At 44.8% G+C, this 136,358-nt stretch overlaps 1 protein-coding gene across 2 annotated transcripts; it reads left to right on the top strand.

Annotated features, from left to right (window-relative positions):
• Nucleotides 1-63,723: 63,723 nt before the first annotated feature.
• On the top strand, nt 63,724-122,913 carry DAP (death associated protein). Of its 2 annotated transcripts, none has more exons than XM_056520146.1 (4): nt 63,724-63,985; nt 86,210-86,315; nt 94,016-94,058; nt 122,563-122,913. In XM_056520146.1, the coding sequence occupies exons 1-4, from the start codon at nt 63,931-63,933 to the stop codon at nt 122,680-122,682; spliced, it is 324 nt and encodes a 107-aa protein (XP_056376121.1). In that variant the 5' UTR covers nt 63,724-63,930; the 3' UTR covers nt 122,683-122,913. The 2 variants fall into 2 exon arrangements, with proteins under 2 accessions (XP_056376121.1, XP_056376119.1); XM_056520144.1 differs by lacking the exon at nt 63,724-63,985 and adding an exon at nt 76,211-76,307.
• Nucleotides 122,914-136,358: the final 13,445 nt, after the last annotated feature.

The raw sequence follows: 136,358 nt of genomic DNA, 5'->3' as shown, positions 1-136,358 counted from the left end.
TCAAAATTGCTGCTGAACTTCGAAGCCCTCTGGTGTCTTCTAAAAGTAAAAACTCACAAATTTTATGATGAAATCATAAAGTAGACATATTGTATATGTGAACCAAAAAAATTTTTATTTTGAATATCCATTTTCCTTACAAACAGAGAGCTTCAAATTTAGAAAAATGCAAAATTTTCATTTTTTGATCAAATTTGGGGATTTTTCACCAAGAAAGGATGCAAGTTACCACAAAATTTTACCACTATGTTAAAGTAGAATATGTCACGAAAAAACTGTCTCAGAATCAAATTGATAAGTAAAAGCATCCCAGAGTTATTAATGTTTAAAGTGACAGTGGTCAGATGTTCAAAAAATGCTCTGGTCCTTAAGGTGAAAAAGGGCTCAGTCCTTAAGGGGTTAATAACTCTGGGATGCTTTAACCTTTCATTCTGATTCCGAGATAGTTTTTTTGTTACATATTCTACTTTAAGTTAGTGGTAAAATTTTGTCGATACTTGAATCATTTCTTGGTGAAAAATTCCAAAATTTTATGAAAAAAATTGAAAATTTAGAATTTTTACACTGGCATGTTCTTGTAGACCCAGTTATTGTATTTTTACAAGGGTGAAAGGAGAGAAATCTTCCTAAAATGTGTAACCCAATTTCTCTCGAGTAATAAAATACCTCATATGTGTATGTCAAGTGTTCGGCGGGTGCACTAGACAGCTCAGAAAGGAAGGAGCAACAGTGGGATTTTGGAGAGTGATTTTTTCTGAAATGGTTTTTGGGGGGCATGTCACATTTAGGAAGCCAAAACAGCAAAAAAAAAAAACAACATGGCATACTATTTTGGAAACTACACCCCTCAAGGCAGGTAACAAGGGGTCCAGTGAGCCTTAACACCCCATAGGTGTTTGACAACTTTTCGTTAAAATTGGATGTGTAAATTATTTATTTTTATTTTTTCACTAAAATGCTAGTTTTCCCTCAAATGTAAAATTTTTACAAGGGATAATAGGACAAAATGCCCCCCAAAATTTGTAACCCCATCTCTTCTGAGTATGGAAATATCCCATGTGTGGATGTCAAGTGCTTTGCTGGTGCACTACAATGCTCAGAAGAGAAGGAGTGCCATTGAGCTTTTGGAAAAAAAAATTGTTTGGAATGGAAGTCAGGGGCCATGTGCGTTTACAAAGTCCCCCGTGCTGCCAGAACAGTGGACCCCCCACATGTGACCCTATTTTGGAAACTACACCCCTCACAGAATTTAATAAGGGGTGCAGTGAGCATTTACACCCCACTGGCATTTGACAGTTCTTTGGAACAGTGGGCTATGCAAATGAAAAATTTTCACGGACCACTGTTCCAAAAATCTGTCGGACACCTATGGGGCGTAAATGCTCACTGCACCCCTTATTACATTACATGAGGGGTTGTTACGCCGAGCGCTCCGGGTCCCCGCTCCTCCCCGGAGCGCTCACGGCGTCTCTCTCCCTGCAGCGCCCCGGTCAGTCCCGCTGACCGGGAGCGCTGCACTGACATGGCCGTCGGGGATGCGATTCGCACAGCGGGACGCGCCCGCTCGCGAATCGCATCCCAAGTCACTTACCCGTCCCGGTCCTCTGCTGTCATGTGCTGGCGCGCGCGGCTCCGCTCTCTAGGGCGCGCGCGCGCCAGCTCTCTGAGACTTAAAGGGCCAGTGCACCAATGATTGGTGCCTGGCCCAATTAGCTTAATTGGCTTCCACCTGCTCCCTGGCTATATCACATCACTTCCCCTGCACTCCCTTGCCGGATCTTGTTGCCTTGTGCCAGTGAAAGCGTTTAGTGTTGTCCAAAGCCTGTGTTACCTGAACTCCTGCTATCCATCTTGACTACGAACCTTGCCGCCTGCCCCGACCTTCTGCTACGTCTGACCTTGCCTCTGCCTAGTCCTTCTGTCCCACGCCTTCTCAGCAGTCAGCGAGGTTGAGCCATTGCTAGTGGATACGACCTGGTTGCTACTGCCGCAGCAAGACCATCCCGCTTTGCGGCGGGCTCTGGTGAACACCAGTAGCCTCTTAGAACCGGTCCACCAGCACGGTCCACGCCAATCCCTCGCTGACACAGTGGATCCACAACCTGTAAGCCGAATCGTGACAGTAGATCCGGCCATGGATCCCGCTGAGGTGCCGCTGCCAAGTCTCGCTGACCTTACCACGGTGGTCGCTCAGCAATCGCAGCAAATTGCCCAACAAGGACAGCAGCTGTCGCAGTTGACCGCCGCGTTACAGCAACTTCTGCCTCTGCTACAGCAGCAACCATCTCCTCCGCCAGCTCCTGCACCTCCTCCGCAGCGAGTGGCCGCTCCTAGCCTCCGCTTGTCCCTGCCGGACAAATTTGATGGGGACTCTAGACTCTGCCGTGGATTTCTGTCTCAATGTTCCCTGCATATGGAGATGTTGTCGGACTTGTTTCCTACAGAACGGTCTAAGGTGGCGTTCGTAGTGAGCCTTCTTTCAGGAAAGGCCTTGTCTTGGGCCACACCGCTCTGGGACCGCAATGATCCTGCCACAGCCACAGTCCAGTCCTTCTTCGCTGAAGTCCGTAGTGTCTTCGAGGAACCAGCCCGAGCTTCTTCTGCCGAGACTGCCCTGCTGAACCTGGTCCAGGGTAATTCTTCAGTGGGCGAGTACGCCATCCAATTTCGTACTCTTGCTTCCGAATTATCATGGAATAACGAGGCTCTCTGCGCGACCTTTAAAAAAGGCATATCCAGTAGCATCAAGGATGTGCTGGCCGCACGAGAGATTCCTGCCAACCTGCAAGAACTTATCCATTTGGCCACCCGCATTGACATGCGTTTTTCTGAGAGACATCAGGAGCTCCGCCAGGAAAAAGACTTAGATCTCTGGGCACCTCTCCCACAGTATCCTTTGCAATCTACGCCTGGGCCTCCCGCCGAGGAGGCCATGCAAGTGGATCGGTCTCGCCTTACCCAGGAAGAGAGGAATCGCCGTAGGGAAGAAAATCTTTGTCTGTACTGTGCCAGTACCGAGCATTTCTTGGTGGATTGCCCTATTCGTCCTCCACGTCTGGGAAACGCACGCACGCACCCAGCTCACGTGGGTGTGGCGTCTCTTGGTTCAAAGTCTGCTTCTCCACGTCTCACGGTGCCCGTGCGGATTTCTCCTTCAGCCAACTCCTCCCTCTCAGCCGTGGCCTGCTTGGACTCTGGTGCCTCTGGGAATTTCATTTTGGATTCTTTGGTGAATAAATTCTGCATCCCGGTGACCCGTCTCGTCAAGCCGCTCTACATTTCCGCGGTCAACGGAGTTAGATTGGATTGCACCGTGCGTTACCGCACAAAACCCCTCTTAATGTGCATTGGACCCCACCACGAAAGGATTGAATTTTTCGTCCTTCCCAACTGCACCTCTGAGGTCCTCCTCGGTCTGCCATGGCTCCAGCTTCATTCTCCCACCCTTGACTGGACCACCGGGGAGATCAAGAACTGGGACTCTGCTTGCCACAAGAAATGCCTCTCCCCCCCTCCCAGTCCCGTCAGGCAAGCCTCAGTGCCTCCTCCTACACCTGGTTCCCCCAAGGCTTATCTGGACTGTGCCTTGCCTCCTCATGGCCCCCGTCCTGGTGTCACCCTGCCCCGTGCCAAGCTTCACCCTCTGCCCTCCCTCCCCATTCCCACTCCTGCTGTACGGCCTGCCTTTGAGGAAACCCTTCAATCACTCCCGGTGTCCTCATCCCATGGGAAGCAGTTACCGGACAAAGAAAGGGGGAGACCTAAGGGGGGGGGGTACTGTTACGCCGAGCGCTCCGGGTCCCCGCTCCTCCCCGGAGCGCTCACGGCGTCTCTCTCCCTGCAGCACCCCGGTCAGTCCCGCTGACCGGGAGCGCTGCACTGACATGGCCGTCGGGGATGTGATTCGCACAGCGGGACGCGCCCGCTCGCGAATCGCATCCCAAGTCACTTACCCGTCCCGGTCCTCTGCTGTCATGTGCTGGCGCGCGCGGCTCCGCTCTCTAGGGCGCGCGCGCGCCAGCTCTCTGAGACTTAAAGGGCCAGTGCACCAATGATTGGTGCCTGGCCCAATTAGCTTAATTGGCTTCCACCTGCTCCCTGGCTATATCACATCACTTCCCCTGCACTCCCTTGCCGGATCTTGTTGCCTTGTGCCAGTGAAAGCGTTTAGTGTTGTCCAAAGCCTGTGTTACCTGAACTCCTGCTATCCATCTTGACTACGAACCTTGCCGCCTGCCCCGACCTTCTGCTACGTCTGACCTTGCCTCTGCCTAGTCCTTCTGTCCCACGCCTTCTCAGCAGTCAGCGAGGTTGAGCCGTTGCTAGTGGATACGACCTGGTTGCTACTGCCGCAGCAAGACCATCCCGCTTTGCGGCGGGCTCTGGTGAACACCAGTAGCCTCTTAGAACCGGTCCACCAGCACGGTCCATGCCAATCCCTCGCTGACACAGTGGATCCACAACCTGTAAGCCGAATCGTGACAGGGGTGTAGTTTCCAAAATGGGGTCATATCTAGGGGGGGGGGGGGGGGTCCATTGTTCTGGCACTATGGGAGCTTTGTAAACACATGTGGCCTTCAATTCCGGACAAATTTTCTCTTCAAAAGCCCAATGGTGCTCCTTTTTCTTCTGAGCATTGTAGTTCGCCCGCACTGCACTTAACATCAACACATGGGGTATGTTCTTACTCAAAAGAAATGGGGTTACAAATTTTGGGGGGCTTTTTTTCTATTTTCTCTTGTGAAAATGAAAAATTTTGGGTAACACCAGCATTTTAGTGACATTTTTTTTTATTTTTTTTATTTTTCCATCCAACTTTGAAGAATTTTCATTAAACACCTGTGGGGTGTTAAGGCTCACTATACCCCTTGTTACGCTCCGTGAGGGGTGTAGTTTCCAAAATGGGGTCACATGTGGGTATTTATTATTTTGCTTTTGTCAGGACTGCTGTAAAATCAGCCACCCCTGTGCAAATCACCAATTTAGGCTTCAAATGTACATAGTGCATAGTGCACTCTTACTCCTGAGCCTTGTGCGCCCGCAGAGCATTTTTTTTTCCTTTTAACGCTTGTGAAACTAAAAAGTATGGGGCAACACCAGCATGTTAGTGTAATATTTATTTATTTTTTTACACTAACAAGCTGGTGTAGCCCCCAACTTTTCCTTTTGTTAACCTGTTCAGGACACAGGGCGTATGCATACGCCCTGCATCCCGAGTCCTTAAGGACGTAGGGCGTATGGATACGCCCGTGGGAATTCTGGTCCCCGCCGCTAGCCGGTTGGGGACCGGACCGGGATGCCTGCTTAAATTATTCAGCAGGCATCCCGGCACATCACTGAGGAGGGTCCTGTGATCGCCAACGTGGGTGTTGGCGATCACAGGAAATCGCATGTCAATTCAGACATGCGATTTTCTGCTATTCTGGGCTGTAGTTGTGAAACAGCTGGAGGTTTGCCCCCCACCATGAAAATGTACAAGGTACATTCACATGGATGGGTTTACAGTGAGTTTCTTGCTTCAAGTTTGAGCTGCGTTAAATTTTTCGCCGCAGCGCAAACTCCTAGCAGGATACTCACCGTAACCCGCCAGAGCGAATGTACCCTAAAAACACTACACTACACTACACATAATAAAGGGTAAAACACTACATATACACCCCCTTACACTGCCCCCCCCCCAATAAAAATGAAAAACGTATTGTACAGCATTGTTTACAAAACGGAGCCTTCAGCTGTTGCAAAACAACAACTCCCAGCATTTCTGGACAGCCACTGACTGTCCAGGAATGCTGGAAGTTTAGCAACAGCTGGAGGCACCCTGTTTGGGAATCACTGGCGTAGAATACCCCTATGTCCACCCCTATGCAATCCCTAATTTAGTCCTCAAATGCACATGGCGCTCTCTCACTTCAGAGCCCTGTCGTATTTCAAAGAAACAGTTTAGGGCCACATATGGGGTATTTCCATACTCGGGAGAAATTGCGCTACAAATTTTGGGGGGCTTTTTCTCCTTTTACCCCTTACAAAAAGGAAAAGTTGGGGTCTACACCAGCCTGTTAGTGTAAAAAAATTTAAGTTTTACACTAACATGCTGGTGTTGCCCCATACTTTTTATTTTCACAAGAGGTAAAAGGAAAAAAATGCAATTTCTCCTGAGTACGGAAATACCCCATATGTGGGCGTAAAATGCTCTACGGGCGCACAAGGCTCAGGAGTGAGAGCGCACTATGTACATTTGAGGCCTAAATTGGTGATTTTCACAGGGGTGGCTGATTTTACAGCGGTTCTGACATAAATACAAAAAAATAAATACTCACATGTGACCCCATTTTGGAAACTACACCCCTCACGCAATGTAACAAGGGGTATAGTGAGCCTTAACACCCCACAGGTGTTTCACGAATATTCATTAAAGCTGGATGGGAAAATGAGAAAAAAAAATTCACTAAAATGCTGGTGTTACCCCCAATTTTTTTTTTCACAAGGGAAAATAGGGAAAAAGCCCCCCAAAATTTGTAACCCCATTTCTTCTGAGTATATAGATACCCCATATGTGGATGTAAAGTGCTCTGCGGGTGAACTACAATGCTCAGAAGAGAAGGAGCGCCATTGGGCTTTTGAAGAGAAAATTTGTCCGGAATTGAAGGCCACGTGTGTTTACAAGGCCAGTGGGGTGTAAATGCTCACTGCACCCCTTATTAAATTCTGTGAGGGGTGTAGTTTCCAAAATGGGGTCACATGTGGGGGGGTCCACTGTTCTTTTTAAACGCACATGGCCCCCGACTTAAATTCCAAACAAATTCTCCCATAAGCTCAATGGCGCTTCTCCTCATCTGAGCATTGTAGTGTGCCAGCAGAGCACTTGACGTCCACACATGTGGTATTTCCATACTCAGAAGAAATGAGGTTACACATTTTGGGGGTAATTTTCTCCTATTACCCCTTGTAAAAATGTAAAATTTGTTGAAAAAACTGAATTTTTGTGAAAAAACTTTTTTTTAATTTACACATCCAACTTTAACAAAAAGTTGTAAAATACCTGTGAGGTGTTAAGGCTCACTGTACCCCATTTTTACATTCCTTGAGGGGTGTAGTTTCCAAAATAGTATGCCATGTTGTTTTTTCTGCTCTTGTGGCACCATAGGGGCTCCCTAAATGCGACATGCCCCCCAAAAACCATTTCAGCAAAATTTGCTTTTCAAAAGCCAAATGTGACTCCCTCTCTTCTGAGCACTGTAGTTCACCTGCAGAGCATTTTACGTCCTAACATGGGGTATTTCCATATTCAGAAGAGATGGGATTACAAATTTTGGGGGGCATTTTCTCCCATTACCCTTTATAAAAATGGTAAATTTGGGAAAAAATGCAGTTTAGTGAAAAACATTTTTTTTTCATTTACACATCCGACTTTAACGAAAAGTCGCCAAACAACTGTGTGGTGTTAAGGCTCACTCTACCCCTTGTTACATGCCTTGAGGGGTGTAGTTTCCAAAATGGTATGCCATGTGGGGGGGTTTCTGCGGTTCTGGCACCATAGGGGCTTCCTAAATGTGACATGCCCCCCAAAAACCATTTCAGAAAAACTCACTCTCCAAAATGCTATTGTCGCTCCTTCCCTTCTGAGCTCTCTACTGCGCCCGCCGAACACTTGACATACACATATGAGGTATTTCCTTACTCGAGAGAAATTGGGTTACAAATTTTGAGGGGATTTTTCTCCTTTTACCCCTTGTAAAAATTCAAAAACTGGGTCTACAAGAACATGCGAGTGTAAAAAATGAAGATTTAGAATTTTTTCCTTCTTTTTGCTGCTATTCCTGTGAAACACCTAAAGGGTTAACACACTTACTGAATGTCATTTTGAATACTTTGAGGGGTGCAGTTTTTATAATGGGGTCATTTGTGGGGTATTTCTAATAAGAAAGCCCTTCAAATCCACTTCAAACTTGAACTGGTCTATGAAAAATTCCGATTTTGAAATTTTTGTGAAAAATTGGAAAATTGCTGCTGAACTTTGAAGCCCTCTGATGTCTTCCAAAAGTAAAAACATATCAACTTTATGATGCAAACATAAAGTAGACATATTGTATTTGTGAATAAAAATATAATTTATTTGGAATGTCTATTTTCCTTACAAGCAGAGAGCTTCAAAGTTTGAAAAATTCTAAATTTTCAACTTTTTTCTTAAAATTTTGGAATTTTTCACCAAGAAATGATGCAAGTATCGACAAAATTTTGCCACTAACATAAAGTAGAAGATGTCACAAAAATCTTGGAATAAGAATGAAAGGTAAAAGCATCCCAGAGTTATTAATGCTTAAAGTGAAAGTGGTCCTACAGTGAAAATTGGCCTGGTCCTTAACCCCTTAAGGACATAGGGCGTATCCATACGCCCCCGTTTCCAAGTCCTTAAGGACCGAGGGCGTATGGATACGCCCTGAGCATTTCCGGCCCCCACCGCTAGCCGGAAGGGAGCCGGAGCCGGATGCCTGCTGAAATCGTTCAGCAGGCATCCCGGCATATCGCCCAGGGGGGTCATTATGTCCAATTCAGTCCAGCGATCTGCGGCGGATTCCGGGTCAATCGGGTATCCAGTGACCCGATGACCCGGAATTACTGGCTGATCGGGGCCGTCAGAGACACTGGTGCCACCTCACGATTGCCCTGATTCGTCGGCCGGATTACCGGCCGACCAATCAGGGCGCCTGCTGCGGGTGTCACTCCCGCAACCCGCTCCGCCCCTCTTCCGGAGGACGTGAGCGGGTGCGGGCAGAAGACCCCGGGTGCTGGGGACCCCGATCCCCGGCGTCCCTGTTGGGATCGGGGCCCCAGGAGCGACGGCGGCGGCGAGGGACAGTCCTGCAGTGTGGATCGTTGGAGGTGAGTGACAGCCTCCTGCTGTTGCTTAGCAACAGCTCCCAGCATGCAACAAGGGCATGCTGGGAGCTGTAGTTATACAACAGCAGGAGGCAGACCACCACAACTCCCAGCATGCCCTTATTTGCAACAGCTGGAGGCACATTCTTTCTATGGAAAAGTGTACCTTCAGCTGTTGTGTAACTACAACTCCCAGCTTGCACAATCAGCTAAAGTGCATGCTGGGAGTTGTAGTGGTGCATCTGGTGGTTGCATAACTACAACTCCCAGCATGCCCGTTGGCTGTCGGTGACTGCTGAGAGTTGTAGTTTTGCAACATCTGAAGGCACACTGAGTTAAGTAGTAAACCAGTGTGTCTCCAGCTGTTGCATAACTACAATCCCCAGCATCCCCAGCCAATGTAGTATGCCTCCGGCTGTTGCATAACTACAAGACCCAGCATGCCCTTCCGCTGTCCGTACATGCTGGGGGTTGTAGCTTTTGCAACAGCTGAAGGCACACTGGTTGCAAAACACTGAGTTTGTTACCAAACTCGGTGTTTCACAACCTGTGTGTCTCCAGCTGTTGCAAAACTACAACTCCCAGCATGCACTGATAGACCGTACATGCTGGGAGTTGTAGTTTTGCAACAGCTGGATGTTTCCCCCCCCAATGTGAACGTACAGGGTACACTCACATAGGCGGAGGATTACAGTAAGTATCCGGCTGCAAGTTTGAGCTGCGGCAAATTTTCTGTCGCAGCTCAAACTGCCAACGAGAAACTACTGTGAACCCCCGCCCGTGCGACTGTACCCTAAAAACACTACACTACACTAACACACAATAAAATAAAAAGTAAAAAACACTACATATACACATACCCCTACACAGCCCCCCTCCCCTCCCCAATAAAAATGAAAAACGTCTGGTACGTCACTGTTTCCAAAACGGAGCCTCCAGCGGTTGGAAAACTACAACTCCCAGCATGCACTGATAGACCGTACATGCTGGGAGTTGTAGTTTTGCAACAGCTGGATGTCCCCCCCCCCCCCCCAATGTGAACGTACAAGGTACACTCACATGGGCGGAGGATTACAGTAAGTATCCGGCTGCAAGTTTGAGCTGCTGCAAATTTTCTGCTGCAGCTCAAGCTGCCAGCGAGAAACTACTGTGAACCCCCGCCCGTGCGACTGTACCCTAAAAACACTACACTACACTAACACAAAATAAAAAGTAAAAAACACTACATATACACATACCCCTAAACAGCCCCCCTCCCCTCCCCAATAAAAATGAAAAACGTCTGGTACGCCACTGTTTCCAGAACGGAGCCTCCAGCTGTTGCAAAACAACTACTCCCAGTATTGCCAGATAGCCACTGACTGTCCAGGCATGCTGGGAGTTTTACAACAGCTGGAGGCCCCCTGTTTGGGAATCACTGGCGTAGAATACCCCTATGTCCACCCCTATGCAATCCCTAATTTAGGCCTCAAATGCGCATGGCACTCTCACTTTGGAGCCCTGTCGTATTTCAAGGCAACAGTTTAGGGCCACATATGGGGTATCGCCGTACTCGGGAGAAATTGGGCTTCAAATTTTGTGGGGTATTTTCTGCTATTACCCTTTTTAAAAATGTAAACTTTTTGGGAAACCAAGCATTTTAGGTAAAAAAAAAAAATTTCACATATGCAAAAGTCGTGAAACACCTGTAGGGTATTAAGGTTCACATTACCCCTTGTTACGTTCCCCGAGGGGTCTAGTTTCCAAAATGGTATGCCATGTGTTTTTTTTTTGCTGTTCTGGCACCATAGGGGCTTCCTAAATGCGGCATGCCCCCAGAGCAAAATTTGCTTTCAAAAAGCCAAATGTGACTTCTTCTCTTCTGAGACCTGTAGTGCGCCAGCAGAGCAATTTTCACCCCCATATGAGGTGTTTTCTGAATCTGGAGAAATTCAGTTTCAAATTTTGGGGGGTATTTTCTGCTATTACACTTTTTAAAAATGTAAACTTTTTGGGAAACCAAGCATTTTAGGTAAAAAAAAAATATTTTTTTTACATATGCAAAAGTCGTGAAACACCTGTGGGGTATTAAGGTTCACTTTACCCCTTGTTACGTTCCCTGAGGGGTCTAGTTTCCAAAATGGTATGCCATGTGTGTTTTTTTGCTGTCCTGGCACCATAGGGGCTTCCTAAAGGTGACATGCCCCCCAAAAACCATTTGTCGCTCCTTCCCTTCTGAGCCCTCTACTGCGCCCGCTGAACAATTAACATAGACATATGAGGTATGTGCTTACTCGAGAGAAATTGGGTTTCAAGTACAAGTAAAAATTTTCTCCTTTTTACCCCTTGCAAAAATTCAAAAATTGGGTCTACAAGAACATGCGAGTGTAAAAAATGAAGATTTTGAATTTTCTCCTTCACTTTGCTGCTATTCCTGTGAAACACATAAAGGGTTAATACACTTACTGAATGTCATTTTGAATACTTTGGGGGGTGTAGTTTTTATAATTGTTACGCCGAGCGCTCCGGGTCCCTGCTGTCATGTGCTGGCACGCGCGGCTCCGCTCTCTAGGGCGCGCGCGCGCCAGCTCTCTGAGACTTAAAGGGCCAGTGCACCAATGATTGGTGCCTGGCCCAATTAGCTTAATTGGCTTCCACCTGCTCCCTGGCTATATCTGCTCACTGCCCCTGCACTCCCTTGCCGGATCTTGTTGCCTTGTGCCAGTGAAAGCGTTTAGTGTTGTCCAAGCCTGTGTTACCTGAACTCCTGCTATCCATCTTGACTACGAACCTTGCCGCCTGCCCCGACCTTCTGCTACGTCTGACCTTGCCTCTGCCTAGTCCTTCTGTCCCACGCCTTCTCAGCAGTCAGCGAGGTTGAGCCGTTGCTAGTGGATACGACCTGGTTGCTACTGCCGCAGCAAGACCATCCCGCTTTGCGGCGGGCTCTGGTTAACACCAGTAGCCTCTTAGAACCGGTCCACCAGCACGGTCCACGCCAATCCCTCGCTGACACAGTGGATCCACAACCTGTGAGCCGAATCGTGACAATAATGGGGTCTTTTATGGGGTATTTCTAATATGAAGGCCCTTCAAATCCACTTCAAACCTGAACTGGTCCATGAAAAATAGCGAGTTTGAAAATTTTGTGAAAAATTTCAAAATTGCTGCTGAAATTTGAAGCCCTCTGGTGTCTTCCAAAAGTAAAAACTCATAAATTTTATGATGCAAACATAAAGTAGACATATTGTATATGTGAACCCAAAAAAAAAATATTTTGAATATCCATTTTCCTTACAAGCAGAGAGCTTCAAAGTTAGAATAATGCAAAATTTTCATTTTTTTCATCAAATTTGGTGATTTTTCACCAAGAAAGGATGCAAGTTACCATAAAATGTTACCACTAAGTTAAAGTAGAATATGTCATGAAAAAACAATCTTGGAATCAGAATGATAACTAAAAGCATTCCAGAGTTATAAATGTTTAAAGTGACAGTGGTCAGAATTGCAAAAAACGCTCCGGTCCTTAAGGTGAAAAAGGGCTCGGTCCTTAAGGGGTTAAGGGGTTAATGGGTGTTTTTATTTTTATTTTTTTTAAATTTTAATTTAACTTTTTTTAATACTTTATTAGTCCCCTTCTTAAGAAAATGTTATTTCCTTTTTATAGAAATCATGGTTTATAAAATCATGGTTTTTGCCAAGCTGAAGCACAAGCATGGACAAAGTGAGTGAGGGTGGGAAAGCACTCCTGTGCTTTCTCCTGTCTTATAGGACTCCTCTGTGCTCTCTCCTGTCTGAGGGTGCGTTCACACGGAGTAATTCAAGAGGAATTTACTCGTGTAATTCCTCTTGAATTCTCAGCTCAAAATTAATGCACATCCCCTCTGCCCATTGACTTTAACCCCTTCATGACCCAGCCCATTTTCACCTTCAGGACCTGGGCATTTTTTGAGCATCTGACCACTGTTACTTTGAACATTAATAACTCTGGGATGCACTCTGATTCAGAAAAAAATTTTTTCGTGACATATTCTACTTTATGTTATTGGTAAAATTTCCCTGAAATTTGCATCCTTTCTTGGTAAAAAATCTAAAACTTTCATGAAAATTTTGAAACTCTCTGCTTGTAAGGAAAATGGATATTCCAAATAAATTACATATTGATTCACATATATGTCTACTTTATGTTTGCATCAAAAAATGTACGTGTTTTTTCTTTTGGAAGACACCAGAGGGCTTCAAAGTTCCGCAGCAATTTTAAAATTTTTCTCAAGATTTTCAAAATCATACTTTTTCAGGGACCAGTTCAGGTTGGAAGTGGATTTTAAGGGTCTTCATATTTGAAATAACCCATAAATGACCCCCCAAAGTATTCAAAATGACATTCAGTAAGTGTTTTAACCCTTTAGGTGTTTCACAGGAATAGCAGCAAAGTGAAGGAGAAAATTCAAAATCTTCATTTTTTACACTCGCATGTTCTTGCAGACCCAATTTTTGAATTTTTACAAGGGGTAAAAGGAGAGAAATCCCCCTAAAATTTGTAACCCAATTTCTCTCAAGTAAGTAAACACCTCATATGTCTATTTAAGTGTTCGGCGGGCACAGTAGAGGGCTCAGAAGGGAAGGAGCGACAATGGGATTTTGGAGAGTGAGTTTTTCTGAAAGGATTTTTGGGGGACATGTCCCATTTAGGAAGCCCCTATGGTGCCAGAACAGTGGACCCCCCCCCCCCCACATGTGACCCTATTTTGTAAACTACACCACTCATGGAATTTAATAAGGGGTGCAGTGAGCATTTACACCCCACTGGTGTTTGACAGATATTTGAAACAGTGGACTGTGCAAATGGAAAATTGTATTTTTTATTTTCACAGACCACTGTTCCAAAAATCTGTCATACACCAGTGGGGTGTAAATGCTCACTGCACCCCTCATTAACCCCTTAAGGACCAGGCCATTTTACACCTTAAGGACCAGAGTGTTTTTTGCAAATCTTACCACTGTCACTTTAAACATTAATAACTCTGCTTTTTATGCTTTTACTGATCATTCTGATTCCGAGATTGTTTTTTCGTGACATATTCTACTTTAACATAGTGGTAACTGTTACGCCGAGCGCTCCGGGTCCCCGCTCCTCCCCGGAGCACTCACAGCGTTCTCCTGTTCGCAGCGCCCCGGTCAGACCCACTGACCGGGTGCGCTGCGATAATGTCCCTAGCCGGGATGCGATTCGCGATGCGGGACGCGCCCGCTCGCGGTGCGCATCCCAACCCGCTTACCAGACTCGCTCCCCGTCTGTGCTGTCCCGGCGCGCGCGGCCCCGCTCCCTAGGGCGCGCACGCGCCGGTTCTTTGCGATTTTAAGGGCCGGTGTGCCACTGATTGGCGCATGGTTTTTTATTTGTGTGTTCACCTGTGCACTTACCTATATTACCTCACTTCCCCTGCACTTCCTTGCCGGATCTTGTTGCCATTGTGCCAGTGAAAGCGTTCCTTGTGTATCCCTAGCCAGTGTTCCAGACCTCTTGCCGTTGCCCCTGACTACGATCCTTGCTGCCTGCCCTGACCTTCTGCTATGTCCGACCTTGCTCTTGTCTAATCCCTTGTACCGCGCCTATCTCAGCAGTCAGAGAGGTTGAGCCGCTGCCGGTGGATACGACCTGGTTGCTACCGCCGCTGCAAGACCAAAACTGCCTTTTCTTCTGCTCCCGTACTCTCCAGATCTGATCCATCTAAACCCTTCTCACTGGAGGTAGACGCCTCCTCGGTGGGAGCTGGAGCTGTACTCCTACAGAAAAATTATTCCGGACTTGCTGTTACTTGCGGTTTCTTTTCTAGGACATTCTCTCCGGCGGAGAAAAACTACTCCATTGGTGATCGAGAACTACTGGCCATAAAACTGGCCCTCGAGGAATGGAGGCACCTGCTGGAGGGGTCCAAATACCCAGTTATTATATACACTTATCACAAGAATCTCTCTTATCTTCAGTCTGCCCAACGGCTGAACCCTCGCCAGGCTAGGTGGTCGTTGTTCTTTGCCCGTTTTAACTTTGAGATTCATTTTCGCCCCGCTGACAAGAACATTAGGGCTGACGCCCTCTCTCGTTCCTTGGATGCCTCTGAAATGGAAGCCTCCCTGCAACACATTATTCCTCCTGACTGTCTGATCTCTGCTTCCCCAGCTTCCATGACACAAACTTCTCCTGGAAAGACCTTCGTCCCTCCACGCCAGCTCCTCAGGATTCTCAGGTGGGGACACTCCTCACACCTCGCCGGCCATGCTGGCGTCAAAAAATCCATCCAGCTCATCTCTCGTTTTTATTGGTGGCCTACCCTGGAAGCAGATGTTGCTGATTTTGTTCGGGCTTGTACAGTCTGTGCCCGGGACAAGACTCCTCGCCAGAAGCCTGCCGGTCTCCTTCATCCTCTGCCTGTTCCTGAGCTACCATGGTCTCAGATTGCTATGGACTTTATTACAGACTTACCTTTATCCCATGGCAACACAGTTATTTGGGTGGTCGTTGATCGTTTCTCCAAGATGACACATTTTATTCCTCTTCCAGGTCTTCCTTCTGCACCACAGTTGGCGAAACAATTTTTTGTGCACATTTTTCGCCTTCACGGGCTTCCTACGCATATTGTCTCGGATAGAGGAGTTCAATTTGTGTCGAAATTCTGGAGGGCCCTCTGTAATCAGCTTAAAATCAAATTAAACTTCTCGTCTTCCTATCATCCCCAATCCAATGGGCAAGTCGAGAGAGTTAATCAGGTTCTTGGTGACTATTTGCGACATTTTGTTTCCTCCCGCCAGGATGATTGGGCCGATCTCCTACCATGGGCCGAATTCTCGTACAATTTCAAAGTCTCTGAGTCCTCCGCTAAATCCCCATTCTTTGTGGTGTACGGCTGTCACCCTCTTCCCCCCCTCCCCACTCCCACGCCTTCTGGTTTGCCCACTGTTGATGAGGTGACTCGGGACTTCTCCACCATCTGGAAAGAGACTCAAAAATCTCTCATACAGGCCTCATCCCGGATGAAGAAACATGCCGACAAAAAAAGAAGAACTCCTCCTGTCTTTTCTCCTGGAGACAAAGTGTGGCTCTCTGCCAAGTATATCCGCTTCCGTGTCCCCAGTTATAAACGGGGACCACGTTATCTTGGACCTTTTAAAATCAAATGCCAAATCAACCCTGTCTCCTACAAACTCTTTCTTCCTCCTTCTCTCCGTATTCCCAATGCTTTTCATGTCTCTCTCCTTAAACCACTTATCCTTAACCGCTTCTCTCCTAAGGTTGTTGCTCCTACTCCTGTCTCCGGGTCCTCAGACATCTTCTCGGTTAAAGAAATTCTTGCATCCAAGACGGTCAGAGGTAAAAAAAAAATTCTTGTAGATTGGGAGAATTATGGCCCGGAGGAGAGGTCATGGGAACCCGAAGATAACATCCTTGACAAGGACCTTATCTACAAATTTTAAGGTTCTAAAAAGAGGGGGAGACCCAAGGGGGGGGGGGTACTGTTGTGCCGAGCGCTCCGGGTCCCCGCTCCTCCCCGGAGCGCTCACAGCGTTCTCCTGTTCGCAGCGCCCCGGTCAGACCCGCTGACCGGGTGCGCTGCGATAATGTCCCTAGCCGGGATGCGATTCGCGATGCGGGACGCGCCCGCTCGCGGTGCGCATCCCGACCCGCTTACCAGACTCGCTCCCCGTCTGTGCTGTCCCGGCGCACGCGGCCCCGCTCCCTAGGGCGCTCGTGCGCCGGTTCTTTGCGATTTAAAGGGCCGGTGCACCACTGATTGGCGCATGGTTTTTTATTAGTGTGTTCACCTGTGCACTTCCCTATATTACCTCACTTCCCCTGCACTTCCTTGCCGGATCTTGTTGCCATTGTGCCAATAAAAGCGTTCCTTGTGTATCCCTAGCCAGTGTTCCAGACCTCTTGCCGTTGCCCCTGACTACGATCCTTGCTGCCTGCCCTGACCTTCTGCTACGTCCGACCTTGCTCTTGTCTAATCCCTTGTACCGCGCCTATCACAGCAGTCAGAGAGGTTGAGTCGTTGCCGGTGGATACGACCTGGTTGCTACCGCCGCTGCAAGACCATCCCGCTTTGCGGCGGGCTCTGGTGAAAACCAGTAGCAACTTAGAACCGGTCCACCGACACGGTCCACGCCAATCCCTCTCTGACACAGAGGATCCACCTCCAGCCTGCCGAATCCTGACAGTAACATTTTATGGTAACTTGCATCCTTTCTTGGTGAAAAATCCCAAAATTTGATGAAAAAATTGAAAATTTTGCATTTTTCTAACTTTGAAGCTCTCTGCTTGTAAGGAAAATGGATATCCAAAATAAAAAAAATTTTGATTCACATATACAATATGTCTACTTTATGATTGCATCATAAAATTGACGTGTTTTTACTTTTGGAAGACACCAGAGGGCTTCAAAGTTCAGCAGCAATTTTCCAATTTTTCACAAAATTTTCAAACTCACTATTTTTCAGTTTTGAAGTGGATTTGAAGGATCTTCATATTAGAAATACCCCACAAAAGACCCCTTTATAAAAACTGCACCCCCCAAAGTATTCAAAATGACATTCAGTCATTTTAACCCTTTAGGTGTTTCACAGGAATAGAAGCAAAGTGAAGGAGAAAATTCACAATCTTCATTTTTTACACTCGCATGTTCTTGTAGACCCAATTTTTGAATTTTTACAAGGGGTAAAAGGAGAAAATGTATACTTATATTTGTAGCCCGATTTCTCTCGAGTAAGCACATACCTCATATGTCTATGTAAAGTGTTCGGCGGGCGCAGTAGAGGGCTCATAAGCGAAGGAGCGACAAGGGGATTTTGGAGAGTACGTTTTTCTGAAATGGTTTTTGGGGGGCATGTTGCATTTAGGAAGCCCCTATGGTGCCAGAACAGCTAAAACACCCACAAATGCCATACCATTTTGGAAACTAGACCCCTTGAGGAATGTAACAAGGAATTCAGTGCGCCTTAATACCCCACAGGGGTTTCACGACTTTTGCAAATGTAAAAAAAAAAAAAAAAAATTATCTAAAATGCTTGTTTTCCCAAAAATGTTACATTTTTAAAAAGGGTAATAGCAGAAAATACCCCCCAAAATTTGAAGCCCAATTTCTCCCGATTCAGAAAACACCCCATATGGGGGTGAAAAGTGCTCTGCTGGCGCACTACAGGTCTCAGAAGAGAAGGAGTCACATTTGGCTTTTTTTAAGCAAATTTTGCTCTGGGGGCATGCCACATTTAGGAAGCCCCTATGGTGCCAGGACAGCAAAAAAAAACACATGGCATACCATTTTGGAAACAAGACCCCTTGGGGAACATAACAAGGGGTAAAGTAAACCTTAATACCCCACAGGGGTTTCACGACTTTGGCATATGTAAAAAAAATAATAATAATTTTTACCTAAAATGCTTGGTTTCCCAAAAATGTTACATTTTTACAAAGGGTTAAAGCAGAAAATACCCCCCAAAATTTGAAGCCCAATTTCTCCCGATTCAGAAAACACCCCATATGGGGGTGAAAAGTGCTCTGCTGGCGCACTACAGGTCTCAGAAGAGAAGGAGTCACATTTGGCTTTTTTGAAGCAAATTTTGCTCTGGGGCATGCTGCATTTAGGAAGCCCCTATGGTGCCAGGACAGCAAAAAAAAAAAAAAAACACATGGCATACAATTTTGGAAACTAGACCCCTTGGGGAACGTAACAAGGGGTAAAGTGAACCTTAATACCCCACCGGGGTTTCACGACTTTGGCATATGTAAAAAAAAAAAAAAAATTTACCTAAAATGCTTGGCTTCCCAAAAATGTTACATTTTTACAAAGGGTTAAAGCAGAAAATACCCCCCAAAATTTGAAGCCCAATTTCTCCCGATTCAGAAAACACCCCATATGGGGGTGAAAAGTGCTCTGCTGGCGCACTACAGGTTTCAGAAGAGAAGGAGTCACATTTGGCTTTTTTGAAGCAAATTTTGCTCTGGGGGCATGCCGCATTTAGGAAGCCCCTATGGTGCCAGGACAGCAAAAAAACAAAACACATGGAATACCATTTTGGAAACTAGACCCCTTGGGGAACGTAAGAAGGGGTAAAGTGAACCTTACTACCCCACAGGGGTTTCACGACTTTGGCATATGTAAAAAAAATTATAATAATTTTACCTAAAATGCTTGGTTTCCCAAAAATTTTAAATTTTTACAAAGGGTTAAAGTAGAAAATACCCCCCAAAATTTGAAGCCAAATTTCTCCCGATTCAGAAAACACCCCATATGGGGGTGAAAAGTGCTCTGCTGGCGCACTACAGGTCTCAGAAGAGGAGGAGTCACATTTGGCTTTTTTTAAGCAAATTTTGCTCTGGGGGCATGCTGCATTTAGGAAGCCCCTATGGTGCCAGGACAGCAAAAAAAAAAAACACATGGCATACCATTTTGAAAACTAGACCCCTTGGGGAACGTAACAAGGGGTAAAGTAAACCTTAATACCCCACAGGGGTTTCACGACTTTGGCATATGTAAAAAAAAAAAAAAAAAAAAATTTACCTAAAATGCTTGGTTTCCCAAAAATGTTACATTTTTACAAAGGGTTAAAGTAGAAAATACCCCCCCAAAATTTGAAGCCCAATTTCTCCCGATTCAGAAAACACCCCATATGGGGGTGAAAAGTGCTCTGCTGGTGCACTACAGGTCTCAGAAGAGAAGGAGTCACATTTGGCTTTTTTGAAGCAAATTTTGCTCTGGGGGCATGCCGCATTTAGGAAGCCCCTATGGTGCCAGGACAGCAAAAAAAAAACACATGGCATACCATTTTGGAAACTAGACTCCTTGGGGAACGTAACAAGGGGTAAAGTGAACCTTAATACCCCACAGGGGTTTCACGACTTTGGCATATGTAAAAAAAAAAAAATAATTTACCTAAAATGCTTGGTTTCCCAAAAATGTTACATTTTTACAAAGGGTTAAAGCAGAAAATACCCCCCAAAATTTGAAGCCCAATTTCTCCCGATTCAGAAAACACCCCATATGGGGGTGAAAAGTGCTCTGCTGGCGCACTACAGGTCTCAGAAGAGAAGGAGTCACATTTGGCTTTTTTGAAGCAAATTTTGCTCTGGGGGCATGCCGCATTTAGGAAGCCCCTATGGTGCCAGGACAGCAAAAAAAAAACCACATGGAATACCATTTTGGAAACTAGACCCCTTGGGGAACGTAACAAGGGGTAAAGTGAACCTTACTACCCCACAGGGGTTTCACGACTTTGGCATATTTAAAAAAAAATAATAATTTTACCTAAAATGCTTGGTTTCCCAAAAATGTTACATTTTTACAAAGGGTTAAAGCAGAAAATCCCCCCCAAAATTTGAAGCCAAATTTCTCCCGATTCAGAAAACACCCCATATGGGGGTGAAAAGTGCTCTGCTGGCGCACTACAGGTCTCAGAAGAGAAGGAGTTACAAATTTTGCTCTGGGGGCATGCCGCATTTAGGAAGCCCCTATGGTGCCTGGACAGCAAAAAAAAAAAACACATGGCATTATATTTTGGAAACTAGACCCCTTGTGGAAAGTAACAAGGGGTAAAGTGAACCTTAATACCCCACAAAGGTTTCACGACTTTTGCATATGTAAAAAAATAATAATAATAATGATTTACCTAAAATGCTTGGTTTCCCAAAAATTAACATTTTTACAAAGGGTTAAAGCAGAAAATACCCCCCAAAATTTGAAGCCCAATTTCTCCCGATTCAGAAAACACCCCATATGGGGGTGAAAAGTGCTCTGCTGGCGCACTACAGGTCTCAGAAGAGAAGGAGTTACTAATTTTGCTCTGGGGGCATGCCGCATTTAGGAAGCCCCTATGGTGCCAGGACAGTAAAAAAAAAAAAAAAGTAAACACATGGCATTACATTTTGGAAACTAGACCCCTCTGGGAACGTAACTGTGTTACAGTGAGTACTTACACCTCACAGGTTTTTTGAACAGTGGGCCGTAAAAGTGAAAAATTTGATTTTTTTGCACTATATTGATAGTGTTACCCCAAATGTTACCCCTGAAGTTGGCTAAAGCATGAGGAGACCATATAGTGGCTGAATGGCACAGCCTGGAGTTGGCGGTAGCATGAGTAGAACATATAGTTACTGAATGGCACAGTCTGGAGTAGGCGGCAGCATGAGTAGAACATATACTGGCTGAATGGCACAGCCTGGAGTTGGTGGCATATGAGGAGACCATATAGTGGCTCAGTGGCACAGCCTGGAGTTGGCGGCATATGAGGAGACCATATAGTGGCTGAATGGCACAGCCTGGAGTTGGCAGAAGCATGAGGAGACCATATAGTGGCTGAATGGCACATCCTGGAGGTGGCTGAAGCATGAGGAGACAATATAGTGGCTGAATGGCACAGCCTTTAGTTGGCAGAAGAATGATGAGACCATATAGTGGCTGAATGGCACAGCCTGGAGGTGGCTGAAGCATGAGGAGACCATATAGTGGCTGAATAAGACAGCCTGGAGGTGGCAGTAGCAGCATCAGGAGTCCTGAAAGTGACCCAGTGACAGAGTGGTACGGTGGTTGGCAATACCAGTACCACGTGACGAAGGTGGGTGAAAAAAGCTCTGATGAGGAGGAATGTTTATAACTGGAGAGCAGCGCCTTAAATCTGTTTGGCACTATCCATATTTGTGAAGTGTTGGTGTGGCACCCTGCTTAATCTACTCTGATGCATCAGAGTGGGTGGAAATCCTGGCTGATCCATGCCTGATTCATTTTCACAAAGGCCAGTCTCTCCACATTTTTCATGGACAGACGAGTTCTCCTTGGGGTGACTATGGCCCCCACCGCACTAAACAGCCACTCTTCTGGCACACTACTGGCCGGACAGTACAGCTTTTCCAGGGCAAACTCTACTAGCTGCTGCCACAAATCAAGTTTGGCTGCCCAGAAGTCCAGTGGATCTTCAAGGTGTGTTGGCATGGGCATGTCAAGGTATGCCACCCCCTGCTGGTTCAGGTCCTGCTCCAGGTCTACCTGCTGCTCATGAGTTGCTTCACTATGCGGGTGAAGAAAGGTACTCATCAGCGATTGTAGGCTGCTGCTGATGGAGCTGGTACTGCTCCTGCCACCCCTCCCCAGCAGCCATGGCAGTGGAAGGTGAGGGCAGAGGGCTCAGGGGGAGTCAGACCTGCGAGAGGATGGACGATGACGTTGATAGGAATCGGCAACTGACTACGTAGGATGTCTCTGTAGTAGGTCAGTTTGTCATCCCTCTCAGTGGGTGTAAAAAATGCCCCTATTTTGTGGCAGTAGCGAGGGTCCAATGAGGTGGAGAGCCAGAAGTCATCCCACTGCCGAATGGTGACAATTCAGAGGTCACTATGGAAGCAAGTGAGCATGCATTGTGCCATTTGTGCAAATGACTCATAGGGACTCCCTGACTCCACTGCATATTGCCACTGTGTGACTGGGTCCTCTGTCTTGCCTTCCTCATAACTATCTAGCTTCTCTGGCTGCTCCTGCTCCTCCTCTCCTTTCAGATGACTAGAATAACTGCCCATTTCGCGAAACATAAAATGTGCTCCACTGTGTCCGTCCCGCCTCACTGCGCCGTGAGATGTAGGCGCCACATCTCCATTGCCCTAACCAGCCATCGTTTCACACACGTGTTGTTGGAAATGAAGCAGTGAAATGACGTCGTTCATCCCATAATCCTGGCGACTGACTAATAATGTGGCTTCCTCAAAGGGCCTGAGCAAACGGCACGTGTCACATATGAGCTGCCACTGGTTGACATTGAAGTTACACAGGGGACTCACCCTATCCGCTTGGATAATCAAGAAATCGGTTTTGGCTTTTCTCTGTTCGTATAGTTGGTTCAACATATGGATAGTGGCATTCCAACGTTTAGCAAAGTCGCAAATAAGACAATGTTGGGGGATACGGTTCTGATGCTCCAGCTCAAGGAGGGTGTGCTTTGTGGTGTACGAGTGGCTAAAGTGTATGCAAAGTTTCCTTAAGATTGTTAGGATGTCTTGCAAATGGGGGATCACTTGAGGAACGGCTTGACAACCAGATTGAACATGTGTGCCATACAGGGCACATGGCTCAGCCTTTCTTGTCTCAGTGCAGACAAGATGTTCTTCCCGTTGTCAGTCACCATGGTTCCCATTTCCAGTTTTTGTGGAGTAAGCCATGCTCCGATTTCTTAATGAATTACTTATAGCAGTTCCTCCCCTGTGTGACACTGTTAGCCAAGGCAAACCATGTGAATAACAGCGTGACATCGCCGTGCCCTGCACACATGGTATGATGAAGGGGCACTGAAACTTGTCTGTGCAGTGGAGGCTGAGAACACAGTGGAGGATGAGGAGGCAGAGTCACACACTCTCACAGGACCAACGGCCTGAGAGCGTGGAGGAGGAAGCGGCGTGACTTGTCCAAGTTGGTGTTGTGACTGTGCAGGAACCATATTCACCCAGTGGGCCGTAAAGGACATGTATTGTCCCTGACCTTAGTTACAGCTCCAGACGTCAGTGCTGCCATGCACTTTGGTACACACCGACAGGCTCAAGGGCTTACCAACCTTCTCTTCTACAAAATTGTGCAGGGCTGGTACTGCCTTCTTCGCAAAGAAATGGCAGCTTGACACTCTCCACCTTGGCTTAGCACAAACCATCAGTTCTTTGAAAGGTGCAGAGTCCACCACTAGAAGAGGGAGGGACTGCAGCAACAACAACTTGGACAGGAGCACATTCAGCTTCTGGCCGTTGGAGGAGTGGGCGCATACTGTTGTCTCTTGGACATGGCTTCGCCGATGAATTGTTGGCGGAATGACTGACTAAAAGTAGGAGGAGCAGGAGCATCTGGAGCGACAGAAGGAGAGTATGACACACAGCTTCCTTCGGCTGAGGTGGTGACCCTTGTCTGGCTGGTAGTGGCGTGCCACTGGGTGATGCAGCAGGCTGGACCACTACATCAGAGCCACGGTTCTCGAAGGCCGCTTTATGGTGGCGCAGCATATGTTGACACAGGGCCATGGTGCTAACATTAGGACCCTGGCCACGCTTCACCTTCTGCCGACATACCTTGCATGTGGCTATGTTAACCTCCTCTGGATCCTTGATGAAAAACTGCCACACCACCGAATAGCTGATTTTGCCACCAACAGTCTGCACTTATTGACTGCTAATGCCGCCATCTCCAGGAACCCCCGTTCCACTATCTCCCGGGAAGGTAGGCTGTCGCGAAGCAGGCGGTCTTTCCCCCGGGCAGGTTTGGCTCCAGAATTTCCACTTCTGCCACCGTGTTGACTGCCAACCATGCTACCGCCTTGCTGGCTCAGCTGCTGCCTCACGGGCAACCTTCAACACTCTTCTCCTGATGATGATGAAGCCCCTTCTGCACCCGGCTCCCATTTGCGATAGGCTTCATCATCAACAACAAGTGTCTCCACGTAACTGATGTCTTCCTCAGGTTCCTCAACAGTGTCTGCTTCAGGACCCTGAACGCTGGCAACACTGCCTCCCATGTTACTCTCCTCAAAACTACTTGCCCACCTTCCGGAGGAAGCGGCGGATGTCTCCTCCACTTCTTGGCTGGGCAGTAGCTGCTGACTGTCCTCTATTAGATCATCCTCACTGAATAGGGGAGCTGAACCCACAGCATAAGATACTTCTTTAGGGGAGGGAACAGCGTAGGCCTTCTCCCAGGCCATGTCAACTTAGGGTTGTGTCTGAGGAACTCACTGACTGTTGACTGGGGGTATCAGATGTCACTTGTGATGAAGTGGATGACCGTGTTAACCAATTGATGACGGCAGTTGGGTTGCCCATCGAGACACGAACACTAGCTGATACCAGTAGCTCAGGCCTCTCGCTGCGACTCCTGCTTCCACTCGCCCCTAGTCTATTGCGACGTCTGCCTGATTAATTTAGGCCTCTGCCACTCTTCTGGCACTTCTCTGCCTGACATACTTAGTGCTTATATGAGGGGAGTACAATACGCTTCACTACGCTTAAAACAGTATTTGTCTAGAACAGCAGCAGTTGTGTACTTTTGGCTGTCCTTTCACAGTATAGACGACCTTGACAGATTAACAGGAACAACATAGTACACTACTTAGATGTAGGTATGGGATATGCACTTATGAGGGCAGAAAAATGCACTACAGTACGCTTAAAAAACATATTGGAGGAAAACACCAGCCGGTGAATACTTTTGCCTGGCCTTTCACAATATTTAGGACCTTGACAGATTAACAGGTATATAATAGTACACTACTTAGATGTAGGTATGTGGTATTCACTTATGAGGGTAGAAAAATGCGCTACAGTACTCTTAAAAAACTTATTTTTGCATAATACAAGCAGTACACAACAGTGCTGTAGCACACAGTTGCTGTGTACTAAACACAAAATTCCACTCTCTCAAAGACTATTAGGAATGGACTGCTAGGTATTATACCTTCTACAGACTAGTATAACCAGCAGGCCATTTGTTGTGGAATAAAGAAAAATTATTCCTCCATCCTCTGCTAAGATTTATAAAGCTGAGGCAGCTTGTTCAAATGTATGAGGCAACACACAGCTCTATGCCCCTCTCTGTAATACAATGCTGTAGAAAGTGACTGGGAGGTTAATGACTGCAGTAAAAATAATTTTCAGTGAAAAAAGCACTGCTCTCTGTCCACCAGAACACTGATGTGACTAGGAGGTGAAACGCTGCTGGAAAAAGCTTTTCTGTGTGACACACACACAAAGGCTGTCCGTCCTATGTCTCTGCAGTATAATGAATGAAGTGACTAGCCGGAATATGGCTGCCGATTATATAGGGCTGTGACATCACAGGGGTGACTGGCTGCTGATAGGCTGCATCCTGCATGTGATTCAGAGTCATCCCGCCTACCCGCCTTCCCTCCTTGTCGCTTAGCCTTCCCACCTTCCCAGAGTTCCTTGCCCCATGTCCTCACATGTGGATCCGCTATTTTAGATTTCCTGGAGCCTGGACTGCACTAAATGGAGTTTAATGAAGTGATTTGCACGATAGATCTGCGGCAATATTCGCATTTGTTGCAAATCATATTTTCCATGAAATTCATAACAAATTTGGATTTGTCAGCTTCGATTCACTCATCTCTAATGGCTACCTTTACCAAGTAGACCTCTGTTACACTATGCACTCCGGCCTCACACGCTGGCCGTGAGCACATGGTCCCCTTACCTTCTGTTGCCGACGGGCCGGGACTCGCATCACAGGACCAGCCCGCATGTGAGCCCCAGTCAGTCACTCTCCGGGTGTTTCTCCTGCCTCCACCTCTCTGCTCCGGCACGCTTGTCCCCATCCCTTAGGGCGTGCGCGCACCGGAGCTTTAAGGTTTAAAGGGCCAGTACTCTCATTAGTGTAACCACCTGTGGCTTGTTTATAAATTCCTCCACCCTCCTCAGTTCTCTGCCGGATCTTTGTTGCCTTGTGCCCTAGAGAAAGCGTTCCTTTGTATTGTCCTGCAGTGTACCAGATCTCCTGCTCTTGTGACTTGACCTTGCTCCTCTGCCGCCTGCCTACTGAACTCCTGCTACGTCCTGACTACGCTACTGTGCCGCCTGCCCTGACCTACTGCTATCCAGACAACGAGATGCCTCATCCCTTCTGTGCCACGCAACTCCTCAGCCAGCTGTGTGGTCGAGCCATGCCAGGGGTAGCGTCCTGGGTGTCGCCTGCAGCTGCAAGCCCATCCTGCTTTGCGGCGGGCTCTGGTGAAGACCAGCGGCACCTTAGACTCCGCTCCCTGGTACGTTCAGAGTCATCTGCCACACAGGTCCAGCGTATCCACATACACTGGAGTCCTGTCTTCAGAAACGTGAATGTTACAGAAAGATCCGGCCATGGATGCCGCTGAGGTACCCCTGCCTGAAGTTGCGGATCTTTCCTCCATTGTGATACATCAGTCACAGCAGTTGGCCCAAAAGGCGCAGCAATTTTCTCAACTTGCAGCCATGATGCAACAGCTTTTGGCCTTGCAACAGCAGCAGATACCACAATCTGGCCCACTCCCACCTCCAGCTCCTGCAGTGTCTCCTGGCTCCCAGCTGCACCTGCCTTTGCCTTCCAAGTTTGATGGGGATTCCAAGTCGTGCAGAGGTTTTGTTACACAGTGCTCCATGCATCTGGAGCTCTTGTCTGAACTGTTTCCGACGGAACGTAGTAAGGTGGCCTTTGTCATTAGTCTACTTTCCGGAAAAGCCCTGGCTTGGGCTACACCCCTTTGGGACCGTGGTGATTCAGTATCCTCCAATTTGTCGTCATTCTTGGCAGAATTTCGCAGTGTCTTTGAGAAACCCACATGTGCCTCTTCAGCTGAGACAGCGTTGCTGAAACTCTGTCAAGGGAATTCTACCGTTGGTGACTACGCGGTTCAATTCCGCATTCTAGCCTTTGAACTTGCCTGAAATGATGAGGCCTTGTGTGCCACATTCAAAAAAGGACTGTCAAGCAGGATTAAAGATGCCCTTGCCGCACGAGATCCTCCATCTTCTTTGACTGAACTTATCCACTTGGCCACACGCATTGATGTGCGTTTTGCAGAAAGACAGGAGGAATTGCGCTTTGAGAGGGAATCTGCCCGCCTGACACCTGTGTTCCAACATCCACCTTTTATGTCTCTTGCGCCTCTTGCCGAAGAGGTTAGACAAGGAGATCGTTCTCGTCTTATGCAACAGGAGAGGTCATGACGACGCAATGAGAATTTGTGTTTGTTCTAGGCTAGCTCGGAGCACTTTCTCAAGGACTGTACAGTTCACCAGCACCTAGAATACGTGGGAGAGGCGTCCCTGGGTGTGAATACTACCTCTCCACGCTTAACTATTCCTGTACAAGTCTTCACTTCAGCCAAGTCTTCCTTCAGCGCTACAGTGACTTTATTAATACGGCTTTTGTCCACAAGTATCATCTTCCCTTTACTCGGCTTGCCAAGCCCTTGTTCATCTCCTCTGTTAATGGACAAAATCTGGACTGTAAGATTCACTTCCATACTGAATCTCTCGTTATGCAGGTGGTATCGCATAAAGAAAAGATTAAATTCTATGTTCTGCCACACTGTACTTCTGAGATTCTTTTTGGTCTTCTTTGGCTGCAACGCCATTCCCACTGGATTGGAGAACTGGAGAAATAATTCGCTGGGGACAATCATGTCAAAATTTTTGCCTCCAACCTGTTCTGCGTAAAGTTGTTTCTCGTCTTTCCCCTTTACCTGGCCTGCCGCCACCTTACCAAGATTTCTCGGACATCTTCTGCAAGAAACAGGCTGAATCTCTGCCTCCACATCGTCCTTATGACTGCCCTATTGATCTTCTGCCTGGTACCACTCCTCCTCGTGGGAGGTTATACCTTCTTTCAGTTCCTGAGACCAAAGCCATGGTCGAGTATATCCAGGAGAATCTCCAAAAGGGTTTTCTCCATAAGTCCTCCCCATAAGGATGGCTCACTACGTCCATTCAATGACTACAGGGGACTTAACAAAATCACGGTCAAGAACCGTTACCCTCTACCTCTTACCTCAGAACTTTTTGACCGCCTACGTGGTGCCAAGGTCTTCTCCAAGTTGGACTTACACGGTGCGTATAACCTCATTCGTATCCGCAAGGGAGATGAATGGAAAACTGCCTTCAATACTCGTGACGGACATTTTGGGTATCTTGTAATGCCTTTTGGTCTCTGCAATGCTCCAGCCGTTTTTCAGGAGTTCGTCAACTATATCTTCCGTGATCTTCTCTACACCTGTGTTGTCGTATACCTAGATGACATCCTGATCTTCTCTTCCAACTTAGAGGAGCATCGTACTCATGTTCGTCTGGTTCTTCAGCAACTTCAGAAGAATCATCTCTACGCCAAACTGGAGAAATGCCTGTTCGAGAAATCTAGTCTTCCGTTTCTTGGCTACATTGTCTCATCAGGGCCTGCAGAAGGATCCAGATAAGTTGTCTGCAGTATTGGCTTGGTCGCGTCCCTCGGGCCTACATGCGATTCAACGCTTTCTGGTATTCGCTAACTATTATCGTCAGTTTATCCCCCATTTTTCATCCTTGGTTGCTCCTATTGTGGCTCTCACTAAAAAGGCATCTAATCCTGAATCTTGGCCTCGAGAGGCTGAAGAGGCCTTCTCCCGTTTAAAGTCTGCGTTTGCCTCTGCCCCCGTGCTTACAAGACCTGATCCAGAGAGGCCCTTTGCTTTGGAGGTTGATGCCTCATCTATTGGAGCTGGTGCCGTTCTCATTCAGCAAAACGCCAAGCGCAAGAGTGTAACTTGTGGGTTCTTCTCCAAGAACTTCTCTTCTGCTGAGAGGAATTACTCCATTGGAGATCGTGAACTCCTCGCTATCAAGCTAGCTGTGGAGGAATGGCAAAATTTATTGGAAGGTTCTTCTCATCCGGTCAGCATACACTCTCATCATAAGAATCTTCTATACCTTCAGTCTGCTCAGCGTTTGAACCCCCGCCAGGCAAGATGGTCACTGCTCTTTTCTAGGTTCAAATTCTTAATTCACTTCGGACCAGCAGACAAGAACATCGGGGCCGATGCTCTCTCCAGGTCCTCTGACGTCATTGGTTTGGACTCCACGTCTAGGCATATTATTCCTCCTGACCATTTGATTATGGTTATTTCTCCTGACCGCTCCTTCCGAGATTCAGCAAGTTCCTCCGGGAAAATCCTTTGTGCCTGCCAGATTGAGACGCAAGGTCCTGAAATGGGGTCATTCTTCCGTGACAGCAGGACATCCTGGAATACACAAGACTCTACTTCTTATTTCCCGGCACTACTGGTGGCTCCATCTTGAACGTGATGTTTCTGATTTTGTTCGGTCCTGTGTAACATGTACCCATGACAAAACTCCTCGACAAAGACCTGCAGGACTCTCACAGACTTTAACCATTCCAGAGACTCCCTGGTCCCATATTGCCATAGATTTCATCACCGATTTGCCACCTTCTCATAAAAACACTGTCATCTGGGTCATTTTAGATCGCTTTTCCCAGATGGCTCATTTCATTCCTCTACCAGGTCTTCCTTCTGCCCCGCAGCTGGCGAAGTACTTCTTGTTGCATGTCTTTCGTTTACATGGTCTTCCTCAGCATATCATTTCGGATCGAGTTTGCACTTTGTCTTTAAGTTCTGACAAGCCCTTTGTAACCGTATGGACATCAATCTGGACTTCTCCTCAGCCTACCACCCTCAGTCCAACGGTCAGGTGGAGAGGGTTAATCAAATCCTTGAGACTTATCTTCGGCATTTTGTTTCAGCTCGCCAAGATAATTGGGTCGACCTTCTCCTCTGGGCTGAGTCCACGAGGTGGTCCCCCTTTTTTGTTGTCTACGGACTGCATCGCCGTTCTCCTCTTCCTCTCCCAGTCTCCTCCGGTGTGCCTGCTGTTGATGAGCTGGTCTGTGACTTCTCCACCATCTGGCAACAGACCCGACAGTCGTTGTCCCAGGCTTCTTCACGCATGAAGGTGCAAGCGGATAAAGGTAGAAGACCTCCTCCGTCCTTCTCTCCTGGTGACATGGTGTGGCTTTCATCTAAGTACATCCGCTTCAACATCCCGTTACATGCTTAGTCCCCGCTACCTTGGTCTCTTCTAGATTCTACAAAAGCTCAATCCTGTCTCCTACAAACTCCGTCTACCTGCTATGTTACGTATTCCCAAATCCTTCCACGTCTCTCTCCTCAAGCTTCTTGTCATAAACCGGTACTCTCACAAGAATCTTGTCCCCACACCTGTCTCCGGCTCATCTGATGTCTACAAAGTTAAAAAGATTCTTGATGCTAAAACTGTGAGAGGTAAACAATTTTGTTTGGTCGACTGGGAGGGTTACTTTCCTGAGGAGAGATCTTGGGAGCCTGAGGAGAATATCCTGGACCATGACCTTCTCAGGAGTTTTCTCTCTCGTAAAAGGAGGTGGAGACTAAAGGGGGGGAGGGTATTGTTACGTCATGCGCTCCGGCCACGCACGCTGGCCATGAGTGCATGGTCCCCATACCTTCTGCTGCCTACAGGCTGGGACTTGCATGCAGGAGAAGCACCCGGAGAGTGACGGGACGTGCCCACATGCTAACCCAGGTCCGTCACTCTCCGGGTGCTTCTCCTGCATCTGCCTCTCTGCCCCGGCGCGCGTGTCCCCGTCCCCTAGGGCGCGAGCGCCAGAGTTTTAAGATTTAAAGGGCCAGTACACTCATTAGTGTAATCCACCTGCCTGTGGCTAATTTATAAATTCCTCCTCCCTCCTCAGTTCCCTGCCGGATCTTTGTTGCCTTGTGCCTTTGAGAAAGTGTTCCTCTGTATTGCCTTGCCGTGTATCAGATCTCTTGCTCTTGTGACTTGACCTTGCCCCTCTGCTGCCTGCCTACTGAACTCCTGCTTCGCTTTGACTACGCTACTGTGCCGCCTGCCCTGACCTTCTGCTATCCAGACTACGAGTTGACTTATCCCTCCTGTGCCTCGCATCTCCTCAGCCGCTTGTGTGGTCGAGCTGTACCAGGGGTAGCGACCTGGGTGCCGCCTGCAGCAACAAGTCCATCCAGCTTTGTGGCAGGCTCTGGTGAAAAGCAGCAGCACCTTAGACTCTGCTCCCTGGTACGGTCCGAGTCAACTGCCACACAGGTCAAGCGGATCCACATCCAACGGGGTTCCTGTCTTCAGAAACTTGCGGGAGACCGCTGGGCTCTTCTGCATTCATTAGAGGGACAGAGCGCTCCCTCTCTGCCTCTATTATTGCCCGGGCGCCCGTAGGTGTCAGACAGAGTGCTCTCTCTGTAAAAAAAAATGTCGGTCAGCGCTTGCATATGAAACATAAGGGGCACATGTGCTGGGACTTGTGTGTCAGGCGTGGCGGCCGCGGGGCATAGCGAACCCCTTGCCATGCCTATCCGACTGTCAGTGGCTGCATATAAAAGTATTTTTGAGCTAATAAAAGCCATAATAAGACGTATGAAAGCTAGGCTGCGGACATATGTTACACAATATACACACACTGTGGTTAGGTTATATGCCCCAAACCTCATGACAGTTGCGCTTTAAGCTTACCGGTCAATAATTACCTGGGGAAGACCTACAGTCCTTTTTGAAGATTAGTACCACATTCGCCTTGCGCCAATCCCTCAGCACAATACCAGACACCAGAGAATCTCTAAATATCATGAACAATGGTGTATCTAAGAACTCTTGGGTGTAATCCATCCGGTCCTGGAGATTTGCTTACATTTATTTGACTTAATTTACCTTGTACCATCTCTACATTAAGCCAGTACAGTACAGTTCAGTACATTATATGATGCGTTACCCGCACTGGCCAGGGCCTACATCAGCTCCTCCCTCTTCCTTGGTATGTACAGAACTAAAGAACCCATTCAGTAGCTCCGCCTTCTCTTCATCGCCAGTGACAACCACCTCATTATCATTATTAAGGGGTCCTACATACTCTGTCCTTGTTTTTGTTTTTTTGCATTAATATATCTAAAAAAATATTGAGGATTTTTTTTTTTTTTTTGCTTTCTTTGGCCACCTGTCTCTGATTTAGAATTTTTGCAGTTTTTATTAAATATTTACTGATTTTATTAAGCTCTTTGTACTGTTTAAATGCTATAGCTTACCCCTCCGAAATGTATTTTTTAAAGGCTATTTTATTGTTGTTTATTGCTCTTTTGACATCATTTGTCAGCCATGTAGGATTTAGTTTTAATCGTTTATATTTGTTCCCCTTAGGAATAAATTTAGCTGTATAGTTATTCAGAGTTGATTTGAAAATGTCCCATTTACCGTCTGTATCAGTATTTGAGAACACCTCCTCCAGTCTATGTCCTGTAGTTCAGCTCTCAGCCCAGGGAAGGTTGCCTTTTTAAAGTTATAAGTTTTTGCCCTCCAAGCCTGTCTTTGTATTCTACACTTTAAATCAAAAGTAACTATATTGTGGTCGCTATTACCAAGGTTTTCATGCAAAGTTACATTCCCAACCAGCTTTGTATTGTTGGAAATTACCAGATCCAACAAGGTTTCTTGTGCGACCAGCTGTTGCATAACTACAACTCCCAGAATGCATGGACAGCCAAGCAGCATGTTGGGAGTTTGTAGTTGGGTGTATCCAGATGTTTAATAACCACAACTCTCAGCATGCCCTTTGGCTGTGCATGCTGGCAGTTGTATTTATGCAACATCAGGAGGCATACAGGAACCTAGCGCCATAAATGGACGACACTGTGCATGAAGTTAATCACTGCAGTATCGTACATTTACGGCGCATGTCCTGTTAACATTTTATTTTTTTCAAATTTTTTTGTCAGTTCTTCAATTTTTTTTATGTACATATAATACAGTGCAGTACACATCTGTGCTGCAGAGTCTGATCGGCTTATGCATGTGGTGAGGGTGAGATGAGGGTGAATGGAATGCCCAAGATGGCATTAACCCCTTGTGTTCATGATGCCAGGGTGTTGTTTATCCTCTACACCACCTGAAGGAACATCGCTAGATCCTGGGCTAATCACAGGGGCAAATAATGACTTTGGCGCGAAGTTACGGAACAACGGCAGCTTTATTGAGTCAGACAGGTGTAACAGTCTATACAGCTTGGCAAGGCCCAAGGAGGTGACCAGTGACTTCAAAGACCTTAGGGCTTGCTGGGACTTATAGTGGACTTGGACAATGTCGATGCAGGCCACGCTGACTTGACACAGGATAACTTGGACTGACTTGACTATGACAGACTATGACTGACTTCACCCCTTCTGTAGCTTACCAGGCTTTGGCTTGACCTGTGGGGCAATGGACTTGAGAATCCGTGGCTGCTTGACTGAATTTAGGCCTCCTCTGGTCTCCAGACACACACCTAGGACTTGACCTCACTGTTCTTCAGCAAAGACTAAGAGAGCAGAGCTCCAAGAGAGCGAACTAGCTCCAACCAGGGCTTATATGGGGGAGACTAGAAGGGGTTCCATAAGTCACCCTTAGGTCCCATGGTCACTTATACCTCACTGGGTTACAATCACATGACAACAGGTCTTAAAGTTATAACACATTATATGTACATTATTGTCAAGGACCGACCGGCGGGACAGGGAGAGTGAGCCCTAAACGGACCCTAAAACATCTCTCGCAGCCTACTTGCTCATCCATCCTAAACAATAGCGTAAAAACAAATAATAAACATAGTTGGTCACAGGCCAGAAACAGAAAACTACTAGACATCCAGATATACCAGACAGAATACAAATACTATCAATACAGAATATAACTCACAAACAGAACAGAATATAGTGAATTAACAAACAGTTCACAAAACAGCATATAAGATAAAATGCAGACATGATAAAAATGATCAAGACTAGGCATGATATGAGTATAGAGCAAAATTCAGGAGATAAAGGGGATAGTGGAAGAACTGAGAGCCAAAATACTAAAACTGAACGGGTAAAATAGAACACTGTTCACATATAGGGAGAAATAAAAAGTTCAGACCAAACTGGATATAAATATAAGACACTGTTCACACTGGAAAACAGTACATACAAAATGTACTTCATAAAAAAGGATACAGGAACACCAAACTCTACAACTTAGAGGAACACTGGTCAGGATACTAGACAGGATATTTCTTAAGATACAAGACTAGAACCGGATGAGTCTGAATAGACTCCAGAAAACCAAACAAGATATAAATATACAGGGCACAGGTAACAAGCAAGACTCAGACACAGTGTGAACACAGACAAAACTAAACAGACATAATCCTAAAACCAACAAATGTAACACAGACTAAAAGCTACAATGAGCAAGACTATTTAAACATGTCTAAAACTCAGATAATATCACAATATAAATACAAGGTGCAAGCTCAAGCAGACATGGAAGTGTATTGCACAAACAGACATGGTGGCATTAACTAAATAACATCATAGTATTGCATTGAATAACCAGCACCAGAATGCAGGATTACTCTGGCCAAATAACTACACCCGAGTTCTCATTCGCTCAGAGCATTAACTATTCCCTATCCAGGTGGAATAGCAAACTGCCTTGAACAAACTAGTGTGTGAATACACACCTAAAAAGAAAAATACAAAAACAAATAAGTGGACATTACATTATACTGTATAACATCAGCATAGAGATAATTATACAGGGGACAGGTGTAAGGGGGCCCAGGGGTCACGCTATGGCGGTTGCCTGACAGGGCAGCTAGGGTACAGGGGTGCAACTCCTGCACTGGGCCACCACAAACTCTCCCTCTTAACAACAGCCATCCTCAGCGCCCAGTCCTGGAGGGCAGACGACATTAAAGTGGCCACTGGGGCCTTGCTGATAACAAACAGTTCCTGGGGCATTGATGCCGAATGCTCTTCACAGGACTGGTGACTAAATAAGAATCAGTTTGGGATGAGTCCATGTGGCATTAGTTGTCTTTACATGCTCTTTTGTTAGGGTATTGAGAACTGGGACAATAATATACACATATGAGAATCTTTTGAACTCGTAACTGAATACTGAACACACTTGATTTGGATCGGGCTGTCGGATGCTTTCTACCCAAATGCCTTAGCTGCTGGGGCCCTTTGGCAATAGCTACTTCTCCCCAAAACACTATACACATTTTAAGACAATGTAACAATATTACAAGATTACCTACACATGGTAACTCTGCCTCTATACGTGTTTCACCTATGCTTCAGGGTAACCCTCTGGCCAGTAGAGTACCCTGTACACGATGGACAGGAAAAATGGTTAGACATTTACACGTTTCTGACTATGTAAGGACTGGATAATATACATTTGAGCTACAGTCCTGACTAGACATGAAAATTGACTAGTTTATATATATATATATATATATATATATATATATATATAATACTATGTACACGACATTAGCATGATCTATGCTAAATTGACTAAATATACAAAGGTACTAATGTCAAGGATGGCTGCTGGTTAGGCCTTAAACTGTGAGTAACTGCTGCTGTATACTGCTGAGTGTCGACACAAGAAATAAACACCAGACAAGATGTTGGTATGAAACTCCTTCTCAGCGTACTGGCTAGGGACCTGTCCCAAGGAGTTCTGTTTAATAACAGAAGTACATTGGTTTTTACATTTGAAAAAAAGGGGAGGATAGTTATCATGTCAAAATCATCATGTTATATTTTGATTGGTTATTTGAATATTGCGTCTGTATATAATAGCATATTAAGCATTCATTTTTTTCTTAAGATATTTTGTCTCCAAACTTCCAACTCCTTCTTTATATTGCTTCTCCTGGCCTCATCCCAAGGTCTTCATCTTAGTCACAAGCAAATAGCAAGCTGGTATGTAGGTTAAGGGGGGGTAACAAATATCTTTTTGCAGCATTAGCAATGGCATATAGGTATTAATATATCGAGCAGCAATCAGAATCATTTTAGTCAATTTCGACAATATTACTCTCGGTACCTAGCTGGTAAATGTCCCTGAGTTGACCTTTGGGATCTGTGCAGCACCACCTCTGGGGAATCTAGAATCCTTGGAGCTTCTGGAGCTTCAGCCGGCTCTTATTTAGCGAAGTCAGGAGCAGGAATTGGTTCAGAGCTTGCTGGACTCAGGTTACTGCCATTTGTTCTGGAGACATTGGAGATATTTGAGACATGGTCGGCACTCTGGAGACAGGTATATAGGCCAGAGCCAATGGTGATAGGACTGGGACTGGCGTGTTGACTAACGTTGGTTGAACTAGTTCCCGGGTTGGAGATACACAGAAGAAAGCTGGCTGAATTGGAAGAAAACATGGGGAAATCCATGGATGGATGGATCCCCTCGCCAGGAACATACTCCCTTGCAGGTCGGACATCTGGAGGAGACGATGCTGGGAGCACTGATAGGTCTTCTTTGAGACAGAGCTTGACACAATTTTGGTGGACGACTTGTGGCTCATACCCAGGCTTCTGTGCTTTGTATACATCGGACTCAGGATAGGGTATGGCTGTCACCCTATAGGGTTCTGTCTCCCAGATGAAGTCTAACTTGTTAGTTCTCGGGAACTTCCGTAGCCAGACTTAATTGCTCACCTTGAGTGGTTTGGCAGAGGCATAGCGGTTATAGTCTTCTTGTTGTCTTTTTTGAGCCTTGCCCATTTCCTTCATGAGAATCTCCTTGGCCTCTTAAATCCTCCTCTGATGGTCGGAGACCCACCCCAGGGACACTTGTGGAGAATTGTTGATCGGGGCCTGCAATCCAAATGTTTTGGTCTTTCGGCAGTTGCCCATATCGACCCATCATCAAGGAGAAGGGGGTATATGCAGTGGAGCAGTGTACTGTATTGTTGCAGATTTCCAACAACTCGTTCAATAACCGGGGCCATTCTTCTTGCTTTGATACAGAAGCTGCTTGCAGCATGGGGATGAAGACTTGGTTGAAATGTTCACAAAGCCCGTTCCCCTGGGGGTGATAGGCGGTGGTCCGGAGTTTCTTGCAGTCATGGAATTGACACAGTTCTTGGAAGAGTTGGGCCTCCAAGGTCGTTCCACGGTAACTTAAGACGGACTCCGGACACCCAAGGGTTTGCACCCATTTGGAGTAGAACATCTGAGCTGCTGTCTTGGCGGTGAGCTTTTTGACAGGTACAACGACAACCCACATGGAATAATGATCCACCATGGTGAGAGCATAGGTATACCCAGACCCGGTAGAAGACAATTTCACATGGTCTAGCGTGACCATCTGGTTGGGTCTGTCACTCTGGATGGAATGGAGGGGTGCTCTTGCATCCTTGCGCACATTCTTGGTGAGGTTACAGAAAGCACATTCACTGCACCATTTTTAATGTCGCTCTGCATTCCGATCCAATAGAACCTTCGCCTGACAGTTGCTTGCTTGTAGACTCCAAAGTGTCCCGACTGGTCATGGTATGCATTGACGACCATCGCCGATTCTCTTAGGGGAACCAGAATCTGATGAAGTCGATCACCAGAGACCGGATCCAAAGAATTTCGGTACAACAGTCCTTTGTGCACAAACAGTCACTTCCTTTGTCACCACAGACATTGCAATTAGTTATCACACTGGGCCCGGCGTAGACGGGTTGGTGCCTTTTTTTTGGCCAGAATGTAGTCCAACAGATCCCCCATGACTTGACTTTCGTCCTGAAGAGTCTTCCAGGTGTATAGGTCTTCTTTTACCTTTTCGGACCTGGGTTTACCGTCCATGAGGGCGGTCACAACATTCTGGTTCACTAACCGTTGATAAAATGGGGGCATCTCCACGTCTTCCCACACGTCTTCGACGAGTGTCTCTTCGCCAGGGGTCATCAGAGACAGTACATCGGCATTGACATTCGACTTTTCGCTTCTGTACTTGATGGTGAAACTGTAATTGGCTAATTTTGAAGCCCAACGCTGTTCGATAGCACCCAACTTGGCAGTGTTCAGGTGGGCAGCGGGTTATTATCTGTGTAAACAGTAAAAATCATGGCAGCCAAATAGTCTTTGAACTTTTTGATCAAGGCCCATACCAGGGCAACAAGTTCCAACTTGAATGAGCTATAATAAGCATCTTTATTCTCCTCGCAGGTTATGACTGGCATAGGCAATTAATCGCTCTTGTCCCTCCCGGACTTGGGACAGGACAGCTCCCAGACCTTCAAAACTGGCATCAGTATATAGCCGGAAGGGCTGACTGTAGTCTGTATATGCCAAGATGAATGGTTCTGTCAGCAGATGTTTAAGAGCTCAGAACGCTGTCTCTTGCTCTTCAGCCCATTCAATAGGTAGTCTTTCATTGTAATTCTCCTTTGCCATACCCCGTAGGACAACATGACGCAAGTAATGGACCTGAGGTTTAACCCCTTAAGGACTGAGCTCTTTTTCACCTTGAGGACCAGAGCATTTTTTGAACATCTCACCACTGTCACTTTAAACATTAATAACTCTGGGATGCTTTTACTTATCATTCTGATTTCGAGATTGTTTTTTTGTGACATATTCTACTTCAACATAGTGGTAAAATTTTGTGGTAACTTGCATCCTTTCTTGGTGAAAAATCCCCAAATTTGATTAAAAAAAATGAAAATTTTGCATTTGTCTAACTTTGAAGCCCTCTGCTTGTAAGAAAAATTGATATTCAAAATACATTTTTTTTGGTTCACATATACAATATGTCTACTTTATGTTGGCATCATAAAATTTATGAGTTTTTACTTTTGGAAGACACCAGAGGGTTTCAAAGTTCAGCATCAATTTTGACATTTTTTACAAAATTTTCAAACTCACTATTTTTCAGTGACCAGTTCAGTTTTGAAGTGGATTTGAAGGGCCTTCATATTAGAAACACCCCACAAATGACCCCATTATAAAAACTGCACCCCACAAAGTATTCAAAATTACATTCAGTAAGTGTTTTAACCCTTTAGGTGTTTCACAGGAATAGCAGCAAAGTGAAGGAGAGGATTCAAAGTCTTCATTTTTTACACTCGCATGTTCTTGTAGACCCAATTTTTGAATTTTTGCAAGGGGTAAAAAGGAGAAAATTTTTACTTGTATTTGAAACCCAATTTCTCTCGAGTAAGGACATACCTCATATGTCCATGTAAAGTGTTCGGCGGGCGCAGTAGAGGGCTCAGAAGGGAAGGAGCAACAAATGTTTTTTGGGGGGCATGTCCCCTTTAGGAAGCCCCTATGGTGCCAGAACAGCAAAAAAAAACAACGCATGGCAAACCATTTTGGAAACTAGACCCCTTGGGAAACGTAACAAGGGGTAAAGTGAACCTTAATACCCCATGATTCACAACTTTTGCATATGTAAAGTAAAAAAAATGTTTTTACCTAAAATGTTTGGTTTCCCAAAAATGTTACATTTTTTAAAAGTGTAATAGCAGAAAATACCCCCCAAAATTTGAAGCCCAATTTCTCCCGATTCAGAAAACCCCCCATATGGGGGTGAAAAGTGCTCTGCTGGCGCACTACAGGTCTCAGAAGAGAAGGAGTCACATTTGGCTTTTTGAAAGCAAATTTTGCTCTGGGAGCATGCTGCATTTAGGAAACCCCTATGGTGCCAGAACAGCAAAAAAAAAAACCCACATGGCATACCATTTTGGAAACTAGACCCCTCGGGAAACGTAACTGTCACGATACGGCTGGCAGGAGGTGGATCCTCTGTGCCAGAGAGGGATTGGCGTGGACCGTGCTAGTGGACCGGTTCTAAGTTACTACTGGTATTCACCAGAGCCCGCCGCAAAGCGGGATGGTCTTGCAGCGGCGGTAGTAACCAGGTCGTATCCACTAGCAACGGCTCAACCTCTCTGACTGCTGAAGATAGGCGCGGTACAAGGGAGTAGACAAGAGCAAGGTCGGACGTAGCAGAAGGTCGGGGCAGGCAGCAAGGATCGTAGTCAGGGGCAACGGCAGGAGGTCTGGAACACAGGCTAGGAACACACAAGGAAACGCTTTCACTGGCACAATGGCAACAAGATCTGGCGAGGGAGTGCAGGGGAAGTGAGGTATAAATAGGGAGTACACAGGTGAACACACTGATTGAACCAACTGTGCCAATCAGCGGCGCAGTGGCCCTTTAAATCGCAGAGACCCGGCGCGCGCACGACCTAGGGAGCGGGGCCGCGCGCGCCGGGACAGGACCGACGGAGAGCGAGTCAGGTACGGGAGCCGGGGTGCGCATCGCGAGCGGGCGTCACCCGCATCGCGAATCGCATCCCGGCTGGGAGAGGAATCCCAGCGCACCCGGTCAGCAGATCTGACCGGGGCGCTGCAGTTGCGAGGATGTTGCGAGCGCTCCGGGGAGGAGCGGGGACCCGGAGCGCTGGGCGTAACAGTAACAAGGGGTAAAGTGAACCTTAATACCCCATGATTCACGACTTTTGCATATGTAAAGTAAAAAAAAATTTTTGACCTAAAATGTTTGGTTTCCCAAAAATGTTACATTTTTAAAAAGGGTAATAGCAGAAAATACCCCCCAAAATTTGAAGCCCAATTTCTCCCGATTCAGAAAACACCCCATATGGGGGTGAAAAGTGCTCTGCTGGCGCACTACAGGTCTCAGAAGAGAAGGAGTCACATTTGGCTTTTTGAAAGCAAATTTTGCTCTGGGGGCATGCTGCATTTAGGAAACCCCTATGGTGCCAGAACAGCAAAAAAAAAAAAAAAACACATGGCATACCATTTTGGAAACTAGACCCCTCGGGGAACGTAACAAGGGGTAATGTGAACCTTAATACCCCACAGGTGATTCCCGACTTTTGCATATGTAAAAAAAAAAATTTTTTTTTTTTTACCTAAAATGCTTGGTTTACCAAAAATTTTACATTTCTAAAAAGGGTAATAGCAGAAAATCCCCCCCAAAATTTGTAACACAATTTCTCCCGAGTACGGTGATACCCCATATGTGACCCTAAACTGTTGCCTTGAAATACGTCAGGGCTCCAAAGTGAGAGTGCCATGCGCATTTGAGGCCTAAATTAGGGATTTGCATAGGGGTGGACATAGGGGTATTCTACGCCAGTGATTCCCAAACAGGGGGCCTCCAGCTGTTGAAAAAACTCCCAGCATGCCTGGTCAGTCAGTGGCTATCTGGCAATACTGGGAGTAGTTGTTTTGCAACAGCTGGAGGCTCCGTTTTGGAAACAGTGGCGTACCAGACATTTTTCATTTTTATTGGGGAGGGGAGGGGGGCTGTGTAGTGGTATGTGTATATGTAGTGTTTTCTAATTTTTATTTTATTTTGTGTTAGTGTAGTGTTTTTAGGGTACAGTCGCACGGGCAGGGGTTCACAGTAGTTTCTCGCTGGCAGTTTGAGCTGCGGCAGAAAATTTGCCGCAGCTCAAACTTGCAGCCGGATACTTACTGTAAACCTCCACCCATTGGGGGGGGGGGGGGAAATACCTCCAGCTGTTGAAAAACTACAACTCCCAGCATGTACGGTCTATCAGTGCATGCTGGGAGTTGTAGTTTTGCAACAGCTGGAGGCACACTGGTTGTGAAACACAGAGTTTGGTAACCAGTGTGCCTTCAGCTGTTGCAAAAGCTACAACCCCCAGCATGTACGGACAGCGGAAGGGCATGCTGGGAATTGTAGTTATGCAACAGCTGGAGGCATACTACTTTGGCTGGGGATTGTATTTATGCAACAGCTGGAGACACACTGGTTTGTTACTTAACTCTGAGTTTCACAACCAATGTGCCTCCCGCTGTTGCAAAGCTACAACTCTCAGTCACCGACAGCCAACGGGCATGTTGGGAGTTGTAGTTATGAAACCAGCAGATACACCACTACAACTCCCAGCATGCACTTTAGCTGTTTGTGCAAGCAGGGAGTTGTAGTTATACAACAGCTGAAGATACACTTTTCCATAGAAAAAATGTGCCTCCAGCTGTTGCAAAACAATAAGTCCCAGCATGCCCATAAGGGAATGCTGGGAGTTGTGGTGGTCTGCCTCCTGCTGTTGCATAACTACAGTTCCCAGCATGCCCTTTTTGCATGCTGGGAGCTGTTGCTAAGCAACAGCAGGAGGCTGTCACTCACCTCCTACTGTTGCTCCGGGACACAGGTCAGTCCCTCGCCGCTGCCGCTCCTGGGGCCCCGATCCCAACATTGACGCCGTGGATCGGGGTCCCCAGCTCCTGGGGTCTTCTTCCCGCACCCGCTCACGTCCTCCGGAAGAGGGGCGGAGCGGGTTGCGGGAGTGACACCCGCAGCAGGTGCCCTGATTGGTCGGCCGGTAAACCGGCCGACGAATCAGGGCGATCGTGAGGTGGCACCAGTGTCAAAGACGGCCCCGATCAGCCAGTAATTCCGGGTCACTGGAGACCCGATTGACCCGGAATCCGCCGCAGATAGCTGGGCTGATATGCCAGGATGCCTGCTGAACGATTTCAGCAGGCATCCGGCACCGGCTCCCCTCCGGCTAGCGGCAGGGGCCGGAAATGCGCAGGGCGTATCCATACGCCCTGTGTCCTTAAGGACTTGGAAACGGGGGCGTATGGATACGCCCTGTGTCCTTAAGGGGTTAAACAAGTGACACTTTGATGGTTTGATCTTCAGCCCATGCTTGATCAAGACTTGAAAGAGGTCTGACAGATGACTGAGGTGTTCCTGGTAAGACTTGGAATACACGATGGCATTGTCCAGGTATAACAAGACACTTTGGAAATTCTAATGACCCAGGTACCTTTCCATCAGATTCTGGAACATAGCAGGGGCATTGCATAGCCCAAACGGCATACTTTTAAACTCGAACAACTCCATGGGTGTCAAGAAAGCGGTCTGTTCCCAGGCCTCCACGGCCATGGGCACTTGCCAGTATCCGCTGGTTAAATCCAGGGGTGAGAAGTAACCAGCAGACCCGAGGGCTGTAAATGAGTCCTCGATCCTTGGCAAAGTATAAGTATCTTTATGTGTGACATTTTTCAGTTTCCCGTCATCGACACAAAAGCGGATGGTTCCGTCTTTCTTCTTGACCAGGACAAGTGGTGCCGCCCAGGGACTCTGACTTTCTTGTATTACATCTGCCTCTTTCATGTCAGTCAGCATCTTCATGACAGTCTGGTACATGCCTGGCGCGAATGGGCGGTGCCTTTCCTTGATAGGCGGGCTGTCGCCTGTGAGGATACAGTGCTGAATCATCGAAGTCTTCCCGAAGTCTGTGGGGTGTTTGCTGAAAGGTTCTTGATACCTTTTGGCAACATTGATGACTCCATTGACCTGGTCTTTAGGGGCAGTGTCGTCTCCAACCTACAGCTGTGCCCACCAGGGCTTTGGGGCTTTAGCACTAGATGCTTCCGAGACTTGAGCTGCACGCTGTCAGGCCACCATATGTTCTGTCACAATGTTTTTAGGCTCTAGGAGGTACAGCTGAGCTACTGTAGCAAAATCAGACAAGTTCATTTACCGCACGGGATTCACCCATTGGTGACAGTGACAAGATTTCTTGCAGCTCTGATATGGTTTCAGCAGGGCCTGATAGTCCCTATTCTTGACTCCGCGACGAGCATGACACCAGATGATGGTCTCCAGGTTGAGTTTTAGGGTCACCGACCTGATGTCTTGAACTCGTACTTTGCAGATTTCACCTTGCTTGTTGGCAAACTTCTGCTCCGCCTGTAGAACTTTCAAGTGGTGCTGCACAGCCCACTGGTCTGAAGAGGACATATGGGGAAGAAAGGCATACAAAGCATCTAATATCTCAGTGAAACAATTTTTCATAATGTTCATCCCCAATATAAACTCAGCAGACCCCTTATCTGTCACATTAGTTACAATCACTCCCTGTCCAGTAAGTACTTGCTTTCCTAACTGAATAGTTATTAATAAATCTAAAAACAACAAAAAGCAGAGCTCCTCATAGGACAGTATGTCGTAGACAATGTGAAAGTAGGTGAGTACAAGAATCACAGCTGTTTTAGTGGTCCTCTCACCTGGTACGGTTGTGTAATTGACACAACCACACAAGCGCATGAAGATAGTGGTGCAGCCTCCCGGTATCGGATCCAGCGATGAGCAGGCCGATTCAGAACAGAATATATGAATATAGAGGAAAAATACCAGGTTCCACAGCGCAGTCCACAAATTCAATCAGAAGATGATGATGGATGTATAAGATATTTATTAGGCCAGGGTGCAACGCGTTTCGGGTCTTAGGATCCCCTTCGTCAGGCAGAAAGGCATCATAACATATCAGACAAACTGGTGCCCTTAAATAAAACCATTTTTTTGGCGCCAAATGAAGCTCCGCCCATTGGGCGTGGCCTCCGTGAGCGGAAGTAACATAATAAAATAAATGTATTGAAATAACAGAATAATGAAGTACATATACATTAAAAACATTCCTCATATATAGATTAGAAATACCTGGAGCGCATCTGAAAAAACTAAACGCCCTAGGAGAACGTGCATCTCTGAACTTGCAGCGCCTGCGCCAACTCCCGATAATACTGATGATGACGGCCGGGGAGAAGACAGCGCATGCGCCCGCTCTCACCGTGTAGAGAGAGACGGCGCCCGAGGGCACGCGCACTGGAAACGGACTGAGTCCGAGAAGTAGGCACAATGCGCGTGCGCCTCGGGACCCGCCGTAGCTGGACACATGTGTCGGTGCAGCGCAAACCCGCAGCTTACCCATCCGGCACAGTACAACATAAGCATGGGGGAAGGACTGGGCTAATGAAACAAATCTTAAGAAATTGGGGTACATATAAAAAGATTAAGGATAAGGTAAAATAAACTGCATGAGTAATAAGTAAATGTGAAGATGGAATAACAGGGATGGGATGCAAAAATCAAATTGGAATAAATACCATGATCATAATATAGAAACTATGAGTATATAAAGGTAAAGATGGAATGCAATACCTACAACTAAAATGATAAAAATTACCCCTATGTTGTGGATGATAGACATAATAAAAGTTATATTTGAATAAATAAATAAATAAATAAGTAGAAAAATAGAGACAGATGATTAACACTGATAAAAACTATAAGCGGCTAGTACAAATACTCCTTTAACCCCTTAAGGACCAATACAAATAAACCTGTACGCCCCTGAAAGACCAGGCCTGTTTTTTCAAATCGGGGATGTCTGTCTTTTTTAGAGAATAACTCTGGTAACGTTTTGCCAATCACGATAATTCTGACATTGTTTTTTTGTCACAAGTTGTCCTTCATGTACATAGTAAAAGTAAGCCGATATCATTTGTAGTTTTTTTTTATAATGCAAAAAGTCATGAAATTTTTACAAAAAATTACGATTTTTTGCTATTTTAACACTAATAGGGTGCATATATTTATACATACTGACCAAATAGTTTATGAAACTTATACTTTCAGATGTCTACTTTATTTTGACATCATTTTTTTTGTTTTTAATTAACATTTTAAATTAGTTAGAAGCCTAACAATTTAACTTGAAATTTTGAAAATTTTGAAAATTTGAAAAGTACATCTTTTTTTGTGTGCTATGCAAGGTTTGCAGAAATTAAAAGGTAGTAGAACATAGGAACACCCCCCCAAATGACCCCATTTTAAAAACTAGACCCCTCAAGGTATTCACTAGGGGGTACAGTGAGTATTTTAACACCATAGTTTTTTTGGCAGGAATTATTACAAAGTCAGTGTTAAAAATTCGAAATTTGCAATTTTTCACAAATGCATCATTTGGGGGGCATATTTTTTGTACATCACTATTGATATTGAAAGAAATGCACCTTATATTTTATTTAGCTGCTTGTCCCATGTTCGGAAATACCCCCGCTTTGGCCATATATGGTTCCTTGGCCGCGTGGTAGGACTCAGAAGGAGAGGAGCGCCATTTGGCTTTCAGGGCAGAACAGTACCCCCACCCCCACAAGTGACCCCATTTATATACCGCACTCCTACAAGTTATTGGCTGCACCAGGGACCTCTCTGATTGGTCCTTGGTCGGCTGGCAGTATAACGAGTCTGTCTGTGACAGTTAAGGCTCCTGATGGATATATCCGCCATGTTGTGGGAATAAGCACCCGCTCATGGCGAATGTATCCATCACTGCTGCGGCTGGGTAGCTCAGTGTGTCCTCTCATGACTGCTGGCGGGAAATCCGCCGCTATGAGTGGACACACAAAGCTACCCAGCCGCAGCAGCGAGCTCATTACCGTGACTGCTGCATAATGTGTAGGATCACATGGTGGACATCCGCAGCAGATTACATGCTGCGGATGTCCGCCAATGCGATCCTACACATTATGCATTTTTTTTAATTAGATTCATTTAATAAATGTATTTTTAATATATATATATATATATATAATATATATATATATTATTATTTTTTTACACTTTTACAACATTTTTATTTATTTTTACACTTTTATTTTATTTATTTATTTATTTTTACACTTTTTAATGCTTTGGAATACTTAGTATTCCAAAGCATTGCAGTTATATGCTGCCTGCCAGTTTTCACTAGCAGGCAGCATATTAGGACGTGCCTCTGGCACGTCCTTTCAGGCAATACCCAGGGCAGACCTGGGGGTCTTTGTAGGACCCCCGGCTGCCCAGGTATGCAGCAGCACCCCGCGATCGCGCTGTGGGGTGCTGCCGGGAGTTAAACTGCCGGGAGTGAACTTCACTCCCGGCAGTGCGGCAGGCCCCGGCCAGCCGCGGACACACACAGCACCCCGTGATCGCGATGCGGGGTGCTGCAGGAGTGACAGAGGGAGCTCCCTCCCTCTGTCATAACACTTACAGCCCGCGGTCACTTCCGACCGCGGCTGTAAGGGTTAAAACTGCAGGGACCGAAGTTTACTTCGGTCCTGGCAGTGTAGCAGGGTCCCGGCTGTGTGATACAGCCGAGTCCCTGCCGCGATCTCGTGGGTGCACTGGGCAGCACCCACGAGAAGAATGGACGAGTATAGACGTCCAGGTGCGGGAACGGCCGCCAACCTGGACGTCTATATTCGTCCGTGGTCGTTATCGGGTTAACAGCCACCATAGATAACACATTGATTAGCGCAAAATTCTGTGTACTGGGATAAATAAAAAGTGGCTTTAAGACTCTGGTATTAAACCCCTAAGACTAAATATACATCAACATTAGCCCCAAGGTGTGGGTTATTGGTGGAACTCAAACTGCACCCCAAGGAAATGGCAGTGAGTAAGGTAATTGGGCGTGGTAAAAATGTGGCGAGTTCACCGGATGATATCGATGGCTTTGTTCAGACCTAATGGATACAAACTGTTAAACTGTAAACAAACAACAAAAAACGTGGTCTCAAATGGCTGGAGGTGCTCAACCCCAAATGCAGTTGTGCATTTATACTGGGGGAGCAGATCCTGCCCTTGTAGTCCGTTGCTAAGGGCGATCCCCAGCATAAAAATGCATACAATGGAGGATGCCTGCAGCGGACTACAAGTGCCACAATAGAATCCTACACCAGATAAACGGTGTGGATGTGTAACAATTAGAATACAATACAGGAATATGGGTGCACTACTGTGGTAGATGTATACAATGACATTGGCTATCCCTCAACACTGATGTTAAAATTGAGACATTCGCCAGTGTATCCTTATATGAAGGACACACCAGAGCCCACACACCAACGCCATGGTTTCTCAAGATGGTGCGAGACCTAACGCTAATCCTACCTGTGCTTGATAAGCAAAACAGGGGCCAGTGGGCAATTATGGCAGCATTCGGTCGACTCACAACTTCCTCCCAGATACCCTCCAGCGTGACTGAGCACACATGCAATGGGAGGAGGGAGGCAAGCTGCAAGCCCCACCTGAGTTGGCTAATATGGGTGCCTGGCCTCACAGGTGCTACCTTAATGCTGCCTTGAAGGTATTCAAGGCGCATTAATTTTGGAGTTTACACACCTCCAAGTATAAAATTTAAACAAACAACAAAAAACGTGGTCTCAAATGGCTGGAGGTGCTCAACCCCAAATGCAGTTGTGCATTTATACTGGTGAAGCAGATCCTGCCCTTGTAGTCCGTTGCTAAGGGCGATCCCCAGCATAAAAATGCATACAATGGAGGATGCCTGCAGCGGACTACAAGTGCCACAATAAAATCCTACACCAGATAAACGGTGTGGATGTGTAACAATTAGAATACAATACAGGAATATGGGTGCACTACTGTGGTAGATGTATACAATGACATTGGCTATCCCTCAACACTGATGTTAAAATTGAGACATTCGCCAGTGTATCCTTATATGAAGGACACACCAGAGCCCGCACACCAACGCCAAGGTTTCTCAAGATGGTGCGAGACCTAACGCTAATCCTACCTGTGCTTGATAAGCAAAACAGGGGCCAGTGGGCAATTACGGCAGCATTCGGTCGACTCACAACTTCCTCCCAGATACCCTCCAGCGTGACTGAGCACACATGCAATGGGAGGAGGGAGGGTATGCTGCTTTGATGATATTACTAGGATAGCCTTTAATTTTCAATCTTTCTGAGACGATCTTGCTCTGAAGAATATAGTCACTAGTTCTCGTGCAGTTGCGCCGCAAACAGAAGAACTGACCGTAAGGCAAATTTAATTTCCATTTTTTTAAATGGCAGCTATTAAAAGACAGTAGACTATTACCATCCACTTTTAAAAAAAATGTCTTTGTAATAACCTCATCACCATCGTTGGACAACACAAGGTCAAGATATTCCATGGTAGCGGAATTACATTTCCCACTCAGAGAAATATTGTATGTGTTGTCATTGAGATACTCTGTGAATTTTTGGAATTCTTCTTCTGTATCATCCCATACGAATAGAAGATCGTCTATATAGCGTTTGAAAAGCTTGATCTTGCTACGCCACTTGTTGTTGGCACCATAGATATATTCATCTTCATATTCGCCCATATACAGGTTCGCGAAAGCAGGGGCAAAGCGGGTCCCCATAGCGGTCCCTTGGGTCTGCAGGAACACTTGGTCTTCAAACACAAAATAATTGTGTTCCAATATATACTTGATACAATCACAGACAAACGTCTTTTGGGGCTCAGGCATAGTGTGGTCTTTTTTTAGGACTCTTTCTATAACCTGTAGACCTTTTCTGTGGGGAATATTGGAATAAAGAGACGTGAGGTCTAATGTAGCCCAACTGTATCGCTGTTCACAGAGTATCTCAATGACAACACATACAATATTTCTCTGAGTGGGAAATGTAATTCCGCTACCATGGAATATCTTGACCTTGTGTTGTCCAACGATGGTGATGAGGTTATTACAAAGACATTTAAAAAAAAAAGTGGATGGTAATAGTCTACTGTCTTTTAATAGCTGCCATTTTAAAAAATGGAAATTAAATTTGCCTTACGGTCAGTTCTTCCGTTTGCGGCGCAACTGCACAAGAACTAGTGACTATATTCTTCAGAGCAAGATCGTCTCAGAAAGATTGAAAATGAAAGGCTATCCTAGTAATATCATCAAAGCAGCATACAAGCGCGCTCTCATTGGTCCACCTAAACGTGAACTGACCACTACCACCAATCACCCTGAAGCCAAAAAGTCTCCACTAGATCTGGAGAAATTCAAACACAACTTTATCACTACGTATTCTGCATCACATATTAATATAAGACAAATACTGGCAAGACACTGGAATATTTTAAAGCAAGATCCCATATTGGGTGAACATATTCCAGATAGACCTGCTATTACATTTAGGCGTGCAGGTACCTTAAAGAATGTTTTGGCACCCAGCTGTTTAAGAAGCCGTGATCCCCTTCCTGTTTTGACTAAGAACAACCCGGGGGTATATAAGTGCAGAAGCAAAGCGTGTAAATGTTGTAGCAATATCATTGAAGGCGCTACTAATCTTATCAGCAATGTGACTAAAGAATCTTTTACCCTGAAAAGCAGAGTGGACTGCTCTACACCTTGCGTCATATATCTACTTCAATGTCCCTGCCACTTACAATACGTAGGTAGAACTATGCAGCAGTTATGCTGCCGGATGAACAAACACCGCTTTAACGTTCAGCGTGGATTCCTGAATCATAGTGTGTCCAAACATGCTACTATGTGTCACAACAAAGATTTTTCCGTTTTCTCTCTAAGAATTATTGAACATATTCCTGCCAACACATACGATAGATTTGACAGATTACAGAAAAGAGAATCCTATTGGATTTACAAGTTTAACAGTTTGTATCCATTAGGTCTGAACGAAGCCATTGATATCATCTTGTGAACTCGCCACATTTTTACCACGCCCAATTACCTTACTCACTGCCATTTCCTTGGGGTGCAGTTTGAGTTCCACCAATAACCCACACCTTGGGGCTCATGTTGATGTATATTTAGTCTTAGGGGTTTAATACCAGAGTCTTAAAGCCACTTTTTATTTATCCCAGTACACTGAATTTTGCGCTAATCAATGTGTTATCTATGGTGGCTGTTAAAGGAGTATTTGTACTAGCCGCTTATTGTTTTTATCAGTGTTAAGCATCTGTCTCTATTTTTCTACTTATTTATTTATTTATTTATTTATTCAACTATAACTTTTATTGTGGTCGTTGCTACATGACTGATATGCGTACAACCCTAGTACTAACCTAACAACCAACTGTAACCAATAACCTATCAACCTCAACTAAGCAGTCTGAAGTGTGCCATAACTGCGGCGTAAAGAATATGCCTGGAAAAGAGGGCAAAACCCGGATTTAAACAAACATTTGTTTATTGCAGATTACAACACAAGAGACTGGAATGCGCTAGCCATTTCTTTGCGAGGGTTAGGGATATACTGCATGTAGCATCCGCATTTCCAACATCCTAATTTAATGATTACGTGGGTTGGGACCCCGTGCTTAGAAGTGGCTGTAGCTGCGCCAATACGGAAGGAGTTACCGGATAATGAAGTCGGGACTCCTCCCAGCGACCTGACCGAAATGCGTAAATGTTAGATGAATTGAGAAGTAGTTAGCGGGTTGGATCTGAAATGGAGTAAAGGGTCGTCAGCTGATAGGTTAACACAGGCATTCAACAATTCACGGAGGACTGTGACAGGACACCATTTGTGCACGGTGGGGAAAACCGGACAATCACAGTTTGACCCGGAGACGAGGTCTTGGTCTGACTGAGGGACAGCTCGAAATGATCAGAGACATGTGACAGCTGACTGACCTTAGGAAAGGGCGCGTTAATGGTCCGAGCAGTACACTCACCCGGTCTGAGAAACCCACAATAGGCAAGGTACATGGCCGCTTTTAATGTGAGGCTATCACGAGTACCCAATGGTGTGGAGTCTAACAAGTCGGCCAACTGCCTGAACATGTTGCCTGTGATTGGTTGTCTGACTGGGCTGCGAGGGACTTCCTTCTCAAGGATGCCCTTCAGAGCGGACTTCACCAAGCGAGAAGAGAGTATAGAGTAACTACGGGTATTGGTCAAGGATAAATGGTGTTGGATACCGGCTAGATAACTCTTAATAGTATTGTGGGATAAATGCAGTGTGGTATGGCAAAACCCGACATATGCTAATAGGAAGGGAACTGAAATCTTGTCGCCCTCGGCGTGCTTGGATCTGAATTTGGAAAATGAGTTCCACGCCGTACCATAAATTTTTCGCGTATTTGCGGACAAGGAATCACTGACCAAACGTTTGGCTATCCGAAGGTGCTGGTTCAGTTCATGACTAGTGAATGGAACGGGGGAACTTGCGCCCCTATGGAATCGGCTTCTGGCATCACCTGAAAGAAATGTGACAGGTTGTTCCTAGATAAGGCATCTGCTGCAATATTCTGGACTCCTTCAATGTGAGCACATGTGAAAGTAAATGTATGTAGTAGGGACAGCCAAACTAACCGTCTAGCCAAGCTCATTTATCTATAACATAGCTGACCGTCTAACACCAGGACAGAGAGAGAGTATCCGAAGACGTGCCGGATGAGAATTGTATACGTGACTGGACCTAGACAAGTATGTGCCCGGTGACAAGTGCGAAACGTTATACAAGTACCTTAACAACCTAGAACACCCTGAAGAGCATCTTTAGGAACGAGACTACACAGAGAAAGGAATGCACCGACAACGCAAACAATCACAACCTGAAAACGTGTCAGGTTCATGAGGTGATTACTTGGACAACAATAAATAACTCTTTAAACCAGGAGAGAGGGAAAGTATCCGAAGACGTGTCGGACGAGAATTGTATGCGTAACTGAGTCTAGATAAGTGTGTGCCCAGTGGTAAGTGCGAAAGTTTATACGAGTACCATGACAACCCAAAACATCGTGAATTCCGTTTTTTGAGAACGTGACAATATCGTAAAAGAGGTGCACCGACAACACAAGTAAACACAACCTGAAGACGTGTCAGGTTCATGAGGTGATTACTTGGATAATAAAACAAATCTTATCACCTATGTATGGCGTTATTGCTGTTCTGAAGGCGTGTGAGTAACAACCGTGCAGCGTACCCCTGCAGGCGTGGCAGGCATGATGGGTATACATCACCTATGTGTGGTGTTATTGCTGTTCTGAAGGCGTGTCAGTCATAACAATTATGCGACGTACCCTTTCTGTAACATGACAGGCTTAACAGGTAAATACCACCTATGCGTAATGTCAGTGTCGTTCAGAAGGCATGTCAGTACCAACGATAATGAAACATACCCCGTCTGCAACCGTTTACTGGGTAAGCCCCGCCTGTGCGTCGTGTAATTGTCGTTCTGAATATGTGTCAGCAGCGACAACTGCTATGTATCACCCTGCCTATATAAAGATGCGTGCAGAACGACTACGTGTGAAACTGTCGTGAACCGCTATGCATGGCTGCACCACCAACTTGATGAACCTATACTCGGGCCAACCATATACGCGTATAGACCACCAGTGAACGTCTGAAGCTAACCACGACCGATGGCAGAGAATATGCCGGCAAGTAGTAACTATTATGACCACATACCTGTGTACAGGGCCACACCCCATGTACTGTATGAGCATGTGCGCTGCACAAAACTGCGGGCGTACGAACTTCACAAATAGCGCAAGTGCATGTACAGAACACATGCCACGAGTGTACACGCAGCCTGATTCCCGCGTGCACCCGAGTAATATAACCCTACAAACACGCGTGATACAAGTCCTGCGAGCGGGTGTGCAGCACAATCCTTATGAGTGCATATTCAGTAGTAATCCTACGAGCGTGGGCCATGTAATACTATAAACGTGCGTACAGTGTGACTCGTATTAGCGTGTACAAAGTATGATTCCTATGAGTGTGTACAACATGACTGCTACAAGAGCGTGTGTAGTATGAACCCTGCAAGCGAGTACAAGCGTGTATACCACGTAAACCTACGAGCAAGTGTACAGTATGGATGCTACATTGGTATGCACCGCATGAACTTTATGAACTATGCGAGCAAGTGAACCGTATAAATGCTACCGGCGAATGTACTGCATAATCCTAACGCGTGTAAAGTAAGAATCCAACAAGCGTGTGTACAGGATATCCTACCAAGGTGTACTGTGTACGGCATGAATCTTATAAGTGTGTACGCAGCATAATGCTACAAGTATGTACAAGCGTGTGTATAGAGTAAATGCTACAAGCATGCACCCCACAAATATGCTCAAGCGTGAGTGAAGTGAATGCTACAAGCAAGCGTACAGCATGAATCCTAAGGGTGAATGTACGATACAATTCTACAAGGGAGTGTACAGTATGAAACCTGTAGGCAAGTAAACGGCATAAACTCTACAAGTGTGTACTGTATGAAACTTACAGGCGTGTGTGCAGTATAAACCTTACAAAGGGGGTGTACAGTATGACCCTAAAAGCGTGTGTACGGCATAAAACTAAAAGCGCGTAGAGAACGAATGAACCCTATAAGCGTGTGTGGCGTATAAATGTTACCGGCATGAATCCTACCAACGTGCATGGGTACCAGAATGTGTACAGCATGAACCCTACGGCATGATTCCTATAAGTGAGAATCGTAGCTCCACAACAGCTGGAGGCACACCGCCCGGAAACACAGAAGTATAAATATAAAATAAATGAAAAGAAAACTGTGAGGAAGTTAGTTAAGAGAGAAAGGTTGGAAGTGAGCGCAGCTGTTGGTGTAGCGTGCCTTAGACTGACCAGATTGCCAGCTGTGGGGGTGAAGCATAAGCCCACAGGGTGGGGCGGAGCGGTGAGTCCGATTGAGTGTAAAGGTGTGCGAGTCTCAGTATACCGGAGACACATATATATCCTCCCAGCAGCACAGAACTACAAAATGTGATAATGATATATATGTGCAGGAGGCTGTTCACATAGAGCGGCAATGTTATACATGTGCAGGAGACTGTTTACATAGTGCGGAAATGATAAAATATGCAGGAGACTGTTCACACAGTGCAGCAATCATATACATGTGCAAGAGGCCTAACACATAGAGCGGTAATGATAAGCATGTGCAGGAGACTGTTCACACAGTGCGGTAATGATATGCATGTGCAAGAAGCCTATCACACAGTGCGGTAATGATATGCATGTGCAGGAGGCCTAACACATAGTGCGGTAATGATATGCATGTGCAGGAGACTGTTCACATAGTGCGGTAATGATATGCATGTGCAAGAAGCCTATCACACAGTGCGGTAATGATATGCATGTGCAAGAGGCCTAACACATAGTGCGGTAATGATAAGCATGTGCAGGAGACTGTTCACACAGTGCGGTAATGATATGCATGTGCAAGAAGCCTAACACATAGTGCGGTAATGATAAGCATGTGCAGGAGACTGTTCACATAGTGCAGTAATGATATGCACGTGCAAGAAGCCTAACACATAGTGCGGTAATGATATGCATGTGCAAGAGGCCTAACACATAGTGCGGTAATGATAAGCATGTGCGGGAGACTGTTTACATAATGCCGTAATCATACACATGTGCAAGAAGCCTAACACATAGTGCGGTAATGATATGCATGTGCAAGAAGCCTATCACACAGTGCGGTAATGATATGCATGTGCAGGAGGCCTAACACATAGTGCGGTAATGATATGCATGTGCAGGAGACTGTTCACATAGTGCGGTAATGATATGCATGGGCAAGAAGCCTATCACACAGTGCGGTAATGATATGCATGTGCAAGAGGCCTAACACATAGTGCGGTAATGATAAGCATGTGCAGGAGACTGTTCACACAGTGCGGTAATGATATGCATGTGCAAGAAGCCTAACACATAGTGCGGTAATGATAAGCATGTGCAGGAGACTGTTCACATAGTGCGGTAATGATATGCACGTGCAAGAAGCCTAACACATAGTGCGGTAATGATATGCATGTGCAAGAGGCCTAACACATAGTGCGGTAATGATAAGCATGTGCGGGAGACTGTTCACATAATGCCGTAATCATATACATGTGCAAGAAGCCTAACACATAGTGCGGTAATGATATGCATGTGCAAGAGGCCTAACACATAGTGCGGTAATGATAAGCATGTGCAGGAGACTGTTCACATAATGCCGTAATCATATACATGTGCAAGAAGCCTAACACATAGTGCGGTAATGATATGCATGTGCAGGAGACTGATCACACAATGCAGTAATCATATACATGCGCAGCAAGCCGTTCACATAGCGCGGTAATGATATGCACGTGCAGGAGGCTGTTCACATAACAAAGTAATCGTATACATGCGCAGCAAGCCGTTCACATAGTGCGGTAATGATATGCACGTGCAGGAGGCTGTTCACATAATAAAGAAATCATATACATGCGCAGCAAGCCGTTCACATAGTGCGGTAATGATATGCACGTGCAGGAGGCTGTTCGCATAACAAAGTAATCATATACATGCGCAGCAAGCCGTTCACATAGTGCGGTAATGATATGCACGTGCAGGAGGCTGTTCGCATAACAAAGTAATCATATACATGCGCAGCAAGCCGTAAGTAATCATATACAGCCGAATGCCGATATGTAATACAATAACCTGGGGCCGGGCTGACCAAGGGTTTCCCTGAACTCCGGCTCACCTCCGGAGTCCGGGAACAGCCAGCGTTACCCCCGGTCAGCCACGGCCACTTACCACCACCATGCCGGCTGAAGCGACCTTCCAGTCAGCTGACTCGTGCAGTCAGCTGACCGGTGGGAACGTGACTCCACCTCCTGCCGACATCACGTGACAAACCCTCAAGCGAAGAACCCACAGCGTCAATGAAGGGGGGAGAGCCGTGGGTTTTATGGTCATCCCGCTCCTCCCACAATTACAGGCCAGCTGCGCAGGCCTTACCATTTATGTCTATCATCCACAACATAGGGGTAATTTTTATCATTTTAGTTGTAGGTATTGCATTCCATCTTTACCTTTATATACTCATAGTTTCTATATTATGATCATGGTATTTATTCCAATTTGATTTTTGCATCCCATCCTTGTTATTCCATCTTCACATTTACTTATTACTCATGCAGTTTATTTTACCTTATCCTTAATCTTTTTATATGTACCCCAATTTCTTAAGATTTGTTTCATTAGCCCAGTCCTTCCCCCATGCTTATGTTGTACTGTGCCGGATGGGTAAGCTGCGGGTTTGCCCTGCGCCGACACATGTGTCCAGCTACGGCGGGTCCCGAGGCGCACGAGCATTGTGCCTACTTCTCGGACTCCAGTTTCCGTTTCCAGTGCGCGTGCGCTCGGGCGCCGTCTCTCTCTACATGGTGCGAGCGGGCGCATGCGCTGTCTTCTCCCCGGCCGTCATCATCATTATTATCGGGAGTTGGCGCAGGCGCTGCAAGTTCAGAGATGCACGTTCTCCTAGGGCGTTTAGTTTTTTTCAGATGCGCTCCAGGTATTTCTAATCTGTATATGAGGAATGTTTTTAATGTATATGTACTTCATTATTCTGTTATTTCAATAAATTTATTTTATTATGTTACTTCCGCTCACGGAGGCCACGCCCAATGGGCGGAGCTTCATTTGGCACCAAAAATGGTTTTATTTAAGGGCACCAGTTTGTCTGATATGTTATGATGCCTATCTGCCTGATGAAGGGGATCCTAAGCCCCGAAACGCGTTGCACCCTGGCCTAATAAATATCTTATACATCCATCATCATCTTCTGATTGAATTTGTGGACTGCGCTGTGGAACCGGGTATTTTTCCTCTATATTCATATATCCCAACTGAATAGTTGTCTCCCAGTATCCATGTCTGGGGACTTGTTGCCCATTACCTGCAACTACTCTGAAATTAATATCATAAGGCTCACATAATAAACTAGCATCCCAATGTTGATAGAAAACACGTTTAGATATGGTAGACACTTGTGACCCTGTTTCTATCAACGCCTCTAGAGGTACACCTTCTACAATGACTTTTACAAAGGGACAGGAGGCGACATAAAGTGAGAGTCCTGATTTAATTTGTTCGGGGGTTGGACCTGGTGACTGTTTTCCCGAGGGCCGGTCCTCAACCTCAGGGTAAATGTGTTTAAATCCCAGCACTGCATTTTCCAATGGCCAGGCTTGTTACAATAGGTGCAGAAAGGTATCTGAGTCCCCGAATATTTATTGGGTGGAGAATTACGGTAACTGGGATTGCGGGGAGCAGCAGTAGTGACAGGTTTCCTAAGCAAGGTTGGTTCACGGTCTGGTAGAGCAGGCCGGGTGGCAAGCTCTTTAACAGCTTTGGTCAATTGTTCAATGTCCTGTCTAAAACTCAGGAGATCTAAGGCTGCAGTGACTTGCAAATTAGGCGGCACTGGGGTGGGGACAGGGGACTGTGATGGTATAGGTCTGGCTACCGCCCCTAGTGGCTCTTCAACAGGTGTGAGGGGAGTGCAAGTTTCCTCTAACTCAGTCCCGGATTCGATCACTTGGATACCCAGTCTTTTAAAAGCTCTAGTGCTGGACCCTGAAGTTGTCCTGTTAGAAATTGCACCTGTTGCTTAGGAGGGAAAGAGTAAAAGAGAAAAATCTCTGGCTTCTTGCTTTGAAATCCCTCAGGGTAAAGAGGTCTCCATTGTAAGTAGGAAGGACAGGGTTCCCCATGAATACCAGTGCAGACGCTGGAATACCAGGACTGTTGATGTTGACTGCAGGCAAGGGGGGCAGGATCCTGGCTACTGGAGCAGGTGATGACCTTGCTGCTGAAGATGAGGGGGCGCTGGCGCCCGGTTGATCTGTGGGGCTGGATTCAGACATCCCGTTGCTTTTTGAGTGCGCTGTCGCTTTAAGAAGAATAAGGTGCTTTCCCCCTTTAAGATGATTGCTGAAGTGCTGCAGCGGCTATAGTTTGGCTAATACTGTAGTGGTTACTCCCCCTCTATTTTGCAGCTACCTGGTCATGGACGGTCTTGCGACCAGACTTGCGGACAATGATGTGGCAGTACTGACAGGTTCAGGCACCGGAGACTTGGTATTTAGCAATCGTTGGTGTTTGCAGAGTTTTCGATGCAGCGGATACTTGGTAAATGACAGCCAGAGACGAGCGCAGCAATCGGAGCCTCCAATATGGCTGCGCCCAGGGAACTTCCGGGTTTACTCCAGTCGGCAAAATCTTCCCCTGTTGCTCTTTGGTTCCTCCTCGCTGTACTGAAGAGGTATCACCGCTGGGGAAACATCGGTACCAAGTTAACTCCTTCAGGTACAGACTCTATACAGTTCACAATGGCAGATAACAGTCTTTTCTTCACCCCCCCCCTCTATTTCACAAGCACCCTGGTATAAACACTGTTTACTGACAAAGTCCCGTACACTTTCTGGCGCAAATTTTGTTCACATATTACTCTGCAATACTGGACACAGTTCAGACTGGGGGGGGGGGTATTTTAGGCGCATACCCGTATCCTGTTCGTAGGACGCCAAAACTTGTGAGGGTGTGATAAGGCCCGCGGGGGGGTCCTGCAGTCGGCGCTGGTGACAATCAGCTGTCTATGACCGGCGAATTGTGGCCATTTCGGGTCATTCGGGTCTCTGGGGAGCTGGAGTTAAGGGTGATTGGTGCTTTCAGAGACAGAAACCAATCAGAAGGAGTGAAACTGCACTGGTGCCACCTCTTGATCGCCCTGATTTGTTGGCCAGGACCGGCTGACAAATCAGGGCTCCTGCTGGGTGGTGTCACTAAAACTACTCGCTCTGCCCCTTATTCCCGAGGACGAGAATGGGTGCCGGCAGTGTACACTGACAGCGGGGGAAGAGAAGAGCAGCAGCAGGAGGTAAGGGCTGTGCACAGCTAAAGGGCATGCTGGGAGTTGTAGTTCTGCAAGAGCAGGAGGCACACTACTACAACTCCCAGCATCCCAGCTACTGTTTCATAACTACAATTCCCATCATGCACGGAGAACAAAAGAGCATGCTGGGAGTTGTAGTGATATGCCTCCAACTGTTGCATAACTACAACTCCCAGCATGCCCTTTGGCTGTCAGTGCATGCTGGGAGTTGTAGTTTTCCAACAGCTGTTGGCCCACTGGTGGGAAACACTAAGTTAAGGTCTGTTATCTATGTCACTGTTTCCGCACCAGTGTGCCTTCAGCTGTTGCAAAACTACAACTCTCATGCACTGAGGAATCGTGCATGCTGGGAGTTGTAGTTTTGCAGCATCTGGAGGCACACTGGTGTGGAAACACTGAGTTAGTTTGTTACCTAACTCACTGTTTCCAAACCAATGTGCCTCCAGTTGTTGCAGTTTTGCAACAGCTTGAGGTTTGCGCACCCCCCCCCCCCCCATGCAGTGGCGTCTCCAGGGGGCACTCTGGGGGCCAGGACAAAAGTGTGTGTGTGTGTGTGTCTTTTCTGACCTCCAACACCCCTCATTTTATACTATGCAGTCCTTTTTTTGGGTGGGGGTCCAACTGCTGGGTACCCGCACCAGCTACAGCTCTGATGGGACAGTCAGGAGAATACACAAAGACATCAGTGATTACAGATGATGGGACAGTCAGGAGAAAACACAATGACATCAGTGATCTTCATCTGTTCCAGATGCCAGGACTTCTTCCAGCCACATCTTCTCTGCTGAGTCTGATGTTCATTGGCTCCTTACTTTGTCAGAAGATCCTCATTCTTTATATCAAGACACTATTCATATTGTATCACCAATGGGAGAATTAGATACAGCAGCTCAGCAGATAGTTTCACACAATAGGATTAGATACACAGGTGAACAGACATTATCACACATCATAGGATTAGATACAGTAGCTCAGCTGACAGTATCACAAATGATAGGATTATATACACAGGCTCAGCACACAGTATCCAACATACCGTATTTTTCGCCGTATAAGACACACTTTCTCTTCCCCAAAACTGGGGGGGGGGGGAAATGTAGGCGCGTCTTATACGGCGAATACACACCTATCGCGGTGGTCCCTGCAGCCATCAACGGCCGGGACCCGCGGCTAGTACCGGACATCACCGATCGCGGTGATGCCCTGTATTAACCCTTCAGACATGGCTATCAAAGCTGACCGCCGCATCTGAAGCGAAAGAGACACTAACCCGGCTACTCAGTCGGGCTGTTCGGGACCGCCGCGGGGAAATCGCGGCGTCCCGAACAGTTTACAGGACACCGGGAGGGACCTTACCTGCCTCCTCAGTGTCTGCTCCGTGCCGGGATCCCCTGCATGGCCGGCGCTCTCCTTCGACGTCATCACGTCGTCGCGCACGGTGTCCCGTCATCCAATAGGAGCGGCATGCATAGCGGTGTGATGACGGCGACGTGATGACGGCAACCGAGAGCGTGGATCCCGGGGAAGAAGACGTCCGGAGTGTCGGGGACACCACGGGGACGCGGCGACAGTGATGGAGCGACATCCAGGGCAGCGGTGACAAGCGGTGATGGGTCCGGAGCGGTCGGGGACACATGAATATTACCTCCTATACCAATGGTCTTCAACCTGCGGACCTCCAGATGTTGCAAAACTACAACTCCCAGCAAGCCCGGACAGCCAATGGCTGTCCAGGCATGCTGGGAGTTGTAGTTTAGCAACATCTGGAGGTCCGCAAGTTGAAGATCATTGTTGGGTTCAGAATCTTTTTTTTCTAGATTTTGCACATTTAAAATTGGTTGCGTCTTATATGCCGATGCGTCTTATAGGGCGAAAAATACGGTAATAGGATTAGATACACAGGCTCAGCAAAAAATATCACAAAGGATAGGATTAGATACACAGGCTCAGAAGACAGTATCACACATGATAGGATTAGATACACAGGCTCAGAAGACAGTGTCACACATTATAGGCTTAGATACATAGGTCAGCAGCCAGTATCACACATCTTAGAATTAGATACAGTAGCTCAGAAGTTAGTATCACTCATGGCAGGATTAGATATAGCAGCAGATACAAAGGTATTGGTCTTTAGAACAGAAAAGATTCTCCAGTCCTGGTGCTTCTCCCAATAAAATGACGTCTTGATAAAGAGCTCGGTCCGAGCTCGAAACATGTTGAATGACCAGTCCAGAGAAAAAGTTGCTGAGTTGCCCATAGCAACCACTCAGATTGCTGCTTTAATTTTTGAAAAGGCCTCTGAAAAAATGAAAGAAGCGATCTGATTGGTTGCTATGGGAAACTCAGCAACTTTTCCTCTGGTGAGATTTTGATAAATCACCCCCAGTGTCCCTACCTTAGCTGATAGGACTTGGGGCTGGGACTGCGGTGCGGCACCCTGCAGCTCACAGGTGTAACTGAGTACATGTCTAGCGTCAAGGCCCTAATGCTTTTCAATTGGGGGGCACAGCATGATGCGGGGTGGGGGAGGGGCATGGCCCCCTCCTCTGGTCACACCATTGGATGTGAGAGCCTCCAGAGTACAGGCGCTGCTGCCTCTCTACACATATATATTTATACACACTTTTCCATAATGAAGTTTTATTTATATATAAACTTAGTTATACAGGATAGGGGATAAGTGTCTGATTGATCGTGGGGGTCCGACCACTGGGAACTCCCGTGATCTCCTGGCTCATCAGCTGGTCCAAACATGCCCCCTCCATTCATCTCTATGGGAGAGGAAGAGGCATAGAGGGAGATTGATCAAAACCCGTCCAGAGGAAAATTCCTCAGTTGCCTTTCAAAAGGCCTCTGAAAAAAGAAAGAAGCGATCTGATTGGTTGCTATGGGCAACTCAGCAACTTTTCCTCTGGACAGGTTTTGATAAATCTCCTCATAGTGTTTGCGTGTCTCTGCCTCTACCATAGAGATAAATGGAGGGGGCATGTTTGGACCAGCTGATGTGCTGGGTATGAAACGCAGGACCGAGCCTGCAGATATGAGAAAATGTTTTTGGAATAGCAAAAAAAAAAAAAAAAGGCTTGAATAAGAAACCAGCTTCAGCCTTGTTTCATACAGTGACCCCTCGACCTACGATGGCCCCGACATACGATAATTTCGACATGCGATGGCCTCTCAGAGGCCATCGCATGTTGAAGGCAGCATCAACATACGATGCTTTTTTATGTCGGGGCCATCGCATGAACTGCTATCCGGCAGCGCTGACTGCTTCAGCTGCCGCCGGATAGTCGTTTACGGTGCCCCGTGAGCTCCGCTGACGATCACTTACCTGTCCTCGGGGCTCCGGCGCGTCCTCTTCGGGATCCCCTCCATCGTCGGCGCTCTCCATCGACGTTGTCACGTCGCTGCGCACGCCGTCCCGCCATCCAATAGGAGCGGCGTGCGTAGCGACATGATGGCGGCGATGGAGAGCGCGGTTGCCGGGGAGGCAGAGGCCTTGCTGGAGCGTCGGGGACACCTCAAGGATGCGGTGACAGCGATGGACGGCGACATCCCTGGCAGCGGTGACGGTCCGAAGCGACGGGGACAGGTGAGTACAACTTTCTCTAACAGTGGTCTACAACCTGCGGACCTCCAGATGTTGCAAAACTACAACTCCCAGCATGCTGGGAGTTGTAGTTTTGCAACATCTGGAGGTCCGCAGGTTGTAGACCACTGTCCTATACTTTACATTGCACGGATCCCTCAACATACGATGGTTTCAACAAACGATGGTCTGTTTGGAACAGATTACCATCGTATGTTGAGGGACCACTGTATACATATAGTAATATTACATTTATATTATATAGAATTTTTATTTTATGACTGCATGGTACAAGGCTTATTTCTGGAGACAAAACTATGTTCAGGATCTTTCATATAGGGATATGAATGAGCCCTAGAGACAGTAATAAATACATTTTTGTAACACAAATACAAAACAGTTAATATACTGTACTCCTTTTAATAGAGAATGTAAGGAAAAAAACAAACAAACATTTTTTCAAAGTCGAATAATCGCCATTTTCTGAAACTGTGTGCCAGTCTGAAGCTGGCAGGGCAACGTGTCAGGTTCTGCACATTTATCCTCACTGCTCGTTTTCAATAAAGTTTGATGAAAAAAACTAAAAACAAAACGAGCAATAACAGTGAAGCCACGTCGACATGAGGGGAATAATGCGGGCGGGCTCTTTCAGTTGGAAGACTGGAAGAAGTGGGAAGGAGCAAACAAAATGAAAGTTGGGCGGAGATTAGATGCTCTTAAAGCTGTGATCCGCTGAGCTTGGAGGTGTCTGCGGATATAAAGCAGAAGGTCTCAGGTTGAAGGAAGTCATGTCCTCTCCTCCAAAAGAGAAGCCGGACACCAGAGCTGGTCATCTGCCTGCCGGTATTGCTTGTATTCACTTTGCATGCTTTGTGCTTTAGCTCGTGTACAGATGGGGAGGTTTCAGAACACAGGCCGGGTCGGATTCTGAGATGCCATATGGCGAGAACGTCTGAGCAGCTGTGGTAGATGGCATCACTATGTACATGGCTCTGGCCCTTCAGAGCTGAGGGCACAACTACCCGGGGCAGCACCACACATCTGTAAAGTCAATATATAATTATTATTATTATTTTTACTAATATTAAAATAAGAGTTATCCAACATGAGAGCTTTGTACCGGTACTGTTGTCAGTGTTCCCTTAATCCAATGGGGTGCTGCCATTGGGTGCTGTGGAACTACGACTCCAGCTATGCTGAGGGTTGCAATTTCACAACAGCTGGAGAGTCACAAGATGCAAAGCAATAGTCAAACTGTTGTATTCAAAGCTGTGCGAGAATTGTCCAGCTGTTTACATACTTTGCTAGTTGCCTGCGCTGACCAGTATTATGTCTTTTTAAGTGGATACTGAGATTTCGAGTCTGTCAGTTGAGTTACGGTATACTACAGCAGCATCAAATCCTTTATAGGGGTACTCCACTGGAAAACATTTTCTTTAACCCCTTAAAGGGGTACTCCGCCCCTGGCATCTTATCCCCTATCCAAAGGATAAGATGTTAGATCGCCGCGGTCCCGCTGCTGGGGACCTCGGGGATTGCCACTGCGGCACCCTGCCATCATTACTGCACAGAGCGAGTTCGCTCTGTGCGTAATGACAGGCGTTACAGGGGCCGGAGCAGTGTGACGTCATGGCTCCGCCCCTCATGACATCACGGCCCGTCCCCTTAATGCAAGTCTATGGCAGGGGGTGTGACGACCGCCACGCCCCCTCCCATAGACTTGTATTGACGGGGGCGGGGCGTGATGCCATGAGTGGTGGAGCCGTGACGTAACGATGCTCCGGCCCCAGTATTGCCCGTCATTAAGTGCAGAGCGATCTAGCTCTGCGCAGTAATGATAGCGGGGTGCTGCAGCAACGATCCCCGGGGTCCCCAGCAGCGGGACCCCGGTGATCTGACATCTTATCGCCTATCCTTTGGATAGGGGATAAGATGTCTAGGGGCGGAGTACCCCTTTAAGGACTCAGGGTTTTTCCGTTTTTGCCTTTTCATTTTTTCCTCATCACCTTCTAAAAATCATGACTCTTTCAATTTTGCACCTAAAATTCTATATGATGGCTTATTTTTTGCGCCACCAATTCTACTTTGCAGTGACATTAGTCATTTAACCAAAAAATCCACAGGGAAACGGAAAAATAATTCATTGTGCGCCAAAATTGAAGAGAGAATTTCATTTTGCAACTTTTTTTCAGTTTCTATGCTGTGCATTTTTCGGTAAAAATGACATCTTTATTCTGTAGGTCCATATGGTTAAAACGATATCCTACTTTTATCAGTTTGATTTTGTCATACTACTGAAAAAAAATCATAACTACATGCACGGAAAATGTATACGGGGGGGGAAGGATCCAGAAAGCAAGTATCCTGTGCCTTGCACAGCTTTTTTGACACAAAGGGGAATTCTGTTACTTAACTTAGGATGTGGGGGGGGGGGGGCAGTCTACCGTTGGGATGCCGTGCGATCTCCTGCCGGGCGCCCCTGCTCTCCTCATGCACTGCGCTGAGATTGACATACCCCCCCTCCATGCATCTCTATGAGAGAGCCAGTGTAAGGGATTTTCATGCGCTTCTCTGGAGATTTCTGAAGACACAGCCAAGGGCAGAGCAGGGCTGTGTTACACCCTCACACACACCTCCCTCAGGTTTGAGCAACCCTGAGGGAGAGAGAAAGATAATCATTCAGTGCACAGCCCCGCCTCCCACCCCCAGCAGCAGGGACATACAGAAGAAGGAGCACAAACATACAGAAGTAACGCAGCATCATTTAATTCTTTATACATAGTTACATAGTTAGTACGGTCGAAAAAAGACATATGTCCATCAAGTTCAACCAGGGAATTGAGGGGTAGGGGTGTGGCGCGATATTGGGGAAGGGATGGGATTTTATATTTCTTCATAAGCATTAATGTTATTTTGTTCCAGGAATGTATCTAATCCTGTTTTAAAGCTAATTGTTCCTGCTGTGACCAGTTCCTGAGGTAGACTGTTCCATAAGTTCACAGTTCTCACGGTAAAGAAGGCGTGTCGCCCCTTGAGACTAAACTTTTTCTTCTCCAGACGGAGGGAGTGCCCCCTCGTCCTTTGGGGGGGGGGGGGGTTTAACCTGGAACAGTTTTTCTCCATATTTTTTGTATGGGCCACTAATATACTTATATACGTTTATCATATCCCCCCTAAAACGTCTCTTCTCAAGACTAAACAATTGTAACTCCTTTAATCGCTCCTCGTAGCTAAGATGTTCCATGCCCCATATTAGTTTAGTCGCGCGTCTCTGCACCCTTTCCAGCTCCACAGTGTCCCTTTTATGGACAGGTGCCCAAAACTGAACAGCATATTCCAGGTGAGGCCGTACCAATGCTTTATAAAGGGGGAGTATTATGTCCCTGTCCCTCGAGTCCATGCCTCTTTTGATACATGACAATATCCTGCCGGCTTTGGAAGCAGCAGCCTGACATTGCATGCTATTCTGTAGTCTGTGATCTACAAGTACACCCAGATCCTTCTCTGCCAGTTTAATCCCCCCTAAGACATACGACGCATGCAGGTTATTAGTACCCAGATGCATAACTTTACATTTATCCACATTGAACCTCATTTGCCAAGTGGATGCCCAGACACTTAGTCTATCCAAGTCATCTTGTAAACTATACACATCCTCTATAGACTGTACAGTGCTACAAAGCTTGGTGTCATCTGCAAACATAGAAACAGAGCTGTTAATACCATCCTCTATATCATTGATAAATAAATTAAACAACAGCGGGCCCAGTACTGAACCTTGGGGTACACCACTAATTACCGGGGACCAATCAGAGTACGAATCATTGACCACCACTCTCTGGGTACGATCCATAAGCCAGTGTTCATTCCAGTTACAAACTAAAATTTCCAAACCCAAAGACCTTAACTTACTTGTCAGACGTCTATGAGGGACAGTATCAAACGCTTTAGCAAAATCCAGAAACACTATATCCACAGCCATTCCTCTGTCAAGGCTTATACTCACATCTTCATAAAAGCAAATTAGATTGGTTTGACAACTTCTATCCTTAGTAAACCCATGCTGGCTATCACTTATAATACTATTATCCCCTATGTATTCCTGTATTTAATCCCTTATAAGTCCTTCAAACAATTTACCCACAATGCACGTTAAACCTACCGGTCTATAGTTTCCTGGGGAAGACCTAGAGCCCTTCTTGAAGATTGGCACCACATTCGCCTTGCGCCAGTCCCTTGGCACAATACCAGACACCAGAGAATCTCTAAATATCATGAACAGGGTTACAGATATTACTGAACTTACCTCTCTAAGAACTCTTGGGTGCAATCCATCTGGCCCTGGAGATTTGCTTACATTTATATTACTTAACTTACCTTGTACCATCTCTACATTAAGCCAGTTCAGTACATTACATGATGTGTTACCAGCACTGACCTGTCCAATGTCAGCTCCTTTTTCCATAGTCTATACAGAACTAAAGAACCCATTCAGTAGCTCCGCCTTCTCTTGATCGCCCGTGACAACCTCCCCATTATCATTATTAAGGGGTCCTATATGCTCTGTCCTTGGTTTTTTTGCATTTATATATCTAAAAAAAATATTTAGGATTAGTTTTGCTTTCTTTGGCCACCTGTCTCGTTTTGAATTTTTGCTGTTTTTATTACATTGTTACAGATTTTATTAAGCTCCAGGTGTACATGATGCTGCGTTACTTCTGTATGTTTGTGCTCCTCCTGTATGTCCCTGCTGCTGCTGCTGGAGGCAGGGATGTGCCCTGAATCCCTCGGAGCTGTTTGTTCGGAAATCTATGTAGCGCTCAGGGGAGGAGCGGACGCATATTCATCCGGGCTGCAGAAAAACATCTCACGCTGGAATTGCAGCTCTCGAGTATCTCTGGCAATCCCATAGACAGTGCATGGAGGAGGCTTATCGTCCACCGCCGCTTTGTGCCCGAGGAGAGTCGGTGTTGTGAACAAAAATCTCCAGAACACGGGGGCAGCAGGCAGCAGATGGCCACAGCCGTTGGTCCCGCCCCCCCCAGAAATCAGACGCTTATGCCCTAATCTGTGGATAGGGGATAAGAAGTTAAGTACAGTGGTCCCTCAAGTTACAATATTAATTGGTTCCAGGATGACCATTGTATGTTGAGACCATGGGGGGAGGGGGGGGGTGCATTTATCATTGTAGGTGTAACTGAAGCATTTTTCTACACCTTTTTTGTGTGTGCTGGTAATGTGTAGGAGCACCAAGTGTATTAAATGGTCACAGAGTATTTCATAACTTTTGTGGGGGGGGGGGGGGGGGGGGACGAGAACTGGTCACGCAAAAAAACAAGTCCTCATACTAGTCTGTGGATGAAAATATAAGTTATGATTTTTTTTAAGGTGAGGAGAAAGAAACGAAAACGGAAAAAAGTCCTTTAAAGGGGTACTTTGCCCCTAGCATCTTATCCCCTATCCAAAGGATGGGGGATAAGATGTCAGATTGCGGGGATCCTGCCGCTGGGGACCCCCGGGATATCCGCTGCAGCACCCCGCTATCATTACTGCACAGAGCAAACTCTCTCTGTGCATAATGAGGAGTGATGTCGCGGCCCGCACCCTTAATGCAAGTCTATGGGAGGGGGCGTGCTTGCTGCCCTTTCCCCCTCCCATAGACTTGTATTGAGGGGGCGGGCCGTGATGTCACGAGGGGCGGGCCATGACGTTACGATGCTCCGCCCCTTGTATCGACGGTCATTACGCACAGAGCGAGCTTGCTCTCTGCAGGGGCGGAGTACCCCTTTAACCCCTATTTAGCCAATTTTCAGCATAGGACCCACCATTTTTTTGCACATCTGACCACTGTCACTTTAACCATTTATAACTCTGGGATGCTTTTACCTTTCTTTCTGATTCCGAGAGAGTGGTTTTTATTATTATTTTTTTTTCGTGACATATTCTACTGACATGTGACATGTTAGTGGTAAAATTTTGTCGATACTTGCATCATTTCTTGGTGAAAAATTCCAAAATTTGATGAAAAAATTGAAAAGTTTGAATATTCCAAATAAATTATATATTGATTCACAAATACAGTATGTCTACTTTATATTTGCATCATAAAGTTGACATGTTTTTAATTTTGGAAGACATCAGAGGGCTTCAAAGTATAGCAGCAATTTTTCACAAAACTTTCAAAATCTAAATTTTTCAGGGACCAGTTCAGATTTGAAGGGCCTTCATATTAGAAATATCCCCAAATGACCCCATTTTAAAAACTTCACCCCTCAAAGTATTAAAAATGACATTCAAAGGTGTTTCACTGGAATAGCAGCAAATTGAAGGAGAAAATCTTCATTTTTTACACTAACATGTTCTTGTAGACCCAGTTATTGAATTTTTACAAGGGTTAAAAGGAGAGAAATCTTCCTAAAATGTGTAACCCAATTTCTCTTGAGTAAGGAAATACCTCGTGTATGTCAAGTGTTCGGCGGGTGCACTAGAAGGGAAGGAGCGACAATGGGATTTTGGAGAGTGAGTTTTTCTGAAATGGTTTTTGGGGGGCATGTCGCATTTAAGAAGCCCCTATGGTGCCAGAACAGCAGCAAAAAAAAAAACACACGGCATACTATTTTGGAAACTACACCGCTCAAGGAATGTAACAAGGGGTCCAGTGAACCTATACACCCCACAGGTGTTTGACGACTTTTCGTTAAAGTTGGATGTGTAAATTATTTTTTTTTTATTTTTTTCACAAAAATGCTAGTTTCCCCAATTTTTTTTATTTTTAAAAGGGGTAATAGGAGAAATTGCCCCCCAAAATTTGTAACCCCCTCTCTTCTGAGTATGGAAATACCCCATGTGTGGACATCAAGTGCTCTGCTGGCGCACTACAATGCTCAGAGGAGGAGTAGTCACATTTGGCTTTTGGAAAGCAAATTTTGCTGAAATGGTTTTTCGGGGGCATGTCGCATTTAGGAAGCCCCTATGGTGCCAGAAGAGCAAAAAAAAAAACCCCACATGGCATACTATTTTGGAAACTACACCCCTCAAGGAACGTAACAAGGGGTACAGTGAGCCTTGTAAATAAGGGGTACAGTGTGAGGTGTAAATAAAAAAAAATATATATATTTTCACTAAAATGCAGTTTTTTCCCCAAATTTTACATTTTTATAAGGGGTAATAGGAGAAAATGACCCCCAACATTTTTAACCCCATTTATTGAGTGTGGAAATACCCAATTTGTGGACATCAAGTGCTCTGCTGGTGCACTACAATGCTCAGAAGAGGAGGAGCGCAATTGAACTTTTGAAAAGAGAATTTGTTTGAAATGGAAGTCAGGGGCCATGTGCGTTTACAAAGCCCCCCCCTATGATGCCAGAACAGTGGATGCCCCCCCCCACCTGTGACCCTATTTTGGAAACTACACCCCTCACAGAATTTAATAAGTGGTGCAGTGAGTATTTACACCCCACTGGCGTTTGACAGATCTTTGGAACAGTGGGCTGTGCAAATGAAAAATTACAGTTTATTTTCACGGAGCACTATTCCAAAAATCTGTCAGACACCTATGGGGCGTAAATGCTCACTGTACCCCTTATTACATTACATGAGGGGTGTAGTTTCCAAAATGGTGTCACAGGTGGGGGGGTCCATTGTTCTGGCACTACGGGGGCTTTGTAAATGCACGTGGCCTTCAATTCCGGACAAATTTTCTGTCCAAAAGCCCTATGGCGCTCCTTCTCTTCTGAGCATTGTAGTGTGCCAGCAGAGCACTTTACATCCACATATGAGGTATGTTCTTACTAAGAAGAGATGGGGTTACAAATTTTGGTGGGCTTTTTTCCTATTTTCCCTTGTGAAAATGAAAAATTTAGGGTAACGTCAGCATTTTTTTTTTTTTTTTTCCTTTCCCTTTTTACCGCTTGTGAAAATAAAAAGTATGGGGCAACACCAGCATGTTAGTGTAAAATTATTTATTTTTTTACGCTAACAGGCTGGTGTAGTCCCCAACGTTTCCTTTTCATAAGGGGGTAAAAGGAGAAAAAGTCCCCCAAAATTTGTAGTTCAATTTCTCCCGAGTACGGACATGCCCCATATGTGGCCCTAAACTGTTTCCTTGAAATACGACAGGGCTCCAAAGTGAGAGCGCCATGTGCATTTGAGGACAAAATTAGGGATTGCATAGCTGTGGACATAGGGATATTCTGTGCCAGTGATTCCCAAACAGGGTGCCTCCTGCTGTGGCTAAACTCCCAGCATGCCTGGACAGTCAGTGGCTGTCTGGAAATGCTGGGAGTTGTTGTTGTCTTGCAACAGCTGAAGGCTCAGTTTTGGAAACTCTGCCGTACAATACTTTTTTCATTTTTATTGGGGGGGAGGGGGGGTGCGGAGACAGTGTAAGGGGGTGTATATGTAGTGTTTTACCCTTAATTATGTGGTAGTGTAATGTAGTGTTTTTTGGGTACATTCGCACTGGCAGAGGTTCACAGTGAGTTTCCCGATAGGAGTTTGCACTGTGGCGAAAAATTTGCCGCAGCTCAAACTTCAAGCAGGAAACTTACTGTAAAGCCACCCGTGTGCATGTTCCCTGTACATTCACATGGGGGGGGACCTCCAGCTGTTTCTAAATTACAACATGTACTGACAGACCGTGCATGCTGGGAGTTGGACTTTTACAACAGCTGGAGGCACGCTGGTTGGAAAACCTTCAGTTAGGTTCTGTTACTTAACACGGTATTTTCCAACCAGTGTACCTCCAGCTGTTGCAAAACTACAACTCCCAGCATGCCGAGACAGCGGTTTAGAATGGAGGTATGTATTGATGAAAAAGATGCATGAAAGGATGGCAATTATTTATTTCCATGGTTATACAAGTGGGAAGATAATGAGGAGGTTTGTGTTAATGCGGATTGCAATACATCGGAGGCACCTCCCAAACACTCAGGAATAGAATGAATAGCCACAGATTATATGTACTCCATAAATTCGAGAAACATAGGGGGTGATTTATCAAAACCTGTGCAAAGGAAAAGTTGCCCATAGCAACCAATCAGATTGCTTCTTTCACTTTGCAGAGGCCTTGTTAAAAATGAAATAAGCCATCTGATTCTTGGCTATGGGCAACTGGGCAACTTTTCCTCTGGACAGGTTTTGATAAATCTCCCCCATAGTGTATCCCCCATGCCAACCAATTCCATAATAACGTTTTCTCGGATTTCACAATCACAGGCATAGAAACAGATACCAGAAAATAGCGTTTACAGATTTGAGACCCTCAAAAGGAGGGAGTTGTACTGGATTTTTTTAATTAAATCTTTAGAGCCACACTGCCTGAATGAGTGCATTGAAAATATCTATTAATACACCACTGGTACCTGTTCTCTAGATCCAAATTTATTCCTCCATCATTTATTTACACACCTATTCCCTCTATCCATTTATCTCCTTGGCCTCCCTTTTTGTATCTACCAACTAGGTTTCCAACCAATACTGTAATCCACTTCTGACAGCTACCACCGAACAACAATCTCATTATCCTTTTTCCAACCAGCCATCTTTCTTTCACATCACATTTATTTCCTACTCCAATATTTCGTTTTCTACTAAACATCCAAACAGGGCTGTGGAGTCTGAGTCGAGGAGTTGGAGTCGGACACAATTTTGGGTACCTGGAGTTGGAGTCGGCAAACAATGAACCGACTCCTACAGAATTTAGATTGGAATAAAAAAAATGCAAGTTTAAATGTCCCAATTCACAAAAAGTTATAATTAAAGACTTCTCTACTGTAAGAATAAAGATCAATGCATGCAGTGCCTCAGGTAACCGCAAAACGAACACTTTAAGTGACCGTGAAGAAGCATGCTTTTCATGTGCTCTACTATATGACGCACAATTAGGAGCGGCAATACTTATACTTTCCATAGTGTTGTGTTCTGCTGTTACAGGGAACCCATGGATAACCTAGCCTCTCACTGATAAGGGATTAAGTAAATATGTTTTTTGCAGGACTAGAGACACTTGTATAAGTGAAGGAAATGGAGGGTCAATAGTTCAAGACTGAAGCTGTAAACCATTGGAAAAACTGCTGCCATTCAGCTAAGGCTATAAAAACTTGTAAACTCGATTGTAAGCTTAAAGGGGTATTCTGCCCCTAGACATCTTATCCCCTATCCAAAGGATGGGGAATAAGATGTCAGATCGCCAGGGACCCCCGGGATCGCCGCTGCGGCACCTCGCTATCATTACTGCACAGAGCAAGTTCGCTCTGTGTGTAATGATGGGCGATACAGGGGCCAGAGCATTGTTACGTCACAGCCCCGCCTCTCTTAATGTCATGGCTCGCCCCCTCAATACAAGTCTGGGAGGGGGCGTGGCAGTTGTCATAGACTTGCATTAAGGGAGCAGGCCGTGATGTCACGCTGCTCCGTCCCCTGTATCGCCCGTCATTACGCACAGAGCAAACTCTCTCTGTGTAGTGATGAAAGTGCGGTGTCGCAGCGGCAATCCCGGGGGTCCCCAGCAGTGGGACCCCGGCAATCTGACATCTTATCCCCTATCCTTTTGGATAGGGGATAAGATGTCTAGGGGAGGAGTACCCCTATAAACTTTAAACATGACTATGGGATTCTACTAGGGAAATCATGTTTTATAATAAATGCCCCTTCCTGGATCCTCACACTGCCCTAGCTTCAGCAGCAGATCAGCACACAAACTGTTGAATACAGTAGACTGTTGGCTTCCTAGAGTGATCACTGTAATGACATGTATGTTGCCTTTCTTTCCTTCAAGGAATGTATAAAATAAATTTGCATATTAATACAGAGGAGTCTGGGTTGGAAGTACAAAAAACTCCGGAGTCAGAACATTTATCTACCGACTCCACAGCCCTGCATCCAAATCACCCCTTCATCCACACCCACCAATGAACATCTTATCCATTTTATCACATTTGAACCCTCATAACCGTTTTCCATTAATAAACATTACATCCATTCTCTCATAACCATCATTAACGATCCTCCTTATATACTCTTCCCTATCCTGTTCACTAATAAACACTATATCCACTCTCTCACAATCATCAACGATCCTTCCATGTATTTTCATTAACCCAAACCTCCTCATAATCTTCCCACTTGTATAACCATGGAAATAAATAATTGACATCCTTTCATGCATCTTTTTCATCAATACATACTTCCGTTCTCTCCCAACTCCACTTACAATAACTTGCATTATGCTAGCAGAGATACCCACTCCGTACTCACGTTATTTTTAAGCAAATGCTTTTATGTTTAGGTGATGTAATACCACTTGCATGTATATCTACATTACTCTTGTTTATATGTTAAATGTATCGTATACAATTTTATTCATTTATTAACTAATTTGTTAAGAACATGTGACATCATATCAATGTGCCCAACTGGAGCCCGTCATAATAGAAGGCACCAGTTCCCCTATAAATAGTGATCACTGTTATCCTGCATGTCTGCCTTGTTCATATTGAGAAAGGGGCTTATGTCCTGAAACGCATCTGTTTTAACCCCTTAAGGACGCAGGACGTAAATGTACGTCCTGGTGAGGTGGTACTTAACGCACCAGGACGTACATTTACGTCCTAAGCATAACCGCGGGCATCGGAGCGATGCCCGTGTCATGCGCGGCTGATCCCGGCTGCTGATCGCAGCCAGGGACCCGCCGGCAATGGCCGACGCCCGCGATCTCGCGGGCGTCCGCCATTAACCCCTCAGGTGCCGGGATCAATACAGATCCCGGCATCTGCGGGAGTTCGCGATTTAAATGAACGATCGGATCGCCCGCAGCGCTGCTGCGGGGATCCGATCTTTCATAACGCCGCACGGAGGTCCCCTCTCCTTCCTCCGTGCGGCTCCCGGCGTCTCCTGCTCTGGTCTGTGATCGAGCAGACCAGAGCAGAAGATGACCGATAATACTGATCTGTTCTATGTCCTATACATAGAACAGATCAGTATTAGCAATCATGGTATTGCTATGAATAGTCCCCTATGGGGACTATTCAAGTGTAAAAAAAAAAATGTAAAAAAATGTAATAGTAAAAGTGAAAAATCCCCTCCCCCAATAAAAAAGTAAAACGTCCGTTTTTTCCTATTTTACCCCCAAAAAGCGTAAAAAACAATTTTTATAGACATATTTGGTATCGCCGCGTGCGTAAATGTCCGAACTATTAAAATAAAATGTTAATGATCCCGTACGGTGAACGGCGTGAACGAAAAAAAAAAAGTCCAAAATTCCTACTTATAATACATTTTATTAAAAAAAAAATTATAAAAAGTGTATTAAAAGTTTTTTATATGCAAATGTGGTATAAAAAAAAAGTACAGATCATGGCGCAAAAAATGAGCCCCCATACCGTCGCTTATATGGAAAAATAAAAAAGTTAGAGGTCATCAAAATAAAGGGATTATAAACGTACTAATTTGGTTAAAAAGTTTGTGATTTTTTTTAAGCGCAACAATAATATAAAAGTATATAATAATGGGTATCATTTTAATCGTATTGACCCTAAGAATAAAGAACACATGTAATTTTTTCCATAAATTGTACAGCGTGAAAACAAAACCTTCCAAAATTAGCAAAATTGCGTTTTTCGTTTTAATTTCCCCACAAAAATAGTGTTTTTTGGTTGCGCCATACATTTTATGATATAATGAGTGATGTCATTACAAAGGACAACTGGTCACGCAAAAAACAAGCCCTCATACTAGTCTGTGGATGAAAATATAAAAGAGTTATTTTTAGAAGGCGAGGAGGAAAAAATGAAAACGTAAAAATTAAATTGTCCTTAAGGCCAAAATGGGCTGAGTCCTTAAGGGGTTAAAGGGTACTCCGGTGAAAACCTTTTTTTTTCTATTAAATCAACTGGTGGCAGAAAGTTAAACAATTTGTAAATTACTTCTATTAAAAAATCTTAATCCTTCCAGTACTTATTAGCTGCTAAATGCTACAGAGGAAATTCCTTTTTTTTTTTGCAACACTGATGACATCACGAGCACAGTGCTCTCTGCTGACATCTCTGTCCATTGTTCCGCTCACTGAACAGACGGAGCAGAGTGATGACGCGGCCCATCAATCAAGCGGAGGGGGCGTCGCTGCCGGCCGAAGAACGGGAATTGATGAGAAGAGCACCCCGCCCAGGTGACTACTTGCGGCGGCGGTGACTAGTTTATAACTTCATATCTTCACCATCCCTGGGGGCAGGAGCATCCCCCGGGAATGGTGAAAATAAAGATTTTACCCTATATAACGCTTTGCCAAGCATTATATAGGGTAAAATCTGATGATTGGTTCCCTTTAAAAAAAAAAAAAAAAAAAAAATTTTAAACAAAATTAGTATGTATAACTTTCAAATTTTTATGCATACGGGGCTGTATGAGGCTCATTTTTTGCGCCATGATCTGTAGTTTTTATTGGTACCATTTTTACTTATAATTAACTTTTTTAATTGCTGCCTTTATTTTTTTGAATAAGAATAAAGCAGCAGTTTTTTTACACTTTTTTTTTTTTGTGTTTACGCCGTTCACCATATGGGATAATTAACACTTATATTTTGATGGTTCGGACACTTATGAACCCGATGATGCCAAATAATAATTTATTTAATTTTACACATTTAAGGATAAAATAGGAAAAAGGGCCATTCCAATCTTTATTGGGAGAGGGGCTTTTTCACTAAATATATATTGGCCCCTCAAGTTACAATATTAATTGGTTCCAGGACGACCATAGTATGTTGAGACCATAACTCTATGTAAACCTGGTAATTGGTTCTGAAGCCACCAAAATGTCATCCAAAAATAGGAACAAGTGAGAATTAAAGAAAAATAAGTAGATAAAGCAAGTCCTTACATATAAAAGTAAGAAAGATCTGATCTGCTGGGATCCATAAATCACTGTCTATGTAGAGGACAGGAGCTTCTTCAGGGTCCTGTACAGTTCACACAAAGTCCTTTTTAAAAAAAAATAAAAAAATAAAAAAAAAAAGCAATGGAGCCATCCTTACCTGGTGTCCAAAGGAGCAGGTAACCGTAGTACAGGTAAATGGTAAAGAACATATAATACCTCCCTGTACTGTAGGGGGCGCTACCAGACAGGAATTCAGTGCATGCACTTCAGTAATACGGGTGTTGTACCAGTAAATGTCCATTCTGATTGGTCAGATCTTCCAGCCATTGACACGTTTCACAGATCTGCGCTGTCCGTAGCATTGTATGTTGAGTCTGGTTTCATGTTACAATGGTCCAGAAAAGACCATTGTATGTTGAGGCCATTGTAAGTTGAGAGATCACTGTGTGTGTGTACCCAGAAGAAGAGAGAAAGCTAGCAGCCATATATAAATTGCACACCACAAATATTCATTATGTTCCAAAAAATATATATAAATCTTTATTTATCACAAAACAGAGAGGAAGAGAGGAAGCCTCCGTAGCTGGAGGCGGAATGCGTGGGGTCAGCTTCTCCCTGCTTTGGATGTGAGGAGTCCCGGTAGCAGCACTTTAGCACTGAGCCTGACAGCCAGACTTGATGGACATACAGCACTTTTCTCAGGTCGTAGTATTGCACTTTACATTGGTCAGACTTATTATATGCACTGAGATTTAGTTTTTTTGTTTGCACCTGATATTGATCAGATTTATATGCACTGAGATTCACATATATTTTTCATTACACTGACATTGGTTAGGCTACTAGGCGTTTTATATATTATATTTACATTTGCCAGGTGCTACTTATTGGTACAATCTTTAGAATTTGCTGCATAGATTGGTTTGTGTTTCATTGATCCGGGACTGGTTTACATCTTAGGGTTATGTGTACCCACTGCAGGGTGGGCGTAGTAGGATTATATTCCTCCGCTTTTGGATTGTGTTTTTAATTGTATGTACTCACCTGTCTGTTTTGTGATAAATAAAGATTTATATATATTTTTTGGAACATATTGAATATTTGTGGTGTGCAATTTATATATGGCTGCTAGCTTTCTCTCTTCTTCTGGGTCTATATTAAGTTGCACCCTATCTTTATTGAGGTGGTGCCCATCAGGTTTTTTATTTTTTATTTATGTGTGTGTGTATACATTTTTACATATGGCATAGCACTGATTAGTATTATCGACTATGATCTTCTCTGGTCTGTTCGATGTCGGGCCGGAGCAGGTAAGGGGGACCTCCGGCTGCCATTATGTATGATCGGATCCCTGTGATCCTGTCTTCTATTTAAATGCCTGTATTGCCGCAGATGCCGTGATATGTATTGATCACTGCATCTGAGGGGTTAATGGCGGACATCAGCGTGATCGCTGATGTCCACCATTGCCCCATTTTGGCCTTAAATGGGTACTGTCATTAAAACAAATTATTGCTATTGCACTCCTTATTGTAAAGTAAAACATTTTTTTCTAATATACTTTGTTTAAAAAACAAAACAAAAAATTAAGTTTTATTTGTGCTTGCACAGACTTTGGACTCCTGCTGGCCAGGCAAAAGTCCAAAATCAGGAAATGTAGTCCGGAGTGCTGAAAGGGAGGGGGGGTTCAGCCATAGCTCAACTCACACTGAACTGCTCTGGGCTGTGTGTAGCATAGTGAGTGTGGAAGTTCTCCCCTGTATTTCTTCAGATGATTTCATGCCTGCTGGGAAACACCCCTTCCCAGTCTGTGAATCTGACTGAGACTGAGCAGAAAATACAGAGCAATATATCAAGTAGGGATCGACCGATATTGATAACCGATAACCTGTGAACGTTCAGGCCGATAGCTGATAACTTATACCGATATTCCGTGCATTTTAATTGAACAGTTAATTAGAACACCGGGGATGGGGGAGGCAATGGGGCAGCGACGGCAGTCACTGGCCAGAGGATAGGCAGGGGGAGGCAATGGGGCAGCGGTGGTGGTTGGACTCAGGACCCCAGGACAGGCAGGGGGAGAGAAACGGGCGGCGGTCTCTGGCCCCGCAAAAGCCGCTGCAGTTCATTGATTTAAAGCGTCCACATTATCGGCAAGGTAGTTGCCGATACCGAAAACGTCGAATCGTGATAGAATACTAAAAACTAATAAAAGTAGGGGGTGGTTTAAGAGGTTAAAGAGTATCTGTCATGATCTTGATACATTTTTTATAAAGACCATGTATATATTTACGTCCATTGCCTGCTCCTGTTATATGAAGCATGCTCAGGAGCTGATCGTGCTTCATACCAAACCATACTCTCATTTGCAATCAAAGACCAACAGCTAATGCTGGACAAGGTTGATCAGGCTGATGTCCAGTAATAACCCTTTAGATGCCACTATCAACTTTCTCTTAAATGGGAGAAAAGTTATCCTAGCTCGCTCAGTGGGCTGTTTGGGGCTGACACAGTGAAATTGTGGCATCCCAAACAGCTGAGAGGACTGCAGAGGGTCCCTTACCTGCCTCATTGCCGTCTGATCGGTGCCTTGGTTAGCTATGGCAGGCTGGAATAGTTGAGCACCGGTAACACTGATCTATGCTATGACAGGGCATTGTTCAGTGTCCCTATGGGGACTAAAAATTGTAATTAAAAAAAGTTAATAAATGTGGCTTCCCATAAAAAAAAAAAATTAACAAAAATAAACATATATGGGATATTTCCATGTGAATAAATGTCAGAACTATAAAAATATAATGTTAATCACACTACACGGTCAGTGGTGTACACGTAAAAATACCAAATTCCAGAATTGCTTATTTTGTGTAACTTTGTATACCCTAAAAAATTTATCAAAAGCGATCAAAAAGTCCCATCAAAACAAAAATGGTCGATTAAGTGTAGAGAAGGGGGGGGGGGGGGGTGTAGTCCTCAGGTGTACTACTGTGGCATATTGAGGTCAGGATAGAGGTAGAGAAGGGAGAAAGATACGAGGGGCAGGGGGGTAGGCATGGGAATTGGGGATAGTGTGTGTCAGAGAAAAAGGTGGTCAGACCGAATTAAGTTGATTTAAATTATTTATTTATATATGATAATGGTGAGATACAGTGGGGAGGTTTGCTGGACCCTAGTAACTGCCTGCCTGTTCACTAAACACATTAAAAAAAATAATGCAAAAATGTTCCCATATATCGCTGGAAATATCAATCTGTAGTTATGATTGTGCAAACTATTAACCCGTTTATGCAGGATCAGGTACATGTACCTGATGATTAACAGTGACTTCCCGCAACATCAGGTACATGTACCTGAAGGAAATAAACAGTCACAGCACCGCCGGCGCTCTGCAAAGTGAGAGCTCCTATCTATCCATGTCTATTACAGACATAGGCATAATTCAATGGATTACAGATGTGTACTCCATTGAATTATGTGTATAATAATAAAAAAAAAAAAATTGTGAAATAAAAGTTAAATGAAAACAGTCAGATATTTTCTCCCACACTATCCACACTACTGTGGGAGACGCTGATTAAAACTAGCCCTACCTCGCCCGGATCCACCCGGCCGTTCGCCCGCAATTGTAGTTTTATTCTATGTGTATATCTTGCTGTATCTGGCTTCTGCAGGTTAACTGGCACTGACATCAGCGCCGCTTATGAATATTCATCCCATCTACCTCTCTTCACCGCGCCTAACTGGAGGGGGGGATAAATATTCATAAGCGGCGCTGACGTCAGCGCCAGTTACCTGCAGAAGCCCCACCTGTGCCAGTTACAGCAAGATATACACCTAGAATAAAACTACAATTGCGGGCGAATGGCCGGGTAAGGTAGGGCTCGTTTTAATTTAAAGGGTAGCTCCCACCATCACAAATTTTTTTTCTTTTCTTTTTTTCTTTTTTTTTTTTCTGTCCCATCTATCCCTAACCCCCTCCCTGCCTTTAATAATTTTTTTTTTTTTTTTACATATTAAAAATCCTTTGTCTGCCTGGAAGCGTGCTCACTACCAGGCAGACTTCCCCAGCAGGCACCACGTCACTAATGCCTGCTGGGGCCGGCACTTCCGCCCGTAGTTCACCTATACAGGGGTCCTCCAGCAGTTTCCCCACTGCAACTCCCAGCTTGCCCTGACATCTATTGGCTGTCGGGGCATGCTGGGAGTTGTAGTGGGGAAACAACTGGAGGCACCCTGTATAGGTGAACACTGGAGCACATACCGTTCCCCGCCGCGCAACCCGCCCCTGGCCCCGTTGCGCCGCTCAACTCGCTCCCCCTTAGTTCACCCAGAGTACTCCTTCCCCGCCGCGCAGACCGCAATCCCCCCCCCCCCCCCCCGGCCCCGCCGCTTCGTTCAACCCACTCCCCCTCAGTTCACCTATTCAGTGTCCCTCCAGGCTTCCCCACTACAACTCCCAGGGCATGCTGGGAATTGTAGTGGCGAAACTGGAGGCATACTGTATAGGTGAACAGTATACATAATACTTGAACATATACATAATACAGTGAACATAATACTTTACCTTGTCCACCAACCTGCGCACGTCCTCTTCCTTCAAAGCGCTCACTCCCACCTGTCTGATTGACTGGTGGGTGCGAGCACAGCAGTGATTCAATTTTGACTCGTTGCCAGGCTTCAACGAGTCGAAATTCAGTGGTGACGTCACTGCTGAATGCATTCGGCCACTAGGAGGGCGACCCCTAGTGGCCGAATTTAAAAGTGATTAACATCACTTTTTTTAATGAAACTAGATTAGAGATATGTTGTAATACTTAAAAAGTACTACAACATATCAATTTTTTGTTTTCATGCCAGTGCCCATTTAAATTTTTTTTTTATACTAACATGCTGGTGTTGCCCCATACTTTTCATTTTCACAAGCGGTAAAAGGAGAAAAAGACCCCTAAAATGTCTAACGTAATTTCTTCTGAGTACGGAAATACCCCATATGTGGAAGTAAAATGTTCTGCTGAAGAACTACATAGCTCAGGAGTGAGAGCGCCATGTACATTTGAGGCCTAAATTGGTGATGTGCACAGGGGTGGCTGATCGTTACAGCGGTTCTGACATGAACGCAAAACAAAAAAAACCACACCCCTCACGGAATGTAACAAGGGGTGCGGTGAGCATTTACCCCCCCACAGGTGTCTGACAGATTTTTTTAAACAGTCGTCCGTAAAAATGAAAAATTAAATTTTTCATTTGCACAGCCCTCTGTTCCGAAGATCTGTCAAATGCCAGTGGGGTGTAAATGCTCCCTGCACCCCTTATAAAATTCTGTGAGGGGTGTAGTTTCCAAAATATGTAATGTGTTATTTATTTTTTACTGTTCTGGCATCATGGGGGCTTCCTAAATGTGACATGCCCCCCCAAAAAAAAACAGTTCAGCAAAATTCGCTCTCCAAAAGCCCAATGTCGCTCCTTCCTTTCTGAGTCCTCTAGTGCACCTGCAGATCACTTTACATCGCCTTACTCAAGAGAAATGGGGTTACAAATTTTGTGGGGCATTTTCTCTTATTATTCATTGTGAAAATGAAAAGTCTGGGGTAACACCAGCATTTTGGTGTTAAAAATCACATTTTTCATTTTCACGTCCCACTTTAACGAAAGTTCGTCAATCACATGGGGGGTTTTAAGGCTCACTGGACCCCTTGTTACGTTTCTTGAGGGATGTAGTTTCCAAAATGGTATGCCATGTGTTACTTTTTTGCTGTTCTGGCACCATAGGGTTTTCCTAAATGCGACATGCCCCCCAAAAACCATTTCAGCACAATTTGCTTTCCAAAAGCCAAATGTGACTCCTTCTCTTCTGAGCATTGTAGTTCGCCCGCAGAACATTTTACATCCTAACATGGGGTATTTCCATACTCAGAAGAGATGTGGTTACAAATTTTGGGGGGTGTTTTCTTTCTAAAAATGGTAAATTTGGGGGGGAAAAAAACTGCACTTTAGTGAGAATTTTTTTTTTCATTTACACATCAGACTTTAACGAAAAGTCGTCAAACACCTGTGGGGTGTTAAGGCTCACTGGACCTCTTGTTACGTGCCTTGAGGGGTGTAGTTTCCAAAATAGTATGCTATGTGTTTTCTCCTTTTACCCCTTGTAAAAATTCAATAACTGGGTCTACAAGAACATGTGAGGGTAAAAAAATGAAGATTTTGAATTTTCTCCTTCATTTTGCTGCAATTCCTGTGAAACGCATAAAGGGTTAACTAACTTTCTGAATGTCTTTTTGAATACTTTGAGGGGTGCAGTTTTTATAATGGGGTCACTTATGGGGTATTTCTAATATGAAGGCCCTTTAAATCCACTTAAAAACTGAACTGGTCCATGAAAAGTTCAGATTTTTAATCCCATTGAACACCTGCAGAGAGAATTTAAAATTGCTGTTGGGAAAAGGCACCCTTCCAATAAGAGAGACCTGGAGCAGTTTGCAAAGGAAGAGTGGTCCAACATTCCGGCTGTGAGGTGTAAGAAGCTTATTGATTTCAGTTATTTTGTCCAAAGGGTGTGCAACCAAATATTAAGGGACCGTAATTAGGAATGTGAGGATTTTTTGTTGGACCTTGCTAACAAATAAAGCAAGGAACTGCATAGATTCATCAGTGGAGGGTCACAAAGCCATAGAGCACACCGGAAGAGTCATCAGCACTCTAAACGCGAGCAAACTGCGTACAGTAATTCTAAATGAGCTCTATGTCCATACAGTGTGGAGAAGGCTACCACGAGAGTCATCTGCTAGAGAAGACTTTGAACCTGCCAGAGCCTAGTGCTGTGACCTTTTCCAAAGAATATGTGGTATTAATTTTGCAAACAACCAACGTGAGATCAGGTACTGATGGGATCCTCCAGCTGCTTGTGAGTGTAGTTTTAGCAATAATACAAATGATCCAAGAGTTCCCGTTAAGAGGAAGGTATATAATGCAAATCAATATACAGTAGTACAAGCTGTAGCGACCAATTTACTTGGCAGTGTAATATAGAAGACGTCAACATTTACAGGCAACCCAAAAGGGCTGAATAACAGGGCAATTCCAAAGAATATGGTACAGAGTACCTTTTTATGCCCACGTCCTCACCAACATTCCCTGGTTGGACTTTATGGACGTATGTCTTTTTTCAACCATACTAACTATGTAACATATCTTCTTAAAATTTTGTCTGGGGGTAAAATACCAGTGGAGTATGGTCTTAAAGGCAGATGCAACATATGAGGAGCATTGCCAGTCAGAGAAAGTCAAAGCCAAGCCTAGCTCGCTCTCCCAAATACTAAGTGGGTAACTTTTTTATGACATTTGTCAGTCTGGAGTAGATAGGTGTAAAGGGGTTTTAGGCCCTTTAATATTAAGATAGCAGTAACATAGGGTAAACTTATCGGGACCAATAGGGGATGGAAATAAGTTGTTCAGGAAGTGACAGACCCTCATGTACTTGTAGAAATCCTTTATAAGCTATATTATATGTGCAATGAAGGGATTTAAAGGGTTGGAGACCATGGTTATCATAGAAGTGTCTGACATGTGTAAACCCCTTGAGGGACCAGGAATTAATCATCCTCATTAATGAAAGAATCTGATATTATCTATACAACCGGATTAGGGCTGGGCGATATTACCAAATGTGTATCACTGTATTTTTTTATTTAACTTACGGCGGTTCACCGGTATATAACGGTATTTTCTCACCCCCCCCCCCCAAATCATGTACACCCGCCAGCACTGTTCTGCTCCCCCCCAATTAATGATCAGCCCAGCGGGGTACTACTCACAGATGTCAAGCACTGCCCCCCCACTGTTGGGGGCCGCCGGCGATGGCACTCACTGTACGCCAGTGGTCTCCAACCTGCGGACCTCCAGTTGTTGTAAAACTACAACTCCCAGCATGCCCGGGCATGCTGGGAGTTGTAGTTTTGCAACAGCTGGAGGTCCGCAGGTTTGATACCACTGCTGTACGCTGTATACCTATGCCTGGGCTGCAAAAGATACAGAAAATAAACTTTTAACTCACCCACCTCGGCCGCACGCTGGGGACGGGGGAGAAAAGCCGTCAGCCTATCACCGTCCAGCTTCTTACATGACAGTGGGCTCAGTCTATCACTGGCAGGGGCGGGACATCGCTCTGGCCGGTGATAGGCTGACGGCTGTCCGACGTTCCAGGGCTGACGTAGGCAAGTTAAAAGTTTATTTTCTTTATCTTTTGCAGCCGGCATAGGGATACAGCGTACGCCAGTGGTCTCCAACCTGCGGACCTCCAGCTGTTGCAAAACTACAACTCCCAGCATGCCCGGACAGTCCTGGCTGTCCGGGCATGCTGGGAATTGTAGTTTTGCAACATCTGGAGGTCCGCAGGTTGGAGACAACTGGCGTACAATATAGAGTTCCAGCGCCGGTGTCGGCCCGCAACAAAGAGGAGGAGGGCAGTGCTTGACATATGTGAGTAGTACCCCGCTGGCTAGTCTGATAAATAATTGGGGGGGAACAGAACAGCTCAGGCGGGTCACATAGGATTAGTTCCCCGATGTGGGGACAGCGCTGGGCTGATAATTCATTCCCAAGGGGGAGGGGCCCAACCGGTGTTGCGGTATGGGATAAAATTCATATCATGCAGCCCAAAAATTTCGGTATGAACCGGTATACCTCCCAGCCCTAAACAGGATGATGAGTCTTGCAGCTTTCATGGAGGTACAAAGGAAGGCTATGAACTATGCAGGAGTATTGTTTAAATTTACAGATTGTACCACCACAAAGCCTTAAAAGACAAGTATCATGTAAAAAGTATCCCTTATCCGAAGGCTCTCCTTCATAGTGGTGCGTCATGACCTCCGCCCAAGAGGGGGCCGCCACGCCCCCTCTATAAAGCTCTATGGGAGAGCCGAAGATTGCCGAATTGCTCTCTCATAGAGCTATGTGGTGGGGGTGTGACGCGCCACTGTGAAGGAGAGATGGGGCTCCAAACAGGAGATTGCGGGGGGCCCCAGCGCTCTGACCCCCTGTGATCTAAAACTGTATCCTTTCTCCTTCAGATAGGGGATTTTTTTTTTTTCATTATGATACTTGTCCGGACGATTTTAAGGGGCCTCTACAAAGTCTTTTGTGTATTTTTTAAAACTTTTAATTTAAAAAAAACCTTTTTACTCTGATATTTATTTTAGTGAAGGCTGGAGGTATGAGAATTGTACAGAAGCATCCACATACTCCCCATGGTGATACTAAGGAGGATAAAAAGGAAGAAGAGGAGAACTGGGAAAGTGGTACAGTGTAAGTATTCTCACCTGTGTGTATTGGATTGTTATATACAGGGTTTTTTTTTTTTTTTTCTTTTTTTCTTTTTCTCTGTGCGGTTTGACTTAACTATTTTTCAATGGTGCTACCATCACTTTCTGTTTTGAGATGGTTGAGTCTTAAAATCGTGAGGGTTCTTGCAGACGAATGGGTTTTTTTTTTTTTTTTTTTTTTTTTTACTTTTAACCTCTGAAGGACATACAGGTATGCTCCTGCAGCAAAATCATGGGTCCTGATCAGCTGAGTGTATGGTGGGAGAGCTCTGTCTCTTCACCATCTGATCGTTGGTCTGATGTTGCAGCCAGGCTCTGCATACTTGAGCAGCGGAGTTCCAATAAGACTAATCAAAGCCCAGCATTGAATAGTGTATGCAATCGCAAGTTTGCATGTTATAACTCCCTATGGGGATAAAAAAAGACAATAAATGTGAATAAGCCCCTCACCTAATAAGTTTGAATCACTCCCCATTCCTTTATTTTATATAAAATAATGTAATCAAAAGTAAACGTGTGGTATCACCACGTGCATAAGTGTCCAAACTATTAAAATATAAGGTTAGTTAAACCTCACAGTCGAAGTCCAAAATTGCGCTTTTTTTTCTTCTTCTTCTTCTTCTTCTTCTTCTTTTTTTTATTTATTTTTTATTTATTTTTTTTTTTATGGTATATAAACTGACCAAAAAACAATGTATAAAAGGTGATCAGAAAGTCCAATCAATACAAAAAATGGTACCAATAAAAACTACCAATCACGGCACAAAAAATTATCCCTCATATAGCCCCGTATTTGGAAAAATAAAAATTTATAGGGGGAGATTGATAAGAACCTGTCCAGAGAAAAAGTTGCTGAGTAGACCATAGCAACTAGAGATGAGCAAAGTTACAGTAATTCGATTCGGCATGAACCTCATGGCTCAGCGGTTGCTGTCTTTAGCCGGCATAAATTAGTTCAGCTTTCAGGTGCTTGAGTGGGCTGGAAAAGGTGGATATAGTCCTAGGAGACTCTCCTAGGACTGTATCCACTTTTTCCGGAGCACCGGAAAGCTGAACTTATGCCGGCTAAAGTCAGCAACCGCTGAGCCGCGAGATTCGTGCCAAATCGAATTACTGTAACCTCGCTCATCTCTAATAGCAACCAATCAGATTGCTTCTTTCATTTTTCAGATTCCTTTTCAAAAATGAAAGAAGCGATTTGTTTGGTTGCTATGGTCAACTCAGCAACTTTTTCTCTGAGCAGATTATGATAACTCTCCTCCATAGATTTTCACATCGATTGTAATTAAATCAATATTTTCATAAAAAGCACAATTATTGATGCCAAAATCAAGCCCTTAGGATTCTTATAAGAGGAGGAGGGAAAAAAACGAAAATTGGCCTGGTCCTTAAGGGTTAAATATATCTTATCTCTAATCGCTCTCTTATCTCTCTCTCTTAGCGCTCTGTCTCATCTCTTAGCGCGCTGTCTCATCTCTTAGCTTGCTCGCTCTGTCTCATCTCTTAGCTCGCTCGCTCTGTCTCATCTCTTAGCTCGCTCGCTCTGTCTCATCTCTTAGCTCGCTCGCTCTGTCTCATCTCTTAGCTCGCTCGCTCTGTCTCATCTCTTAGCTCGCTCGCTCTGTCTCATCTCTTAGCTCGCGCTCTCTGTCTCATCTCTTAGCTCGCTCTATAATTATTTTTATTTTTTTATAAAGGAAAACTGTGAGCCTGTTCACCCACACTATAACCAGGCGTTTAGTGTGGTTGAACAGGAGCCCTATGAGGGATCATTGACTAAAATACGTACCTTTTGATCTGGAGATATGTCCCACCAAAGATCCACTGCTAGACTGCGTGCTGGAGCTGGGCCCAACTTCTCAATTTGCATATTTGTTTGACTCCACGTCAGACTGGACGTGAAGTTGCTGGTTCCGTGAGTTCATGCGCCACCAGTGGGGACAATAGCAGTGAACAGATCACAGTAGTGGCAGGGTGGAAGTTATAAGGAGTGACAGTCAGATGGCTCATGGCCCTATAATGATTACAGGGCCTGGTTGTCACAGATTTGCCAGGCTCCTGAATGGCATATAATCTGATTTAGTACTAAAATGTTTATGGCCGTTGAGGAGTCCGGGAAACCTGTGTGTGACAGACATTAGGTTGCAGTTCCCCCACATTAGGTTGGCAGTATAGTCCCCCCCACATTAGTTTACAGCCCCCCCCCCCTCCACATTAGGTGCAGTATAGTTCCCATATACAGTGTATGGCTGGAGGCTGTATGTCTGTGTATTGCCTCACAGTGCTCTGTCCACCACTCCTCCAGTCAGGGGTCACGACCTACTGCTATGGCCTGTAGGCCATAGCAGTAGGTCCCGGGACTGAAGGAGCAGTGGTCGGAGCACCGAAGCTGAAGTGTAGCTGGTAACTTACCATGTCGGCCAGCGTGCGTTGTCCTCCTTGATGCTCTGTTCCTATGGGCGCACGCACGGTACGTCAGTGATGTCCCTGCGTGCGCTACCTCCCGGCGGCCTCTGCGCTTTTAAAGTTAACGCAGGGCCGCAGAAAGGTAACCGGCACATCCTTGTGACTCGAAAATATATTTCGGGACACAGGGATGTCCCGGTTTGCCCCACCTTAACGACGCCCTGAGCATCGCAGGAGTCCAGCGCCGGCTGAGTGCATCAAAAGGCATCCATGGCTAACTATTGCCGCGTGCCCACAAAGGGGGCTCGGCGTGCCACCTGTGGCACGCGTGCCATAGGTTCGCCATCACTGATATAGAGGCTTTAGATGCACGTTCCCAGACAATTTTCTGTTGAGGAAGGGAGATGTGAGTTCAAAACCTCCTCCCAACGGCTCATGTATTTATGTGAAGGGTCCCCAGCATCTGCAGGGGAATTCAATATAGCATACATGTCAGAGAGGAGACCCTTAGCCATTGGGCCCTGATGACATAGCTGTTCAAACTTCGTCTGTAGAGATACCACCATCGAGCTCAGCTTGGAAATCGTGATGTTCCACACCTGAATATAATGGCGCAGAGGAGGGAAGTCCATACCTCGTCATCAGTTGATCAAAAGATCGCTAGAAGTGGCTTGCCACCAAGATGCTTATAGCAAAGTTTTGGAAGAGGGCTCCCCCCCCACCCCGGGCCAATGATTACATGATCTTCTAGCCTGTGTGTGGGAGATTTGATCCCTGGAGTCCCTTATCGCTTCCCTAAATAAATAACCTTTTTAGGTATTTATGCCCCCTTCTGTTCTTTGTTTTTCTTTTTGTTATGTCTGATGTGTGTGGTATGTTGATTTTATGTTGAATGTGTTTTTTATAGTTTTTTTTTTTTTTTTCCCCCCATATTTTGCTGTTATGGATATAGTCTTGATAACCTTAATTGCCAACAGTGTAACACCCTTATTGAGTTATTCTAATGGATCAGCTCGTTGCTTCGGTTTTGCATTGCTTCTTACTATCTGTACCCTATGGTTGGCTTCTATGTTTGTTTGTACATTTTCAGTGTACTGTGCATTCATTGATGTTTATTTCCTTTTTGTATTTAAAAACTCATTTAAGAAAATATTACACTCAAAACAAGAAACAAGAGAGCATGTCCCACAAATGATGCATTGTGTAGAAAATAAATTGCAAATTACAAATTTTTTTTTTTTTTTCCCCTATAACTTTGTTATCATTCGAGCTACGCAATAATGACTTAAGTTACTCCCTATTGCCCTGGTGCAGTGGTTCTTAACCTGGGTTCAATCGAACCCCAGGGGTTCGGCGGGGGAGGTCAGACAGGACAGGCAAACCAAGCAATTGCTTGGGGCCCCGAGCAGAGCCGGTGTTTGCCCGTCCTGTAGCAACGGGGCAATTCCCCCCCCCCCCCAATCACTATTAACTCCCTGCGGCCCCGCGTTAAGTTTAAAAATGCAGGGCCGCTGGGACATAGCGCACGCCGGGACATCACTGGCGTTCTGTGCGTGCGCCCATGGAAAGGAAGGCGCCGAGGACCGGAGGATAAAGAAGGAGGAAGACGCGCGCTGGCCAGCTTGGTAAGTGACCAGCGGCACGTCATCTTAGGTACTCCGACCACCGGTCCTGAGACCTACTGCTATAGCCGGAGTGGTGGTCAGAGCAGTGAAGTGGGCAGTACACAGGCATACAACCTCCAGCCATACACTGTATATGGCTGGAGGCTGTATGTCTGTAGGGGTACACTGCCTACATCAGTGGTCTTCAACATGTTGCTAAACTATAACTCCCAGCATGCCCGGACAGCCGTTGGCTGTCCGGGCATGCTGGGAGTTCTAGTTTTGCTACATCTGGAGGTCCGCAGGTTGAAGACCACTGGCCTACATAATGTGGGGGAACGCTGCCTGCCTAATGTGGGGGAACACTGCCATTGTTGCGAAAATTACATGAGTGGCACTTGCCAAGGTAAAGCCGTTCATTTCTGAACTGGTCTCTGAAAGACAACAGCAGAAATCATACTGATTTGCAGTAAATATTCATTATATTTTTGTGTGAAAATCATGTTTTCATGGTTTTGTTCTTATTGGTTTTGTTCATTTTGTGCACCTATGTAAAAATATATACTTAAATATAGGGATTGACCGATATCGTTTTTTTTTAGGGCCGATACCGATAATCGGTGCAGGTTAGGGCCGATAGCCGATAACTTATACCGATATTCCGGTATAAGTTATCGGCTATTTAACCCCCTGCGACACCGCTGCAGATCATTGATTTAAAGCGGGCGCTTGAAATCAATGATCTGCAGTGGCTTTTGCGGGGCCATAGGCCGCCGCCGCCACCACCCGCTTCTCTCCCCTTACCTGTCAGGGTGGTCCGGGCCATCCATCCATCGTTCCTGTAGCGTCCGGGGGCGTTCCGGGTGGAGGGTGGTCTGGTCCGGGCTGTCCTTCTTCTCCGGCGGTCATCTTCTCCACTCCGGGCAGGCTCCGGCCTAGTACGCTGCATAGACGTCGCTGCGCAGTGACGCCCGTGCGCAGCGACGCACCTGACGTCACGGCGTAGCGGCGTCTATGCAGCGTGGAGTGGAGAAGAAGACCGTGGGAGAAGGACAGCCCGGACCGGACCACCCTCCACCCGGAACGCCCCCGGACGCTACAGGAACGATGAATGGATGGCCCGGACCACCCCCATTATGGGTAAGTTTAATTTTTTTTATTGACTGGGAGGGTGGGGGAGGGGCCCGACCGGTATAGCGGTATGGGAAAAAATCCATACCGGTATACCGCCTAGCATCACGGTGGGGGGTGAGGTGGGTCGGCGGTGCGGTGCGGCGGGTCGAGGGGGTGGCGGTCGCGGTGCGGTGGGGGCGGGGCATTATCGGCTTATCGGCAAGATAATTGCCGATACCGATAATGCCCAAAATCGTGATTATCGGCCGATAATATCGGCCATACCGATAATCGGTCGATCCCTACTTAAATATATACCTCCTATGTTTTGAATTTGAAAAAATCATTTTATTATTCCAATTAAGAGGGGTTCGGTGAATGCGCATATGAAACTGTACTCCACTGCCCCAGCATTCGGAACATTTTGTTTAGAACACTGGGTATGGGCTGCGGGGTTCGTGACGTAACGACACCTGCACCCAGCATTTGGAATAAAATGTTACGAGCACTGGGCCAGTGGAGTACCAATTTTAAGGGGTCAAAGAAGCAAAAATGAAAACACAAACTATGTAAATATGGGTATTGTTGTAATCTTATTTACTAGAGATGAGCGAACTTACAGTAAATTCGATTCGTCACAAACTTCTCGGCTCGGCAGTTGATGACTTTTCCTGCATAAATTAGTTCAGCTTTCAGGTGCTCCGGTGGGCTGAAAAAGGTACAGTCCTAGGAGACTCTTTCCTAGGAATGTATCCACCTTTTCCAGCCCACCGGAGCACCTGAAGGCTGAACTAATTTACGCAGGATAAGTCATCAACTGCCGAGCCGAGAAGTTTGTGACGAAACGAATTTACTGTAAGTTAGCTCATCTCTATTATTTACCCATAGAATAAAATTTTAAAATGATCAAATTATGGTAAAATGAAAGGTGTCACTGCAAAGTACATTTGGTCCTGCAAAAAAAAAAAAAAAAGAGAGAGGGGAAAAAAAAGCCATTTTTATATGGCCCTGTGGATAGAGAAAGAAGAGTTATGCAAAAATGAAAGAATGTGTCCTCAAGGAGTTTTGTTCATCACGGTGGGCCTGTACATCCCACAGTACGCTGTTTGATGGATAGAGGAAATTTAAATGGCCGCACAAAAGATTAAATCAGATGATAAACATTAGGGACCGACCGATATCGTTTTTTTTAGGGCCGATAATCAGTGGAGGTTAGGGCCGATAACTTATACCGATATTCCGGTATAAGTTATCGGCTATTTATCCCCCCGCGACACCGCTGCAGATCATCGATTTAAAGCGGGCGCTTTAAATCGATGAACTGCAGTGGCTTTTGCGGTGCCATAGACCGCCGCCGCCACCTGCTTCTCTCCCCCTGCCTGTCCGGGGGTCCTCCTGAGTCCTATTACGCCACTTCTGGCTCCTGCTGCGTTCTGCATTATGCTGTGCGTGGCGCGACAACGCAGGACTCAGCAGGAGCCAAAAGTGGCGTGGATCCCGGGCCCTGGGAATAGGTAATTATAAAACCGGGGATGGGGGAGGCAATGGGGCTGTGGTGGTGCGGTGGGGGGGTGCGACGGGGGGCATTATCAGCAAGGTAATTGCCGATACCGATAATGCCCAAAATCGTGATTATCGGCTGATAATATCAGCCAAACCGATAATCGGTCGATCCCTAATAAACATGGCCACGGTATGTCTGTTTATGCAATACTTGGTCTGCCTGAGCATTTACCTTGTATTTATCTTGTGATTTTATCTGGGTTTTTGGCCATGGTTAAATAGTATGCGCCTTGTATTTTAGTATGTGATGCATTAGTTGGTTTTAGGATTAGTATGTCCGTTCTGCTATGTCGCTGTTCATACTGTGAGTCTTCTTGTATCCTTGTTCTGTGTTTTTGTAACAAGACATCCCTGTGATCTTTTAATGGGAGTCTGGGGAATTGAGTTTTAGTACAAGATATGTGTGGTCCATGGTGGACTCTGGGAGATTGAGTTTCTAGTATCAAGACATTCCCGTGTTTTCTGGAGATTTTTCTGGGGATTGAGTTTTTATTACTGTTTGTTCTTGGCGTCTATGCTGACTGTTTCCCAGTCTTTTATGTTCTTTTTTTTACCAAGAATTGAGGCAAGTATTGATGAAAAATTTACCACTAACATAAAGTAGAATATGTCACAAAAAAACTATCTCTGAATAAAAAATGAAAGCATCCCAGAGTTATTAATGCTTAAAGTGACAATGGTCAGATTTGCAAAAAATGCTCTGGTCCTTAAAGGGGCACTCCGCCCCTAGACATCTTATCCCCTATCCAAAGGACAGGGGACAAGATGTCTGATCGCGGGGGGTCCTGCTGCTTAGGACCCCCAGGGATCTCGGTTGCAGCACCCTGCTGTCATTACTGCACAGAGCAAACTGTCAAGCTGTCTAGGGGCAGAGTACCCCTTTAATGTGAAAATGGGCCTTAAGGGGTTAAAACTCATTCCAAAGGAAACAATGATAAATGTCCCCCTTATTGCAGGCTATTTTATTAATGTATTTTTTTTTATTTTTTTTCCTCAGACCACCTAAACCACCTCTGGTAATATCTGGTGCCATTACAAGGGTAAGAACAAAGTGTTTGTTTGTTTTTTGTTTTTTCTCTCGATAATAATCCTGAGACATATAAATTTAGCCCATACAATCATTATGTTGAAAGATGCATTCGTTTGACATAAAACAGTTGTATATATTACGTTCTGGGAGACTTATAACCCATAAAGCTACTTTTTTGTAGTATGCATGTGCATAGCAGCCTATGTTATCCTATTCAGCAAAAAAGGGTAGGTGTTACTTCACCCTTAAATATGCACATTGAGAAAAACACTGACAGTCTCTTCACCACCTGCACTAAACTCAACTATCTTGGCTATATTACAGGTGAACCTGTAAAAAGAGGTTTTACTTTGGTCCCACTGTCGCTGAGATACAGCCCCCCCCATTGCTAATATGCAAATTTACTTCCTCAGGTAGGTCTACCAATCTTGTGAATATTCGAAATTCTTCACTCTCGCATCTTATGTCGGGATAGTGAAGAGTAGAGCGCTCACAAGGGCACAGACTCTCACGTCACTATGACCGGAGTAAAGAATTAGGAATATTCACAAGATGAGGATGCATAGATAAGTAAAGAGGAACGTGGCAGGGAAGCTCAGCAAGCCAGCTCTTGCCTCCATTGTTCAAGGTAATTTACATACTAGCAACTGTCGATATTCATAATGGCATCATAACTCTGTTATGAAATATGGTCATAATTTATTTTTAATATGTTATATCAAAATTACGGCCTGGTGAATTGCAGTCAAGTCTACTCGATACAATTCATATGAGACAACTATTTCTTAGATGTTAAGTACTTTTGATAATCTGAGATGACGATAACTCTATGAATGCAATTTTGCAATATAATAAAATAACACACAGGTATTATAACAATATATGCAGATTTATTGGTTAAAAGTAATAAACTTTAATAAGTAAATGAACGCTATGCCTGACATACAAATGTATATTAATTAGATATTAATAAAACATTAAAAGCTTGTATTGGTTACATACAGTAGAAATACAAGCATTAAGATGCAATTAATTTATGTTACCGGTATATCATTAGATGCGGAGTTAGTTTAGACATAATACATATACTCCGGTAGAGGTAAAACACCTTTATGAGATCTATAATGGGCACATATAATTCATAGACATTTAATAATTGAATGATATGTATCCCTCCACCCATTAACTGTTTTCCTCACATTACTTTAACCCCTTAAGGACTCAGCGTTTTTCCATTTTTGCATTTTCATTTTTTTCCTCATCACCTTCTAAAAATTTGAAATATGTGTAGCTCACTTAGGATAAAAGAAATAATGTGCTTGAGGTTAAAGGTGTTGCCTTCACCCAAAAGGCCTAATGTAATATGTAGAAATTATAAATAAAAAATATTTATGTGAACCAGTCCTCAAAAGCACAGGGGAGAGAAAAAGGAAAAGACTAGTGGAGATGGGATCCAAGAAATGGTCTTTATTATATAAAAAGGATATATATGACCAATCGCCTAGCAGGGCCCTTGCTAAAGGCGAATGGAATATACTGGGTAAAAAATAGATATAATAAAAAATACAGAATATAGTAGGATTAAAATGAAATAAATATGATTGGTAAGTGGCACCAAAGAAAATTCATTAATTAAATAAATATATGCAGCAGATATCAGGAGAAAACGTTCTCAGTCCATGTAATTCATAGGGATATTTCAATGAAAAATCCACAAGAAATGTCCAGAATGAAAAGTCACAATTAGTTTGGGTGTGTCCGGAGTAACGGTATATGGTAGTGAGTGTAGCGACAATAGCTACAATAGGAAATTCATGGACAGGTAATGCAGACAATGTGGCAAACACTGTCAGCGATGAAGATGTCAAGTCTCGGTGCACAGCACCACTCACCCTCCTTTGGAGTCCTCAGGTCCGGGCTGGCACGGCTGAGTCCGGCACTCTGGATATCAATGCCCGCCTGGGTGGTATGCTGGGTGAATGGCTGAATCTCCGGGGGTCCGAGTGTCCTGGGCTGGCACAGGAGGCGTCCGGCCTTGGGGAGGATGATGTCCAGGAGTAACTCTGCCGACCGGGGCTGTGAGAGGATGCAGGTAACAGGTGGTGCGGATTGCACGTATGAATAAGGTGCTAACAGCGCGCATGCAGCAGTGGTCCCGGAATCGCGGGCATCCAGCTGTTGCAATTGGAATATGGCAGATACAGTCTATTTGAAGTGATATACACTTATGGATAAGGTGCAGATAATGGGCTAGACGCATTTCAAGGCCGCGGGCCTTTTCTTCAGTAGCTTTCTAGCCCATTATCTGCACCTTATCCATAAGTGTATATCACTTCAAATAGACTGTATCTGCCATATTCCAATTGCAACAGCTGGATGCCCGCGATTCCAGGACCACTGCTGCATGCGCGCTGTTAGCACCTTATTCATACGTGCAATCCGCACCACCTGTTACCTGCATCCTCTCAAAGCCCCGGTCGGCAGAGTTACTCCTGGACATCATCCTCCCCAAGGCCGGACGCCTCCTGTGCCAGCCCAGGACACTCGGACCCCCGGAGATTCAGCCATTCACCCAGCATACCACCCAGGCGGGCATTGATATCCAGAGTGCCGGACTCAGCCGTGCCAGCCCGGACCTGAGGACTCCAAAGGAGGGTGAGTGGTGCTGTGCACCGAGACTTGACATCTTCATCGCTGACAGTGTTTGCCACATTGTCTGCATTACCTGTCCATGAATTTCCTATTGTAGCTATTGTCGCTACACTCACTACCATATACCGTTACTCCGGACACACCCAAACTAATTGTGACTTTTCATTCTGGACATTTCTTGTGGATTTTTCATTGAAATATCCCTATGAATTACATGGACTGAGAACGTTTTCTCCTGATATATGCAGCAGATATTTATTTAATTAATGAATTTTCTTTGGTGCCACTTACCCATCATATGTATTTCATTTTAATCCTACTATATTCTGTATTTTTTATTATATCTATTTTTTACCCAGTATATTCCATTCGCCTTTAGCAAGGGCCCTGCTAGGCGATTGGTCATATATATCCTTTTTATATAATAAAGACCATTTCTTGGATCCCATCTCCACTAGTCTTTTCCTTTTTCTCTCCCCTGTGCTTTTGAGGACTGGTTCACATAAATATTTTTTATTTATAATTTCTACACCTTCTAAAAATTATAATGCTTTCAATTTTGCACATAAAATTCCATATGATGGCTTATTTTTCGCGCCACCAATTCTACTTTTCAGTGACATTAGTCATTTTACTCAAAAATACACGGCAAAACGGGTAAAAAATTAATTGTGCGACAAAATTGAAGAATGTCATTTTGTAACTTGGGGGCCTTCGTTTCTATGCAGTGCATTTTTCAGTAAAAAATGACACCTTCTCTTTATTCTGTAGGTCCATACGGTTAAAATGATACCCTACTTATATAGGTTGGATATTGTCGTACTTCGGAAAAAAATCATAACTACTTGCAGGAAAATTCATATGTTAAAAATTCTCATATTCTAACCCCTATAACTTTTTTATTTTTCTGCGTATGGGCCGGTATGAGGAGCAATTTTTTGTGCAGTGTTCTGAAGTTTTTATCGGTACCATTTTTGTATTGATCGGACTTTTTGATCCCTTTTTTATTCATTTTTTTTTTTTTTCATGATATAAAAAGTGACAAAATACGCTATTTTGGACTTTGGATTTTTTTTGCGCGTACGCCATTTATAGTTTGGACATTAATGCACGCGCCGATACCACATGTTTAATTTTATTTACACAATTTTTTTTTTTTTATGGGAAAAGGGGGGTGATTCAAACCTTTATTAGGGAAGGGGTTAAATTACCTTTTTGTTTAACTTTTTATTTTATTTTTTTATTTTTGCAGTGCTATAGCTCCCATAGGGACCTATAGCACTGCACACACTGATCTCTTATGCAGATCCCTGCAAAGCCATAGCTTTGCATGGATCAGTGAGATAGGGGCTTGATTGCTCAAGCCTGTAGCTCAGGCTTGGAGCAATCAAACCCAGATCGGACGCCGTGGAGACAGGTAAGGAGACCTCCGCTTGCGTCCTAGCTGATTGGAACATCGCGATTTTATCGCGATGTCCCGATCAGCCCGACTGAGCTGCCAGGAAACTTTTACTTTCACACGCGGCGGTCAACTTTGATCGCCGCGTCTGAAGGGTTAATAGCGCGCGGCACAGCGATCGCTAGCCGGGACAGACCCGCTGTGATGCGGGGTCACGGCATGACCCCGTTTTAAACACCGGGCTCAGGGCGTACAGCTACACCCTGAGTCCTTAAGATGTTAATGGTTTTAATATATAGCAGAGATATGATCTCACTGTACTATAATTTGGTGGGAATTCAACGGTCTATGTGAACTCTTTAACTGATATCATCATACTTGTTGTTTTGTGCAAAAAAGACTCATCCCACATATGTTGCATAGAATGGTTATTTAAAACTTTTTTTTCTCTTCTTCTACTCCTCTAGAGTTTCATATCAGCTCCACTGTTTTTTTTATCCCCTCATTCCAACCATGAAAAAGATTGCTAGATTTCCCCTCTGGCAATTTTGATAACTGATAAGCAGGGCCATATATTTTCCTTAATTCTTTCTGAGCAATTTTTTTTTCCGTTAACACAACTGGACGTGTGCAATCCCTGCGATATCCTGTTTGGCACATTGCGATGAGGAAATTTCCCATTGGACCTAGCTGTCAGTCACAGCCCCGGTCCCACCACAGCTGCCTAGACCGGGATTGCATTGGCCTTGGCAGCATTAACCCCATAGATGCTGTGACCAGTAAGTGAGATTGACTGGGTGAGGGGGTTCCCCTGTTCACCAACAGCAATCCCGCAATGTGATTGTGGGGTTCCGTTGGTTACCATGGCAGCAGGAGGCCAGCTGATGGTCTCCTGTCTGTCTAGTACAGCAGCCTGTGAGGTCCAGCCATAGGCTGGATTGCACCTGGCTGAATATCAGTGTGTTACTGACAGGTATACTGTGCTGCAGTACAGATGTACTGCAGCATAGTATAAAAAGTAAAAAAATCTAAAAATAAAAGGTTATTCAATAAATTAAGTGTAAAAAAAAACAAAAACAAAAAAAATGTAATAAAATTTTAATAAAATAAATGCTCCTTTTCCAATAAAACCCTGTATCATCACCTATGCAGCAACCACCCCCAGCCAAACAACCTATACATAAAAGGTATTGCCACATCCATAATGACTTGAAGAATAAGTTGTGGATGTGTTAAAAAAAAAAAAAAAAAAAAAAAAAAAAAAATTCTTTAAATGAAGTGCAAAAAACGTTCCACAACAAATAAGCCCTCACAATGGCTATGAATGAAAAATAAATTATGGATGTCAGAACATGGTAACACAGAAAAGGGAGAAAAAAGTTAGTTTTTTGTTGAGATAAGGAAAAAACATAAAAACCTATATAAATTAGGTATCGCCATGACCGTACCAACCCACAGAATAAAAATAACCTAGTTTTTCTGGCATATACTGTACGTAAAAATTATCTCAGAATCGAGTGGCGTTAAGTAAAAGCATGTCAAAGTTATTAAAACTTAGAGAGGTTTGAAAATTTGGGCTTGGTCATTTAGGTAAAAACAGATGGCATCCTTAAGGGGTTAAATATTAGACTGTGAGATTAATTCAGCGATTTTAAGTCTATTTGTGCGTATGGATGTTTTTTCCCCTCCACAACTATGCTAATAAAATCTGTTTGTCATTTGCCTGATTATAAAAAAAAAAATATGTGCGTGTGTGTGTGTGGCCTCCACGTGTCTGTATGTCCTCCCTACAATGCCTGGGCATGCTCCTGATGAGGTGGCGGATGGTCTCCTGAGGGATGTTCTCTCAGACCTGGAGCGATACATGATGTCCCAGATGTGCTCAATCGGATTCAGGTCTGGGGAACGGGCAGTCCAGTCCATAGCATCAATGCCTTCCTCTTGCAGGAGCTGCTGACACACTCCAGCCACAAGAGGTCAAGCATTATCTTGCATTAGGAGGAACCCATGGCCAACCGCACCAGCATATTATCTCACAAGGGGTCTGAGGATCTAATCTTGGTACCTAATGGCAGTCAGGTTACCTCTGGCAAGCACATGAAGGGTTGTGCGGCCCCCCCAAAGAAATGCTACCCCACACCATTACTGACCCACCGCCAAGCCGGTCATGCTGGAGGATTATGCAGGCAGCATAACGTTCTCCACAGCATCGTCAGACTCTGTCACGTGCTCAGTGGGAACCTGCTTTCATCTGTGCAGAGCACAGGATGCCAGTGGCGAATTTGCCAATCTTGGTGTTCTCTGTAAAATGCCAAATGTCCTGCACGGTGTTGGGCTGTAAGCACAACTCCCACATGTGGACGCCGGGCCCTCATACCACCCTCATGGAGTCTGTTTCTGACCATTTAAGTGGACACATGCACATTTGTGGCCTGCTGGAGGTAATTTTGCTGCTGGTTTGTTGTCCTTCTACGGCCTCCTCCATGTCTCCTGATGTACTGGCCTGTCTCCTGGTAGCGCCTCCATGCTCTGGACACAGCCAACCTTCCTGCCACAGCTCGCATTGATGTGCCATTCTGGATGAGCTGCGCTACCTGAGCCACTTGTGTGGGTTATAGACTCTGTCTCATGCTACCACTAGAGTAAAAGCACTGCCAGTATTCAAAAGTGACCAAAACATCAGCCAGGAAGCATAAGTGGTCTGTGGTCACCACCTGCACAACCACTCCTTTTATTTGGGGGAGGGGGGTCTTGCTAATTGCCTATAATTTCCACCTGTTTGACAATCAATTTCACATGCTGTTGTGCAAATGGAACAATCAGTATTGCTTCCTGAGTGGACAGTGTGATTTCACAGAAATGTGATTGACTAGGAGTTGCGTTGTGGTGTTTAAGTGTTCCTTTTATTTTATAAAAAAAAAAAAAATTTTTTCCGTATCATCACATCAGCACCACAATGAGATTGTGCTTCCTGTTACTTTAGGATCAATGGGGGGCAAAGAGGTTAAAAGGCCCCTCCCCGGACAACCCCTCAGTGTTTCCTGTTCCTTTTAGGAAGCATTGAGGTTTTACCTCCTGGGCCTGGGGCTGGTGTCAGGATCGGTGTGGGCCAAGCCAGGTGGCAGAGATCGGTTGTCCCAGGATCTCCCCCCTCTCAGATGCCGCTCCGGGTCGCGCGCTCTGTCGCTACCCTCCCGGACCCTCCAAGTCCCCGCCGCGGCGCTCCATGAGTTTATCCGGCGTGGCCTCGGGCGCACGCGCATGTCCCCCCTGGTCTTTTCTGGGTTCCAGCGCTGGCGTGTGATGTCTTGTTGCGCGCGGGGTGCTAGAATTGCCGGAGACCGGAAGTTCCGCCTTCTCTCACGACGTGGATTTTTAAATCATTGCCGGGCGGTGCTGCACGTGAGGACGCTGCTGGGAAGGCGCCAAACTCAAATCATCTGGGCTATTTTAAAGGTAAGACTCATTCTTTTCATGTCCTCTGCTAAAATGGACTCTGCCTCTGCAATTCCCTCTGAGTCTGCGGAGCTAGGGAAGTCTATCAGCCCAGTGAGTATCTGGCCACTTGGGGGGTTTCATTTACTTTATTTTGTGAGTATTATTCCTCTAGTTATGGGTATTCCTTCTCTCCTTTATTTTTTTTTTTTTATTTTTTTTTTTAGGGAGACAAGGACACCCTGAAAAAATCTTGGAAAGCAAAGCATAAAAAATGTGCCATATGCTTTGAAAAATTACCTGAAGGACATTTAAAATCCTTGTGTAATTCCTGTACGGCCAGGATTGTTCAGCAGGAGACTCCGTCTTTTATGGACGAATTAAGGTCACTAATTAACAAACAGGTCCAGGCTTCTGTGGCAGCTGCTCTGCCTAAGCCAACGTCTTGTGATCCTCCTCCTGCTAAAAAATCTAAGCCTACATTTAATGTGGATTCAGATTCTGAAATGGATGCCTTTTTCTTCTAACCTTGAGTCAGAGGAAGATATTCCTTCTACCTCCCAAAAATTAGAGGATAAGAGATACTATTTTTCGGCCAAAGATACGGATACTCTAAGTAGCGTAAAAAGTACCATGAATATAGAAGACCCTAAGGTTACCCTTTTCAGTGCAGGATGAAATGTTTGCGGGGTTAAAGCCTAGGAAACAAAATACGTTTAATATTCATGAGAACCTGAAAAGTTTAATTATGGATGAATGGAAAGAACCAGATAAAAAGCTCATGTTAGCTAAAGAATTGAGAGCAAGGTTCCCTTTCGATAGTGAGGATACTGAATTATGGAGTGAATCCCCCAAAACAGATATTCAGGGGACTAAAGTGGTCAAGAAAACATCTCTCCCATTTGAGGATTCCTCACAGTTAAGAGCCTTTCGATAGGTAGATGGAAGGGATTCTTAGGAAAAATTTGGATGCATCATCAGTTTTATTAAATCCCAACATCGCAGCTACAAGTATTGCAAGATCTCTTTTCTTATGGCTTGGTCAATTAGAAGACCATATTGAGAATAAAACACCCAGAGACCAACTTCTTTCCTCTATCCCTATGCTGAAGCTAGCTACTGCTTTTCTAGTGGATGTGTCAGCTGAGTTTGTAAGAATGGCAGCAAAATCTGCGGCATTATCCAACTCTGCCAGAAGAGCCCTTTTGGCTGAAACATTGGCAGGGAGATTCTGTTTCTAAAACTAAACTCTGCTCTATTCCTTTTGAAGGTAAACTGGTGTTCGGATCTGTCTTAGATAACCTCCTACAGAAGGCGGTAGACAACAAAAAAGTTTCCCGAAGAAAAATCTTCAAAACCAAGTAATTTGCGTCCCTTCAGAAATAGACAAAAGGAGTATAGAGGAAAAATAAAGTCCGGAAGGTGGAGTTATCCTAAAGGAGGTAAGGGGCGAGACTTCTTGCTCAACCCTAACAACTCTGACAAAAAACAGTGACTCTCCTCCGGTGGGGGGGGAGACTAACTCTATTCTACCATCAGTGGAATGATATAACAACAAACCAGTTCATTCTAAATTCCATCAAGAACGGGTTCAAAATAGAGTTTGTCTCCCCTCCACCACAATCCTTTCGCACAACAAATCTCAGCAGAGTCTCTAAACAACCAGCTATTTCATGGTGTTCAGGATTTGTTGGCTCTGGGAGCAATCATTCCTGTTCCTCTGGAGGAACAAGAACAGGGCCACTACTCTAGCCTTTTTCTTGCTCCCAAACCGAATGGTTCTTTCAGAGCAATAATAAATCGAAAACATCTGAACCGTTTCATAATATATAAACTCTTCAAGATGGAGACTCTCAAAACAGCTGTTCCCCTGATACCTCAGAATGCTTGGATGGCAACCATAGATTTAAGGGACGCCTATTTTCATGTGCCAATTTATCCAAAACATCAATTTCTGAGATTTTCTGTGATCAAAAATCATATGACCTTCCACTATCAATTCCAGGCTCTGCCATTCGGAATATCCTCAGCTCCGAGAATCTTCACAAAGGTGATGATAGAAGTAGTGGCATCCTTGAGACAAAAGGGAATCCTACTCATTCCATATCTGGACGATCTCCTAGTTATTGCCAAGTCCAAGGAACTTCTGTCCCATCATGTAAATTCAACAATTCTCTTTTTACAGGATTTGGGCTGGATTATAAACTTCCAGAAGTCTAATCTCCTCCCTGCAAAACAAGAGTTGTTTTTAGGGATGACATTGGACTCAGACAGGCAAATGACTTTCCTACCGGAGGAGAAGATAACTGCTCTAATCCAAAAGATCAAAGTCTTCCATCAGGCTGATTCCTCCACAATCAGGAATGCAATGTCCCTGCAGGGTTCTATGACCTCTTGCATTCCAGCAGTCCCATGGTGCCAGTCGCACAAGAATCCTTCAGAAACATATTCTCAAACTCTGGAACCGCTCGCAGAGTTCGCTGGAAAAGAAGACGAAAGTTCCTCTTTCTCTATAGGCTTCATTGGGGGACACAGACCGTGGGTATATGCTGCTGTCTCTAGGAGGCTTGACACTATGGCAACAAGAAATTAGGCTCCTCCCAGCATGGTATACCTGCCCACAGGCACCTGAGGTATCAGTTTTAGCTTAGTGTCTTAAGGAGGTAGACATGGTCTGGAGTTCTCCCCAGACCAGGCCTCATATTTTTTTGTTACTTTTTAAATTTAGGGACGTGTTTGATTTTTTTTATTCCCTTTTTATTTACTGTTTTCAGGTGGGGATTCAGGAACTAAGGTTCACTGTTTCCCCATTGCGAGAGGTGGCAGGCATCTTAGATGTACTGTTAATGCCCTCTCGCCAATGGTCAGCGCTTGGGGTTGTACCTCATGGGTCTGGGTCCCCCTACCTCCCTGTTCGCCTCGCTTTGAGCTTGGCTTGCTGCAGGTGACAATGCTGGCTGAAGACTTCATAGGAAGACTTCATGAGGTAAGTTCTTCTGACTGAGGTGAGTATTTTTTCCCCCTTTTTTTTTTCTTCCTCACAGGAGCGGACTTTCAACCTCTGGAGACCCCTAGTTTCTGGCCCACTCTTCTATATGTGGGCTGTTGGGGCTGGCCAGGAGGGATTCCCTCCTTGCCTTTACGGGGGAATTTTTATTATATCTGGGACTGAGCAGTGTGTCTGGTGTTTCACTGGACTTGTGTGTATGGTGTTTGACTGTAACGCGACTGCTGAAGACAGCCGTGGCGCTTCTTCATTGCGGGCGCTCGACGCCCGTTCTTACTTTCACTTCGGCAGCGCGGATGCCGACAGTAAGCCTCGCCCGCTCCCTCTCTTTCCCCGCCATTAAGGTTGGGGCTTTATTTTATCTCTGCAGCGCGGCTGCCGGTAGTAAGTCCCTCCCTTTCCCCATAGTCACATATGCTTCGCATAAGCACTCTGGGCCGGGAGCGGGCGTCTTTTAAGGACCGGGCTGTACTTATTTTCATTTCGGCAGTGCGGCTGCCGACAGTAAGTCCCGCCCGCTTCCTCCCTTTTCCCGAGGCGCATATACTTTCACATATGCGCTCGGGGCCGGGAGCGGGCGCCATTAAGATCCGGGCTGTATTTTACTTCGGCGGCCCGGTGCGCGTTGACTCCACCCACCCAGAGCGGCCGAACCCTGCATAAGGGTGCGAACTAAGCCCCAATAAGCTCTGTGCGCACGCATAGGGGTTTTTTGTTGCAGGGCCAAACACAGTGCCCTTGGGTTTAGCACGGCCCCCTCTGGCTATTGGTCCAGAGGTTTTCTCATCTCGGCCACAGTTCTCATGGATCACAGCTGCCTTAGGGAACAAAGGTTGTAACTTGAAAAATGTCCGGTTCTGCTGAACCACTTGTTCGGCCTACACCACTGCTCCCCCAGACCCCCCTGCTATATCTACCCCGGTTGCTCTTCCAGATCTGGTGGGTTCGGCCGCCCCTCCAGCCTAGGTTCCCTCCCTCTCCCAGTCTATATCCGACTTGGCCCAGGTCTCCCGGTATGTGGTGACTGCCTTGGAGAGGCCCTCCCTACACCGGCTCTCCGGAGGGTCCCGTTTTTCCCCTATACTGACGTTCTCGCAGTGTCATAGGGGTGTTTCATCTCATCCCCCAAGTCTTTGGGCAGGCACGGGCGCGCCACTCTCAGGCATCCCACTGGTAGCAAGGGCCGCCTCACACATTCACCTTTTCCTGGAGAACTTGTGGATTAAGTTTCCGATCGGCCTCTGACTCAGAAGACCGCACGGATATGTCGTTGATGGTGCACTCATTGGTTTCGGCCAGAAGAGACCTCTTCCATCTAGAGGACCCAGGAACTTAGGACGTGGCTCCAACAGTTCCCTTTCATCGTGCCCGACCCCTTCAAGGGCTGCTTCACCTTTTGTTCCCATTCTCCTGGAGAACGTGTGGATTCAGCCTCTGACTCTGAGGACCGCACTGATATGCCTGATGTGGTGTACTCATTGGATTCGGCCATAAGAGAGACCTCCCATCTAAAGGACCCAGGAACTTCGGACGTGGCTCCAGAAGTCTCCTTTTTTTTGTGCCCGTCCGGCACCCAAGACTTTCAGCGCTCATGCTGAATTTGGCGCCCTGCTGGAATCCATCTGGTGGCACCCTGACAAGAAGGTTCAAGCGTGGTATCCCTTCACCAAATACCTCCATTGCTCTGTGGTCGTCCTCTCCAACTGTGGATCCACCGGTCTCCCGCCTTCTAAGGCGACTAATCTGTCGTTGGCTGGTACGGCTGCCTTCAAGGATCCAGCTGACAAGACAGTGGAGACTTTGGCTCAATTTACTTTGTGGGACATAAAGTTCCTCATTAGCTCTCCAATTCTCCTTAGCTGGAGATTTTCTGTGTTCTGCTTCCATGCGCGGCCACTGTGCTGCCTTCGCCACAGGTTACCTGGTAGCCCTCCGTCGATCCATGTGCTTAAAGCCTGGAAAGCGGTCACCGCCTTCAAGAAGTGAGGCAATGGGCGTAAAGGGCTCCTTATTGCTTCTGGATAAGGCTCGCAGAACCATCAGAAGTCCTCCTTCCAGTCTTGTGTACCCTTAGTACCAACAAGGGTCCAGCCAGGGGCCTTTACAGGAAGAGGACTCCTTCTTTCCTGACTCGTCTCTCCCGGAGGTCTGCTAACCGTTACGGCCGTTTTGCGGCCTATCTCGGCCTGAAGGGTCTCCCCCACCCGCCGACTTTTCTCGGATGGTGGGTCGCCTCTTACCCTTCCGGGATGCCTCGACCATGCACGTTCAGGATTCCTGGGTCAGGGATGTGGTAGTCAACGGGTACAGGGTCTGATATGCCTCCCTTCCATGGGATTGTTTTTTCCTTCCTGGTCCCCCTCTCTAGCGAAGGCAGTTCAGGGCACGCTCCAGTTCCCTCTTATCCGGGGGGTTATTGTCCTTGTTCCTTCTAGGGAACGTTTTTCAAGGTTTTTAATCCAACCTCTTTGTGGTCCCCAAGTAAGGAGTTTCTGTTCACCCAATCTTGGTTCTCAATCATCTCACCAAGCATCTTCTGCTTTCCCTTTCTGAATGGAGTCTCTCCGTTCGGCGCTGGCGTCCTTGGGTCAAGGAGTTTTTTCTTTCTTGGTGGAAATCAAGGATACCTGCCTCCACATCCCAATATTTCCCGGTCGTCAGCGGTACCTCCGCCTTGTAGTTCCGGACGTCTTTTCTATTGTGGCTCTCCACTTCAGTCTGGCCACTTCCCTGCGTGCCTTACCAAGGTCCTTTCACAACTATTTTAGGGGAAACCCCCTAAGGGGAACCCTTAAACTAAGTACCACCTAAAATTTAACTTTTATTTGTCCTATTAAAATATTAAACTAAATAGTGAATGTGTAATTTTCCTTATGGTGTAATCTAAACCACTGATTGTTTAAAACCACAGCCTCAGACCAGCTCCCATTGTATTGTTGTTGTAATACTGCAATTAATACCAGAATGATTGTACAACGATCACCATCTTTGGATATGATGATCTGTTTTGGGGAGTTGTAAGTGGCTGCTAATTAAAAACTCCGAACATTAGCCAGCACCTCCAACGTTTCGCTGGCACCCCAGCTTTGTCAGGAAGGGCTGGTGGCTAATGGCCAGCGGGTGTCCCATGGTTCCTTATATACTACGGCGTCTGATGTCATAAATATTCGTCGCGGCCCCTCAGCCTATCTCCGCTTATGATGTATTAGCCTATCATAGCAAGGTATTCAGGTCACATGTTTGTTTGTTATTGTTCTCATAGCCAATCACTATGTGCTCCTAAGTGCGTCATGTGAGTAAACACGCGCGTCACTGACAAGCGACGCGCACGTCATCCAACTTTATTGAAACTCTGTAAGTACTCACTATGTTCACGGGTTACTCGTGCGCATGACACTGGACTTTAATTCTATTTCTTTTTCGTTGGGGTCACTGCGCATGCCAGCGGACTTAATATTATTCCACTGACATGGATGTTTATACGCATGCCAGTGGACGCCTGTGATATCCCTTCTATGGACAAGAGTTTTTTTTTTTTTCCCATGGATTCCTTACTTGGACGACCTCCTGATCAGAGCTCCAACCAGGGCCCAGAATCTGGAGAGTCTTAGTCTCGACCTCCGGACCTTTTCTCTCTTCGGTTGGATGGTTAATCAGGAAAAGTCCAACCTCTCTCCTGGGGCTCCAGTTTGACGTGACCTCTGACCTCTCTTTTCAGGAGTCCGATGACTTTGGCACCCTGCTCCAGTTTCCATTTGCTTTTGCATGGATGTCCTGGGTCGGTTGGTGGCAGCCGTGGAGGCCGTGCCATTCGCCCAGTTTCATCCCCTACCTCTTCAACTGGTGATTCTCTTCCGGTGGGACAGGTCTCCATGGTCTCTCGACCGCAAGATCGTTCTCTCGACAGTCTTGCCAGTCCCTTCTATGGTGGTTTCGTTTCCCCCTGCTTCTTCAGGGGCGCTCCTTCCTGCCCCTTCCTGCCAGTCTGTTGGGCTGGGGAGGTGTTTTGAAGGACCGTCCGGTCTAGGGCCTTGGTCCCTCGAGAAGCCCTTCTTCCCATCAACATGTTGGGACTAAGGCATTTCTATCTTTGCTTGCTTCTTTGGGAAATTCCCTTTTGGGCGGAACTCATGTTTCCGACCATCTCAGCGATTTTATTTTATTTTTTTCATTCCGGGCATACTCAACTGGGAAGTGGTCTTTCTCAGCCGACCAAGACAAGTGGTCCCTACATTCGGAGGAGTCTGCAGTGACCTGCAATCTTGGGGGCGCTCCAGGCATGGACCTCTGCGTGTCCCGCCACAACCGAAGCGTTCCTCTCTCTTGGTCGGGCTTTGCCCTACCTTATCTGTTCTTGGTTGGGCTTTACCCTACCTTTATGTTTTCCGCCCCTTCCTCTCATTCCCAGGGTCCTGAGGAAACTCACTGCAGAGGGCGTTCCCACCATTCTCGTGGTCCAGACTGGCCCCGGCGGGCATGGTACGTCGTTGCGGTCAAGCCCTTGAACGACTTAACGCTGCGCCTTCCCTTTCGTCCAGACCCCCTATCTCAGGTCCCCTGTGCCACCCCAATTTACCGTCTCTGCTTTTGACGGCGTGGTGGTTGAGACTGCGGTTCTGAGGACCTGCGGCTTCTCTTCCCAAGTGGTTCGCACCATGCTGAGGGCTCTCAAGCCTTCCTCTGCAAAGATTTGCCACCATTCCTGGCGGTCTTATTTTCGTTGGTGTGAGCCTCAGCCTTTTTTTTTTTTTTTCTTTCTTAGGTCGTGGTTTTCCTTTCCCGACCCTTTTTCAGTCGGGCTTGTCACAAACTGAGACGTGCGGGTGGAAGGGTTATCTATAAAATCACTATTTGTCTACACTAGACCGAAAATAATGATAAAAAAATCCCTCTTAAACCACCCAATTTAAAAGTTATCGCTGCCACCACCTGTCAATTTCAAGCCGACAGGAAGCTATCAATCCAATCTGGATATGCAACAATTCCCAAATATAATCTACTATCCCCAGTAGTATATAAAAACAGGAAAACTATTAATCCAAATCTATAATGTAGCCGAACAGGTAAGTAAATTTAAGACTATACTTCATTCTCTTCAAGGACAATGTACGTCCGTTTTACCAGACATAAGGCGGTACTTAATAAATGAATGATTTATTATGAAAGAAAAATATTCACAGTACATGTAAAAATAGATGTTAACAAGACAGTTTTACCACACAGAAAATAAAATAAATGGGAAAAACATAGAATCCTTACTTACAGAAAGTTACAGAGTTCTATTCCGTGGGGTCTGGTAGGAAATGGCATCTAGCATCCAAAATTAGATCTTGTCCCCCATGCAAGCGCACCTTAGCACCCCTAGGTCTGTAGTTTTATACCCTGCTATGGACAGGTGATCCCTCTATGTTCAGCCCCAGGGCAGGACAAGGAGGAGAGATAGATAGTGCCCACTTGCTCATGATACCTTTTACGCCCAAAGAATATGAGATGTCCTCCATCTTCTATCATGGGCCAGGAAACCACATAATTTTCTTATATTTGGCTTCTCCATCAAATCCTCTTTCTAGGGGTACCTGACATGTCCCCCTTATTGTGTATGATTTACCCAGTGCATACAGTTCGGGCAGGGATCAATACACAAGGGTCATGTGAGGACTAATTTTAAAGGTAGTATGATGGAGAATCTAACCGTATAATATAGGGGCTGCATACATACTACCCTGACCCCCATATTTCATATTTGGAAGATATGGCATTTACACAGGGGGAATATGTCCCAAACATTTCTTTGATCTACTTGGAGTCTATTCGCCTGGTGAAGGCGTCAAATTTACCATCCAGGCAAGCAGTGTCCAGTAATTAGCACAGTTATGTTAATTGCCCCCAAATGGCCACTGGAAGTCATAGCTTAGACTGTTGTCTCCTGGCAGTTTGGATCAAAACAGGAGGGATTCTTTGAAATGTTAAACTAACACAGACAAGGGTAATGGGATTAAAAAGTGTGCATACCGATGGACATTTGGCAGGACATAAATTACAAGTAAAGAATGACAAGCAGTCACAATGCAACATGGATACATATTTTAGCCATCGTATATGACAGGGTTGGCTCTCTGCTCCCTTAAGGGTCAAAGTTCGGCCCTTTCCATTCTTTTTCAACGTCCTCTGGCGTTCAATTCTCATGTCCAGACCTGCTTCAGGGAGTGGCGCACGCTGCCCCTCCTTATTGGTCCCTTCTTCCCCTTGGGACTTACACTTGGTCTTAGGTGCTCCTTTTGAACCTCTCAGGGACATTCCTCTTTGCCTCCTTCACTGGAAGGTGGCGTTCCTTATTGCTCTTCCTCGGTTAGGAGGGGGTCAGAGCTGGCAGCTCTCTCCTGCCGTTCTCCTTTCCTGGTTGTTTACCAGGAAAAGTTACATAGTTACATAGTAGTTAGTTACATAGTTAGTACGGTCGAAAAAAGACATATGTCCATCAAGTTCAACCAGGGAATTAAGGGGTAGGGGTGTGGCGCGATATTGGGGAAGGGATGAGATTTTATATTTCTTCATAAGCATTAATCTTATTTTGTTCCAGGAATGTATCTAATCCTGTTTTAAAGCTGTTAATTGTTCCTGCTGTGACCAGTTCCTGAGGTAGACCGTTCCATAAATTCACAGTTCTCATGGTAAAGAAGGCGTGTCGCCCCTTGAGACTAAACTTTTTCTTCTCCAGACGGAGGGAGTGCCCCCTCGTCCTTTGGGGGGGTTTAACCTGGAACAGTTTTTCTCCATATTTTTTGTATGGGCCATTAATATACTTATATACGTTTATCATATCCCCCCTTAAACGTCTCTTCTCAAGACTAAACAATTGTAACTCCTTTAATCGCTCCTCATAGCTAAGATGTTCCATTCCCCATATTAGTTTAGTCGCGCGTCTCTGCACCCTTTCCAACTCCGCAGTGCCCCTTTTATGGACAGGTGCCCAAAACTGAACAGCATATTCCAGGTAAGGCCGTATCAATGATTTATAAAGGGGGAGTATTATGTCCCTGTCCCTTGAGTCCATGCCTCTTTTGATACATGACAATATCCTGCCGGCTTTGGAAGCAGCAGCCTGACATTGCATGCTATTCTGTAGTCTGTGATCTACAAGTACACCCAGATCCTTCTCTACCAGTGACTCTGCCAGTTTAATCCCCCCTAAGACATACGATGCATGCAGGTTATTAGTACCCAGATGCATAACTTTACATTTATCCACATTGAACCTCATTTGCCAAGTGGATGCCCAGACACTTAGTCTATCCAAGTCATCTTGTAACTTATGCACATCCTCTATAGACTGTACTGTGCTACAAAGCTTGGTGTCATCTGCAAAGATAGAAACAGAGCTGTTAATACCATCCTCTATATCATTAATAAATAAATTAAACAACAGCGGGCCCAGTACAGAACCTTGGGGTACACCACTAATAACCGGGGACCAATCAGAGTACGAATCATTGACCACCACTCTCTGGGTACGATCCATGAGCCAGTGTTCAATCCAGTTACAAACTAAAATTTCCAAACCCAAAGACCTTAACTTACCTGTCAGACGTCTATGAGGGACAGTATCAAATGCTTTAGCAAAATCCAGAAACACTATTATGGACATTTATCAACGGGTTTAGTCAGGTTTTCTTTACTATAATTGTCGCAAAATTGTCGCAACTGCGACTACACGATTTTTCGTGCGACATTTTGACTGGAAAGCGAGAAAAGCAAGTTTTCCTAAAATTTACTATGTAGTAATAATTTTAAAATGGACTACGAGTAGTCAGGTATTTATTAACTGCGACAGTCGCAACTGCGCAAAAAAAGTCGCAACAGCGTTAAAAATTGACTAAATTTACTCCAGCTCAAACATGGAGCAGAAAAAGCTACTACCAAAGTAAAAAAGGAAAAATTGCTTACGTAAAAGAAAATTATCAACAGGCTGAAACCAGTTGATAAATACGTCGCACATAAGCAAAAAAAAAGTAAGGAAAAAATTACTAAAAAAAAGAATACATAAGCAAACATTGATAAATGTCCCTCTCTATCCACAGCCATTCCTCTGTCAAGGCTTCTACTCACCTCTTCATAAAAGCAAATTAGATTGGTTTGACAATTTCTATCCTTGGTAAACCCATGCTGGCTATCACTTCTAATACAATTATCCCCTATGTATTCCTGTATGTAATCCCTTATAAGTCCTTCAAACAATTTACCCACAATGCACGTTAAACTTACCGGTCTATAGTTTCCTGGGGAAGACCTAGAGCCCTTTTTGAAGATTGGCACCACATTCGCCTTGCGCCAGTCCCTTGGCACAATACCAGACACCAGAGAATCTCTAAATATCATGAACAGGGGTACAGATATTACTGAACTTACCTCTCTAAGAACTCTTGGGTGTAGTCCATCCGGTCCTGGGGATTTGCTTACATTTATATCACTTAACTTACCTTGTACCATCTCTACATTAAGCCAGTTCAGTACATTACATGATGTGTTACCAGCACTGACCTGGCCAATGTCAGCTCCTTCTTCCATAGTGTATACAGAACTAAAGAACCCATTCAGTAGCTCCGCCTTCTCTTGATCGCCTGTGACAACCTCCCCATTATCATTATTAAGGGGTCCTACATGCTCTGTCCTTGGTTTTTTTGCATTTATATGTCTAAAAAAATATTTAGGATTAGTTTTGCTTTCTTTGGCCACCTGTCTCTCTCATTTTGAATTTTTGCTGTTTTTATTACATTTTTACAGATTCTATTAAGCTCCTTGTACTGTTTAAATGTTATAGCTGACCCATCAGATTTGTATTTTTTGAAGGCTATTTTTTTGTTGTTTATTGCTCTTTTAACATCATGTGTCAGCCATGTAGGATTTAGTTTTAATCGTTTATATTTGTTCCCCTTTGGTATATATTTAGCTGTATAGTTATTTAGAGTTGATTTAAAGATGTCCCATTTACCTTCTGTATCAGTATTTGAGAACACCTCCCCCCAGTCTATGTCCTGTAGTGCAGATCTCAGCCCAGGGAAATTTGCCTTTTTAAAGTTATATGTTTTTGCCTTCCCCGCCTGTCTTTGTTTTCTACATTTTAAGTCAAAAGTAACTATATTGTGGTCGCTATTCCCAAGGTTTTCCCGCACAGTTACATTACCAACCAGCTCTGCGTTGTTGGAAATGATCAGATCCAACAAGGCATCACTTCTTGTTGGGTCCTCCACAAACTGGCCCATAAAATTATCCTGCAATAAATTTAGGAATTGTCGCCCCTTTGTAGTTTTAGCCAACCCCGGACCCCAATCTATATCTGGATAGTTAAAATCTCCCATTATTACCACTGTACCTGCCCGGGCGGCCCTCTCTATTTGTTTATGAAGCTGAACTTCTATCTCTTCAGTGATATTAGGGGGTCTGTAGATTACCCCAAATATCCGTCCAGGTCTGTCCTTCTTCTGGAGATGGTTTCGACTTTTTCATCTCAATGAGGACATCATCCTGCCGTCCTTTTTTGTCCGGTCCCTTCTCATACCAGGGAGTGTTTGCCCCACAAACTTGTTGTGGTGAGGGCTGTTCGGACTTAACTCTGTCACCTTTTCCTTTCTGCAGTGTGACTCCTTTTTTTTGTTTTTCCGGAAGGTTGTCGTTCAGGACAACCTGCTTCTACGGCCACCATTTTTCAGTGGATCCGGTCTGCTATTTCGGAAGCTTGCCGCTGCAAGGGGAAGATCCCACCCTTCAGGGTTTTGGCTCATTCCACCCGTTTTTCGGGGCATCCTGGGCACTCCGCTACATGGCTTCGGCCTCGCGGTTCTGTAAAGCGTCCACGTGGTTGTCTTTGCACACTTTCACAAGGTCATACCTTTGCATCAGCTGATGCTGCTCTGGGCCGTAAGGCGTTGCAGGCGGCGGTGGTCCAGCCATTGACCGCGCAATTAAATTAACGATATATTTTTATAGTTCGGACATTTTCGCACGCGGCGATACCACATATTTATTTTTATTTACAGGTTTTTTTTTTTTATGGGAAAAGGGGGTGATTCAAACTTTTAATAGGGAAGGGGTTAAATGACCTTTGTTAACTTATTTTTTTATTTTTATTTTTATTTTTGCAGTGTTATAGCTCCCATAGGGAGCTAGAGCACTGCACACACTGATTTCCTATGCTGATCCCTGCAAAGCCATAGGTTTGCAGGGATCAGTCAGATAGGGGCTCTATTGCTCAAGCATGTAGCTCAGGCTTGGAGCAATCAATCCCAGTTCGGACACCGCGGAGAGAGGTAAGGAGACCTCCGCCTGCGTCCCAGCTGATTGGAACATCGTAATTTTATCGCGATGTCCCGATCAGCCCGACTGAGCGGCTGGGAACCGTTTACTTTCCTTTTCAGACGCGGTGGTCAACTCTGAAGGGTTAAAAGCGCGCGACACAACGATCGGTGCCGCACGCTGTTAGCCAGGGTCCCGGCTATCGTTGGCAGCCAGGACCGACCCGGTGTGATGCGGGATCACGGCGTGACCCCGTTTTTCACACCGGGCTTAGGGCGTACAGGTACGCCCCAAGTCCTTAACCTCTTCAGGACATAGGGCGTATGGATACGCCCTGCATTCTGAGTCCTTAAGGACCGAGGGCATATCCATACGCCCGTGGGAATTCCGGTCCCCACCGCTAGCCGGTTGGGGACCGGAGCCGGATGCCTGCTGAAATTGTTCAGCAGGCATCCCGGCATATCGCCCAGGGGGGTCATTATGCCCCCCATGTCGGCGATCGCCGCAGATCGCTGGACAATTCAGTCCAGCGATCTGCGGCGATTCCGGGTCAATCGGGTCTCCAGTGACCCGGAATTACTGAGACGGCCCCGAACAGCCAGAGCCTGCAGAGGTGAGGTGGCACTGATGCCACCTCACGATCGCCCTGATTCGTCGGCCGACCAATCAGGGCGTCTGCTGTGGGTGTCACTTCCGCACCCGCTCCGCCCCTCTTCCGGAGGACGTGAGCAGGTGCGGGACGTGCACCCCAGGAGCTGGGGACCCCGATCCCCGGCGTGAATGTTGGGATCAGGGCCCCAGGAGCAGCGGCGGCGACGACGAGGGACTGACTTTCCGGCGTGGATCGTTGGAGGCGAGTGACAGCCTCCTGCTGTTGCTTAGCAACAGCTCCCAGCATGCAAAAAGGGCATGCTGGGAGCTGTAGTTATGCAACAGCAGGAGGCAGACCACCACAACTCCCAACATTCCCTTATGGGCATGCTGGGACTTGTGGTTTTGCAACTGCTGTAGGCACATTTTTTCTATGGAAAAGTGTACCTATCAGCTGTTGTATAACTACAACTCCCAGCTTGCACAAACAGCTAAAGTGCATGCTGAAAGTTGTAGTTTTGCAACAGCTGAAGGCACACTGGTCATGAAACTTAGAGGTGTTTTTTTTTTTTTACCTAAGTTTCACAACCAGTGTGCCTTCAGCTGTTGCAAAACTACAACTCTCAGCAGTCAATGTACACCATGCACCGTACATGCTGGGAGTTGTAGTTTTGTAAAAGCTGGAGGCACAATGGTTGTGAAACACCGAGTTAGGTCACAAACTCAGTGATACATAACCAGTGTGCCTACAGCTGTTGCAAAACTAAAGCTCTCAGCATGTACAGTCTGTCAGCGCATGCTGGAAGTTGTAGTTTTGCAACAGCTGGATGTTCGTTCCCCCCCCCCCCCCAATGTGAATGTACAGGGTACACTCACATGGGCTGAGGTTTACAGCAAGTATCTGGCTGCAATTTTGAGCTGCGGCAAATTTTCTGTTGCAGCTCAAACTGCCAGCGAGAAACTACTGTGAACCCCCGCCCGTGCGACTGTACCCTAAAAACACTACACTACACTAACACAAAATAAAATAAAAAGTAAGAAACACTACATATACACAGCCCCCCTCCCCTCCCCTCCCCAATAAAAATGAAAAACGTCTGGTACTCCACTGTTTCCAAAACGGAGCCTCCAGCTGTTGCAAAACAACAACTCCCAGTATTGTCGGACAGCCGTTGACTGTCCAGGAATGCTGGGAGTTTTGCAATAGCTGGAGGCACCCTGTTAGGGGAATTCTACGCCAGTGATTCCCAATGTCCTCCCCCATTCAAGTCCCTAATTTAGGCCTCAAATGGGCATGGCGCTCTCACTTTGGAGCCCTGTCGTATTTCAAGGCAACAGTTTAGGGTCACATATGGGGTATCGCCGTACTCAGGAGAAATTGTTACAAATTTTGTGGGGTATTTTATGCTTTTACCCTTTTTAAAAATGTTAAATTTTTGGGAAAACAAGCATTTTAGGTAAAAAAAAATTTTTTTTTTTTACATATGCAAAAGTCGTAAAACACCTGTGGGGTATAAAGGCTCACTTTACCCCTTGTTACGTTCCCCGAGGGGTCTAGTTTCCAAAATGGTATGCCATGTGTTTTTTTTTTTTTTTTGCTGTCCTGGCACCATAGGGGCTTCCTAAATGCAACATGCCCCCCAAAAACTGTTTCAGAAAAACGTACTCTCTAAAATCCCCTTGTCGCTCCTTCCATTCTGAGCCCTCTACTGCGCCCGCCGAACACTTTACATAGACATATGAGGTATGTGCTTACTCGTGAGAAATTGGGCTACAAATACAAGTAAATTTTCTCCTTTTACCCCTTGTAAAAATTCAAAAATTGGGTCTACAAGAACATGTGAGTGTAAAAAATGAAGATTGTGAATTTTCTCCTTCACTTTGCTGCTATTCGTGTGAAACGCCTAAAGTGTTAAAACGCTGACTTAACGTCATTTTGAATACTTTGGGGGGTGTAGTTTTTATAATGGGGTCATTTATGGGGTATTTCTAATATGAAGACCCTTCAAATCCACTTCAAACCTGAACTGGTCCCTGAAAATACAGAGTTTGAAAATTTTGTGAAAAATCGGAAAATTGATGCTGAACTTTAAAGCCCTCTGGTGTCTTCCAAAAGTAAAAACACGTCAATTTTATGATGCAAACATAGAGTAGACATATTGTATATGTGAACCCAAAAAAAATGTATTCGTAATATCCATTTTCCTTACAAGCAGAAAGCTTCAAAGTTAGAAAAATGCTAAATTTTCAAATTTTTCATCAAATTTACGGATTTTTCACCAAGAAAAGATGCAAGTATCGACAAAAATTTACCACTATGTTAACCCCTTAAGAACCAGAGCGTTTTTTGCACATCTGACCACTGTCACTTTAAACATTAATAACTCTGGAATGCTTTTAGTTATCATTCTGATTCCGAGATTGTTTTTTCGTGACATATTCTACTTTAACATAGTGGTAAAATTTTATGGTAACTTGCATCCTTTCTTGGTGAAAAATCCCCAAATTTGATGAAAAATTTGGAAAATTAGCATTTTTCTAAAATTGAAGCTCTCTGCTTGTAAGGAAAATGGATATTCCAAATAAAAAAAATTTTGATTCACATATACAATATGTCTACTTTGTTTGCATCATAAAATTGACGTGTTTTTACTTTTGGAAGACACCAGAGGGCTTCAAAGTTCAGCAGCAATTTTTCACAAAATTTTCAAACTCACTATTTTTCAGGGATCAGTTCAGGTTTGAAGTGGATTTGAAGGGTCTTCATATTAGAAATACCCCACAAATGACCCCATTATAAAAACTGCACCCCTCAAAGTATTCAAAATGGCATTCAGTCAGCATTTTAACCCTTTAGGTGTTTCACAGGAATAGCAGCAAAGTGAAGGAGAAAATTCACAATCTTCATTTTTTACACTCGCATGTTCTTGTAGACCCAATTTTTTTATTTTTACAAGGGTTAAAAGGAGAAAATGTATACTTATATTTGTAGCCCAATTTCTCTTGAGTAAGCACATACCTCATATGTCTATGTAAAGTGTTCAGCGGGCGCAGTAGAGGGCTCAGAAGCGAAGGAGCGACAAGGGGATTTTGGAGAGTACGTTTTTCTGAAATGGTTTTTGGGGGGCATGTTGCATTTAGGAAGCCCCTATGGTGCCAGAACAGCAAAAAAAAAAAACACATGCCATACCATTTTGGAAACTAGACCCCTTGAGGAATGTAACAAGGAATTAAGTGAGCCTTAATCCCCCACAGGTGTTTCACGACTTTTGCATATGTAAAAAAAAATTTTTTTTTTTTTCACTAAAATGTGTTTCCCCCCCAATTTCACATTTTTGCAAGGGTTAATAGCAGAAAAGCCCCCCCAAAATTTTATACCCCATGTGTGGACATCAAGTGCTCTGCTGGCACACTACAATGCTCAGAAGAGAAGGAGCGCCATTGAGCTTTTGGGGAAAAAAATTAGTTTGGAATGGAAGTCAGGGGCCATGTGCGTTTACAAAGCCCCCCCGTGGTGCCAGAACAGTGGAACCCCCCACATGTGACCCCATTTTGGAAACTACACCCCTCACAGAATTTAATAAGGAGTGCAGTGAGTATTTACACCCCACTGGCGTTTGACAGATCTTTGGAACAGTGGGCTGTGCAAATGAAAAATAAAATTTTTCATTTTCACAGACCACTGTTCCAAAAATCTGTTAGACACCTGTGGGGCGTAAATGCTCACTGTACCCCTTATTACATTCCGTGAGGGGTGTAGTTTCCAATATGGGGTCACATGTGGGTATTTTTTTGGGGGGGTTTATGTCAGAACCGCTGTAAAATCAGCCACCCCTGTGCAAATCACCAATTTAGACCTCAAATGTACATGGTGCACTCTAACTCCTGAGCCTTGTTGTGCGCCCACAGAGCATTTTACGCCCACATATGGGGTATTTCCGTACTCAGGAGAAATTGCGTTACAAATTTTGGGGGTCTTTTTTTCCTTTTAACGCTTGTGAAAATAAAAAGTAAAGGGCAACACCGGCATGTTAGTGTAAATATTTTTTTTTTTTTTACACTAACAAGCTGGTGTAGCCCCAACTTTTCCTTTTCATAAGGGGTAAAAGGAGAAAAAGCCCCCCAAAGTTTGTAGTGTAATTTCTCCCGAGTACGGAGATGCCCCATATGTGGCCCTAAACTGTTTCCTTGAAATACGACAGGGCTCCAAAGTGAGAGAGCGCCATGCACATTTGAGGACTAAATTGGGGATTGCACAGGGGTGGACATAGGGGTATTCTATGCCAGTGATTCCCAAACAGGGTGCCTCCAGCTGTTGCTAAATTCCCAGCATGCCTGGACAGTCAGTGGCTGTCCGGAAATGCTGGGAGTTGTTGTTTTGCAACAGCTGGAGGCTCCGTTTTGGAAACACTGCCATACAATACGTTTTTCATTTTAATTGGGGGGGGACAGTGTAAGGAGGTGTATATGTAGTGTTTTACCCTTTATTATGTGGTAGTGTAGTGTAGTGTTTTTAGGGTACATTCGCACTGGCGGGTTACGGTGAGTTTCTCGCTAGAAGTTTGAGCTGCGGCGAAAAATTTGCCGCAGCCCAAACTTGAAGCAGGAAACTTACTGTAAGCCTGCCCGTGTGAATGTACCCTGTACGTTCACATGGGGGGGCAAACCTCCAGCTGTTTCAAAACTACAACTCCCAGCATGTACTGACAGACCATGCATGCTGGGAGTTGTACTTTTGCAACAGCTGGAGGCACACTGGTTGGAAAACCTTTAGTTAGGTTCTGTTACCGAACTCAATATTTTCTAACCAGTGTGCCTCCAGCTGTTGCAAAACTACAACTCACAGCATGTACTGATCGCCGAAGGGCATGCTGGGAGATGTAGTTATGCAATAGCTGGAGGGCTACAGTTAGAGACCACTGTATAATGGTCTCAAACTGTACCCTCCAGATGTTGCTAGGCAACTCACCGGCTTCCTTCAGATCCAGCTGCACGTCATCGCCGCCCGCCGATCTCCGTCGCCTGCAGCCTCCGACGCCCGCCCGCTTCAGTAAGTGGATCTTCGGCGCCGGTCCCCGTCGTTTCCCCGTCCTGCCCCGCCTATTGTGGGTGGGCAGGACTGGGAAAACGAAAGTAAGACCCCCCCGGCCCCGATCTGCTATTGGTGGTCGCGTCTAGACCACCAATAGCAGGGATAGGAGGGGTGGCACCTCTGCCACCTCACTCCTATCGCTTCAGGGGGATCGTGGGTGTCTTAGACACCCGCGATCCCCCTTACATTCCGGGTCACTATAGACCCGTAATGACCCGGAATCGCGCAAATCGCAAGTGTGAATTCACTTGCGATTTGCCGCGATCGCCGACATGGGGGGGGTCTGATGACCCCCCTGGGCATTTGCACGGGATGCCTGCTGAATGATTTCAGCAGGCATCCCGCTCCGATCCCCGTCCGGCGGGGACTAAAACTGCCCATGACGTAAATGTACATCCTTGGTCCTTAAGACCCAGGGTGTCGGGACGTACAGTTACGTCATGGGTCCTGTAGGGGTTAAAGTAGAATATGTCACGAAAAAACAATCTCGGAATCAGAATGATAACTAAAAGCATTCCAGAGTTATTAATGTTTAAAGTGACAGTGGTCAGATGTGCAAAAAACGCTCCGGTCCTTAAGGCCAAAATGGGCTTGGTCCTGAAGGGGTTAATAGGTTAAACATGCATGGAATAAGCATAAGGCTATCCTTCACATAAGATAGGGCCAGGAACTATTGATAGGATTCCGATTATTGGGCAGACTAGATTGGCCAAATGGTTCTTATCTGCTGACACATTCTATGTTTCTATGTCTAAGTTTATCCAGCAGGCTGCGGACCAGCCTGCATCAGTCCTGGACAGACATCCTCTCCAAGCTTATAACAAGGCAACATACGTTTTCACTAGTGCTTCATCAGGAGGGCGTGTCTAAACCAAGAATTAGAATCAGTGGGGGACATGTATCATTATTTGTGTATGTAGAAGCAGTTTACCCCTTTTGCTGAATTCAAAATTATGCGCAAATGCGCTAAATTTTTCAATCAAATATAGTAATCTCCTCAACCTCCAGATGGCTTATATTTATATAATATGCGTAAAAAATATGTTCATTGCGCAAGATTTCTGCTGGTAAATGTATGCAGTTAATAAATTTGTGCGTACTAAATGTACACCGAAACCCACACATCTGGAGGAAATGCTCCACAAGAATGTAACAGCTTACCCAAAACAGGGGTAAACATATACATTATCTCTATTATGATTCCGGCTTTAGACACACCCTTTTGATGAAACAGAAGCGAAAACGTATGTTCGGGGTAAGGAGGCGAGGTGGTTTCAGGCAGGATGCATGCCAGGGATCTTTTATTATGTGGCCTATGTGAGGTTTTGTTAGAGAGTGAGAGAAACAGGCAATCCTGTTTACTTTTTTATACCGTGATTATTTACCAGTGTGTGCAAGATACTAACTGGATTTTCACCTGTCAGTGCTGCTTCTACCAGCATTTATTCACACTGTGTATCCATTGTATTGATATTGTTATCCATGATATTCCAGCTACCATCCTCACCCCCATTTTCTGTATGTGTATCTTAGTGCCTTATCTTCTATGTCTGATTTTAGTGATATGTGTGTCTGCCTTCCAATAAAGAGTTAATTATACTATTGTAATTGGCCTATATTTTTGGAGAGAGTAGTATATGTGGCCCATTGTGGCATTTACGCATAGCCGGTATTTTTGTTTTAATTTACAAATTTGTTTTTTTCTGTCACTAGCTGATTTGAGAACATTTCGTTTTTTCACCGTAGTACCCCTTTAAATATTCTTGACTGACAAAGCAACAATTATCAGGCAGAAAGGAAATAAAGAATGTATGTTTAACGGATAATTGTGACAAAATGTATTCATATAATTATTATGCTAAAACCTGAAAAGCAATGTCCATATGCCCCATCTGTATCCTTTATCTCTTGCTACATTCTTTAATGCAAATGGTAAATAAAGTGCAGCATATCTGATTAAAAAAATATTTTTCACAACTTTGTACATGTTTTAAAGTCTAGAAAATTAGTCTTGTGCCTCAATTTTTTTTATTTTTATTTCTGTACAGGGTGACAAGGATTTTCCCCCAGCAGCAGCCCAAGTAGCTCACCAGAAACCACATCCATCTGTTGAGAAACTGCCTCCTGTGCAGCATGTAAACCAGCACATTCATCAGCCCCGCAAGTGATTAGCCAGATATCGGGATGATTTATCCAGAAAATATATTTGATTCCCATATAGTCTTCATAAGGTTGCACAATACCAGAATGACATGGATCAAAAACTACAGATGAATATTCCCTCCACAACCTAATTGAACAGAATAAAACCTGATTTATGCCTTTGTGGTACACAATGTCAGATGATATTTTTATGTAAGAACTTGTTTTATATAATTAAAATTGTAGCTTAACAGTAAGTATGTGTGTCCAGCAACAATTGAAATAGATTTTTTAAATCATTGTATTAATTTATGGTATGGTTCTCCATAGCATCTGTGAAGGGAAGAAAGAATTTTATGTTACATAGCATCTTAATTACTGGAAAGATCAAAATGGAGCTGTATTGTACTGTAGTTATTTTGAAAAGGTTTCCTTTTGCCATAACTTGCAACCACCCATATGATGAGCAATTTTAAAATAATAGCAACTCCAGGTCATAGCTCTTATAACACTTAAAGGGGGTACTCTGGTGAAAAAGAAATGTTTTCAAATCAACTGGTATAAGAAAGTTTAATAGATTTGTAAATTACTTCTATGCCAAAATCTTAAGCCTTCCACAACTTTTCAGCTGCTGTATACTTAAGAGAACGTTGTGTAGCTCTTTCCAGGAGAGGTTTGCTATGGGGATTTGATCCTACTCTGCTGTCACCTCTGTCTAAGACTGAAAAGAACAGCAACCAAGAACTCTCATTCTTCTGGAGCATACAACAGCTAAGTATTGGAAGGATTTAAGATTTTTTTAGTAGAAATAATTTACAAATCTGTTTAAAATTTTTGGAAAAAGTTGATTTGAAAAAAATGAATAAAATTTTTTCCATCGGAGTACCTCTTTAACTTCCTCTGGAGCATACAGCAGCTGATGTGTAGTTCTTTCCAGTCTGACCACAGTGCTCTCTGCTGAACTGTCCAGAGCAGGAGAGGTTTGCCGTGGTGATTTTCTTCTACTCTGACAGGTTCCTGCCACAGACAGAGGTGGCAGCAGAGAGCATCTAACTTTCTGGCACCAGTGTATTTGAAAAAAATAGTTTTCCCTGGAGTACCCCTTTAAGTACTAGAAAGCTTAAATGAGCACTGTCAGATATAAAAACTTCTGATTGTGGTAAAGCATGCAAAACCGATTTTTGCAATTGCTTTTATTATAAAATTTTCAGTATTTCATACTGAAAAAGCCAGGCAAAAAACTGCCTCCTGGGGTCCATACCATCCTGGCTCTGTCCACTCATCATCACCTACGTCATGGACCCACTTCATGATTGACAGGTTTGCAGATCTAAATCTGCTGTGATCGGCTCCCTCACTGTCTGTTTACTTCAGTCTTTTCTTGAGGAGAAGGAGGGAGGGGCGGGAGGACACTGCTGCCTGTGAGCATATGATTAAAGAAGCTGGTGACTGAAGATGGGGACTGAATGGAGGATTTTTTTTTTTAATTTTCTCTCAGTAAATATTCTTCCTGATATTACTTTTAAACCTTTGCCCCTCTAATTTAAAACTATGCCCTCTTGTGGTAATTTTTCTTTTAAATATGCTCTCCTCCTTTAAGTATTTAAAAGTCTCTATCATATCCCCTCTGTCTCTTCTTTCTTCCAAGCTATACATGTTAAGGTCCTTTTTAACCTTTCCTGGTAATTTTTTTAATTTTTTATTTTTTTTTTAAATCCTGCAATCCATGTACTAGTTTAGTAGCTCTTCTCTGAACTCTCTCGAGTAGCTATATCCTTCTGGAGATTTGGTCTCAGTACGGTGCACAATACTCCAAGTGAGGTCTCACTAGTGTCCTGTACAGCGGCATGAGCACTTCTCTCTTTCTACTGCTTATACCTCTCCCTATACATCCAAGTGTTCTGCTGCTCTTACATTGTCTTTCTACCTTTTAAGTCTTCTATAAGTACTCTTAAATCCCTTTCCTCAGATACTGAGGTCAGGACTGTGTCAAGTTCTGACCATTCCTCTAGTTTTCCTAAATCCTTTTCCTTTTGAGTTATTCCTCCAGGAACATCAACCCTGTTACATATCTTTGTGTCAACAGCAAAAAGACACACCTTACCATCGAGACATTTTGCAATATCACTAATGAAGATATTAAACGAAATTGGTCCCAGTACAGATCCCTGAGGTACCCAACTGGTAACAAGACATTGCTCTGAATATACCCCATTGACTACAACCCTCTGTTGTCTGTCACTCAGCCACTGCCTTATCCACTCAACAATATGGGAGTCCAAGCTCAATGACTGCAGTTTATTGATAAGTCTTCTATGTGGGACAGTGTCAAAAGCCTTACTAAAAATATAAGATTTGTTTGACATGATCTCCCTGAAGTAAACCTATGTTGTTTTTCATCTTTCAATCCATGGGATTTTAGATGTTCCACAATCCTATCCTTTAGTAGGGTTTCCATTAATTTCCCCACTAATGATGTCAGACTTGCTGGCCTACAGTTGCTCGATTCCTCCCTCCTACCTTTTCTTGTGAATCGGCACGACATTTGCTAATTTCCAATCTTCTGGGACAACTCCTGTTACCAGTGATTGGTTAAATAAATCTATTTTTAAAACTTTTGCTAGCTCACCACTAAGCTCTTTTAATAATTTTGGGTGTATCCCATCTGGCCCCTGTGACTTATTTGTCTTCACTTTATAGAGGAAGAGGTTCTAAGTTTGCTGTCTAAAGACACATGTATCAAACAATTTTTTAGTCTTCCTCCTTAATGGAGGTAATTTTCCTACTTTTTCTTCTGTAAAAACTGAACAGAAGTATTCATTAAGGCAGTTGGCTAGCCCTTTATTCTCTTCTACATACCTTCCTTCCTATGTTTTCAATTTAGTTATTTCTTGTTTTAATTTCCTTTTTTTTTCTCATATCTGATGAATTTATATATCTGATGAATGTCTTATCCCCTTTTTCACAGACTGAGCTAGTTTTTCTTCTGCCTGTGCTTTAGAAGTTCTTATACCTTGCTTGGCCTCTTTCTGCCTAGTCTTTTAGATGTCCCTATCTTCATTGCTCTGGGTTTTATAATTACTAAATGCTTTTTGGCTTTGTTTTTTATGATTTTGGCCACTTCTGCTGAGTACCACAGTGGTCTCTTCCCTTTCTGCTTTTACTGACAAGTCTAATGTTGTTTTCTGTTGCCTTCAATAATGTGTATTTGTCCTTTTTTTTTTTTTTTTTTTTTTTGCGTGGTGCGACTCCTTCACTGTTCTTATATTAAACCACACTGACTGGTGATCACTAGATCCCAAGCTTTCGCCTACAACAACATCAAATACCTAATCCCCATTTGTGAATACCAAATCCAAAATGGCCTCCCTCAGTGTTGGCTCCTCAACCACTTGTAGAGATAACCCCAGTAGGGAATTTAGAATATCTGTAATCCTGGCAGAACTAGCTATTTTGGTTTTCCAGTTTATATCCGGAAGATTGAAGACTCCCATAATGAGAACTTCTTTTATTGTCATTTTAGCTATTTCTTTAATTAGTAGAACATCTATCTATATAAAATACTTTTATTAACATACACTGATGAAGCACAAAGTAGCTACCGCTGTCCTATCCCTGCCTTCACTGCTCCAATCTTCGGCTGAAGTTTTTTTTGTACTGTATTAAAAGATGTTACAAAATAGTATTGAAGATTTTACCCTATCTGCATTGATGAGCACCACTTTCCATAAAATACTGTTGTATTGTACTAAAGTTATACCCCCCCCCCCAAAAGATATTTAGCAATCTAAGTAAAATGTGTAGCTCACTTAGGACTCAGCATGTACCCAAGGTTACTGGTGTTGCCTACACCCAAAAAAGGGCAAGGATATATCTAGATTTTTTTTAAAATATAAAATAAATTATACCAGTCCTCAAAGGTACATGGAAATAAGGGAAAAAAAATTTAATCCAGTAATAGTGAAATAGGTGACTATTTATTAGTATATGATCTAAAATGAATTAGCCTCCTAACACCATAGCAGGGCCCTTGGATCAGATGGAGTGTCTAATAAAGAAGTATAATAAATAAATAAAAATATACCAACTAGATAACAATATAATGGCAGCTGGATAGCATATTGGGAGTTTGTGTTAGGGGATATATATATATATATATCTATCCTATGTATGTAGCAGCAACTGGTTGTAGGATATTCATAGAGAAAATCGTTGGTGGTGGGGAAATAGGTTTTAAAGTTCTATTTATGATGCAAAGTCGTTGGTGGTATAGTAAAAGCAATATTTCACCTTACAGCAATGTGTTTACACCAGTCATAGGAAGTGATACTGGAGATCGCAGTACGGGCTGGCACGGCTGCGTCCGGCACTGACTATGATGCCCGTCTAGAAGTGGTGGGGATCGCAGAGTTTCCTTGTCGCTTGGTAGTCCTCGGCTGGCACGGGCTGCGTCCGGTCTGATGGAGGGTAATGTCCGTGGCTGGCAAGCTTGTAGTTGAGGCAGCGGTAAGTGGCAAGTCCGTGGTGGTATGGGAGTTAGAGCCGGCGTCCGCGTGTGAATGATGCGCTATTAGCGCGCGTGCTGCAGTGGTCCCAAAAATAGAGGGCTTCCAACTGTTGCAAATGCTGGACTGGAAATAATAGTTGGTATACTTGCTGAACTGTATCAATATAGCAGCTAGATGTGTTTCTAGGCCACGGGCCTTTTCTTCAGTAGCAGTATGGAGATGCATACAGGTAGAAAAGTGTGTGCTTTATATAGCCTCAATGTGGTGATGTAATGCACAGTGAGGGGAGGAAAACATGGGAAAAAAAATACTTGGAATGGAGCATGATGGATAATGTAAAATAAAAACATACTGGATCTAATTTAAGGGGTATTAGGATAAAAGGATAAAAAAATAAGATAGGGAAGAGAGATGAAAGAAAAAAATAAATATGGATATAAATAGCATTAAAATAAACTAAACGGCATTCCTAGACAGTGTATATGAATCAGAAAACCTCATAATAAATGTAACTGTACAGTACTAAATAGTTGATTCCAACCTCTAACTAATAAGTAAAATAACAAAAATTGTATATAATAATATAAATATGTGTAATCCAGAACATGATGGTGATCTTGGGTAGGCTAGACCCCATGGACAGTCACTGCGTCGATATGCGACCAGACAGTGATGGGCTGTGGAGAAGAGCCAAACCAAAAGAGATGCTAGAGAAAACCAAAAATTTTGAGTTCGGCATTGAGTCCTCTTGGTATCAATGGGGGAGATTTATCAAGACCTGTGCAGAGGAAACGTTGCCCATAGCAACCAATCAGATCGCTTCTTTCACTTTGCAGAGGCCTTGTTAAATATGAAAGAAGCGATCTGATTGGTTGCTATGGGCAACTGGGCAACTTTTCCTCTGGACAGGTTTTGATATATTTCCCCCAATGAGTCTAACTCGAAGATCTTCCTGGACTCAGCTTTTGACATCTCCGCCTCTCCAACATCTTCTCACACTTTGGCCACAAAAAAGGTCAGCTGGGTTCTGATTGTGATGTTTGCTAAAATAAAGTGATAATGGGTTTGCTTTTATTCTTTTTTTAATATTGTAAATATGTTCAGAAATACAGATTTTTAGTTGTCTTTTAGTGCGGCCTATATGGTTTTCCGCAGTTGCACTGAATTAGGTAAATTACTCCTTTACTATGGCAAGTGAGACAGTCTGATATTTTGTGTATAAATTGGTTAGAGGTAGATGAGATTTCTGTAATTTTTTGCGGGAAATCTGTGGTTTTGCAGCCTAGACAGGATCCGCATTTGAAACCCTTTGGTTTGTAGCTATGTGGAGGATAAATGTGAAGTGAGTGGCTGTCCAATAGTGGGGGCGACCTGAATGCCCAAATTAGGGGCCTTAGTGTAGACTATTGGTGGGTGTAAGGGGATGTTTTGCCCGATAATTTTGTAATTTTTTTTTTTAGAAAGTGACAGTTTTTCTTGATGATCGTTTAGATTTTTCTATATTCTTTATTGAATGGTAAAGTTAATTTAGGATCATCGTTGTGGGTTGATCAACTTGCTTTGGGGTAAAAAAATGAGGATCTGTCTAAAGTGCGTATTTTGTTAAAAGATTGATCCAGGGTGGTCCTTGGGTAATTTGGAGGGATGTCCCGATACCATTTTTTTTAAGACCGAGTAAGAGTACCGATATTTAATTCTAGTACTCGCCAAGTACGAGTACTTTTGTTTTTAAGGGAATCTGACACCAGGGTGACCCTGGCGCTGCTTACCTTATTATATGTGGGTTCCTTGTTGTGTACAATGGAGGTGGCTGCTGTAGTATGAGCCAAGATCTCTCTCTTCACTGGATAGAACAGGGAATTTGCATTGGCGGCAAGACCAATGTCTCCGGAGCGATTGTGCTGATGTTCACATGGTGAGCAGAGATAGAAACCGGGTCACCTGCACTATCTACCTATAAATTCAAGTTAGTGCAGGTGACTCGCTATTGGGTGGAACGACTTGGGGGTTACCTGCCGCTGCAAGTCCATCCCGCTTTGCGGCGGGCTCTGGTGAAAACCAGTAACCCCTTAGATTCCGTTCCCCTGGTACGGTCCACGGCATCACCTCACTGACACAGAGGATCCACCACCTGTGTCCTCTCCGCATACCAGTCCGGATCCTGACAACATCCCATTACATCCCTCTCACCAAAAGTTCCTCAGGGTGGCAGTGTTCATGGAAGGGATGTGGGTCCACCTTCAAAATGCAGCCCTACTATTCGGGATATCACAGGCACCCAGAGTATTTACAAAAATAATGGCGGAAACGGTGGCCTTTATCAGGACAAAGGACATTCTTATAGTCCCATATCTGGACGACTTCCTTATTGTGGCGAGTTCAGAAAGTCTGCTTTCTCAACAGATACAGTCTATAATTTCCATCCTCAAATTCCTAGGCTGGAACCTGAACCTGAAAAAATCTTGCCTTGTTCCCTCCAGGACCTGTCAATTTTTGGGAATATCCCTAGACTCAACTTCCCAAACATCTACCCTAGCATTGGGAAAACAACTAGTCCTCCAAGAGAAGGTACTAAATCTTTTTCTCTCCCACACTCCTTCTTTCAGAGAAGCCATGTCGATATTCGGTCTCATGACAGCCGCCATTCCAGCAGTGTTGTGGGCACAGTTCAAGTCAAGAGAACTACAGTTAAACATCCTATCCAACTGGAACGGGGAAAGTTTATCCCTGAACCAAAGGTTTCATCTGTCTTCCAAAGCAAGACTCTCCCTCAGGTGGTGGCTAGACCTACAGAACCTTTCCAAAGGAGTTCCCTGGTTTCCCTCCTCGCTAGTGAGGAGTACAACAGATGCCAACCCTTGGGGCTGGGGAGCTCATGTGGGTCACAGTCTTCTCCAGGGAGAGTGGGATCCACATCTGGTTTCTTCCTTCTCAACTTACAAGGAGCTCTCAGCAGTCTTTCAAGCACTCCTCTGCCTGCCACATCAAGTGATGGGGAAGGATGTCCTAATCTATACAGACAATACAACTACTGTAGCATATCTCAACAAATAGGGGGGAACAAGATCCAAACAACTGATGGACTTAACATCTCAGATCTTCCTATGGGCAGAAACGAGAATTTTGTCAATACGAGCAGTACATCTAAAGGGCAAAGAGAATACCGTAGCTGACTTTCTCAGCAGAAAAAAGTGAGCCAGTCAGAGTGGTCCCTAAACCCAGAGGTTTTCAGCAGGATACATCACAGATTTGTAGCTCTCTCAGTAGACATGTTCGCTTCAAAACTAAACTAAAAACTCCCCAAGTTTTACTTTCTGAACCCTCTGGATCATCCATCTGCGGTGGACGCTTTCTCTCAATCCTGGACACAGGGAGTAGGATACGCTTTTCTTCCCGTTCGCCTAATACCAGCAGTCCAAGAAAGATCCAACAGGACCATGCTCAAGTACTGCTCATCGCTTCCTTCTGGCCCAGAAGGCCCTGGTTCACCCTTCTAAGGACTCTGTCGGTGTGCCAACCTTGGCTTCTCCCAGACAGGAAAGCTCTCCTCTCGCAGGGTCCAATTCTGCATCCTCCATCACCACATCTACATCTCACGGCGTGGATGCTGAAAGGCTGATCCTTAGAAAAAGAGGCTTCACGGATGGGGTAATTGATACTTTACTGGCAAGCAGAAAGGAAGTTACTTCAAAAATCTACCTCAGATCTTTGAGAGTGTTCCTTAAATTTGCAGGTGACAGAGTAGACCCACTAGGGGAATCAGATATCCCGGTCATTCTTAGTTTCTTACAGAAGGGCCTAGAGTTAGGCCTCAGTCCTAATACTCTTAAAGTTCAAATTTCTGCCCTCCGCTCCTTCCTAAACTGTAAGCTAGCTGACCAACCTCTCATTTAAAGGTTTTTGACATGTGCCTCCAGACTCCGTCCTGCTACTAGGTCCTTAGTCCCTCCATGGGATCTCACTTTAGTTTTAGACGCCCTCATGTCTCCTCCATTTGAGCCTTTAGAGTCTGTCTCTATTAAGATCTTGACAATTAAACTTACTTTCCTTTTAGCAGTTACCACAGCTAGAAGGATGGGGGAATTACATGCCCTCTCAGCCTTTTCTCCTTACACCAAGATCCTTGAAGATAGGGTTGTAATGAGGACTCTACCACATTTTTTGCCTAAGGTGGTGTCTGATTTTCACCAAAATCAGGAAATTTTTCTCCCCTCCTTCTGTGATAATCCTGTTAATGATCAAGAAAAATGTCTTCACAATTTAGATGTAAGGAGATGCTTAATCACATATATTGATTCTACAAAAAGTTTTCGTTTATCAGAAAATCTTATTTTACAGTTTTCTGGCCCTAATAAGGGAAAAGCTGCCTCTAGATCCACTATCAGTAGGTGGATTAAACTTGCCATTAGCATGGCTTATGAAGCAAAAGGTCAGGATCCTCCTTCCTTCTTTAAAGCCCACTCCACCAGAGTGGTTGCAGCATCTTGGGCAGAAAAAGCTGACGCTTCCATAGACCAAATTTGCAAGGCAGCCACCTGGTCATCTAGCCATACCTTCCTAAAGCACTATAGGTTGCACCTGGAACCAGTAGCTGATCTAAGTTACAGTTGCAAGGTTCTTCAGGCTGCTGTCCCCCCTAGTTATTTCTATTCTAGTCTCCAGGGGTGCTGTCATGGGTGATAGGGTAAAGATGGATTACTTACCGGTAATCTGTTTTTCGAGAACCCATGACAGCACTCCTGGGTTATCCCTTCCCCCTTTTTTTGTTTAGTACATTCTTTGTATTTAGTTTTTTTCTTGTGCATGTTGCTCTACCTCTTGCTCCGTAGGAGTACTTTATAATGGAACTGAGGGTGGAGAGGAGGAGGTCCAAATTTATCTAGGTTTCCTGTCCCACGGTGGGAGGTCCTCTCCAGGGGTGCTGTTATGGGTTCTCGAAAAACAGATTACCGGTAAGTAATCCATCTTTCCGATTGAAAAAAAAAAAATGTAAACAAAAATATGTGGTATTGCCTCGTGCGTAAATGGCGAACTATAAAAATATTTAAAGAATTACACCGCATTATCAATGGCGTTTACGTGAAAAAATATCAAAGTCCAAAATTGCATATTTTGGGCCACTTTGTATAACCTAAATTTTTTTTTAAAAGAGATCAAAAAGTCCTATCAAAACAAAAATGGTATCCATAAAAACTACTGACCACAGTGCAAAACATGAGCCCTCATAGAGCCCTGTATGCGGAAAATAAAAAAGTTATAGGGGTTACAGAAGATGACAATTTTAAACATACTAATTTTGGGGCATGTAGTTATAATTTTTTTTTAAGTGGTAAAATCAGCGTTAATTTTTTACGTAAATTTGTTTTCTCTTAGTCCTAAAAGCAGCACAAGTGGGGTGTTCTGCTCCTGTGAAGCTGGCAGGATGGTGGAATTTTTAATTCCGCCCAAGCAATGAAACAATTAAATGACTCCCCATATAAGGCCTCCTCCCTTAGGCCACATTGCTTTATAACAAGTAAAATAACAAATTACAGGCAGGGAAATTTGTGTGCTGCTGTAAGGACTAAGGGAAAACACATTTACATAAAAAAATGAAGGCTTCCCTTACGTCCTAACCAGCAGCACAAGTGGGGACTTAGCAAGTAACAACACAAATAGGGAGGGACTATGGCAGAGTGGCACTTAGGATTGATTGCCCAAAGGCCAAGTCTTCCGATCGTTTGGCATTAACCTGTAATGACTAATAAACGTATTATGCGTGCCCCAGGAGGCAGCAGCACAGATTTGTTCTAGAGGAACAGCTTTTCTTTCAGCAAAAGAAGTAGAAACTGCCCTAGAGGAATGGGCAGTGACAAAGGCAGGAGGAGTTAACTCCTGGGCTACAAAAGCCTCCTGGATTTAATCCATCTACTCAGAGAGGGTTTAGAGGCTTTAAGACCTTTATTCTTCCCTGAAAAGGAAACAAGAAGGTGCTCCGATCTTCTAAATTCTCCAGTTCTTGAGATGTAGATTCTGAGGATTCTTGAAATGTCCAGAGTATGAGGTTTAAGTCTTTCAGCTCCCTTAAGTAATCTTCTGATTAGAGATTCATGTGATAAAGATCTGCCTAAAAAAGCAGAGAGCAATGAAACTTGAACCCTTAAAGTGGATGGGCTAAGACCCTTGTCAAGGCCATCCTGAAGAAAATGTAAAATTGTAGAAAGAGGAGGATCTGAGATTACTACCTCTTTCGTAGCACACAATTGAAGGAAAATGTTCTTTACCCTAGAATAGACCTTGTTTGTAGACTCTGCTCTAGAGTATGCATTGGTTCTCAAGACCTCCGCAGGAAGCCCACTACATAGTAGGGTCCTGCCATGGGCAATTACAGCAGCACTAGGCCGACATGCAGCCTGCTCCCAGTTACCTCCAGCGTGACTGAGCACATATACAATGGGAGGAGGGAGAGAGGCTACAAGCCCCACCCAAGTTGGCTGATATAGGTGCATGGCCTCACAGGTGCAACCTTAATGCTGCCTGGAAAATGTTCAAGGCGCATTAACATATGGAGTTTACACACCTCCAATACCAATACACACCTATATCAGCCAACTTGGGTGGGGCTTGTAGCCTCTCTCCCTCCTCCCATTGTATGTGTGCTCAGTCACGCTGGAGGTAACTGGGAGCAGGCTGCATGTCGGCCTAGTGCTGCTGTAATTGCCCACTGGCCCCTGGTTTTTGCTTTTCACGCACAGGTAGGTTAGCGTTAGGTCCCGTGCCATTTGAGAAACCTTGGTGTTGGTGTGCGGGCTCTGGTGTGTCCTTCATATAAGGATACACTGGCGAATGTCTCATTTTTAACATCATTGTATACATCTACCACAGTAGTGCACCTAAATTTCTGTATTGTATGTGACTTTCATCAATACCTTCAGTATCATGGAAAGTGGAGGGAATATGTAGGTCACCCTATGGAATGGACAGAGCATCTATCGCCACTGGATTGTCCTCTTTGTAAAGAGAGCAAAACTTGTTTACCTTGGGGTTCAGACGAGTTGCCATGAGATCTATCTCTGGCATACCCCACCTTAGGGTTATCTTCTTGAAGATGTCTTCGTTCAGGGACCATTCTACTTGGACTGGAAGCCCGTGACTTAGACGATCTGCCACTATGTTAAGATCCCCCTTAACTACAATAAGCCCCATTAACTCAAAACATACCATTAGCCCCAATAACTTAAATAATAACGTTAGACCCAATAACGCAAAAAATCCCATTAGCCCCAATAACTTAAATAGTACAATTAGCCCTTATAACTCAAATAATAACATTAACCCCAATAACTCAGAAAATCCCATTAGTGAGACTATATGTGTAAAACTTAATGGAAATTTAAAGTGTATGTTCACAAATGCCAGAAGCCTAGCAAATAAAATGGGGGAGCTTGAGGCCTTGATACTGTAGGAACATATTGATATAGTTGGGGTCACTGAGACATGGCTGGACTCCTCGCATGACTGGGCTGTTAATCTGCAGGGGTTTACATTGTTTCGCAAGGACAGAACAAACAGAAAAGGTGGTTGAGTCTGTCTGTATGTTAGAAGTGGTATGAAAGTCAGTGTGAACGATGCCATAGTGTGTGATGATTTTGAGTATGTGGAATCATTGTGGGTAGAATTACAAAAGGAGGGAAATACTGAAAAAAATGTATTTGGTGTAATCTACAGACCCCCTAACATCACTCAGGAGATAGGTCAGCTGCATAAACAAATCGAGAGGGCTGCCCGGGCAGGTACAGTGGTAATAATGGGAGATTTTAACTATCCAGATATAGATTGGGGTTGGGGGCTGGCTAAAACTACAAAGGGGAGAAAATTCCTAAATTTATTGCAGGATAATTTTATGGGCCAGTTTGTGGAGGACCAAACAAGAAGTGATGCCTTTTTGGATCTGATCATTTCCAACAACGCAGAGCTGGTTGGTAATGTAACTGTGCGGGAAAACCTTGGTAATAGCGACCACAATATAGTTAATTTTGATTTAAAATGTAGAAAACAAAGACAGACGAGGAAGGCAAAAACATATAACTTTAACAAGGAAAATTTCCCTGGACTGAGATCTGCACTACTGGACATAGACTGGGGGGAGGTGTTGTCAAACACTGATACAGAAGGTAAATGGGACATCTTTAAATCAACTCTAAATAACTACACAGCTAAATATATACCAAAGGGGAACAAATATAAACGATTAAAACTAAATCCTACATGGCTGACAAATGATGTTAAAAGAGCAATAAACAACAAAAAAATAGCTTTTAAAAAATACAAATCTGATGGGTCAGATATAACATTTAAACAGTACAAAGAACTTAATAAAATCTGTAAAAATTTAATAAAAACGGCAAAAATTCAAAATGAGAGACAAGTGGCCAAAGAAAGCAAAACTAATCCTAAATATTTTTTTAGATGTATAAATACAAAAAATCCAAGGACAGAGCATGTAGGACCCCTTAATAATGATAATGGGGAGGTTGCAGAGCTACTAAATGGGTTCTTTAGTTCTGTATATACTATGGAAGAAGGAGGAGCTGACATTGGACAGGTCAGTTCTGGTAACACATCATGTAATGTACTGACCTGGCTTAATGTAGAGATGGTACAAGGTAAGTTAAGTAAAGTAAATGTAAGCAAATCTCCAGGACCGGATGGACTACACCCAAGAGTTCTTAGAGAGGTAAGTTCAGTAATATCTGTACCCTTGTTCATGATATTTAGAGATTCACTGGTGTCTGGTATTGTGCCAAGGGACTGGCGCAAGGCGAATGTGGTACCAATCTTCAAGAAGGGCTCTAGGTCTTCGTCAGGCAATTATAGACCGGTAAGTTTAACGTGCATAGTGGGTAAATTGTTTGAAGGACTTATAAGGGATTACATACAGGAATACATAGGGAATAATAGTATTATAAGTGATAGCCAGCATGGGTTTACTAAGGATAGAAGTTGTCAAACCAATCTAATTTGCTTTTATGAAGATGTGAGTAGAAGCCTTGACAGAGGAATCGCTGTGGATATAGTGTTTTTGGATTTTGCTAAAGCATTTGATACTGTCCCTCCTAGTCGTCTGACAGGTAAGTTAAGGTCTTTGGGCTTGGAAACTTTAGTTTGTAACTGGATTGAACACTGGCTCAGAGACCCAGAGAGCAGGGCTGGTT

This window comes from Hyla sarda, chromosome 5 (assembly GCF_029499605.1).
Source record: "Hyla sarda isolate aHylSar1 chromosome 5, aHylSar1.hap1, whole genome shotgun sequence".
NCBI lineage: Eukaryota > Metazoa > Chordata > Amphibia > Anura > Hylidae > Hyla > Hyla sarda.
The sequence above is the reverse complement of the archived record's forward strand: the minus strand, read 5'-3'. Positions and strand labels throughout refer to the sequence as shown.

Excerpts from the sequence above, each read along its gene's own strand:
- DAP (XM_056520144.1), top strand. The coding sequence starts at position 76,226 with ATGACGCGGCCCATCAATCAAGCGGAGGGGGCGTCGCTGCCGGCCGAA. Across the intron at positions 86,316-94,015 it reads AACTGGGAAAGTGGTACAGT|ACCACCTAAACCACCTCTGG; the intron begins GTAAGTATTCTC and ends TTTTTTCCTCAG. Across the intron at positions 94,059-122,562 it reads TATCTGGTGCCATTACAAGG|GGTGACAAGGATTTTCCCCC; the intron begins GTAAGAACAAAG and ends ATTTCTGTACAG.